This window comes from Lemur catta, chromosome 4, assembly GCF_020740605.2.
Source record: "Lemur catta isolate mLemCat1 chromosome 4, mLemCat1.pri, whole genome shotgun sequence".
NCBI lineage: Eukaryota > Metazoa > Chordata > Mammalia > Primates > Lemuridae > Lemur > Lemur catta.
In genome coordinates this window covers 108,308,538-108,452,716 of record NC_059131.1, presented here as the reverse complement: position 1 = coordinate 108,452,716, position 144,179 = coordinate 108,308,538, and the positions used below count along the sequence as shown (strand labels likewise).

Genomic DNA, 144,179 nt, shown 5'->3' with positions numbered 1-144,179 from the left:
GCTGAGGCAGTAGGATCGCTTAAGCCCAGGAGTTTGAGGTTGCTGTGAGCTAGGCTGACGCCACGGCACTCACTCTAGCCCGGGCAACAAAGTGACACTCTGTCTCAAAAAAAAAAAAAAAAAAAAAAAACTCCTGGTGATGCTTGAGTTCTCAAAATTCTTCATTTTACATTTGGAAAACAAGTCCCGGTAATAAATACAGGAGTTTTCTTGTTTGGTTTTTTTTTTTTTTTTTTTGACTTTTGTTTTTCTTTTTCTATAATTTTCTTTCTTAAGGAGTGTTCTTACAGTCAGAGGAATATGCGGCAGTGCGGGCGGGACTACAGAGAGCACGTTGCGGTGGAGGAAAAGAAGGGGCTGTTTATAAAATAAACGTAGTGCCCAGTTTCAAGCGTTGCAATTTCGCAAATTTTCCATTGAAAATTCTCATCATGCATAAGTTTCTTTTATTAAAATCACTCAAATTTTACCCTATGACACCTGTCTCACCTATATTTCTAATTTTAAGAAGTCCAGGACACCTGATTTGGGATCTCTCTGTGTTCTACCCTTTCCTTCCCTTTTTTCCCAAAATGTCATTGATTATTTCTAAAATGAAAAAAAAAAAAAATCCTGTAAGACATCCTCTATCCTTGTTTGATTTTTTTAAATTTTCTAACCCTATGGTTATATCCTTTTTTTTTTTCCTTTTTGATTAGTTTTTATTGTTTTTGAAGTATGGTTTTAGGTCAGATTTTTTTCCTTAATTAGGAAAACTAATCCTTTGAAAGTTGAATATGTGGTTTTAAAAGCAGTATTTTTACTTTCTTGTACTATTGCTTTTATTAGTCATATTTATATGAATACTACATATGCATTTAAACTACATATAAAATCTGATATAGAAAATTGTTATCTTTTAGTTTCCTACACTCTCCTTTATAAGTTTTTAATGAATTAGGATGCTAAGTTTAAGCATTTTTTACAATTGTTCTGCCACAGCTGCTTCTTTATTTACCATCTTAATTAATAATATGTAAAGCTAAATTACACAATAATTAAATTCATGGGTAATGCTAAATTGGAAGTAGTCATTAAATGAAAAAAGAGCAGTAACACAAGAGTGTTATAATGACACAGAAATGTGGGAAAGAAAAAAAGTGTTCAACTTGGGAAAATGTGATTTCTTAGGTAGAGAATGTGACCGGACATTTACCTGCTTTTGCTTTTATTAAAAATGTTTGTGCTTGTATAAATTCTGATTAGAATCCTAGAGAGTAATGAACAGGTAATGATTCTTTACTTGAGCTTTGGAAAATAGGAGACCTTTGATTGTCAGTACATAATACCTTATCTGCATAAGACCATGTGGAGTAAATTACGGCTATCCTTCGCTACACTGATTGCTTGTTTTCTTTTAGCTTGCATTTAAAGTGTAATTTATTTGAAGATATAGCTCTGTCTTTCTGTTTGGAACAATGTCTAAGATTTTTAAGATAGGATCTGCAGCTCAAAGCTTTTGAAATGAACTTCATTCATATTAAAACTAATAACATTTATTTTTACTTCAACCTCCCTATGGATGTTGATTTAAAGAAATACTAGAATAACTCATATTTTATTTATTAATTTCCTAATCATCACTTTCTCAATCAAAAGCATTATCAAACATTCAAATGACCAAGATAATTATCTAAGGTTAATGAGATAATAAAATGACTAATAATATTAGAACATAGTAAATACTGATATGTTAAGCAATTATAATGAGTGAGAAAATGAACGTGCATGGCACACATATAACAAGTATATATAAATTGAGATGATTAAGAAATATTCTTCATTTAAGTATGAATAAAAAGTTTAATTCAGTTGATGAAATGAGAAAAGCGTGACATTTTACAACTTAAGTATTAGATAGATAATTTTAAAAACCAAGAAGCTTGAGAGATAAAAGAGCTGTAGGATAATCCAATCACAGAATAATAAAATACTATATAATTAAATAATCTTTGAGTTTTTGGCTAAGATAATCATGAGAAAGTAGTGAATTATCATAGTTTATGGGTAGAACTAAAGTTTGCAATTAAGTATCTTGACTTGTATTCTAATGCAATTGCCATTATACCCTATGGCTGTCTTACTGCATTATGTAGGGCTCATATTTTCCTTATTTCTAGATGTCAATAACCTTTCACGAAAACAGGAATTGATCTATAACATACTTAGAACTTGGATTAATCTATCAACCATGAATATATCAACATTTTTCTTAACGACTCTCTGCAGATTACAATGAATATTATCCAAGGGACAAAGAAATATATGGTATTTCTGTTTTGAAAAATCTCCAACTAGGCTTTTAGGTTAAGAAAAAAAAAAAAAACTCCAAAAAATACAACAATAAAAAAATAGTTGTAGTTGTAAAACCTACATGAGAATTAAATATAAAATATTCTGTTGCATTTCTGAAGAGTCCATTGAAATAGCATCATAGGCTAAAGCTTTATTAGATAGATGAACTTCAAACACAATAACCTATAACTCAATAGCAAACAGAGAAAGGCATTATACATGGAGGGATTCTGAGTTAGGAAATGCTTGGCTATAGAAAGAATGATTAACTTAGAGTGGATAATTTTGTTGAAATAGACATTGTTTTAGATATAACATGAGGACGGTTCATAAAACACTTTTAATTTTAGAATTACTTAATTTAAATATTCAGATATCTTTAAGTAAGTTTTTGATATTTAAAAGGCAATGTCCTAAGTACTGGAAGGAAAATGAAAATTGTTTTTGTAGAAAAAAATTTGGAAAATAAATTTTATACCTGGTCTAATATAAAACATGGGCATTCAGTAATATGAATAATTTCAGCACCAATGGCTTTGAAATTTGACCTATGAAATAAACTGAATTCTCAATTAAGTGTTGGCATTGCCACAGAAAATCACTTTGTAGAACTCTATGAATTAAACAGATACATATTCTGAATCTTTGGTATTTAATCTGATGGACTACCCATTAAGACCAAACAGAGGTCCATAAACGGAGACTTATAAGGGAGTTCCATGTTGCTTCTGTAAATTGTCACATTTAAGAGAATGTCTGAATCAGTAAAATTCACTTTTGAAACATACAGAAATAATCGCTTCTTGACATAATTTAACTAAGTCCCCATATTCTCTGTTTCTTCAGTATCATCCTTGACTTGATGACCTCACCTCTCTTATCGTATTTAAAAACCTGGTCCCATGGGCCAAAGCTAAAACTTGCATTTGGTCTGATCTGTAGGACCTTGGAAAAAATAACAGTTGGTATTGACGAATTTATTACTTGCTTTCTTCACCTGCCCACATGTTCACATACAGCAAAATCTACTACCATTACTCATTATTCAGCTACTAAACCTGATTTAATAACAACTTGGGTTGTTTCCACATCTTTGCAATTGTGAATTGTGCTGCTATAAACATTCGGGTACAGGTGTCTTTGTTATAGAATGACTTTTGTTTATAACAGACTGATACGGGGGTGGGGGGGAGGGGAGGGGTGTATGCCTACAAGATGAGTGCATTGCGCACCGTCTGGGGAATGGTCCTGCTTGAAGGTGCTGACTCGGGAAGGTGGGGGGTGGGGGGAGGGGATGGAGGTACGACTACATGGTGAGTGCCAGGTGCACTGTCTGGAGAATGGACACGCTTGAGGCTATGACTCAGGGGGATGGGCGGGACATGGACAATGTATATAACCTGAGCTTTTGTACCCCCATGATGAGCTGAAATAAAAAAAAAAAGCATTATGCTATGCAAATGAGCTGGACACAAAAGGCTACTGCATGATTGTGCGTACATGGCATTGAATCTAAGGATAATCTAGGGGACCCATAAACGGTATGGCCATTGTCAAGTGATGGGTTTTGGGGAGGAGAATGGAATGCAAAGAGGCACAAGGGAAGCTTTTGAGCTGACAGGCAGGCATATTCTACATCTCGTGTTTTGGTGGTAGACAAACAACTGTATTCATTTGTCATAACCTGTTAAACTCTGTTCTTAAAAAGTAGTGGATTTTATTAAATGTAAAACTTACTTCAATAAACTTGATTTTCAACAATAAATAAAGGGCATGTGCTATTAAGCATGAAGAAAAATGGTGTATCTGAGTATCATTAATTGTGGATGATACTCAACCAGTGATCCTGCACTGATTAAGTTTCTAATAGTGATGTATATGAAAAACAGATAAATGTATACTGTTATAAGCAAGATTTTGAACAATTATTTTAAGATTGGAGGTTAGATTGCATTTTATTTATACACACATGTTGCTTATACAGTGAAAGACGATAATTCTTAGATTATCAGACCTGTATTCTAAACTATTAGCTAAGTGTCCCAATTTAACATAAATTCCTGAACCTAAATCTTAATATAAAATTTTGTTTCCTTCACAAATTGTTTTTTGTCTTTTCTACATGCTCTGAAAAGTCATTAATTTAATTTTCTGTAATGTCCTGCAGTAGGAAATGCTATTAATTTATTTTTCTTTTAAAGAGGGGGAATCCAATATTAAAAATAGATTTGCCATTTTTCCAGAGATTGTTATATGATTGGATACCATTAATATTATTACAAGAGTTTTATAAAGCATATCAAGACTGGGTTTATTATCATCCACATAATTATATCAAAGACACTTCATTTAGTGCCTTTTGCACCGTCGGGGTTCTTTTATTTTTAAGGTGGTATGGGAAGGGCTTTTCCCTAATTTATTCCACATTTTATTTTCAACATGAAGTGCTAAACCTATTGAACCATAGACCTTTGGTGAATTGATCTCTTCACTTGCGGTATTCACCGCTCCGGTAAATTAGGTGTGCGTAGTAACCAGCTGCTGACCTCTGGCTGCCACCGAGCCAAGCTGCACGAATCCCCATTCTTTCAGACACACACATGTTGATGCCTTCATCTGAGAACTTGGTCGACTGCTGCTGTAAATAATTTCATACTGTGGAAACTAATTTCATGCTATCTTTGCTTTTATTTATTTAAAAATAAGGAAAATTTGATAAAAGTTCAACCATAGTAGCAACTGTCAAAGTTTTTAAAAGAGGACATTTTGTGTGACAGAAGTTCCACATTTAAAATTACGTCCACTCAGATTACATGTCTAATATCTGAGGATCAGCTCTTCTTGATAAAATCATCTATCTGTATTTTCGAGAGAGAACTGTCTGTCCGTTAAGTCCCAGTATTGCTTATACTGTAGTTTCAGGTTTGTCAATGAATAAATAGCCAGAAGAATTCTCGTAAAAAAAAACTGGAACGTTCCGTCCCTGAATAGTGTTGAATAGAAAAAATACTTTAAACGACTATGGCAAATAATGACCTGGGAAATATTTTATAAGATTAAAATTTTCTTAAGTTGCTAGGTTTGCCTGGAAGACAAAACTGTGCAACACACGCACACACCTCTCAAATAATTTGAGTTGTCACAAAGGTAAAAAGAATATCATGAGAGAGCACGTGCAACTGATTGCCTCAAAAACTGTCAGAAGACGCTCAGGCCGCAGGGATTCAGCCCGGGGATGCACACAGGCAAAGCGCCGACGGAGGCAAAGCTCAGCAGAAAGGACTTAAGTAATTATTGAAAGGCCTAAACTTGCCATTTTGGAACTGTCTTAACTTGAAAAATTGATGATATTACAGTTATAAATAGATTGATCAATAAATACCAAAGCTGACTGAGACAGTAAAGGGCCAGTCGGTCTTTTCTCAGTCAGAATGATAAATGGAGCACAAAACTCTATTGAAATTGCCCTAAAGAGGTTCTATGATTGACAAAGAAAACATGACATGAAATACAATATTATGTAGGTCTTTTTGACAATTATAAAATACATAATGAGTGCGATGCGCAGCGTCTGGGGGATGGGCACCCTTGAAGCTCTGACGGGGGCAGGGGTAAGGGCAATATACGTAACCTACACATTTGTACCCCCATAATATACTGAAACAGAAAAAAAAATTTAAAAGTTAGTATTGTGCTAATAAATACTAGTAAAAATGTCTAGTAGAAATTAAAATATTAACAAGGCATTAATTAACTGTGCCTCATTCTAAATAGGGGTTCTAAAATGAGAGTATTTTTAAAACTTCCTATTATCAATCCTAAAAGACTAAAACTGAATAAAAAAGCAACAATAAGGTCGAGTACAGTGAGTCATGCCTATAATCCCAGCACTCTGGGAAGACAGGACTGGAGGCTCACTGGGGCCCAGTGTTCGAGACAGCCTGAGAAACATAATGAAGCCTTGCCTCTAAAAAAAATTTACAAATTAGCTGGGTTTGGTGGCAAGCAACTAGTCTGAGATACTGGACAAGCTGAGGCAGGAGGATAATTTGAGCCAGGCGTTTGAGGCTACAGTGAGCTATAAGATCAGGCACTATAGCCTGGGCAACAGAGTGAGATCCTCTCTCTCTCTAAAAAAAAAAAAGAAAGAAAAGAAAGAAAGAGAGAGAGAGAGGAAAGAAAGAAAAAGAAAGAAAGAAAGAAAGAAAGAAAGAAAGAAAGAAAGAAAGAAAGAAAGAAAGAAAGAAAGAAAGAAAGAAAGAAAGAAAGAAAGAAAGAAAGAAAGAAAGAAAGAAAGAAAGAAAGAAAGAAAAGAAAAGAAAAGAAAAGAAAGAGAAAAGAAAAGAAAACAATGATTTCCCTCTACCTATTTCAGATTGCTGGTGAATGAGTAGAGGCAGGCCAGGGGCACATTAGTATAACACTAAGAGACAGACTTGTGTTTCTACCACATGATCTCTTTCCCACAGGTGCAGCGCAGTATTGCTATCTCTATTCTGAAGTATAAAGGAGAAACTCGAACCAATAGAACATTTGAATGTGGGCTATTTCTGTCAGAGACGATAGCTACCTAGACAGATAATCATTTCCTGACTTGTGCACAGCTAATTTCTATAGTAAAACTAGAATTTTCTCCCCAAGAAACTGATAATTACAAAGTTATAGTGAAAGACAAACTGATTGTTGCAATAAAAACCAGGTTAACTGTGTGTGTGGTTTAACCAGTGAGAGGTCAGTAGCCAATGGTTATGTTTTATGCAAATTAAATCAATTTCAGACGATTGATCCCATAGTCATCCACCACGGCCATATTGCAGATGCCACACTAATCTGCACAAGTGGTGACCACAGAATAATAGAAATGGATACAGAGAAATTTAATATTTCTCCTCTCGTTTATAAAACACCTAATTTAAAAGCACTTCTTTTAGACGACATAGTAGAAAGCAAAAACATTTACACTAATAACATTAGATTGTATAAGAGACATCCCTTTCACCCCACATTTCTCAGTCAATAGGTTCCTGAAGATTCTGAAGGTTCCTGAAGATTCACCATCAGCACCGCGCGACCCTCATTCAAAGATCACAGCTGTCTGGAGCAATTACTGATACCTGCTTATCTTAATCCATTTCAGGCTATTATGACAAAACTGCCATAAACTAAGTGTCTTAAAAACAACAAAAGTTTATTGCTTACCTTCCTAGAGGCCAGGGCGTCCGAGTCCGGTGCTGGCGGCGAGGCCCGGGCGGGGCAGGCCGGCTGCGGCGGAAGCGGCTGTCCACGCACTGCTCTCCCGCGACACGGGAAGACACTCTGGGTCTCCTTACAAGGGCGCTAATCCTGGTTATGGGGGTCCACCCTCATGATATACTCACCTACTGTCACACTGGGGTTTAGGATTTCAACATACGAATTTTGAAAAGATACGCCCAGCCTAGAGTAATGGTCCAAGATGGCTCCAACAATCTCACTCAGCCTTTTGGGACTGGACCACTACACATAATTTAGTTCTTTCAGATTATTACTTTGGACCATATGATGAGTACATTCTATTTTGTACCAGGTTCAACATGGCAAGCGTACAGAGGTACAAGAATAAATTTACTCAATCGTCTCAATATTATTGCTTTTACCCTTTTCCCCACTCATTCTTGAGGCTAGATATGTGTATGACACTGGTAAGTCACATTTAAGCAGAGACCTAAAGAATGGGAGAAGTAGGTCAGTGAGGCACTTGGGTATCTGAGCAAAGAATATTTCATGTATGAAAAACAGCAGGGGTCGGAGGCCTTAAGGTAGCTGCATAGTTGATGTGTTAGAGAAAGAGCAATAAGACAGAGTTGCTGAACAGTAAGCCAGAGAGAAGGTTGATGAGGTATTAGATTGTCCAGACACACAGCAATTTGCAGACCATTATGAGTACATAGGCTTTTACTCTTCCTGAGATGTAAAATCCATGCTTAATTTTGAGCAGAGGAAAAATGTGACACAAAATATGTTTTCAGAGAAGCACTTTTTCTTGGTGAAAATATACTGTAAGAGCTCAAGAACAGAAGTAACCAATTAGGAGACTGCTAGAAAATTCCAGATGATAGAGGATGTTTTAATTGGACCAAAGTGCTATCAGGGAAGTAGGTGAGCTATAGCCAGATTCTGGATATGTGGTGTACAAACCCAACAAGATTTGGTGTTGGATTAGATGGTGTGAAGACAGAAATAATTCAAAATGACTATAAGATTCTTCACCTGACAAAATTGCAGAATAGACTTCTCCAACAAGATATAGAAAACTATAGTGAAAATAGGATTGCAGGATTTTGGAAGAGGTTAGAAGCACAATTTTAAAAATTTTATTTTGGAACTCCTATTAGAAATCCAAGGGGAAATGTTGATTATCCATTCCATATATAAGACAAGATTTTTACAGTAGGATGCAGGCTGGAGTTACTTATTTTGGAAAATATACAGGCCAAAAGACCAGACAAGTTTGCTTATGAAAAGAGAGAGAAAGAAAGAGAGAGAAAAGAAAAAAGTTCACTCCAATATTTAGAAGTGAGAAAATATATAAATGGGACAGAATGAGAAATAGGAATTTTAATAGATTGTTAGGATTTTTTGTTGTTGTTTGCTTCTGGTTTATTTGCTTTAAGATGGTCAATATTACTTGTTGGTATGCTGAGAGGGTAGATTTGCTAGAGAGGTAAAAACATAACACTGCAAGAGAGAAAGTAATTGCTCAAGCAATGTCTTTGTGTAGCTAATAGTGGAGAATCGGTTTCAAAGAGTGGCATAGATAGCTCATTTATCTCAACAAGAGGAAAGGCAGAATATGTGGACAAAAATGCAGGTACCTTGGTAGTTATAGCGTTGGGACCAAAAGGATTTCTTTCCTTATTGCTTTATTTTCTCTGTGTAATAGTAAGCAAGGCCATCGACTGAGACTGAAAATTAGACACATTGCATGTGGGACTCCTATAAGGAAATTTGAATTGCAGCCTATTAGAATGAAATGACCAGGAAAATATAGCAAAATTTTAAGATAGTACTAAGAGCCCAATGGTGGCCATTAATTTTAAACTAAAGCCAGTCAGGATGGCTTTGCAATTTTTCTTCAGCCATATCTAGATGCTTGGGTACAAATGTAAAGTAGTCAGCATTAGATTTACCAGGAGTTTTGTCTTCTTCATGTGCGTATGACTGATGGAGAAAGAGACCAGGGGATTTAGAAGAAAAAAAAATATTTTATATATATATATATATATATATATATATATATATATATATGTACACAAGGATTATGGAATAACATTTGTTAAGAACACAAGTACAGACATAAAGTACGTGAGAGAGAGTGAAAAGCCAGTAGCGAAAGGATTACAGACACTTGTGAGATCAGATAATTCTTGGAACCAGGAAAATAGAGAAAGTAAGCAGGGGAGAAAAAAGGTGGGGTAGGGGTTAAAGAAGGGGAAATTTGACACTGACTTTATATAAAAGCCAGTACTGGGTTTATGAGCATGAGTCCAGTACAGCCACACATAGCCTGGGATTTCCAGTGCTCTATTGTCACCACCTTGAAATTCTTCCCAATGTTAGAGCAAGCAGTACTGAATTTCCATTTTTCACTAGGCCTGACAAATTATGAAGATATTTCTAGTTACAACTATCAAAACGATGATGTCTAGAATATGATCACAGGCATGTGTGGTAGAGTTAGTGTTCAGAGCATAATACCCCTGGAGAGAAGTGTTAAAATAACCGAGAAGCCAGTAGCAAGTAGTCTGAGTTATCCACATGGATACTGAGGTCATCAAGAATTATGATATGATTATTGGAAAGAGAGACAAATAGCTAGGACATTTTCTCTATTAAGGTATGATGTGGATGACATAAAGAACTGTAGATGACTGCCAAAAGGAGTGATCTGAGTAGTTGTTTCAAGAAATGAGCTTCAAAACTTAGGATATTAAGGAGCATAAAGGGATGGTCTCAATAAAGTGGTAAGAAAGTAAAAGGAGGACATATCTCCTCTTTAGACAAAAAATATGTCTTTACTTAATCTCAAGGAATAGTAAGTTTTAATGCCAAGCAAGATGTTGACAAGAAGATTCAGAGAAGAGTTTTAACATATAGAAGATTTGACTGATAGTATTTCATAATCAAACAGGGGTTATGAGAATTCTGGTGCCAATAAAAATTTGTTCAATTAATTATGACAATTTATTTTATGCATTTCCTTTCATGTTGCTGTTTTGTCTACCCACCTCATATTTAGAATCTTTTAAAACTTTCTATTTATTTTGGGGCTGTAAATGTTATAGATGTTTTTTGACACAAGTCATATTTTATATATTCTATTTGTTTCTCAAAATTGTGAAGAGAGTATAATGCAAGTGTTATTGCAAAATGAAGACTGATGTTATACTTCAATACTGGACCATGCTGATGATTTCATGTGTTTTCTGTAGGACTGACTTGTGTTCATATACACTCATGTGTTTGTTTTATATTTTGTTCTCCTATATGTGATCATTTTTTATATTTTTTAATCTTCCAGAATGTCTATTGATTTTTGCAATCTTTTTTTTACTCTATGTTTTATGGTGCTCTAGTAGTTTCTTTACTATCATGTTCTTTTCCTGTTTTATGGTGGTTGTGTATTCCTGAATCTCTCTAATATATCCATTAAAGCATTTGGCTGTTGTTTGTTGTTTGAATATCTCTCATTATTTGAAGTAATTTTGTCAATTCTTATTTTCATCGTGGGCATTTTGTTATAAACTGTTTTTTTCTCCCATGTAGGGATCTGATAATCTTTTATCATAACCCCACTGTGTTAGTTACCCATAAAAAATTTTTACTGTCTTCTGTGGGGTTTTCTACATTATTGAAAATGTTATAGTCACTGTTGGAATCTCCCTCAAAGCAGACTGCCTTTCATTAACGGTAGAGGCAGAAACATATTCTCAAGCTCCAAGGCCTGCAAATATCAATATGTGCCAGGCCTCACTCTGGGCTACCAATCTCCATAATGTGCCATTAATTCTTCCAGGATGATTTTTCACTTTCTCTCATGAAGGCCTCTGTTATTTTGCTTGGAATAGTAGTTTATAAGAATAACAGTACCATAAATTAAAAGATATTGTAGAAATTTGTAGGGCCATATTCATCTTATAATACATTGAATACTTACATATGAAAATATTATTTCATAATAAATTATTTTTATTTCTTATTTATATTATAGTTATGTCTTTGAATCCTAAATATTATGTATGTAAGTGGATTATACTGTCTGTGATTTTCATTATAGATCATGAATCTAGCTGTGGTTTGGTACAGTTGAGAACTGTTTGCAAATTCTTCCCCTTTTTCCCTCCATTTCCTGCCTGTAATCTAGCAGTCAGCAGGGCTATACTCCCTCTGAAACAACCTTTCTAACAGAGTTTTGCTAAAACTTTCCCTCTCTAGCTTTTCTTACTGTTATGGATTTATTCCATTTGGTCCATTTTTGTCTCAGTTGATATTTCAGAAATTATGGCACATGGGTCAAAATAGAGGGGAAACTCTCAGCACAGTCAGAATGGCTAGTTAAAGAGAGTTTAAAAGAAGTATTTCTGCAAAGCGTGTGTAAGTTCAAACAAATCAACAAGAGAGACGCAGTACTCCAGAGCAGCAAGACTAGGGAGCCACAAAACCTTCTCTTTGTAGTCTGGACTCAGTGGCACTGAGTTGATAAATAGGCTAGACCAAAAGGCTCAAGCTGTTTTTTTCCTCCACGTCTGATGTCTTGGTGGTTGTGTTGCTTTCCTAGGGCTACCATTTAAAAAATTCCACAAATTCTATGGCTAAAAACAACAGAAATTTAATGTCTCACATTTCTGGAAGCTAAAAATATGAAATCTCGGTGTCATCAGGGCCATGCTTCCTTTCAAAACCCTGGAACCTTTGAATGCCTCTTCTGAGTTCTGGTGTTTGATGGCCACGTTAGCATTCCTTGGCTTGTAGATATATTACTCCAGTGTCTATTGCCTCCATTGCCACGTGGTCATCTTCTGCTGCATCTTCACATCATATCATCTTCTTAGAAGGAAGTTAGTCATACGGATTAGGGCCTCACCCTAAATAGGATGACCTCAACTAAATAAATTACATCAGCAATGAGCTTATTTTTTTAAAAAAAGATCACAATCTAAGATAGTTGAGATTAGGAATTAAATATATCTTTGGGGAGATGCAATTAAATCCATAACAATGGGGGTGGTTGGCAGGCTGGGCTCAGTTTGGGCTGTCAGCACAATGGCACTCTCAAGGTAGCCAGACTTCTTACACTGCAGGTGGCTTCCTCCAGAGTGAACTTTCTAAGAAACAAGAAGTGGAAACTGCAAGTCTCTTAAAGTTTGGGCTTGGAAATTGATACAGTTTTACTTCTTTCCTATTCTATTGATCCAAGGTGTCATTAGGTCCAGACAATTTAAGGCAAAGACAATTTCTACCTCACTTTTCCAAAGGACAAGTGATAAAAAATCAGAAATTCGCTTGAATATAACGGATCTCAATTAAGCTAACCTAAACCTTACCTCAAGGATAGTAAAGGGTCCTATCTTTAATGGAATATTTAAGATTCCTATTGACCAGTATTGTCGGACAAGGAAATATTAAGAAATGTTCATGTGAACCCCCCAAATTCCAGACACAATCCTTATTACTCCATGAGACAGCAATGCAAATTTTTCTCTATATTTGGAATCAATCAACCAGCCAATTCAATGAACATGTTGCTTGAAGAATTCAAAATGATCTTCTTTAGTCTTAACTTACAAATCAGTTGAGCCATGGCTATGTTCTCTGGCACAAGCATTTCTTCTGCGGATACCAAGTCATTGAAAGCTACTAAGCCCAAGTTCACAGGAATGAGAAACAAAATATCCTTAAAGAAATTCTAAGGCATAATTGCAAAAGGGATTTTGCTATCCCCTCCCTTATTCTCAGAAGAGGTAATGGAGAATACGTCACTCACATATTGGCCAGTTGTTAAGGGGAAAAAATCACACCCTGTAAGAAATCACCCTGACATCATACAGTGTTCATCCCACCTACCAGGTTATTTGATTATTTTTTATCAGTTACTTCTTGATGATGGGACATACATTAATATCTGTGACTTTCTTATGGTTATACATTGTCATAAACAAGTTAATTGTTCAAAGATGTTATTTTGTGAGATATCAACTTAAGAAAGGTAACAGAGTGCTAGAAAATTAAATATCATAAGTTATCCTCACCACATGAATACACAGTCATTCCTTGATATTCATGGGAAATTTGTTCCAGGGCCCCCTTGGATATCAAAGTCCATGCATGCTCAATTCCTTTATACAAAAGTGGCATGATATTTGCATATAACCTATGCACATCTGTTTGCTGTTTAAGATTATGTTTGGAGATAAGAATTAAAAATAACCCATTTGCTGGGCCAACAGGTACATATTAAGTACCGGGTTCTATTGTGGTTTTCTTCAAGAAATGCACCACATATGGATCCATGGATAAAATTGCTGTCAACTCCAAATTAATTTTATAATAATACATAGCCATTCTCCATGACTGCTCTGACTTGCACAGGAAAATGTGAGTTAAAGCGGCATGGGGGATACATTATCATCCATGCATATTTAAAGTTCTTCATTTGGGCAATAATCTCTGTATATCTCTCAGAACAGAATTTCTTCAGAGATGCTGTATTTTTTTTTAGAAACATCTAAGGCATATAGGTGATTGGTGCTGATAAAATACCCTTAAAATGGGTCATGGTCCCCCTGGATCTACTAGAAAACAAACTCAGACCAACTCTCCACAAATCATGAAAACCTACAGGTGGTGTTATTTTAGTTATCAAGTACTTGTATCAATTTTGATGTGTTATTTTATAATTTCACAGAAATTCAAAGTATTTTCCTTTTTTTACTAAGTAGTCACTTTGGTAAATGGCTGCAGTATCTGCTGTGGAAAGCCTGAAGACAGACTCAGTGTGGCTGCATTGTGGAGTCCTTCTTCACAGGGATTCTCCATCTCCTTAACAAGGAGACCCAGGTCTACAAACTGCCTTTGATTTGGGAATGAGATAAGAAAACATGAAACACCCTTGTAGCCAACCAAGTCAGCTTCTACAACAGACCTAGAGCTTTCTCTGCTTATATGTGTTTGTGGCCCCTCAATAAACTGCCAACTATGTATTTTATATGGAACCTGTGATAAATCATCCATTGCCACAGATTTCGAGGCAGGTCAAGAGTCTAGTATCCACCCTGCTCATGCATCCTGTTCCAATAAAACCAATCTTTCTCTTCTTACTCTCTGAGGTGTTCCCATTTACCAAGGCCAACTGGAAGGAAGGAAGTCTGCCTGATGCAGAGTAAAGAAATGTGTTCTTCAGGCCACATAATATTGACAGAACATGGAAGTGTGAACAGTGTTATTCATTTCAAACGTAAGACTACATTTAATTAAAGTTTATAACTATATTTCTTATTTTAATTAAACTTTTTTTTTAAGGTTATCCTCTTACGTTTTCTTCTCTGTTATTCTTTGTTTCCAGTAGAAGAGGTGGAATTATATCATGTATTTCATGTCTTGCCATGAGAAGTTATTTTCAGCTCACAGGAATGAGAAACAAAATATCCTTAAAGGAATTATATGGCATAATTGCAAAAGAGTATTTTGCCATTTCCTCCCTTATTCTCAGAGGAAGTTTGATGGGAATGGACATCACACCAAAATACTAATATCACAACCAGGTATCCCCTCCTGGACATGCATATAGGAACATTGAATTAGAATATCTGCTACATTTTTTAAATTGAATATGAGAGGAAAATGAATTTGTAAGTATATGTTTTTATGCAAGTATGATGACGACAATGATGATGTGTGTGTGTGTTTGAAAAGCCAAAGGGTGGACATTGGTAGACATCTCTTTTACTGTTTTTTAGAAATGTAAACTTATACAACACGGAGAGTTCTTCTCTAGCAGTAAAACAAGGACAGTTTGAAACTGAATGCTATTGGTAGCATGGCTCCTGCCATGTTGAGATGCTCAACTGAAGAAGAAAGAAGTGAACCACAACATAAGTGGAGAAGAAACAATAGATGAAGGGAATATGTTTTCCCCCCACAGGTCCCATTTTTCCTGTAATCACCAAGATTGAACTCTCCCCATTCCTTTCCCTCAGAACAATCAGCATTCTAATTTAATCACCTGTTTATAGAAGCTAATTTAATGTGGATACCTGCCACTTATATATGAAAAGTAACAAAGGTTACTTTTGTTAAAGATAAATCTATAAAAGGTAATTTTATAATTGTTCCTAATAATAACTGTTCAACACCCTTTCTACAATTCCACTAAATTCACAAATTGGAGACCTTCTAGCAGATCTCCAAGTAGCAACTGACAATGAGCCTTATTAGCCTCTGATTGTTAATTGTTTGTCATCTTTGACTTAAGGCATTTTATTAATCACTATTTGTAATTAAAATTGAGGATTATAGCATTTTAAATTAATGTTCAATAATACAAATTCAGTTATAGAAAAATTATTATTCTCCATGGAGCTGTGTTTCACAGAGAAACATACTTTTTCTTATTAAAATATGTGAATAAATATTAGCATCATTTTCAACATTCTTCACAGTAGGAAGGCAGACATAACAGGGTGAGAAGTATAGCTTCTGCTACTTGGTATGTAGTGAAAGATTTGTCTACTTTATTAGTAAAGTCGACTAAATGAAACCAAACTGGATGTGCCCGAAAAATTCTGTTGGTGCATTTTTGGAAGTGGTATATATATATGGTAGTTGAATTATACTGAAACAACTAAATCTTTTGTTTGTATCAGATTTTCTTATAAACATTGACACCTGCATATAGATCAAACCTAAATCATTCATTTGGGCCTCATAGAATCTTTCCAAAACTGTGAAAAAAATACTACAATATATTATAAAACTCTACTGGAAAATATAAGGATTATCTGTGAAAAAAAGTAGCATGTTCATTAATTAATATTTAACAGAAAAATAAATCTTGAATATTTATACGTGGTGCATATTTTGAAATATAATTTTATTTTTTGTGCTTTCCAAATAGTAATGGATTATAGAACGGTTACATATCTTCAATTATTAAATGAGATTTAATGTGCACATGTATGATATTAATATTGATTACACTATTATAAACCAAAATAAATGTACATGTACTTACATGTACATGTACCTACATATGTATTTATTTTATTTATAATTAAACTTCCAAGTACATGTAATTAAACATAGTTTAGTTAAACTATTAAAATAATTAAATCAATAATTAAACTTACATGTACATGTAAGTACATGTGCATTTATTTTGATTTATAATAGTTTAATTAATAATAATAATAATATTTAAATTGAATTTCTAACTTCCACTTGTGGCTAAGTGGGAATATCTTATATCACAAGCCTTCTACTGAAAAAAAAAACTTCTCTGGCTGTTTTCCTTTTATTAGGCCCACTCCCAGAGAGGGCTGTGAGATCGACGTTGCCTAATGTGCACAGCTGCTTTGCAGTGGGATGAGAGATGGCCTGGATGTGGGAGGGGGACCAGAATATGATCATTACTGTATCACCACCACCAAATATCTATAAATTATAAAATAATTAAATTCCAGCAAAGAAAGATCATGCATACTTACTGACACTGTAGTATAGACTCAACCATGACTGTGAGATTTTGAGCATTTGTGATATCACTTAGAGAAATAAGAAAGAAAAAAAGGGTGAAGATATTTGAGGAATTAATAAGAAAGAGAAAAATTAATTATAGGAGTTTAGATGAATTAATGTATGTACTAGAAAATGCATATGTTGAAAGTGCAGAGCAGATGTCTGAGAAAAGGGCAAATTTGGAAATTCATTGTCAGAGACAATGAAAATGTACAGACTATTCATCACATATTAAGAATGTAAGTATAATTATGTAAGGGAGTAAAACCAAAGAAGAAGATTCAAGAAGGATGGGTTTAATGTCCAATATTATCAAAATATCAAATAAAATGAAGAAGAAGAAAAAAAAAGTATAGACTATTTTGGAAGTTGCATATGATTTTGGAGAGGTATTTCTTTTTTCTGTAAAATGGTGTTGGTTGTGATTATAGATCAGTATAAGGTACAGTTTTGGTGGCAAACATGTACAGACAACAAATGTATAATGTATGAGAGAGAGAGAGAAATAAATACATAGTTAGAAAGGATATCATCTGTCTTAAGTTTGGGACAACTAAATTTACATAAAAATGGGAAACATAAATGTAACAAGATCAAATCATTAAAGCACTTAGTGAAGTACAACAAGAATGAGAAGCAAAACAACATCCTTACCTATAATAAAAGCATGTCAGAAAAGCATACTAAAAAAAAAAAAAAAAGAAAATATGTAACACAGAGTATGAAAATGAGTTAAAAGTATTAAGGAAATTATATGACATGAAAAACATAAATTACAACTATTTAATATATAAAAATAGATGGCAAAGATTTAAAAGAATTAGAATGTAAAGAAAAAATAATTATTTTAGAAACAAAAACTAAACTATAAGCATGTAAATACAACAGATAATATATTGTAAAAAGTAAAGTTAAAGAGGAGGAAAAGCATAAGTATTCAAAAATGACAAAAAAAGAAGTAAATAAATTTGATACAAAATGATAATAGTAATAATAAGTAAAAAGATTCAGCGTAAATACAGTTGGAGTACTTCAAAATAAAAATTAAAAGGAATAGAACAAATATTAAAACTAATTCAATAAAACCCTCTAAAATAAAAGATTTAAAACTGAATATTAAAAGAGCAGTATTTACATGATGATACTGACCAAGAATAGCCACCAATAAGAGGCATTCTAGTATAATTACTGGATTTAAGGAAAAAATACATATATGGTGGGAATCTAGGAAAAACGCTCAGTTGTCAAACTGAAGAGGTTCACTTTGTCTAAAATTGGAACACTTTGAGCTTTAATTAAAACGAGAATGGCAATATGTTTTAATTCATAAATTCAAAATAATATTAGAGAAATAATCTAATTTGTAACCTTCTAAATATGACAAAATAATTCATTATCTTGAAAGATGAGTAATTAAAGGAAATAATCCAGCATTTACTGTGCCATTCTTATACAACTTGCATTGTTGTATAGACAAATAACAGGTGAAGTAAAGCAATATCCTTATTAATTTATTATATATAATAAATGAAAGCAAAAATGATAGAATTAAAATATGACAATTTTTACCTCTTCGTAAATTAGTGGATCTGGGCATTGAGCAGCAGTAATCGGGCACAAAGAGTATGATGCAGTCATCATGTGCCTCCTGGGAAAAGAACATTGTGAAACCTCCAGTTTTGTCAAAGTGACGGAGCCTGACAATTTCCAGGTAACACAGCAAACTCAGAGACACGTTGGACTGCAGAATGTTTATAGAATTCACAAAATTACAAGTGTGAGATGCATAGGTATAGTCAAGGAAAGATTCCTTAATGGAAATCATGCCAGAAAGTTAAAAATAAATAAGTAAATATATAAATTAATTCAATTAAGTAATTCCTCTGTGAAGGATTAGTTAATTTTTAGGTATTTAATAATATTCTTTTTAAATATTAGTTCCTCACTTCCCAGTATTTTACTTACAAATAATAGAAAAAAAATAGCACTCCCTTTGAATCATTAAAAATAGATTACAATTTTTAAAAGCTGTATAACAGGAAAATTCATGGGGTATGTATATTAATGTGATTCCTTGAAAAATGTTTCAAGTTCATAATTTAACAGAGATAGTTGCCAGAATTGTACCCTGTTAGTTACTGTATTTTTAGTTTAAATTATACCTATAGGATGAAATGAATAAAATGGAAAACTCAAGGTGATTAAAAGAGAAAATAATTCCAACACTTTTATCTTTCTCATAAACCATGTTAGCTATTAGCAATAAGGAGAAAAAACAACACATATAACCTTATGTTTTTGTGCCTTTTTGGTGCATACAGTAATAACACTTCGAGACACTGAGGAAAATTTGCTGGTACAACATTATAGTAAGAGTGGTACATACTTCTTTTTTTCTGCCTTATATTAAATTACAATTTTGTATTTGACACAGTATATCAGTCAGTGTTCTCCAGAGAAACATGACAAATGGAATATATATTGATATATAGAAAGAGATTTATTAGGAAAGACTGACTCACGTAATCATGAAGCCTAGGGAGTCCCGTGCTCTGCTTTGGGCAAGCCAGGGCCCAACCACCAGCTCCAGCGCAGACGCGGGGGCCAACCTTGTCGGTCCCAAAGTCTGAACGCCAGAGAACCGGAGCACAGACACCCGAGAGTAGAGGACGGATGTCTCAACTGAAGCAGGAAGAGAGAATTCGCCTTTCTTCCACGTGTTTGTTCTGTTTGGGCCCTCGGAGGATCGGACGGTGCCGGTTCCCGTCGGTGAGGGCGGTTTTCCTCACTCATTCCCATGCCAGGGCCTTGCAGAAACGCCCCCAGACACGCTCAGAACATCTCCCAGCTGTCTGGGCACCTCTGAGCAAAGCCGACACGTAAAACCAGCCATCACACGTGAAGACAGGGCATCTTGGCGTTCAAACAACGATGTCTACATTACTTGATGGATTAAAGGATGAGAACTGTGAGGGTAAAGGCTCCATAATTATTCGCCACAAAGACAAAGAAGAGATTGAAAATGTTTCAGTATTTTTTAATTGTAGGAGTAACATTTTTATAAGCCTCACTTAATATTAGCAAATAACAGCTCCCTGTTTAAAGGAGAAGAGCTGCAATAACATAGAAATCTTTCAGTTATTCTGAGTCTTAAAGAATTTGCTGAAATAAGTTGTAAAACAAAATTGTAAGTCTTAGATAGCATCAGATCATCAAGGCTGACTTGATTGTAATTGTCCCCAAATTCTGATTTGGGGAGATGGAATTGATGTGACAATTTATGTCACTTTAAAGACTATAATGTATCATCTGTACTAAAAATTATACCTATTTTTTGTCATTGTATTTTCTCACCAGTACAATGTAGCTCTTCACATTTATGCTGATTTTCATATATACAAATATATACACACACACTCAGACACATATATCACCATGATGAACAAGTGTGTATTATTTTCTCCATTTTTGAAAGTTCTTAATGACCGAAAGTGCACATGGCACATCATATAGATAACTTGTTATTCTTATTTTTATATATGAGATGACTGTAATTAAAAGTTTTATTTTTACTATAATTTTTGGTAATTTAAGAATGACTTCCTAAAGATGATTCACCTAAACACACAGAAATTTACTGAGATATTTGTATCACCAGAATAAATTAGAATTATCCTTCATGTGAATGTAATTTTCCAAAAAAGTGGGAAATGATTTGAATAGCTTTCATGATTTAAGAACTCTCATGCTGAAGAAAGAACATCACTTTAAAAAATAGAAGGGAATATCCTTTGCCTTGTGCAATTGCAAAGAAAAGAAAAATTGCTGCATACAGTGCTGAATTTCTCATACTAGCTCTGGAGCAAACAACCGCAGGAACAGGAAAATTGGATGGCTTTACAATTTAATAGGTCCAATTCACCAATAAGCACCTTGACAAAAGAATAGTCATAGATTTTTTTTTTAACACAAAATCACAGACGATTATTTCCTTCTTCAAAAATTTTAGATATCAAAGAAAGTAATATCTGTCTGCCTTTGGAAAACAATGCTGTGATCATCTTTCTGAATGAAACCACAGAACAAAAATATTCCAAAAGCAGTTTGCAGTATTAATACAGCTATACTTTGTGAAACTTTTTGCAAAACAGGTCAAGTATGTAAATGATATAAGAGATGGTTAAACTTCTACCTTTCTCAAATTATTTACATACACATTTTACTAGTATGCTTAAGATTTTACTGAAGAAAAATTTCTCAGTACAATACTATAGTGAGAATTGTAAATACTTCCTTTTCTGTGTCTTATGTTACATTGCAATCTCTTGTCCTTTCAGTTTATTTTCTTCTTGCAACCTTCCACTATGTAATTGAATAAACTTATTAGATATATACTTTTTATCTGCTCTCTCTTTTCAATTCTCTTTTAGATAATCTTGATCTAATCACTCATCATGCCTAAACTGCTGATAATTTCATTGTGATCTCATCTCTATATCCTTTTATTTCTAATCCACCTAATATTTTCTATCAAAATTATCAGTCATATGTAGTATTAGTGTATATCCCCATTTACCATCAGTCCTGGCTTATAACTCTTGTCCAGGCAAAATTACTAATAGTGTCATGTTTCATTTTCAAAATTTTTCCATTTTTCTGGATAAATTTATGATCACCCAAATTCATAAGCAAGTATATTGCTCCCAAACCAGACTTACGATTGTTTTCAAAATACACTTGAGGAAATGTACCCTTTCGCTCAATTTAGTTTTCTAATTGTATTTTAATAGTGGGCTGGAGCTGGCCAATATTGGCTTGAAAAATCTAATTTTCACATTGGTAGCTTGAAATTAGCTACAGTGGGAATATTTACACTATGTTGATTGGCAAATACTACAAATTAGAACTTTTTTAACCAAAGAGTTGATAAACTAGTATACCACTGATGATATCACCAATCTTTCTCACTTTCCGTCTAACTGTTTTATTTTTTATAATGATAGCAAATTTGAGTTAGCTGTTGTCTTGTCATTGGAACTCTGCTGCCTTTCTTCCCTGCCTTTTCCCCTTCCTTCCTCCCTCCCTTCTTCCATTTCCTTCTTCTTCCTTTCTTCCATTCCTCTCCTTCCCTTTCTAATTTACTATTTTTTGTAGTCATAACTATTTTTATTATAGTGAGTGTGTATCTATAACATGCATAAATATACATACTTATGAAATATTCATTGTATATTCCTGAAATAAGAATGATAGGTAATAAAATTCATCTCTTTGCAGATATTAATAGTCCCAAACAGTGATGGGCACTGGAAGTTGACATTTTGAACACTTTTATCTTTTAAGCAACCAAGACTAACAGCATAGTACAGTAGTTAAAAGCACATATTCTGGAGGTTTCAAATCACAGTCCTTTCATTTATTATTAGAGTGACATAAGGAAAGTTATGTAACCTTTTTGTGTCCCATTTCCTAATGTGCAAAATGGAAATAATAGTACTTAGTTCATGGGGTTGTTATAAGGATTAATGAAGAAACTGAGTATCCATCAAGCATTTAGAATAATGCCTGACACATGGTGAGCTCTATATAAAGATTTGTTAAATAAAACTAATATGGCAATGCACATTAAAATTATGATAATAAACTGTGTAAATTATTTATCTGCTTTATGTGACAATATGTTTATTTTGGATGAGATGTGTATGTACCCCACACAAATACATAAACTTAACAAGTTTGATAAACTATACCTTTCATTCATTTTTTTCTTCTAAACCTATCATTTTTATTTTCTTTATCATGTTCGGGGGGGCAATTGCAACTATTTTAAAGTTGCTTAAATCATATAAGCCAATCTAAGAACAAGTAAAACTGAGGTTTTAGAACATTATCAGAAGTTTGGGGATAGTACTATAATAAAAAAAAATGACCATGGAGATATTAAATTGATATTTAAAAAGAAAATAAGGAAACTAAGAAATAGCAGCATTTGATAGGGAAAATCCACAGTCCCTAAGACCCTAGAACTACTGTGCAAACCTATGGGGGCAGTGACTGGGAGCAAGAATACCTGAACAGAAATTTTCTACCTGTCTATCCAAATTTGGGTTCAGGGGATAGGGGACTTACAGGCAGAAATAAAGTTGAGTTATACAAGATTAAAAAAAAAAACCAATATATTAAACCTAATGAGATCAACTTTTAATTATAATAATAATTTTACAGTTCATCAGGCAAATCACTTCAAATTATCAATTTTCATTGATTATAGTAGATAGAAGATTGGTCTAAATGTTGGTTAATTATAAACCTCAAATTTTTAAAATTTACCTTTACAGATACTCTAGGGTTTAGCCAAATGGGAAAACCCTAGCTAAATGACAGTGATAGCAGTTTGAATTTCAAAGCTCTAATTCACTATTAGAGAAAATACCTCCATGACTGCTTTTCCTAGGCACATATATGGGAGGTGGAATTGCTGAGTTTTACAAGGTGCTACATTAGGCTTTAACATGCCTAGCTCTAGAGTGGCTGGCTCTATAATACATTTCTGGAAAGTTAGTTTATACAGAATTCCCTGGCAAAGTTGTGCTTTCGCCATAAGAAAAGCAATCACTTTACTGGAGAAAGCCTTTTAGCCTTTGGCCCACCCTCCCCTGCTCACAACATTTTTTTTTTTTTTTTTGGTTAGGATAGAAGCTATCAAATTTATAGTTTATTTTGGGGAGAATTGACATCATAACAATATGGAATCTTCTAGTCTGTGAACATGGACTGTATCTCCACTTAAATAAAGCTTTAGTTTCTCTCAGCTATATTTTACATTTTTCAAGATGGAGTCTTCTATGTCTTTTGTGTTATATATTTTTTATTTTTTTTATTGATGCATAATAATTGTACATATTCATGGAGTACATGTTACATCTTGATACAAGCACACAACATACAATGACCAAATCAGGGCAACTGGGACATGATTCACCTGAAATGTTCATCATTGCTTTATGTTGAGAGCATTTGAAAACTTCTAGCTATTCTGAAATACAATAAACTATTGTCAACTATAGTTGCCCCATTGTACCACTGAACATCAGAACTTCTTCCTTCTATTAAACAGAATTACCCCTTCACCAACATCTCTTCATTACCCCTTCCCACCACCCTTACCAATCTCTAGTAGCCACCATTCTATTCACTATTTCCTTGAGATCAATTTTTTTTTTAGGTCCCATATATGAGTATGAAAATGAAATATTTGTCTTTCTGTGTCTGGTTTATTTCACTTAAAATAATGTCCTCCAGATCTATACATGTTTCTGCAAATGATGAAATTTCCTTTTTTCATGGCTAAATAATATTCCACTGTGTACATACACCACATCATTTTTATCCATTCATCCCTTGATAAACCCTTAAGCTGATTCCATATTTTAGCCATTGAGAATAATGCTGCAATAAACACTGAAGTGCAAATATCTTCTGGTTACATTTTATGTCTTTGCCTCACTCAAGCGAGGTTTAGAGGCATGCCCTTCCCCTCTACAATGCTCACCATGTCTGTGACCCTTAGTTGTGAGTTTGTACCCCTGATCCCCCTAATCCCTGGAGAATATTACTACCATGTGAGCACCATAGTGTTGATCAGTTAGTACCAATTTGATGGCGAGTACATGTGGAGGCTATTCCTCCGATCTTGTGATACCTCACTGAGGATAATGGGCTCAAGCTCAACCCAGGAAAATATAAGAGGTGCTAGATCACTGTCATTTGTTATAATTGAGTAACATTCCATTGTATACATATACCAAATTTTAGTAATCCACTCATGAATTGATGGGCACTTGGGTTGTTTCCACATCCTTGCAATAGTGAATTGTGCTGCCATGAACACAACATTTTTAATCTCTGGTCTGTGGACATGGTTATCTTCATTACAGCAGTGAATTTACAACCATGAGAAAACAATAATATGGTAACAGCCAAAATCCTAAAGATATCAGACTTGAAAGATGAAAAACATCTAAAATCTAGGTTGTCATTGAGGCTCTATAACAGCTTTTGATGCATATATTTGGTTTACTTTTTTGCATGAGAAAAACCCATTCTTTTTTTTTTTTTTAAAACTACAATTTGTAGGTTGACTAGTATTAGCAACCAAAATGATTTCTAACTACCAGTTGAATTTGTGTGTGGCTGAAAATGCATATATAAGAACAATAGATTTAAGCTTTCTTGAAGAATTATTAACCACTAAACTAGGAAAACCAATTGCATTTTCTTTCTACAACCGATGGGGGGACAATTACTCTTTGAAAATATTTTCTCATCTGTGTTACTTTCTCCCACAGTATTTTATTTACCAAAGCATGAAATAAAATAACAGTGTTCTCTTTAATGAACTTAATTTAAAGATAAGCTTATTTACTTTTCCTTCATGGTTTTTAATAATTTGTAAACTGTTGATTTTAATACAAAAGAATAAAACTCACAGCAATTTTTTAAGTGGAAAGGCACCTCTGGAACACTACTGATGTTTCCTTCTATATGGCAGGAATGCCTTTAATTGCAATAACAGGTCTGACTTCACACTATCATTCTGATTGTTGACTCTGAAGGTAGAACAGGAAATTCCTAAGGTGAATTCCTTCCTTTCTCCTTTATTTTGTAAGTAAATCTGTCTACAGAAAGTATTTTTCTGATCTATTTTAGGAGTAATCGCCTTGCATGGAAGGCCACCTCTGCACAGCACTGCCTCCACTTTGTGGCATGGTGTAGTCTTCTGGATGCTCACCGATGTCTAGCTTTTCTTCCATTAGAGATGACGATGTGAATGCATTTTTGGTAAGGAAAGGTGAAAGAAATTGATATACAATCTTACAGCCCATCCCCTACCCCTTAAAAAAGTGCAAAACAAAACAAAGAAACTTCCATATGCTCTTTTCTATGCTGGATGACAAGGAGATGATGAGGAGGACAATTTGGAAGCTGAGTGTTGAAGACAATATCATTCTATAAACCTGACTGCCTAAATACATGCCTGGAAGAAGGTGGCCTCACCCATCTGTGCATCTGCTCTCCTGCTGTAGGAACACAAAATGAACTCACTATGTGCCAGAGCCATGGTATATTTCTGTTCTTGGAACAGCAGGTAGGCTGTCTAAATTGATAAAGTGGGTAAGTTTATCTAAATTAGGATTTGATGTTAGAATAGGCAAATGCTAATGACTATAAAATATTTATCTTATGCTTCAATCGTGTCTTACTAAAGGCAGATTGAGATTACGTCTTTGGAATTTACACCCTGACTTTATTCTTCCCTGGGTTTAGTACCAGAATGGAGAAAGTAGGTCCTATTTATTAACCTCACTCCAAGATCCCAAGAGCCGCATGGTATATTATTAGTTTATGTTCAAGGAATAAAGTTACCTTTGTTTACCAGTAGGTGTTAGAGTTCCAGTCATCAGTGTTATTAAAAATAATGTTCTGGCCGGGCGCGGTGGCTCACGCCTGTAATCCTAGCCCTCTGGGAGGCCAAGGCAGGTGGATAGCTCGAGGTCAGGAGTTCGAGACCAGCCTGAGCGAGACCTTGTCTCTACTAGAAATAGAAATATATTATATGCACAACTAAAAAAAAGTGTATATAGAAAAAATGAGCCAGGCATGGTGGTGCATGCCTGTAGTCCCAGCCACTCGGGAGGCTGAGGCAGTAGGATCGCTTAAGCCCAGGAGTTTGAGGTTGCTGTGAGCTAGGCTGACGCCACGGCACTCTAGCCAGTGCAACAGAGTGAGACTCTGTCTTTAAAAAAAAAAAAAAAAAAAAAAAGAATAGAAAAATGAGCCAGGCATTGTGGTGCACACCTGTAGTCCCAGCTACTTGGGAGGCTGAGGCAGGAGGATGGCTAGAGCCCAGGAGTTTGAGGTTGCAGTGAGCTATGATGGTGCCACTGCACTCTAGCCAGGGCAACACAGCAAGAGACTCTGAGAAAGGAAGAAAGGAAGAAAGAAAAGAAAGGAAAGAAAGAAAGAAAGAAAATCTAATCATGGCATGCCCTGTTTTAAAATCAATGCCTGTGCATTTCCCACAAGATGAACTGCAGACTCAGCATAGTTTTAAGGCTCTTCATGACTGAGGTCCTGCCTCCCTCCTCTTTCCCCATCCTACCCCTTACCAAGCACTGAACTCCAGCCCCACTGACCTACTCCAGGTTCTTCCTATAAATCAGCTCTCTCTAGGCACGGGGCCTTTGCACATACTTCTCTTCCCTTTCTCTTCTGCCTGGCTCACTCACACTTGATCTTCGGGACTCAGCTTGGGAGTCACTTCTTCCCAGGAACCACCTCTGAGCCCTTGGGTCCCTGACAAGTAGAAGACAGTGCCTCTCTCTCGCTCCCATTGCACCACACGGCCCCCAGCAGGCCTTCAGTTGCAGCGCTCATCAGCTTGCAGGCGTCCTCCCTGCGAGTAGTGAGAGCTCAGGAGCAAAGCCTTTCAATCCCAGCCCTGTGGCCTGAGTGAGAAGAATAACAGATTAACAGTGACATCATTAAAAAGTGCTATTTTCAAAGTGTTTTAAGTACAGTTGGGATCCCTGATTACAATCCTGTGTTAATATCTTAGCAGTCACATTACATTGCATGTCTGTGGCAGGAGAGAACAGGACAGGCCCTGGGACTGGAAGAAGGGGAGGGAGTGAATACAAGAGGGCCCTGCTAGACTCAAGAGGAGGCTGAGCAAGAACCAAGGCAAATAAACTTCACTTTCTGCATCTTAAGCTTCATCCCACCTTTAAAGTATAACTAGGAAATTATGCAGATCTTACTATATTATTTGTTCAGGTTGTCTAAAATTTGGTTATATGTTGTTTTTAATAGACATACTTCTCTCTCTTTCTCTCTTTTTTTTTTTTAGACATGGTCTCACTCTGTCTCCTGAGCTGGAGTGTAGTGATGTCATCATAGCTCACAGCGACCTCCAACTCCTGGGCTCAAGCAATCCTTCTGCCTCAGCCTCCCGAGTAGCTGGGACTACCGGCGCATGCCACCATGCCCAGCTAATTTTTGTATTTTTTGTAGAGATGGGGTCTTATGATGCGCTCAAGCTGGTCTCAAATTTCCAGGCTTAAATGCTTGTTCCACCTTGGCCTCCCAAAGTGCTAGGATTACACGCGTGAGCCATGACTGCCAGCCAATAGACATAATTCTATTTTTAAATATTGCTATTTAAAAGAACTTGAGCATCTCTCAATAACATTCATTAGGATGGCAGAAAGAAAGAAAGGAGAGGAAAGAAAGAAAAAGAAAGAAAGAAAAGAGAAAAGAAAAGAACAAGTGTTGGTGAGGATATGGAGAAATTGAAACCAAAACAGTTGGTAGTTCCTTAAAAATATTAAATATAGAATTACCATAGGATCCAGCAATCCCACTTCTGGGTATATATACCCAAAGAATTGAAAGCAGGGACTCAAACAGATACTTGTACACCTTGTTCATAGCCACAAGTTGGAAGCAACACAAGCATCCACTGACAAGAGGATTGAATAAACAACATGTGGTCTGTATGTACAATGGAATACAATGTCATTTGGCCTAATGAACAAAGGAAGTTCTGACATCACACAACGTGGATGCACCTTGAGGGCATTATGCTTAGTGAAGTCAGCTAGTTGCAAAAGGACAAATACTACGTGATTCTACCTTATATGAGGTACCTAGAGTAGTCCAGTTCATAGAGACGGAAAGTAGATGGTTGCCAGGGGCTACAGAGAGGGGAAATGGGGAGGTGTTTAATGGGGACAGACTTTCAGTTTTGGGAAGATGAAAAAGTTCTGGAGATGGATGGTGGAGATGGCTGCACAACAATGTGAATGTCTTTAACATTACTGAACTGTACACTTAAAATGGTTACGATGATAAATCTCATGTTATCTATATAGTCCACCAAAGAAAAAAAAAACAAAACAACCAGAGATGTTTCCCTTTGTAAAGCAAAGTCTCTTGTGTTAATACAATGTGCAGAATCACACCTCCTCCCCCCTAACCTATTGTGGAAGCTAGTTCAGGTTTGTATACATTGCATGTCCTTACGCCAGGCACACCTATGATATGTTTCACTCTGGGAGTTGCCCATTTACAACCACTTCCTCAATGAGACTCTGTAAGAGTCACTCACTCATTCACAGACATTTTATTTCGTGCTTGTCTCTAAAAATCACTTTGAGAGTCAAAGCCATTCACTCACCTCCATTGCTATGTGCTGACACAGGTGTGACAGCCAACCCTCTGCTTAATGATGTCATCCTGTAATTACCCCTCCCACTGGGAGGCTGGGGGCCACGCACGCGTGGTCCCTGCTCACCTCATCACAGTGATGTGAGAACCTGGAGCTCTTTTCAGCCACCGGTGGGAACGCCCGGGCTCTGCTGAGCCTTAGACCTGCCAGCCACACGGAGGCTTCCTCTGACTCATCCGTGCACGAAGCCGCTTTATCGCCTTCTCCTCTCCCTCAGTCCCTCCCCATCTCTTCCTCCATGGAAGCCAGGAGTCGAGCTAAAAGTCGCCACACTGCGCCCCAAGTGCGGGGAGGCTGCTCAACGGGCAGCCCGCCTGGTGCTGGCGGGGCGGCCACAGTCACGCATCGCGCCTGCGCAGTGGTTGCGCAGAGGGCAACAGGCCCCCAAAGCCCTTTGCAAGTGCTGGCTCAGGAATCTTCGCGCAGGTGCTAGGAAATGATGCCGGCCGGCTGTTCCAAAGTCGAGGAAACTGAGGCACAGTGGGGGCCACGGTCATGCTGAGTATCATACAAGGGGATGGTCCAACAACAACTCAGGACTTCCCTGTTATTTTTAACCCTGCCATCTCCATCCTTCCTGCTATTTACCAGAATTCAGTTCATGGGTTCCATTCATTTTCAATGGGTGGAGGAAACAGAGTAACAGTTTTGTGCAAAATATATCCAGAAATAGCAACCCAGTACTTCCGGGCAGCCTAGAGAATCTACGTTGGAGCAACTCTTAGCAAAGCTCTTCTTGCTTGACTCCACAGGAGCGTCTGATCTTTCTTTAAGCTTCGTTTCTCACATGCCAGCATCTTTTTGGAAAGCCCTCACCTCAGGTTGAAAGAGTCGGTGTTTCTCAAACTTAAATGTGCATAAAAATCCCGTGGGGATCTTATTAGGCTGCAGTGGGGCCTGAGGTTTTGGATTTCTGATAAACTCTCAGGAACTGCCACTGGTCCCTGGGTGGCAAGGAGCCAGACCTAAGAAGCCGACTATAGACAATATCCCTCTTGAAAATGACACCTAGAGCCTATCCTTCCCTCACTTCCAGCTTTCTGGGAGTTTAATCATTCTGAGCTTTTAATTATTCTGAGTTTAATGGTTCTGACTCTTTAGAGTCTAATTTGCAAACCACGCTAATGTTAGCACATCACAGCACTGTATGGAGGTAAGAAAGTCGTGCTTGTTTAAAAGCTTATACAAACTAGGGAGATGATACTATCTCTGCACTTAACATAGTTAATAGACACGCTCCCTTTAAGTGTAGTGCCAGGTATAAGTTTGCTAAGCAACATTCCAATGCAATGGGCTGAAAAAAGAATAAAATTCATTGGTCACTTGGAATGAAAAGAAAAATTGCCTTTCAAACCAACCAGCCACTGTGTCTCAAGTACATAGTCCAGGCCCCTAAGAGGTTTTACAATACTCAGTTATCAGTGTGTGCCATGACCTTTCACCTCCACCACGTTGTTTATGTGTCCTGGTGTTGTCATGGCAGCACTGATAACCAGCTTCTCAATGCCCAGGGAATGCTGGAGTCATCAAAGAAGTCTCATTTTTTAAGTTTTGCAGCCTGTCACCCTATAAACTAAGAGGAAGCTGAAGCTCTGTGGTACAATTTCTGAATAATAAGGTAAACTGCAAAGTCAGAGCCCTTCCCAGGTTGAAGATCTCAAGCCAAGGTAGGTCCAGGACAGGAGGCCATAACCACAGGGGGATCCTTGTGTGTGTCCTTCTGGCCTGGATGTCAGCTGTGCGGCCCGCAGGGTAGGGATGATGTTTGCACCTGGTAGCATCTTACTGCCCACCAGCACCTGCGCCCTGCGTTTGTGTGGTAAGGACCATGGAGACCACACTGTTAATCGCTGTCAGGCCACCCGCCATGCTCCACCTCAGGGCAGGCGGAGGAGGCTGGGGGTGAGCAGGCAGCTCCTCCTGGCCCGGCTTCTGCCGTGCAGCAGATTTCCATTCTCTGCACAAATTCCTACAGCCTGATGTCATAAAACTTTACTTGGTTTTTTGTTTAGTATTGGAAAATATCTCAACTATCTTGAAAAGTCCAGCTAATATTGCAAATATATCTATATTGGCTTTATCAAACATCAACATTAATTTTGTTTAAAAGAAACAAACCTGTACAGGCATAGATGATATTCTCTGGGTACCCCTCCCGATCTTCCTTCTCTTCCCCTTTCCATAGCTAACTACCATCTTGACTTTGCTATTTGCCACTTCCATGCATATTTTACACTATTGCTTCACAGATGATAATAAAAATGTTATTGTTTTGCATGTCTTTACACAAACAGCATCATACCATACACATCTGCTTGCAAACTTGATTTTTTCCACTCAACATTATGTTTGTGAGATGTAGCTATGTTGATATGTGTAACTCTAGTTTCTTCATTTTTATTTGCTGAACAGTATTCCATTGTATGAAGAAAAACAACTTACTTATCCATTCTCCTGATCATGACATTTAAGTCCCTTACAATTTTCACTATTGCAAATAAGGTGTCCATGAACATACTTATAAATGTCTCCTTGTGCCCATGTCCCCAAGTTTCTTTACCCAGGAGTGGAATTTTGGGGACACAGAGTAGATATATCTTTAACTCTGCAAGATGCTGCCAATTATTTGCTCTTCCAATATGTACCAACTTACACTTCTGCCAGGAGAGGGAGAGTTCCAATCTCTCCACATCTTCACCAACACACAGAATGGTCAGACTGTTTACTTTCTGGTAGTCTAGTGAGAAGGAAATGCTATCCCCACCCCCTTTATTTATTTCTTTATCTTAACATTTTTTCCAGCTCTCTACTTTGTCAAGGTATATTTGACAAATAAAATTTGTCTCTATTTAAGGTGTACAACATAATATCTTGATATATATATACACATGGTAAAATGATTACCACTATCAAGCTAATTAATATATCCATCACCTCACATAGTTACAATTTTTTTTGTATGCGAGAACACCTAAGATCTACTCTCTTAGCAAATTTCAAGTATACAATATAGCATTATTATGTCACCATGCTGTACATACAATCTTCATCCCGTACTTTTTAAAAATAGCTTCATCAAGATATAAGTTATATAGCATAGAATTCACCCAGTTAAAGTGTGCAATTGAATGGCTTTGAGCATATTCCCAGGGCTGTGCATCCATCAGCACAATCAATTGTAGAATATTTTCATTACCCCAAAAAGAAATCCCACCCCTTTTAGATGTCACCCCCAATTCCTCCCTCAACCTTCCACCATCTCCTCCACCACTGATCTTTCTGTCACTATAGGTTTGCCTATTCTGCACTTTCCATATAAGTAGAATCATACTTTCATTCTCTTCACAAATTCCCGTAACACTTCACTTATGTTTTTTCTTTAATGTCGGGAAATATTTCATTACGCAGTTGGTACCCATTTTAATTTCAATTTCCCTAATTGTTAGTAAGTCTGGCAATGTTTTCAAATGCCAATAGGCCATTTAGAGTTCCCCTTCTGTAAATTACCAACATATTTTTTATCCAGTATTTGATAGGATTAGTTATTCTTGTTTATTTGTAGGAGTTAAATAATCATGCATTAATTCTTTTTTGGTTACATATGTCGTAGCTATTGTTGGAAGGCCATCTTCCCTGGAGTAGTCGGTGTTCCTGCACCTTCCTGACCTTTCTGACATGCTACAAAATAAAGAACGCCTCCCTTTTCCCAGAGCCCTTTTCTCTTCCATTTCTAAGGGTCATAAATCCAGAGCAATTAGCTTACATTCCAAAGGGTTGTAAAAACCCAGAGACATCCTCTCCTTTCCCTGGAGTGGAGTTGTGTTTACATTAGAGAACAAAGGTCTCTCTCTCCACCTCCAGAGCAGGAGGGGGGCACAGATGTGCCAGCAGCTTCTCTCTGTGCTCTGAGAGCCGTCCTATTGGAGGTCTTCCCTGTGGCACGAATGCCTGTACATTTGTACAGGTCTCACCGCGCCGGCCTGGTGAACTGGGGCACGGGGGATCGGCACTCAGACTTGTAGGTGAGCAAATCCAGAAACCTCATGTCACCAGGCAGGATAAATAAACAAATATAGATATAAAAATTTAACAGATATCTTCTCCTGTTCAATAGTTTGTCTTTTCCCTTTGTTTATGCTCTTTTTAGATTACGGTAAAATATACAGACATTACTATTTTAACTTTTATGTACAATTCAATGGCATTACATACATTCACAGCATTGTTCCACCATCACCACCATCCATCTCCAGGACTTCTCCATCTTCCCAAACTGAACTCTGCACCCAGTAAACACCAACTCCCGTCCCTCCTTCCCTCGGCCCTGCAACCGCCGTTCATTCTACTTGCTGTCTCCAAGTTTGACTACTCCAGGGACCGAGTCTATGTGGAACAGTGTGTCCTTTTGTGACTGGCTTATTTCGCTTAGCATGATGTCTTCAAGATTCATTCATGCTGTAGCATGTGCCAGAATTTCCTTTCTTTTTTAAAAAATTGTGACAAAGTACACATCACATGAAACTTACCATCTTAACCGTTTTGACTCATACAGTTCAATGGCATTAAGTACATTCACGCTGTTGTGCTGCCACCGCCACCATCTGTTCACAGAACTTTTTAATCTTGCAAAACTGAAACTCTGTAACCATTAAACAATAGCTCCCCATTCTCCCAGTTCGTTCCTTTTTAAGCTGAGTAATATTATATTCATTGTATGTATATGGCACATTTTGTTTATCCGTTCATCCGTCATAGACACTTGAGTTGCTTCCGCCGTTTGGCTTCGGTGAATAACGTTGCTATGAACATTGGTGTACTATTATCTGATTGTTGATGCTATTGCTTTACAAAAACATTTTTTTTCAATTTTAACACATTCACTTTTTTCACCCTTTGTTTCATGGTCTGTGTTTTATGTGCTGTAAAACGTCACTGTTGAAATGTACCATGTTTGTTACCATGGCCTGCTTTCTGGTTCCCATTGCTCCATAGGCACGATGCTAAGCCTATTTACCCCCTGCTAGCAGGTCCCCAATCTTTTTGGCACCATGGAAAGGTTTCATGGACAAATTTTCCACTGACGGTGGGGTGTGGGAGGAACGAGGCAGAATTCAGACGGTGATGGAGTAATGGGGAGGGGCCGTAAATACAGATGAAGCCTTCCCTCACTTGCCTCAACTCCTGCTGTGTAACCCCTGGTGCCTAAGTTTCATGGAAGACAATTTTTCCACTGAACTGGAGCTCTGCGGCTGGTCCCCAACAGACCACAGACCAGTAGTGGTCCTCGGCCTGGGGGTTGGGGACCACAGCTCCAGACCAACGCTGCCTGAATCAGGGCACACACAGAGTTCATTGGCTGGTTGCACTCAGATCTCATAGTCCCAGGTCCACTGACCAGACTCTCCCAGCAGCATTCCTTGGGCCCAACCCAGTCTAGTGACTCCAGTCTCAGGTCTGGTTTCTTTGGGCTGGTTCCTGTCTGCTCTCATCAGTTCTTCTAATGAAGGGAGTCTTGTACCTGAACTCAGCCCCAGCATAGGGCTTTGCTGTGTACCTAGACCCTCCACCCCTGTCTAGGTCATGATTACCTGAGTTCTACTCACCTGCCAGGCCTTTCTCCAACTGCTTGCTCCAGAGATCTTTCCTAAGCTTCCTCCGGTGTCAGTGAGGCTTACATGACCAGGGTCTTGGAGTCACAGACTCCTCCCCAGCACTGCTTAGACTATAACCAGAAAAGCCTATGTTGCTCATGTACACAAAATAATCATAGTCATTCCACAATTTTTAAAATACCATCTACTCTGTGCCAAGCACTGATTGAGTGCAGACAAGACCCACGCCCTCATGGTGCTAACAGAATGCTTAGTGCTAAAATAATTAATTGGAAGGTCACTAGACTGAGGAGGCTCTGGTGCCCTGATTCCTACACAGCAAACTGAAACCCAACTCAGTGTAAATGGTCCTATTCTAGGTCAATCAGAAACTGTCAACTAGCCTCTAACTGGGGGGTTCCCACTAAAATGATTCCTTTGCCTTGCTTCCAATTTCACCTATAAAAGCCTTCCTCTGCCCCTTTGGCAAAGCCCTGAACTACATGTGGTCTGGCACTGCCCAATCCGTGAATCACTATTTGCTCAAATAAATTCTTTAATATTTTAATGTGCCTTAGTTTACCTTTTAACATTGCAGATCAGACAATAAATAAGTAAGCATGTGAACAAATGAAACCATTACAAACTAGGCTAAGGCTCTGAAGGTTCTAAACAGGGGGTTATGGTAGAGAGTCACTTGGTTGCAGGCATGCTGGTTCTAAGGTGGTTGGAGAAAGAGGTAGAAGACCTGGAGGAGGCACTTACTAGACAGAGGCTGAACAGCAACTGCAGAGGCTCCCGAGACCAGCGAGAGAGTCAACATGCTGCTGCCGGGGACTGAACCTCAGCTCCAAAGTCTAGGCTGAGGAGCCCCAGGTCTCCGGCGGCACAACCAGTTCTGTGACCTCCTGGCACTGCCTGTGTGGCCTCATCTGGGAGCCCCTTATCTCCACTTGGGCCTCCTGGGGTCTCTCTCTCCATGTTGAGCCTCAGCTGAGCTGCTGTGGCCTTTTCTGTTTCCAAGAAACTAGTTCAACAAGACTTTAAACAAGCATTTATTGAGGAGCTAACCAGGTGGCCAGCCCTAAAGAAGCAAAAGAATGGAAAGCAGAGTCTCAAAGAGATATTTGTACACCTGCTGCAGAGAGCACCCTTAACATAAGTAACTCCATCTTAGAACAAGACTCCACCTTACATTTCAAAAGGCATCATGCTAAGAGGGACCAGATGTTCACCTAATCAATACTGGCTACACCCAACCAGATAAGGATGTAACCCTCTACTCTCAGCCCTCACCAGAGAACTCCGGAACTTTTAAAAGAGCAGGATTTCACCAGTTTCTTTTCTTTGAGTTTTTTATTTTTATTTTATTTTATTTTTTTAAGAGATACGGTCTCACTCTGTCATCCAGGCGGAGTGCAGTGGAATGATCAAAGCTCACTACAGCCTTGAACTCCTGGGCTCAAGGGATCCTTCTGTCTCAGCCTCCTGAGCAGCTGGGACTACTGGCACATGCCACCACACCCGCCTAAATTTTTAAAAAATTTTTTGTAGGGACGAAGTCTGGCCATGTTGCTCAGGCTGGTCTTGAACTCTTGGCCTCAAGCACTTCTCCCATTGTGGCTTCTCATAGTGGTAGGATTATAGGCATGAACCACCTCACCCAATCTCACCAGTGTGGCATAGCCATCTCAGTAGGCACCATCTTGCTGTCACTCATGATCAGCATCCAGCATCTGCCACTAAAGGCTCTGCCCAAATCAAGGACTCTGCTTTGCAAGCCATTAACAACCCAACCAGATGAGCCCAGCACACTCTTCCTATCCACGTCGCTCTCCTTGAACTGGTTTGTAACTCCTTTTCCTATCCCTTTTCTCTTGATGTTATATGTTACTCTGTTCGATGTGAAATTTTTATTTTCATTTTTTATTTTTATTTATTTATTTTTTTGAGACAGAGTCTTGCTCTGTTGCCTGGGCTAGAGTGCCGTGGCATTAGCCTAGTTCACAGCAACCTCAAACTCCTAGGCTCAAGCAATCCTCCTGCCTCAGCCTTCTCAGGAGCTGGGACTACAGGTGCACACCACCATGCCCGGCTAATTTTTTCTATATATTTTTAGTTGTCCAGCTAATTTCTTTCTATTTTTAGTAGAGACGGGGTCTTGCTCTTGCTCAGGCTGGTCTCAAACTCCTGAGCTCAAACGATCCTCCTGCCTTGGTGCTAGGATTACAGGATGAGCCACCACACCCAGCCTGATATGAAATTTTTAATCTATAACATTTATATATTGATAAAGTATACTGCTGTGTTTGGTTTGCAATATTGACTGACTTGTGAATCAGCGTGAGCCGGTGTGCTTGCGGCTCTGGCTACCAAGTGAACAGACAGGACGAAGGAGAACTGCCTCCTTGGGAACTCCATGCAGCTCGTGGCTGTTAGGACTGCATATGCCCCAGTAAAAGTTTGATCTTGTGAAAAGACACACACATATGTGGACCTGGTTATGTCTGACCTTGCACCACTCATGATACCTATGTTCATAGCATCAGCAGCATTAATCACAGTAGCCAAGAGATGAAAACCAGCCAAGTGTCACACATGGACAGATGAAGAAATTAACAAAATGTGACATTGGAATATGATTCAAGCTTAAAAAGGAAGGAAATTCTGACAGTCTACAACATGAATGAATCTTGGAGACATTACGCTCAGTGAAATAAGCCAGTCACACGAGGACAAATAATGTATTATTCCACTTATGTGAGGTTCCTGGAGTGGTCAGATTCATGGAGACAGAAAGTAGAATGGGGGTTGCTATGGGCTGAGGGAAGAGAGAATGAAGATGTATTGTTTAATGGGTACAGAGTTTCAGATTTGCAGGATGAAAACGTTCTGGAGATGGACGGTGGTGATGGTTGCACAACAACGTGTATGTACTTAATGCCACTGTCCTGGGAGAACTGCAAAAACTCCCAGCAGGAAAGACTTAATGTAAACCTGTGCACTAAGAGCCTTGATCAAACTCCCGTGTGGCTTCTGGCAGCCTACAGCCCGATCCTGGGAAAATCCAGCCCCCCTTGAGTTGCTGTCTGGAAAAACTCCAGGCTGACAAATGGAATTTACTGTTAGTTCCAGGCAGCACTTATTGGTAGACCCCCGGCCTCCCTTTCGTAGTGCATTTACTAAAAAAAAAAAAAAACCAAAATGCTTACAATTGTAAATCTTTGCTTTGTCCTTTTTGAGATGGATATCTATCTTTTTTTTTTTTTTTTTTGAGACAGAGTCTCACTTTGTTGCCTGGAATAGAGTGAGTGCCGTGGCGTCAGCCTAACTCACAGCAACCTCAAACTCTCCAACTCCTGGGCTTAAGCGATCCTCCTGCTTCAGCCTCCTGAGTAGCTGGGACTACAGGCACATGCCACCATGCCCGGCTAATATTTTCTATATATATTTAGTTGTCCACCTAATTTCTTTCTATTTTTAGTAGAGACGGGGTCTCGCTCTTGCTCAGGCTGGAATATCTATTTTATCTATCTGCTACATTCAACTTTTTTAAGGACCTGAAAGCAATTCCATTTAAATGTAATCTTCAGGAAGGATGGGAACTCAGTCTCCCTAGTCTCTGTGGGAGGATAGAAGCCTAGCTTTGATGAACGCCACGGTTAGCAGACACTGCAGGCCTAGGCGCATTTACTTGACCAACCCTCTTACCAGCTTTTTGTGATTTTTCACTCTTTTAGCTCTGTTCAAGCCCCGACTCACTCCCCTTCCCGATTCCCTCCATCTCCCTTTAAATGGCCCTGTCACCTCCGCGCATCTGAACAGAGCTCTGCTCTTTCTCTTACTGAAATGGTTACTGAATAAAATTTGTTTTTATGCTCTAAATAATATATAGCGCTGCTCCTCTTTGAGAACTGTACACTTAAAAATGATTAAGCTCCATCCACCTCACACTGCTTCCTGCCAGCTGCAGCCCCAGTGCCGGGTGGGAGAGGGGGTGGGGTAGCTGGCCCCTTCTAGGTGGCAGTCGGAAGGGTTTTTCGTTTTTGTTTATGTTGCCATAGTCTTTTTTAGGAGAAATAATGTAAAGCTGTTTTGTATAGGCCGGGCGCGGTGGCTCACGCCTGTAATCCTAGCACTCTGGGAAGCTGAGGCAGGTGGATCGCTTGAGCTCAGGAGTTCGAGACCAGCCTGAGCAAGAGCGAGACCCCGTCTCTACTAAAACTAGAAAGAAATTATCTGGCCAACTAAAAATATATAGAAAATATTAGCCGGGCATGGTGGCGCATGCCTGTAGTCCCAGCTACTCGGGAGGCTGAGGCAGGAGGATCGCTTGAGCCCAGGAGTCTGAGGTTGCTGTGAGCTAGGCTGATGCCACGGCACTCACTCTAGCCCGGGCAACAGAGCGAGACTCTGTCTCAAAAAAAAAAAGATGTTTTGTACAAACTCTGAATTATTTTCTTGTTGCTTTTCTCTTAGAAAAAAATGAGAACTAAAAACAAAAAGCAACCACGTGGAGAAAAAAATGGTTAAGATGGTAAAGTTTATGTGTATTTTACCACAATTAAAATAAAATTAAAAAGTTATATTGAAATTTTTTTTTTTTTAAAGTAAAAGCAGACACGGAGCTTTTATCCCCGGAGCTTGCCGTGGAGTAGAAGAAATAAGGCATGTGGGGAAGACAGGGCAAAGTGCCACATTTGAGGTACAGAAAAGGGACTGGGGGTGTGTGGGGGAGGGAAAGATTGCCTCTAGTGGCAGGGTGGGGAGAGGGACAGGGGACGCAGAAGAACAGTGTGGGGAGCGCGGACGCCATTACAAGATGGCGCCGATTTCCGGTGGCTTGGCTGAGGTAAACAAGTGTGGCGCATGCGTAGTACATCTGTAGGTCTGTTACATAAGTATGCATATGAGGTTTTCTGACTCGGCCTATTGGTGACCGCTTGTGATTGACTTTGACCTATCTCTGTTACTTCCTGTTTCCCTGAGGGTATATTACTGTGTGAAAGCTTGTGCTCAGGGTCTTCCGCATCTTGAAGCTTAGAGGGATCCCCAATAAAGCACTGTAGAAGAACTCCTGTTGCCGCGTCATCCTTGCTGGCGAGGCGGGCGCGACAGAACAGCCCTCTGGGCCAAAGGATCCAAGGAGTCAAAGCTCCGAGGTGCGAAAGCGACAGGATGTTCCGGCAGCAGCAGGCGCTGCCTTCGGGCTGCCTCTCCGCACCGAAAATCCTCAATGGATGACGGCAAGGATTACTTTTTGTTTCAAACTAGCAAAGGTGATCTTCATAAGGAAGTCATCAAGAGCTCTCTTTGTGCCCTTTAGCCGACCACCCACTTCAATTCTGTATAAAAAACTGAAGTCTCCAAAAGGGAGTCGGAAATTTGAGAGAGAATTTCTTTGAAAAAATTGAAGTGCTTTGGCATTTTCCCACTTCCTCCGCCCAAGGGAACAGCTCCTCCCCTGGCCTCAGTGCCTGCGGGAGGGGCCTCAAGAGGACCAGATCTGTGTGCCCCTCCACCCCCTGCCCCCGCGCCTCCCGAGCTTAGGGGACATACCGGAGTAATGCCAGACCCACATCTCAGGGTGCCTCAAGGCAAGAAACCCTGGGAAATATCTGTGCTTTCAGAATTGGAGAGTTGTTCCCATGGACCAGAGATGGGCCAGCCTAGAGAAAGTTGGCCTGAGGTTGTCAGAGAAACTGCCCAAGGGTGTCACCTGCAGGGACAAGGGGCAGTCAGCAGACAGAAGCTGAGGTGACAAGCTAGGGGAAATGCTTCACCTGTGTTAGAGAAACTTCAGGCCAGGATCTTTAGGGATCCCTCTTCCAGCATTTTATAATATTGGGCATCACTAACAATCTCATGGAAATTGTTCCACTGGACAGAATCAGCCACAACCATCTGCCCGGCCCAGAGAACCTGGATGCTGCTGGAGAAAGAGCTATTCCGGGGGTACTTCTCTGTCCCTCTCCCTCCGTTCCTTTGCAGTCTGTCTCCTCCCCACCCTGCTTCGACCTGCTAAAATGGGACCGGTTTGGAGGACTCAAAGTGATCACTTTTTACTATCTGAGAGGGACTGGACAAGTCCTGGGATGTGCCCAAAATTTCATCTGAGGGGTGGAGAACAAGGAGAGCAAGGAGTAGGTGTGTTCAGGCTGGGAGCGGGTTGGGGACTGGAATGCAGCTGTTGCCGGTGACAATAGCTGGTCAGCGGAGCACAGGCAGCAGCTCCCATTATATGGGTGAACAAAACTAACTCCTGAGACATGCACTAACTCCTAAAAGGAATAACTGGGGAAGAGGGAAAGTTTAGGAAAATACTAGTGTTCCCTGACACTCAATTAGGTGACATTTTGAAGCTTTGAAATTTGGGGTACCACTGTACTCCTGACACATTTGCACCCACCATGGGTGATGCCAGAGGCACAAGGGCTACAGGTGATTGAGATTCATGTCAATCATAATTTCTGTAAGTAGAGACTTTGTTGTTCTGTTGCTGCATAACAAATTACCCCAAAACTCAACAGCTTAAAACGACAATGAACATTTATCATCTTCCATGGTTTCTGTGGGTCAGGAAGTTGGGAATGCCTTGCCTAGGCAGTTCTGGCTCTCATGAGGTTGCAGTAAGACGTCAGCTGGGGCCGTAGTCATCCGAAGGCTTGACCCGGGCTGGAGGACCCACTTCCACGATTGCTTGATCATCTGACTACGGGCAGGAGGCCTCAGTGCCTCACCAGGTTACCTCCTCATGAGGCTGCTTGGGTGTCCTCACAACAAGCAGCTCAACTTACCAGAGCAAGGGGTTTGAGAGAGCAAGGAAGAGGCCAGGATGCCTTTTGTGACCTAGTCTGGCAAGCCACACATCTTTACTGCTGCATACTCTAGTCACTAAGTCCAGCCTAAAGCCAAGGGGAGGGGAATTAAAGCTCCACCTCTTAAAGAGAGGAGTCTCAAGGAATTGGTGACACCACAAGGACCAGTTTCTTTCTCATGCTAAGAGAGAAGAGGGAGGGCAGACAGGCAAGAAGGAGGCGCTGACACTGGAAGGGCAAACAGACCAGTCAGGGAAGCTGGTGCTCTAAATCACTAGTCGTAGCAGGACTATGACATGAGCCAAGTGCGGTGAGATACTTAGAGGCTTGATCTCAAGATCAGGAGGGAGTCAGGAATAAATTACTGGTGATAGTCTCCTTTATAGAAAAAAACTAGGGTCAAGCACAGTGGCTCACACCTGTAATCCCAGCGCTTTGGAAGGCCGAGGCAGGTGAATTGCTTGAACCTGGGAGTTTGAGACCAGCTTGGGCAACATAGCAAGACCCCGTCTCTACAAAAAATTAAAAAAATAGCCAGGCGTGGTGGCGCATGCCTGTAGTCCCAGCTACTCAGGAGGCTGAGGCAGGAGGATTGCTTGAACACGGGAGTTTGAGGTTGCAGTGAGCTGCAACTAGCCCACTGCACTAGCCCAGACAACGGAGTAAGACCCTGTCTCCAAAAAAAAAAGAAAAAGAAAAGAAACTGGGACATAATTGCTTACTTTTGAATAGTGGGAGAATGAAGGGGGGAGGGAAAGAATTTTCACTTTATATCATTTCATATGTTTTGAACTTTGAATCATGTGACTGTAATACTATTTCCAGGAAGAAAAAAATTTAAACAAAACCAAAACAAAACAAAATGAGTAGACCCAAAGTTGAAAAGTATAGTCATAGCAACATAAATTTTTTTAAAAATTGAGATAGTATTCACATGTCATGAAATTCATCCTTTTAAAGTATACAGTGCAGTGGTTTTTAGTGTATGGATACGGTTGTACAATAGTCACCACTATCTAATTCCAGAACATTTTCATCACCCCAAAGGGAAACTCTATACCTATTAGCAGTCACCCCCTGGTCCCTGGCAACCACTAATCTGCTCTATGTATCTACGATTACTGATCTGGATGCTTCATTCATTAAAATAGAATCATACAATATGTGGTCTTTTGTAGCTGGCTTCTTTCACTCAGCATAATGTTTTCAAGATTCATCCATATTGTTGCATGCTGCAAAAGAACTTACTCATTCTTATGGCTGAATAATAATCTGTTGTGTGTGTGGGTATACCACATTTTGTTTATCCATTCATCATTTGATGGACATTTGAGTTGTTTTTGGCTATTGTGAAATAATGCTTCAGAAATGCAAAATTTTGATCCATACTGATTCCAAGATATCCTAATACTCAAAACAAGAATAGGGTGTCATGTACTTTCCCACAACGATGTCTTCTATACACATTGTTTTATTTAGAGACAGGGGTCTCACCATGTTGCCCAGGCTGGTCTCAAACTCCTGGCCTCAAGGGATCCTCCCACCTCGGCCTCCCGAGTAGCTGGGTTTATAGGTGCACGCCACTGCACCTGGCGGTACACATTTTAAAACACATTTAAAATACATTCTGGTCCAGTTATGAAAAAAGTGGAAATTTCCTTTAAGTCAAATCTCTTTCCAGTTCCACGCACTTCTCACCCATCCTCTGAGCTCTTCTGTAGCTGTTCCTTTCTTCTCCTGCTACTGCTACAGTAGAGACACTCATGCCCTTTCTCTCTGCATTCCAAGTCCTCCCCTCCTCTCCCTCCTGCTTAACACCTTTCTTTTTCCCTTTACCCTGCACATTTTCATTCTCTCCTCTGTTTGCCAAATGCCCAATCACCACTGCCAAATTAACTCATCCTGGAAAGAATGAAAAGCCGGCCCACCCAAACTCTATCTAAATAGTCCTTTCTGCCATCAGCTCTTCGCCTGCAGGCCAGGCGGTTGCTGAAACCTGTCCTGCCCCCAGTCTCTGGGAAGTGTGAAGCTGTGGTAGTTTTCAAGCCCGGGTTTACTGAACCCCCAAGAGCTCGTCTTTCTTTTTTTTTTTTTAAGGCTCATCAAGGGAAGCAGTGGGTCTGGCGAACCAACAGACTCTCAACAGAGATTAGGATCAGCAGCAATTGGACCATGTTTAGGTCAAGATAAGATCTGGAGAAACAGGAGACCTGGAGAAGTCACAGGCATGTGCACGCACACACACATGCACACACGTGCACAAATGCGAACACGTGCACACATATGCGCCCTCTGGAGGAGTCTCTGCTGCCAGTCTCTCCTGAGAATCAGGGTAGACTAAACCAAATCATTAACACAAAAGATAAGAGCTGCCACTCTTCCACTGTCGCCTCTGTCTGGTCTCCAGGGAGGATGCCACCCACTCTTGGGCCACCAGGCCGTATTTACCAGAGTGGCACCGTAGGAGTGAAAGGTCAGTTTCAGATCGATTCTTGCTCAGAAGCCAAGGCCATTCTGCTATGGCCTGAATGAAACTTGTCTGGATTTTTAGCTTATGTATGTCATCGCCCTATCAGTGGCTAACATGTGCTTTAACAGAAGGTAGACACAAATCTTTCTTAACTTTATCTTTCCCTTTATATTCCCGCTCTGAGAATGGCAGCACGGTCCCCCCCAGCTGTTAGGACAGTCCTCATTGGCCTCTCCTCCTCTGCTCTGGCCTGGTGCAGTCCACCCTACAAAGCAGCATAGGCTGACACCCCCCTGCATGCCTTGTCAGTCCCTTGCTCCAGAACATTCTGTGTCTCTCTGGTACCAACAGGACAAAGTCCCGATTCTTGGCCTGGTGTGTGGACATACATGACGTGCCACAGTTGGGTCCTGGCTGCCTTTCCACTGTTTGTTCTCCCACACACACTTCAACTCCAACCCAACAGGCCGACTCACTTCCCCCGAACACCCCAAGCGCAGGCCGGCCCCACACTCGCTACTCTCTGTCTAGAATGCTCCTCACTTTCTCATTCAACAAAGTCTTCACTACATGCCAAGAGGTGAGACTTCATGGTGACACCGCTAGTGAGGGCAGCAGACAGCTCTGACCTGGCATGAGAAGTGGTAGGGGTCTGGGGAGCAGAGCTGGGGGACAGTAAACCAGTGTTGGGGGTGGGCAGGGAGGAGTCACAGGAGCTACACCTGCTGAACCTTCTGAACAACTCTTTCAGCCAGGGAGAGTCACCGCGTTCTAGACAGGACACAGAGCTAGAGAGTGCCCAGGGTCCACGTGCAAGGCCCACCTCGCACAGAATCTCCCCAGATCAGGGTAGACCTAAGTGACTGCTCCTGGGAACCCAAGCTCTTATGTTCTGTGTTTCCCACAGCAAGGAATGACACCCAGCCTTGTCCTGTGCCGTGTTTTTAAACCTCCCCATGCATGTTACATCTTGCTCCCCAGCTGGGCGTGTTCCTGTGGGCAGGGCATGGTTTCACATACACTATTTTGTACAGAGTAGGCAGTCAATAAAAATATCTGCTGAATGCGTAAGTCAATGAATGTACTCATAGCACCTATCCAAAACCATCTATCCAAAAAATAGCTCTACATCCTGTTCTAGTAGAGGTAGTAAAAAAAAAAAAAAATTACAAAAAATAGCTCTACAACACAGGGATAATTACTCTTTCCCACTTCCCAGGAGTGCTGGTTAGATCCATTCATTTGTGTACATAATGAGACTTGAGCTCTTCAGATGAAAAACACTAAATCTTGCTCACTGGAAAAAAAAAAGCTTATATTTTACCTAGTATTAGGGGCCTCCAAGAACCTGTTTTAATGGGTGTAAAATGTCTCCTTTAAATGTAAATAAAAATACAAACAGTGGAGAGCATAGAATGATGGAGAAAAACTCACTTTTCCTCTTCAAATGTCTCTTTTTGCGGTATCTAGAATGATCTCTGAGCAATGGGTGTATGCTGCAAAAATCAGAAGAAAACATCAGAAGAAATGTACAAAGCCACGCACAGCTCTGAGTTGGCCTCTTGCTGAAGGGCGGGGTGGGCAGCTCCTCCAACTGGCTCTCCAGGACACCAGCGATAGGAGTGGGAACTTCGAGCTCAGCAATTCGGGCGGCTGGAGCCACGCCCAGGCCCCCAGCACCCTCCCGCTTTTGTCTGGGGAGAAAATGCTGCTGAGCGTTGAGAAAATCTGCAAGGAGATTAAACATAATTGAGGGAGATGCAGGTTTGCTCTCCCTGCCTTTCCCTCGGGGCTGTGCAGTGCAGGGTGGGAGGTGGCCTTGGGGAAGGCAGTGGGCCTGGCTGACCACACCCTTCTTCTTTATGGCTGTCCTTCCCCTGTTTGGGGGACACTACGCTTTTCCTTTTCCTCCTAACTCCCCTTCTTGCCAGTTTTCTGACCCTACCACATTCTCCCGGCCCCCACACTTGCTGTACTACCTGCCTTCTAGACTCCTCACCCCCTCTCCGGGCAACTCCCTCATTCCTAAGATGTCCAGTACCACCCCATCAAGTGGTGACCCCAAATCTTCACACACTTCTACACACCTGCCTGCTGATAGCTCAGACTCATTATGCCCCCAAGGATCTTACTCTGTCTCCAAAACTCATCCTCTGCTGATTTCCTGCCTTGACGCAGCGGTGCGCTATCGACCCTGCTCACTTCCAAGCCAGCAACCTGGGCGTCAGCTGCCAGACTGTGCTCCCTTCTCTCCCCGTCCTTTCCATCCCGACTCCCACTGCCTTGGTTCCTGCCTCCACAGTTTCTCTCGTGAGGCTCCAAGGGGGCTTTTCTGCCTCCAATCTCCCTCTCAGTCCAGTTTCCACCTTTTAGCCAAAGGGGTATTTCTAAAATGCCAATCTGATTACATTCTCTCCCTGCTTAAACTCCTTCCGTCAATTGTACTGCCTAAAGCAGTGGTTTCTAAACCTTGACACACCTGGGAACTTTCAAAAAATGGAGATTATGAGGGTCCATGAAAGGCTGAGTCAGGGTCCCCAGGGAGTCTTAGTGGAGTTGGAAAATCGCTTGCCTGAAACATCATCTTCGAATTCCTTCGAAGAACCCTTGCTCCAACACAAGTCCTGCTCTTCAGCGTCCTTGCCCCACACTCTGCAAGAGCCGTGCTGCCTTCTGGAAGCCTCTCCAACTGCTGGCTTCCCTGGTGCCCCAGGCAAAATTAATCCCACCCTCCTTTGGGCTTCCTTTGAAGCTTGTAGTTAAGAAAACTTCTCTACCACTTATCACACTGTGTCTGTGCTGCATTTTTTAAAAAGTTGTCTCTCTCCAGCTACACGACAGAGTAACTCCTTAAGTAGCTGTATATCCCTCAGCTCCTGCACAGGGTTGGCACGTAATCGGTTCTCAATAAATATGTATTAAATGCACGACTGGATAGAGTTAAATACTAGAAAACATACATTTCCACATATGGAATTTTATAGAGATGGGATAAAAAAAAGCTAGAAACAATTGTTACAGTGTCTGAAGTTTCCAAATTTCCGAAATCCCAGAAACATTCCATTTTCTGCCTGAAATCTAAAACCTCCTCCTCATCACTATGAGCTGCTTCTTCCCAGCTTCCTCAGCTAAAACCACCATGCAGTAAGGTACAGACAAGGCTTTATATGTGAAAATTTTATTTATTTATTTATTTATTTACTTTTTTTTTTTTTTTTTTTTGAGACAGAGTCTCGATATGTTACCTGGGCTAAAGTGCCGTGGTGTCAGCCAAGCTCACAGCAACCTCAAACTCCTGGGCTCAAGCGATCCTCCTGCCTCAGCCTCCTGAGTAGCTGGGACTACAGGCATGTGCCACCATGCCCGGCTAATTTTTTCTATATGTTTTTAGTTGTCCAGCTAATTTCTTTCTATTTTTTGGTAGAGACGGGGTCTTGCTCTTGCTCAGGCTGGTCTCCAACTCCTGACCTTGAGAGATCCTCCTGCCTCAGCCTCCCAGAGTGCTGGGATTACAGGCATGAGCCACCTCACCCGGCCTATATGTGAATATTTTAAAGACGATAATAAACCGATCAAAACTCCCTTTGCTTTTTATGGTCACCATGGGCTGGCAATTCCAAACAATGTCAACAATGTCGGTGTTAAAATTCTTCTAGTCCTTCTGCCCACCAAATAAACCTGTCCTCTTGTGACTTTCCCTTTCCTTGTCATAAGTGAGGATCCATGTGACCTTTACAGCTCTGTCAATGAGAGAGAGATTGACCAGAAAAAGCCACTGAACACTAACTACCTTCTCCTTTACCTTCCTTGGCTTGCTTGACAAGATTCTTAAGAGAATATAGAGATAAAAGAATTGGGCAGGCCAGGCGTGGTGGCTCACGCCTGTAATCCTAGCACTCTGGGAGGCCGAGGTGGGCAGATTGTTTGAACTCAGGAGTTCCAGACCAGCCTGAGCAACAGTGAGACCCCATCTCTACTAAAAACAGAAAGAAATTATATGGACAGCTAAAAATATATATAGAAAAATTAGCCGGGCATGGTGGCGCATGCCTGTAGTCCCAGCTACTTGGGAGGCTGAGGCAGGAGGATCGCTTGAGCCCAGGAGTTTGAGGTTGCCATGAGCTAGGCTTATGCCATGGCACTCTGGCCTGGGCAACAAAGCAAGACTCTGTCCCCCTCCCTCCAAAAAAAAAAAAAAAAAGAACTGGGCATTTATCTGAATGTAATTTTTTAAATTTCCTTTCCTCCTAGGTGCACACACCCATAAGATAACATATTCTTGGCCATTTCCACAGTGTTCATATACCCTCAATTACAATAAACACTTCTGTTATTATGTAGTTTGGGGTAAACAATAGGTAACAAACACACACATCTAATTTTTCCTCTTGAAATGCTAAAAACAAAACAAACAGAACTCCCAGGGGCAGGGAGAATGAGAGAGGAGATAAAATTGCAGAAGCTGGAAACCAGATGGGCCAGTGGTAGGGGACTTCGCTGACCTGAAAACAGCTGAAAGCCAAACACATGGGGAGGGCTTACACCTACTCCCCAGGATCCTTGAAGACTCAGGGAGTCGCAGCCCAGGGAGCGCTGGCACTAGGGGTGGAGGAGCGACTTGGTTTCTGGGGAGGGAGCAGTGCAGAAGCAGTGAAATCTCTGGACCCCCTCTCCCACGCAGCCCGGCCTGGCGATCTATTCGCATGGGAGGCTCATGGAGAGGGTCTCTGGACTGGCACTCGGGGCACAGCTGGGGAGTGAGGAGCCCTAGTGAAGGGGGAAGATGGTGCGGATGTTTACGCTCTAAAGAATGAGGCAACGGAGCCCCCAGCACTCAGCGGTCAGACTCTCGCCTCCAAGCAGGACACTGGCTGAGCTACTGCGCGTGCGCGCGCCCGCTTGCATGCACACCCAGCCTAACTTGCCCAAAAGAAAGGCCTAGAGGTATGGACTCTGAGGTCTCTCAGTCAGAGGGCGCGTCCTTGTCACCCTGCAATAGAGCTCTCAGTCAACACACCCCACTGTGCTCTCAGAGGTCCCAGTCAGGTGCTTACGCTCAATTCTTAGTTATAAGTAGGCCACCAAGGGTTACCAGACATTTGACAAAAGTTTCTAACATCAATGAGAACAAACAAAGAAGGAGGAAAAGCAACTTGGGGGGAATATGACTGCTCGGAAAAAACAACTTCCAGAAGGCCCTACGGCATTAAGAAAGGGAACTGACCATCTCTCGCCAGGGCCTCAGAACTGAGTCTGGGCCGGCATGTTGGCTCACGCCTGTAATCCTAGCACTCTGGGAGGCTGAGGTGGGAGGATTGATTGAGGCCAGGAGTTCCAGACCATCCTGAGCAAGAGCCAGACTCCGTCTCTACTAAAAATAGAAAAATTAGCTGGGCATGGTGGCGCATGCCTGTAGTCCCAGCTACTCGGGAGGCTGAGGCAGGAGGATCACTTGAGCCCAGGAGTTTGAGGTTGCTATGAGCTACGACAATGCCATTGCACTCTGGCCCAGGCGACAGAGTGAGACTCTGTCTCAAAACAAAACAAAACCAAAACCAAAATCCCTATTATAGCAATAGAGAGAGAAGAGAGTGTATGCATGAAAGAAGAATGGATGATATTAAAAACTAGCATTCAGAAAACAAAAAAGAGCTATCAGAAATTAAAAATAGATCAGAAATGAAAAGTTCAAGATAAAACTGGAAATCTCTCAGAGTAAAATGACAGATGAGAAGTAAGTCAGGGAATTGGAGACCCCATGCAGGAGAGATGAAGGCAATCCCCGTGTGGCGGGGAAGGGAGACTCGTGATGACCACCGTATACCAGCGTGGGGGCCGCTGGGCCTGAGGGTCTGCGTGAAGAGGAAACTGGGAGGCTGTGAGATGGAAATGAACCTGTTGGGAGGGGATCCAGACAATGAGCAGAGAGCTGGGAATTGAATTAGTCACAGCCACACAGAAAGTAAGCAAACTTTTAATAAAGACAATTGTTAATTTGGGGAAAAAGTAATAGCTAAGCAGAAAAGAAAAAAATAGTTGCGATACTACAAGATTGGCTCTGAACAGCAGGTAGTCACACCAATGTCAATACTGCAAATCAGAATAAACTACAACTGGGGAGTGTGGGCGAGAGGACAGAAGTGCACATACGTGGAGAATAGGAGCTACATCCTCAGCTGTCATAAACAAAAGCAAATCACTAACGCCTTAAACTGAAAAATAAAGCAATAGGAATACACGTTATTGAGGTAAATACCAAAAGAGTCAGCCAAAAGAACATAAGTGACACTAGGGATGGAAAAACTGAGGAGTGGGTATTGGTGAAGTGGCCTTTTAAAAAAATTTAATAATTTAGTTGACTTTTAAAAATAAGTACATACATACATTTGACAAGTAAAACGAAGAAATATGAAAAAAAGTTAATTCTAAACAACCTATTCATATAAAGCTTAGACCTTTTTTTTAACAATAAAGAAATAGAATCCCTGGGATACCACTATGTTAGGTTGACATTAAAAGGAATAAGATATCTCACCCAAAACAAGTGGAATTATTTCAATTTCCAGAAAAAGTTCATGTCACATTTTTGAAGGAGTGATAATAATTATGTGAAATATTTATGGGAATGTAAATCACATAGAAAGGATACCTGCTTCCTACCAACGTTTTTTACGGAACTGAAAGACATCTCTACAAAGGCCAGTTTCCCATATGTCAGTTTAGATATAAAATTTAAACGACCCTTACAAGTTTGCAACTCAAGTTCACCAGCCGAGCTGCATCACGTGTGGACTCAATCCTTTTTTTTCTCCCTTTAAATGAACAGATTATTCTCCAGACTTATGTGTTAAAGTAGGTTTTGGACTTACTGTCTTCTCTCCTCACTCACTATCATTTCTCTTAGCTCAGAGATCTGGTCAAAATCTACCCTCCCCGAGCCACACTGTGGCTGCCTGTCGTTTCTTTACACCGCATCACCTTTGTCTGAGTGGCCTCCCTTCTGGTCCGTGCAGCCGTGCAGCCGTGCAGCCGCCCAGCCCTGCAGCCCACGGGACGCACCTGCGCCTCCGGCTGTTTCTCAGAGACGCAGCTCAAGGAGCAAGACTGAGAAACTCCGTGGGACCAGCCCCTTCCTTCTCCCCCCGAACCCGCGGCTGCCTCTGGAACCATAAGAACATGGCACCACCGGTTCTGTGCTGCCTCTGCCTCCCCACACCCAGCTCTGATAACTTTCTTTCTTTTTTTTTTTTCTTTAAGACAGAGTCTCACTTTGTTGCCCGGGCTAGAGTGAGTGCCGTGGCGTCATCCTAGCTCACAGCAACCTCAGACTCCTGGGCTCAAGGGATCCTCCAGCCTCAGCCTCCCGAGTAGCTGGGACTACAGGCATGCGCCACCATGCCCGGCTAATTTTTTTCTATATATTTTTAGTTGTCCAAATCATTTCTTTCTATTTCTAGTAGAGACGGGGGTCTCGCTCTTGCTCAAGCTGGTCTCGAACTCCTGAGCTCAAACAATCCACCTGCCTCAGCCTCCCAGAGTGCTAGGATTACAGGCTCGGCCCTCTGATAACTTTCTAAATAGTTTAAGGCTTCAAGCCTCCTGACACATTTACAAGGCAATTGGGGTCTCTGAAACTTAGCATTCAATATGGGAACCCAAGAGCCAAGTACTCTTGTTATTTTCAGGAAATGTCATCATTTGATGACAAGATCTGTTTTCCCTACATGCCTAGGTTAAGTGATAAATCCGTAAAGAGTAAAACAATGCCCTCCCGAACAGGAGAGAGCTAACCACAGCACTCCAGTCGTTTACTGTTGAAAAGGACGAAAGGAATGATGCGTAAGGCATGGGGGTAAAGCTACCAAGAATACTGTTTAATTAGGAAACGGAGGAATTTGCACTTTAGAAAAGTGGAGCTAATGTGGAAGGCAGAGGAAACAGATAAAGGGAGCTCTCCCCAAACACCTTGGAGTCTTAGCAATGTGTTCCTTCTGGCTGTCAGAGGCAGGAAAGGACTTGAGTGTGAGCAGCTGACCTCAGAATCAGGCCACAGCGCCCACTGGCTTCTGCTGTGTTCTCGCTTGGATTAGTCAGGGACTCAGCCAAAGCTGGCGGCTGCAAGAAGTGGAGGGATGGGGTGGGGGGCAGATCCCTGCTTGGCACAACTGCTTGGCACACAGCCTCTATGAGTTTTCTTGAAGACACAATACTTTAGGATTTGCAAAAAGCTTTTAGGAGGTGGGGCATGGTGGCTCACGCCTGTAATCCTAGCACTTTGGGAGCCCGAGGTGGCAGGATTACTTGAGGCCAGGAGTTCAAGACCAGCCTGGACAACATCGCAAGACCCCATCTCTAAAAAAAAAAAAAAGTTAACCAAGCATGGTGGCGCAGCCTGGAGTCCCAGCTACTTGGGAGGCTGAGGCAGGAGGATCACTTTAGCCCAGGAGTCCGAGGTTGCAGTGAGTTATGGTGACAGCACTGAACTCTAGCCCCAACAGCAAAGTGAGACCCTGTCTCAAAACAAACAAAAAACCAAAATAGGATCACAAGTCACTGTAAAGCAAAAGTTATTACTTAAGCCAAAGTGATAATTCAAAGATTTCAAAAACCTTTATTCTCTGGTAGAAAAAAGACTCAGTTTTTCAAACAATCAAAAGGTCTAATAAAGACAGCATGAGACAAACAGAACCTCTCTCCCTCTCTCCCTTCTTTTTTTTTACAGTTTATTTAAAAGGTAAGTAAGAATTTTCTACTATTTCTTTTTAATATTATATAAAAATTTTGTTTAAAAAAGAAAACCATATTTTATCTGTGTATCAATAAATGATGAATGCTAAAGTTAATTTTAGTAAAATCTTATATGTAGATCTATTTAATTTTATTCAGTTTTGACCATATAAAACTTGTATAAATTTTTTATAATGTCTTATAATTTTTTTAGTTTTTTATAACTTTTTATATATGTTGAATCTAATTTTTTCACTCTATTACCCAGGCTAGTGTGCAGTGAGATCATCATAGCTCCCTGTAACCTTGAACTCCTGGGTTCAAGTGATTCTCCTACATCAGCCTCCTGAATAGCTGGGACTATAGGTGTGAGCCACCTTGTCCAGCTATTTTTTAAAATTTTTTGTAGAGATGGGGTCTCGCTATGTTGCCAAGGCTAGTCTCAAACTCCCAGCCTCAAATGATACTCCTATCTCAGCCTCCTAAAGTGCTAGGATTATAGGCATAAGCCTACACACCTGGCTAGTTTATAGTTTTATATATATATGTATACATGTCTGTGTTTATATATTGTCTATATATACTAAATTAAATGAATACTCATAAGCTAAATAAATAAACCCAAATTCTTTTCAAATTAATGTGACTTTATTAATCTTAGATAAATAAAGCTAATTTTAAAATCGTTGATAAAACAAAATAAAAACATCTTCAAAACTTAATTCAGACATTCCTTCTGAGTCCACTGGTCAGACAGGTTTAGGCTGTCTCTAATAGATGTTTTAAGGCCGTAAAATTATTACCTCTGTAATAATTTTAATACCACTACAATCCAACCTGGGCGAGAGAGAGACCTTGTCTCTAAAAGAAAAATATGTAAACATATGTACAAGTATATGTATACAAACATATATAAAGATTTTATAGCTTTGATTTTAAAATATTACCCATAAGACAAGTATTGATAAAACTCACTAGTTCAAAAGGATAGTTGGATTAAATTGTGTCTTTGCAAATGGAGTAAGTTATGGCTGAAGCCCTCATCAAGTTTTAGAGACCGTACAAATCCCTGGACTGCTAAATTAAGCACCCAGAATGGTCCCACCTCTAAACTTCCAGTGCATGAGATGATACATTTGCTTTGTTCGGGGCTCACATTTGGCAGGTGTACACTGGTCCCGCCAAATTGGTCGTTAGCACACTGAAATATCTCTGTGCTGCTCTGTTGCCATCCTGAGCCCCGTGAGTCCCTCTATCGCTCCAGCCCCTCGTCTTGCCCCTGGAATTTGCTCGACCTTCTCTGCCCACCACCAAAGGGTAAATACTGGGCACAGTGGAGGCCAGCAGCACCAGCTCCATCACCGTGCCCGGCGTTCATTCTGTTTGGGCAGGCTCCATGCCGGAACAGTTAACCACATAAAAGGAAATTTCTGTCCTTCCTGCATAAGCTGCACAAGTCAGAGTTCATCACCGTGGCTGGCGTTCATTCTGTTTGGGCAGGCTCCATGCCGGAACAGTTACTGCATAAAAGGAAATTTCTGTCCTTCCTGCATAAGCTGCACAAGTCAGAGTTCGCTGCTACTTGGAACCAAAAGGGCACCACTTGATGCACTTTCCCACCCAAGCAGAGCAGCTTCCCTGTGATCCACCCACGTAGCTCAGCTTTTCACCTTCCTACTCCTCACCCAAACACACCCAGTCCTCACTCAGGCTCCACTCAGCCGCTCCATTCCACGCAGTTTGCTCCCTTCTCTGTACGTCTGTAGCATATATGGCCTGGGCCACACAATTTAGCACATAAGCCTTATATTGTTTCCAAATTGTTTGGTGTATGTGTGTGTGTGTTATTCCATAAGAAAATAGCAACATCAAGGACAGGAGATAACATATAACCCTGTATGTTCCCCAATAATGTACTGTTGATAGGCTTAGAATAATATTCAATTTTTTAAAAAATACAGTGAATGAACTATATGGCCATTGTTGATTTTCATCAACTTTCTGTTTGCTGGAGAGGAGGGGTTGTCTTTAGCGTTTAGTTTAGTTTGGTGAGGGGATGGATGTTGGGAAAAGAATCTAAGCCATCTATGTTTATTGTAAACATTTCTCCTAGCTGTCAAACCTCTGTTTTGACCTCCACCCAGACTCCATGTAGTAAAAGTCTCTTCAACAATGCAGCATGAGGCCAGGCGTGGTGGCTCATGCCTGTAATCCTAGCACTCTGGGAGGATGAGCCGGGAGGATCACTTGAGGTCAGGAGTTCAAGACCAGCCTGAGCAAGAGCGAGACCCCATGTCTACTAAAAATAGAAAGAAATCATATGGACAGCTAAAAATACATACAGAAAAAAAAATTAGCCGGGCATGGTGGCACATGCCTGTAGTCCCAGCTACTCGGGAGGCTGAGGCAGGAGGATCGCTTGAGCCCAGGAGTTTGAGGTTGCTGTGAGCTAGGCTGACGCCATGGCACTCTAGCCTGGGCAGCAGAGTGACACTCTGTCTCAAAAAAAAAAAAAAAAAAAAAAATGCAGCATGAAAGGTAATAAACCAGAACTCAAGGAAGGAAAGATAGTTAACTGGATGGTATTTCATTTTGCTGTTTACATTTTCTTCCAAAAAAACCCAATCAGAATAGTCTCACGGGCGGCCAAGAGGCTTTGGCAGCTCCCTAGCCTGTGGGTGCAGAAGGAGCTCCAGAGCAGTGGTAGCCTCTCCTGGGGAGGGACAGACTGCTGACTTCAGAACTAGGGCATGACGCTGGCAGTCACAGCCACAGCCAGCACCTTCCAATTTCCCTTCATCTTCTTAGAATTGTGTGTGATAGGGAAAGGGCCTAACTGGCCGTCAAAAAGTGGATCCCATTTCCACACTAGAGCATAGATTATCTGACAGTCCTAGGGTGGGGAAGAACCGAATGGGCCGTGGCCAGGAGGGGCCTCGGGGCCTGGTGCAGCCTGCATGGAGGAGGTGATCTGAAGCGGGGGCTACCAAGAAGAGCAGCCCAAGGGGCCGGACCACAAACCCGAGTCACCTGGTCCTCACCCACCCTCCTAGGGCACCCCAACTTGTGAGGAGCTGCCGTCCTCGTCTGGAGTTTCCAGCCCCTGTGAACATCTGCAAGCACTGGCCACCCACAGTTTGAAAAACCAGGAGGTTCAGATGGGTCCAGCACCCACCTCTGCTCCCACACATTGGCAGCCTTCTTTCGTATCCTTTAGTATTTGCAGACACTTCATTTTCCACCGAGCACAGCCAGCAGCCCTGCGCCCCCCAGCAGCCCTGCGCCCCCCAGCAGCCCGGCGGCCCCCCACGCCCAGCCGCCGCCGCCGCAGCCAAGCTGCCTGCTGCCTGACTGATTCTTCTCCGCCACAGAAGACATGGTGCTGGAGACAGACTCCTGTGCTTGCTGGGATGCTGACAGCGCTGGCACGAAGCCCACACCAAAAGGGGTGAGGCCCCCAGGGAGGGGCTGACCCAGAGAGAGCCCCCCAAGGCTGGCGGTGTGGGGGGCTCAGCCGGTCCCTTGGCTTGAAGAGAGAAGCAGCTGGAATTTCAAACCCAAAATACAACCGTTCAGTGATCTTTCCCCGACTTGCCTTATCGAAGGGGCTTGTTCTTTCTTGATTACAAAAATGTTTTCCCATCATTTAGATATTTGGAGGATTTTTTTCCCAGAACTGCCATGTCAGCAGCAAGCCCGTCCAGTTAGAGAGCTGGATTTTGTCTTTGTGACACCTTTTGGGAACTTTGCCTCTGCCTGTGGAAGGCCGTCCCCGAGAGTCCACCCTTTGCTCCCCATCTCCAGCCTCAGAGGCAGGGGCACGAAGCCCACTCTGGGCCATCCCGGGAGCAGAACCAGCCCCAAGGTCAAAGGTATCTCAGAGAGGCGCTGGGAGAGCGGATCCAGCTAATGCCCCGGGACTGCTCGCTGCTTCTTTGGTCAGGACACTTTCTTCCCGAAGGACGCTGACCGAGGGCAGCAAGCACAGGAGTACTCGTTCGGAAATGACAAGCAGCAGTGACGCCACCGCAGGAGGGAAGGGGGACCCTAACCAGAGCTGGGCTTTCCAGCAAAGCAAGAGCTCCCAGCTTCTGCCTGACACCAAACAGAGTAAGACAGACATAAGCGCCCAGAAACACCACCACAAAGACCCTGGCTCTCCTCCAGAATCCTGGTTACCACTTGGCTTAGGTGCCAGAGGAGCTCTGGGGTGCCCAGGTGGGGTGGGGCGAATGCCCAGCAGGTGTCACAGTCCCGCCCTCCAGGTGAGCGGCCTCCTCCTGACCGGGAAGGCCAGCTCGGCCGCTCCAGGCCCGGCTCCGCCTGGGGCCACAAGCAGCCACAGACGTCCGGCGTCCAGAGTAAGGCGCGGCTTCCTAGGAGGGTGGGGGGGCCTTGCAAGCAGACCAGCTCCTCCCGCTGCTTTAGGCCAGGGCAGGGCTGGCCCAGGGCAAACTGTGCAGTCGGGAATCTGGTCTTGGACTTCACCCTCTTTCCTGGGCTTCTCCCTTTACTTCATGCCACACCTTCCACTGCCCCCCACTGTGCTCCACGGAAATAATCCATTAACAATTTAGTGTGAATTTATGTCCAGTTGAAATAAAAGCCCTCATGTGCTCTTGAGAACATATTCCCAGCCGCAGCGTGTTGGAGGTGAAATGAAGGTCACTTCCACGGTGACCCTCCCCTCCTTCTCCAAGGGCTGTGCTAGGGACTTCACAGCCACTCTGCTCTGCAGTGCTGTTTTTAAGTTCCAAATGATCCTGCTTGTCAAAGAACACTTACTCATTTTGGCAGAGGGTAACAAAGCAATGAAACACAACACAGTGAACTGTATTAGGCTCTCAGAGTTCTTAGGGGAGGATTAATGCCATTTGCTGGCATTAATGACATACTTTCTAGCGTCAAGCTTTGAACTTGCACTGGCATCACATTTCACTTTCACACCGTCCTCGTTTCAGATGAAGGACTAAGTTCAGAAAGTTAGATTTGTCCGTGTTCACCCAGCTAGTCTAGCCTGGAGGAGGCCTTAGCAATCGCCCGGCCCAGCCTCCTCACTATGGAGGTGACCTAGCACAAAGCCTAGGTTGGAAAAGTCAAATGATTTCCCCTAACTCTCTGCTCCTTTGCCCAATAACTCCGGAAATTCAGTCAGGCTACAACTATATTAGCCTATTTGGCTTTTGCTATAGCAACTTCTCTGTTCCTCTAATGGCTTTGATGTTTTTTATTGGTAATATTGAGCATGATGCTTAAAGAAAACCATTTAAAAATTCATTTTTTTTAAAGGACTAGGTCTCACTATGTTGTCCAGGCTGATCTCAAACTCCAGGGCTCAGGTAGGGTATACATTATAAAATAAATAAATAAAAAGAATCCCGGAATAGAATTCAGGTTTTCTTAACTCAAATCTGGGACTTTCTCAGTTATAGCACATGGCTACCTACTAACACCTGCATAAATATTAACAAAACTGTAAATGAAATGGGTACCCTATGCAGATTAGAGAAGTCTTGATGCAGTGTTGTAATTTAAAGTATGCTTCCTTAGTCAACATTTTCCAAGTGTGAGAAAAAGTCCTATAGCCCCACCTTCATTTTATATGGAATAGCACCTATTAGGAACGAAATGAGAATGGTAACCAATACTTATTTTTGTTAATAATTATCGTGAGCTAAATGACATACCTGTATTATGTCTCATTTAATCCTAACTGCAATACAATAGATGCTATTATCCTCCAATCAACAAAATTCCTGCCACACTGTCCTCCCCAGCAACAAGCTTTAAAATACAGTTATGAGGGCTGGGTGTGGTGGCTCACGCCTGTAATCTTAGCATTCTGAGAGACCGAGGTCGGAGGATTGCTTGAGTCCAGGATTTTGAGGTTGCAGAGAGCTATGATGATGCCACTGCAGTCAAGCTCTGGTGACAGAAGGAGACCCTGTCTCAAAACAAAACAAAACAAAACAAAACAAAAAAAAACAGACGGGGCGTGGTGGCTCACGGCTGTAATCCTAGCCCTCTGGGAGGCCGAGGGGGGTGGATCACTTGAGGTCAGGAGTTCGAGACCAGCCTGAGCAAGAGTGAGACCCCCGTCTCTACCAAAAATAGAAACAAATTATCTGGCCAACTAAAATATATATAGAAAAAATTAGCTGGGCATGGTGGTGCATGCCTGTAGTCCCAGCTACTCGGGAGGCTGAGGCAGGAGGATCGCTTAAGCCCGGGAGTTTGAGGTTGCTGTGAGCCAGGCTGACGCCACGGCACTCACTCTAGCCCGGGCAACAGAGCGAGACTCTGTCTCAAAAAAAAAAAAAAAAAAAAAAAAATTATGACAGTACTAATATGCCACAAGAAAACCACAGGTTAAATGACTTCCTGGAGCACCAATATTACTCGGTGGTAATTTAAAACTTCAAAAAAATTTAACAGCAATTCATTATAAAGTGGAATGAAAAATTCACATGGGTTTTTTTTTTTAAGCTGAAACAAGAGATTTGAAAAAAAGTCATGCCTGGTGATGGAGTGGAAGGGATCTTGGGGCGACGTTCTTCTGTCTAATGGGTAGAAAGGTGAGGAGCAAAATAATAAAATACTGCTGGGAAAAAACAGGTATTTTGTTTCCTTTTATTTATTTATTTTTAAGAAGCCCAGTTGTCCTTCACACACTGTACATGTTGTCTGCATTTAAATTAATTGGAATGGCAATTTTACATTTTTATTGCTTTTGTTCTTCAGGAATAGTAAATATTCCCGAATATGAAATATAAAAAAACTCTTATAGAAGATTGGGTTAGACACCAGGAATAACTTGCCTGTTCCTTCCTTTATATGTTATTCTATCCTACATATCACACATCCACACATGGAATGTGAAATTTTGTATTATAGAAAAAATAAAAATCGGTGAAATTAATGTTAATATAGTTATTTGATCCAATATATGCAAAATACTATCATTTCAGCATGTACACATTTAAAAATTATATGTTTTTTAATACTGTCTTCAAAATCCATTGTGTATCTTATACTTACAGTCCAGACCAGCCCTTTGCCAGTGCTCAGCAGTCACACATGGCTAGTGGCCCCACACTGAACAGTGCAGCTCTGCAACTATCAGAGACCTTATCGGTTCAACATACTCATTTTCTAAATGAGGAAACTGAAGCCCAGAAAGATGGAATGAATCTCAGCAAGTTAATAGCATGTCAAAATCCCAGTCAAAGGCTCTTCTGAAGTCTATTTTTGTTGTTATTCTTTTACTAAAATATGTGTATTATTTTTTATTTTTTCCATTTTATTATTTATTAACCATTGGGGTCTTGTGGTGGGGGAGAGAGATTGGACTCAACTCCCTATGTATTATTTTAAAGTAAAACAACTCCTGATTAGATGAACTACAACCTCTGGAAAATGTTGAAGAGTTATTAATAGTTCCCCACCACCACCACCACCCCGCCCCGAGTCCTTTAATGAAGATAACTTAAAAATCAACTACCAGACATGAGCCCATCAGGGGCAGTCAACTTAATCTTTCTGTGAGGGGACCGTGTGTCCCGTGCAGTCTACAGTTCTGGCACTCGGCCACTTACCCACCTTACTCAAAGTAAATAGTAATTGGAATTCAAGAGCACACTACCCTCTAGAGGAGCAAAAGTTATTGCAAGGACAATGAACAGAATTCCTACCACAAAATGAAAACAGCACCAAGTAAAAGTTGCCTTATGTATGATTCAAGGACAAAGCAAATCTGACTTGGTGACAACTGGCACTTTAAACCCATTTATTTTTAATCAAAAAACCTTTTTTAAGAAATGTAGTAATTCCAACCTGGCCATGATGTTTGAAGAGTCTTTTTCTAAATCATTGATCTGGTAGATTTTTTTTTTAAATAACAGAATTTTAAAGAAAAAATTTTATGGCCATCTAAACCAAATTGGACTAGAAAGTCCAATTCCCTTTACAGATGAGGAATTTCCCCCAAAAGGAAAGCGCCTTACCCAGCTCACAGCAGGCTACTAGCAAACAGCCAGAGGAATCTTGGGTTAAAGCCAGTGACCCGGTCCCCCTTGAGCCAGCCTTGACAATGTTTACATGTGGAGGCAGCAGGAGGCAGCCTCCCAACATTGCTGTTGAGATTGGTATCATTTAAAAAGCAATAAACTAGGTTGGGCAACTACATGCCCACTAACAATCACACTGATCCCCCGGGGCTGGGGTACTAGTTTATGTTCTGTGGAAGGAAAGGATAGTGATGGTGTATCACTGTGGGAATTTGTCAGCTTCTCAAGCAAGCAGAGGTCTTGTTTAAACTCAGGACCATCTTCTGAAATCAAAATATCTTTAAAGTTTTCAGTCCCTAACATTTGGGAAGAAATGGCAACATGTGTGAATATAAGCTTTTTTTCAAAAGCCTCCCATTTTCTCACATACTGGGGATGAATACTAGGATGGATTCATTAGGCAATCCACTTTTTTGGCTGAGCATCATGGATGATATCCCAATGGTCTCACATGGTCAAGATCAAAATAGCACTATCACTCTACCATCTTAGTCTGGCTTGAAACGCATCAGTTCTGTTGGCTTGAATGCGGTCCATGTCAAGGTCTGATGACAAAACAGGCTCTGTGACAAGGCGTAGCACTGTGGCCCATAGACCTGACTCAGGCTGCCATCTGAAAACACGTGCCATGGGTCACCGGGGGCAGGATGAGAGATGTCAATCAACTCACATCGTCTTCTCGTTTCACTGTTATGAACATGAGGAGTGCGTCCAAGGGATCTAATAGCCTCATCTTAGAAAACCCAACATATTATTCGTTTAAATATTTGTTGAGCATTTACTATGGTTCAGGCAACATTCTAGAAGCTGGGATGCCAAATGGAAGCAAGACAAAAATCCCTGTCCTGTGGAGCTTCCATCCCAGTCAGAGGTGGCAGGTAAGGGAAGACACACAGTATGTATAAGCGAGTTCCATATGTGAGTTACAAAGTTTGCTGGATGAGCCAGAGAAGAATATAGAATAATGGATACAGGCATGTGGGGGAGACCACATTTCAAACAGAGTGGTTAGGACAGGTCTCATGGAGAAGGTGACTTCATATTTTAAAACAAGGATCAGATTTGGCAAAACTAAAAATTCTATCAGCATTTGTTCAATATACAAATTCTCTAACTGCATTCACTAGTAGAATCTGAATTTCAGAACCAAAAGGGCATTAAAAGTAACACCAAGCCAGGCCAGTACCAGCAGGCATTACAGTTCTGCCTCGATCTACCTTTCTAGAACACGTGGTTAATCCTGATGCCTAGCAAAGGAAGTTACTTAAAAGTAGTAAGTAAAATGATAAATATACAGATTCTTATAAAATACAATACCTACTACGTGACAGGACATTTTAAGTGCTCGATATACTTTAACTCATTTTTAAAAAACGTTTTCTTATGGAAATTTTTATATACAAAAATAGTGAGAATAGTACAATAAATCCCCACATACCCAATACCCAGCTTTAGCAATTAGTAACATTCTGCTAATCTTGGTTCATATTATTTCATCCACTAACACTTTTCTTTAGAGACAGCGATGGAGCGTTTTAAAGCAATCTCAGACATACTGTTCACAAAGATCTCAGTAGATACTTTGAGGGGACATAATTTTTAAACATGTAACCACACTATCACTATCAGATCCAATAAAATGAACAATTCTTTACTATCATCTAATACCTATACCACTTTCAATTTTTCTTATTTGTGCAAAGAAAAAAAAAAATCCGCAATTTTTTACAATTGGTCTGATCTAATCAGGACGTGCATGAAGTCCACAGTGTGGAAATGTGTGCCTTAGACCTCTTGTGCTTTTTATAATAGTTCTCCCGCCTTTTTTTCGTATGGACTCTGCCTTATTTCGGATTTGGTTGATTATATCCTTTTACTATCATTTTTCCTGATCCTGTGTCCCTATTTCCTGTAAGCTGCTGGTTCCATCTAGAGGCCATATATAATAGATTCAGGCTCAATGTTTTTCAGGGGAGGTGAGATAGATATTTTTGCTTATTTAATGGCATCCGGATCTGGGAACCTGATGCATCCAACCCCACAGTGGGGCTTATACCAAAGGTCAAATAAAAACTTCCTACTTTCTAACTCCTGAAACACTCCCTGGTGCCCTCTGACACTCATGGTCAGACGCTGGCAAAACCCCCTTTATCCTCGACTTCTCTTCTGAGGGTTCCCTTTCTTTACTCAACCTAAACTCTGGCTCTCCTCTGAGGGCAACTCTGTCCCCTGCCACCCTCTTCGACCTTAAGTCATTGGAGGCCACTCACTTCCCCTCCATTGCAGGCATTGGTGCCACTCTGTCCCCGGCCCACTTCCTCCCACTCCCTGAAGACCTTAAGCTTCTAGCTCACTGACATTCAAACCATGCCTGTCAGAACCCAGATGACCCTTCCTCACCCCAGGCTCAGCCTTGCCCTCTAGCTTTCATGCCTTCATCTGCTGCCCTACTGCAGCCTCACCCACGGCGGCACCCTAGATACCCCCGGCAAAGGCAGCCCTCCATACTGCAACTGACGTTTAAAAACATCCCATTCTCTGACTCCTACCTTGCCAGCTTAGCATTCTAACATCCTGACTCGGTCCCAAAGGACCTACCACCATTTTTCACTGCCAAATCATATGACCCCATGACAACTATATACTGTACAGAACTTGTAAAGGTTAAAAGCTCACCCAAAGATGATGAAAGTTGATCAACCTTTAAACAAAACCAGAAGTAGCACCAACGCAAGAAAATGGAGACTTATCTCAGAGATCTGGAGCTAGCTCTGCTCATACAGCAGAAGAAACCCTTACCATTCTGAAAAAAAAAAATGACAGCAAGAAGATTTTGCGGCAGTGAGGCTGCTCTAGCTGCACAGGGCCACCTCCTCATGATCCCGATCACAGGCGACCAAGGCAGAAGGACGTGCGGTGATGCAGAAAGGAAAGAAAACCAAGAACCAAAGTCAAGAATTCCACAAATGCAGCCTAAATTCTCCAAATTCTCGTCCAAAGGTTTCCACTCCATCAGCTGGGACTAAGCTCTCTGTAGGGCACAGATACAAGACAGTAATCTTTTCCTTTAAAAACCGGCTTCAAATGACTTGATACCCAACACTGTAAAAGTCTTTACCTCCAGGGCAACACAAACCCAAAGGATATGGAAGTTGCAAACTCCAAGACGTACGGAATGTGATAACCTAATCTAATTCAAGGGGCAGAATGTGGAGAGGTCTTGTTTATGATCCCACTTTTTGGAAACCTTATCCATTCAATGTGCTCACAAAAAACGTCATGGGAACTATACTTGAGGAGTAAAATTTGCTCATGCTGCAAGCCCTTTCAACTCTCCCATCGTTAAAAAGTAAACCCCAGGAACCAAAGGAAAGCTCTGAATGTTCAAGGTCTGTATTTATTGTGTATAGACAACTAAACATTTAAAAAACTTGCCAAGCTTTTGAAAATGAAAAGAATTTGTTAAGGATACCATTCAGAGCCCAGCATTTGAGATGTCCTTAAATTTAACTTTTACCAGTGTCTAGAAGAACCTTTTATTTTATCTTTTCATTTTCTAAGCCAAAAGGTTAATGAAATCAGAGCCACAAAACAAGATGGGCCCACAGCCAAGAAACAACCATCAACACGTGCAGAATGAAACAGAATACTCCTGAAAAGAATAGATCTCAAACCCTTTGTACCAAACTATAATGTTTTTCAACATCTTGAGTCCATCTTCGTCAAGTTATAGACAAAGCTGAAGAAAACTTGATGTCAGCCTAGAACCATGGGTTCATCAGACTGGACCACACAGACCTAGGCAGACGATGCCACAGCACCCTATTCCATCCCCCAGAGACCACGCCCAAATGGTGGAGCTTCTGGGCTGAGCAAAGTTCTGTCCCTAAACTGTCCTATCAAAGGAAGAAGAACAATAGCAGCATATGAAAGAGCTGTGATTTTGTATTAATACTTCAAAAAAATTATCAAGATTTCTCACAGTGAATTTAGAAACATCTGCATTATTTTAAGGGATGAGAAAAATCAACAAAATATGATAGAAAATCAGATATATCTACAACTGACAAAATAATATCCTCAGCTTTGGGCCAAGAGACCCAAACTTCATCTTTCTATATGGAAAGTAACTGTACAACTGATAATTCATTAACATTAAAACCTATCAAGCAATCAAAATTCAATTATAATCAAAGTTAGCAAGTAGCCCAGTAAGTAGTTTTCCCAAGTTTAGGCTCCTTCCAAGCCTCCTAATGAGAAGACAAAAACAAGGAAAATGCAGTTTCAGACAAATTTGCCAAAACTACTGCTAGTGGTTATTACTCAGCCACAGCCTTGTGGCCCAGAATCCAAACAGTGAAATAGCCACATCAGCAAAAGAGGTTATCAGAAAAACATTTCTCAGGTTGGAATCCCCTACAGTACCAAATCTTGATGTTTTACAAGTGACTTTCTCCCAGTAATGATGTAAAAGACAATGAATTGCTCCCAAACTTAGAAACAACATTACACCCAGCAAAAGATAGCTGAGGAGCTTGAGCACTTGATGCAAACACACCAAAACAAACACAAGAATTGGAAGATCTTGAAGATAAACTCCTGATATGTGTACAGAATTGTTAAGTCTGCTTTTGCTTTTTCTTTTCTTGTGTGAACTGTAGGTTGTGTTAGAGGAATTGCTTTTGTGTCTCACTAAAATTATATCTCACATTTTTAACTTTAAAGTCAGGGAGGGCAGATATAAACATAATAAAGAGGTCAATTGATTTCCTCAAATAACCCACCATTAAATAAGCAGGTGCAAGCTTCTGTTTTAAGTGGAAAGTAGAGGTTTATTTACAGAAATCATTTCTGAATACAAGGCTACGATAGTCATTTCTAACATACAGTATATGGTAAAAAAATTTTTAAAAACTAAACTGATAATGTCTTCCAATATTTGTACTATGTTGCAATATAAGCTTTTATTTCATCTTACCCTCCTACCTCCAAACGTGCTCCACCCACATTCTTTCCCATCACAGTTAAGTGGCAACTCCAGTTATCTCAGTGGCTTCTTAGGTCACAAACCCTACCGTCACCCTTCACTCTTGCTGTCATACACCTCGTCTCTTCCCTGAGCATGTCCAACCACTTCTCTCCACATCTGCTGCTACAGCCTCAGACCAAGCCATCAGCATCTCTCTCTGGGGTTACTAAAATAAACACACCCGACTGGTCTCCCACCCTTGCTTCCTGGTCAATTCTCCATAGAGGCCAGAGTGATCCTTTTAAAACAGAAGTCAGATAGTATCATTCCTCTGCTCAAAACCCTCGCCCACCTTGTACTATCTGATTTCATCTACAATGTTCTGCCTTGATTATGATCCTCCAGCCCCCTGTTTCTGGAACATGTCAAGCATACTTCTGCCTCGGGGCCTTTGTCCTTGCCTTGCCTATAATGCTCTTCCCTTCTGATACGGACATGACTCATCTTCTTCAAGTATCTGCTCCCATATCGCCCTCTCAGTGTGGCCTTTCCAGGAACCTAATTTTAAATTGCAACCCCCCACCCTCCCCAGGCACTCTCTCTTCTCTGCATCATTTCTCTTCCTAGAACTTATCACCTGACGATACAGTGTTTGTTACTTATTTTGCTTCATGTCTTATCTTCCTATTAAAACGCAAACTACCCAAAGATAGTCACTTTTGTCTGTTTTGTTTCCTGCTGTATCCCAGCACCTAAAAAACTCAAATATTTGATAAATAAATGAACATACCAAATGGTTGAATTTAAAATACATTATGAACTAAGAGGCCCTAGCTCCAAAAAGAATATCTGAAAAGATGAACTGTAAGCACATTGCAAGTGATCACTGCTGCACCCAAGAGCAGAGCTGCAGTGAAGGATTACAGCAATAGCCATGTAAATTCTTTTGTAAGTAAAACTCCTTTTTATACAACATGGCCTTATAATCAAATGATTTCAGATGGGTCTTTGCCACGTACAAAGAAAGCAAAATCAATTTTCCCAAGTTCGTCCAAAGTGCCTTTATACTCACATAAATGTTATAGATGTTCAGTACATTTAAATACTTATGATGCTTCTAAAAACATATTTGCAAGAGAAAAAATACAAAAATAAAAATGTACAAAGTTCTTCATTAAAATAGTAGCTTAAATAAACCCTATCAACACTAGACAGAGTCAGTGACTGGATCTAGACTCTACAGCTTAAGAGTTTTTTACATAGTTATATGAAAGCACTTGAATCGATCTTCATAGTACCATCATAACAATTTGGTTAAAATCAATAAGCCATCTTCCAGATGCAGCTTAGAGTTCAAGTAAGAAAAATAACTGATGGAAAATGACTGTACACAGTATAGTTCTCATTCTATTTGCCTTTTTTGGTCTTGGCTGTCTTCTCCTTTCTTTTTTTTACATGTTTAGGAATTTTGTTTCTTCTTTTCTCTCTCTGGGCTTCCTTGACCATCTTTTTTCTTTCCTGTAAAAAACAAACAACATGTAAAAAACCCACAAATTTAATTCAGAGTAATCTTAGTATTACAGCTAAATAAAAAGATACATATAGAAGGGCAAAAATGAGTATAACATTAAAAATGAAAATGATTATGGGTTGTTGGTAGAACCTGGGATGAAAATTGTCTTTGAGCTTTCTTAATGGAAATTTGAAAACAGTCAAACAGAAATATCCCTGAGGTTGTTATTAAATGTTTGCAACTACTTTTTTTTTTTTTTTAACAAATTCCATATTCTAACAGAAATAAAGGTAGGAAAGAAGCAAAATATTTGTTTCTAGCAGATATAAAGAGAAATTGCACTAGTAATTGAGTATGTCTCTCAAAAGTCTTAGGATCCAGGCTGGGCATGGTGGCTCATGCCTGTAATCCTTGCACATTGGGAGGCTGGGATGGGAGGACTGCTTGAGGCCAGCAGTTCGAGATCAGCCTGGCCAACATAGAAAGACCCCGTCTCTGAACACACATGTGTGCGTGCACTCGCACATGAAATAAATAAATAAATAAATAAAATTTAAAAACAGATTAAAAAAAATTCTCAGGATCCAAATTTTCTAAGTTTTAAAGGATTAAGCTAAGATAGAAAATAATAGTTACATAGCCAGCACATACCATTCAATCAGCAGTGTCTCTTATGTCTAGGGTTAGGTGTTAAAGAGATACAGTAGTCCCCCTTATCTGTGGGGGTTATGTTCCAAGACCCCTAGTCAATGCCAGAAAATACAAATAGTATCGAACCCTATATATGCTATGTTTTTTCATGTACATATATACCTCTGATAAAGTTTAACTTATAAATTAAGCATAGTAATAGATGAATAACTAACAATAAAATAGGACAATTGTAACAATATATACTAACAAAGGTTATGTGAATGCGTGTGGTCTCTCTGAAAATCTTATTGTACTGTACTCAGGTGGCAGCCACTTTTTCATCAGCAGATGCAGCCTCTCCAGTAATTTTTATATTTTTCAGTCCAAACCTACTCCTAAACCTGTGTAACCATCCCTTGCTTGCAGCAAATAGCTTGGTGTCACTCCTTTTAGGGGATCCCTTGCTGAAGTCTTTGTATGGGGCTCAGTGTATCCTGGTGCAACATGATGCCATTAATTGGAACATATTTTCTGTTCATGTTTTCCACCCATAAATTTAATGCTTTTTCCATCTTTTTTTTTTTTTTTTTGAGACAGAGTCCTGGTCTATTGTCCAGGCTAGAGTGCCGTGGCATCAACCTAGCTCACAGCAACCTCCAACTCCTGGGCTCAAGTGATTCTCTTGCTTCAGCCTCCTGAGTAGCTGGCACTACAGGCACGTGCCATCACACCCGGCTAATTTTTCTGTTTGTAGTAGAGACAGGATCTCATTCTTGCTCAGGCTGGTCTGGAACTCCTGAGCTCCAGCGATCCTCCCGCCTCAGCCTCCCAGAGTGCTAGGATTACAGGCGTGAGCTACCGTGCCCAGCCTGCTTTTTCCATCTTAACTAAGCACTTATCACACACTATGGCCATAATTTTTGCAGTTTGAGGTGTGACAGTAAAACTAGCATGAATTTCTTTTTTCTTCTTCACAATCTCAAAGACAGACGATTCATTCTTACTGAATCTCTTAGTGAACTCAGCATAAGATTATTTTGCTTACTTTAAGTTGAAAACTTTCACCTTTTCCCTTGAAGGAAACACTTCATGGCTTTTCCAAATTGCTAACATCACTACTCGTGCTGTAGGGCCACTGGTAAGTAACATAAGGGTTACCGAAACAAAAACACCGCAAACACCACTCAACAGCTGATCTGATAACCGAGATGGCTCCTGAGGGACTGGCAGGCGGGGAGCACGGACAGCGGGGAAATGCTGGACACAGGGACGACTGACGTCCCAGACAGGAGGGAGCAAGACAGTGAGACGTCATCTTGACACTCAGAATGGCAAGCAATTTAAAACTTACAAATTACTTCTGGAATTTTCTATTTAATATTTTCAGACTGTGGTTGACCATAACCAAAATGGTAGAAAGTAAAACCATGGATAAGGAGGGACTACTATACAGTCTTAGATGTCTGCAAACATCAGGCTGGGCTGTAAATCCTCCCTGCAGTATTTTACCATGAGTGAACTCCAACATCATCTGTACTTCAGTGAGTGATGATCATTTTTAATCAACGTACTGAATTTAATGCATCGTCTTTTTATGCAGTGCCTAGAAAGCTTTTTAATAGCAGCCTGATCTCTAGATGATGTTACCACCAAAAGCAAAGTTCATATGTAGGGATTAAAATTATAATTAGAGGTACTTAATAATAATGTTTTCAGCCATCATAATTTAGCTAGATCCTTAAACAAAGAAAAATGAGAGTGGCCACACTATCGCATCGAAGAAAAAGAAATTTAAGTTCTTGGCTAACCTTTTTATCAATGTCAGGGTCAGTGGTGTGTTTTTTACGATGGGCATGGTCTCCTTGTTCTTCAGAGTCTGTCAGAGCACTCAGAGCTTCTAGCATCTTCTGAATCAGAACAAGTCTTTTCCTTAACTTGATTTTCTAGGAGTGCAGGGACCTTGAAATTATTATAGAACCATGTTATTCTAAACTAATTAGTTATTTGTAGTTATCAAATGTGTTAATGCCAGAATTCAGGTTTTAGCATCGCAGGTATACTTTGAAAAATAACGTCCTGTACTGAAACATCAGAACAACAGAATCAACACTGGAGGAGCAGCTTGAAAGTAGCCCCGGCAGTCAGGCTCACGAACATAGCTAAATGAAGGAGCCATGGCTTTACTGGGTGATTCAGATCAACAACAGAACTGCTCTGCTTCTTCTAGCCAATCAGGAGGATTGAGTTGGGATTTGGAAGGATATGAAATACACATAGAGTCAAAAATAAATATTTATTTGGATAACTTCACAGCTATTTTCCTATAAACCACATTTCTAGCAATAAGCTAATCCAATTGAGAGAAAACAATATCTAAGTGAGAAATTTTGATTTTTTTTCCTGAAATTTGAAGTTTTTTAAAGCAGCAGGAAGTTTTTAAAAGAGTGAGGTTTCCTTCTTATAAGATAAAACCAAATCTTTAAAAGGCAATTGTACAAAAAGATTTTTTGGCTAGTGGCTACAAAATCTTCTTGCTCTGGAATTCAAAGCATAACTTCCCTATAATACCTGTTATATAAAACCCAGAAATGCAAAATGCTGGGATTCCCTTAAATCAATTCTTCACACAGAAAAGACACAATTCTCAAAAAGCAAACTGTGATCCTTCACTGAAGCCTTTAATTAGAAAATTAAAAAAAATAAGGCCTGCTTTTATTGCTGCCTAAGTTAGAATTACTTAATTCCTGCCCTTCTAAAATGTGACACAAAACAGGACTGTTTTAAGAAAAAAGAACACTGCAGGAATCTAGCATGGTAAGACTGCTGAACTGGTGACATTGCTCTTCCACAAGCTACACCCTGGTATGACACACATTCCACCCTCTTTCTCTAAGCTGGTTGTAAAAACTATCAAGAAACACACGGCCATCCTTAATAACTTCACAAATTAAGAGTAGGATACAAAATGTCTCACCTACAACAACAGAACAATTCAGAGACAGAATGAGAAATAAACCAATCAATCTCCAAATTTCACTATCACAGTTAGAAAGAACACAAAAGGACATTTCTGAAAATGCCCATAGACTTTGAAAGTAATTTAATTCTAATACTTTATGTTTTATATCCTTTAAAAGAGTTTTCACATAAACAGTAACACATGTTCTTCATACCTTTTGAACTCCTGATAAATCTTTCTTCAATCCTGTGACAGTTTGATATAGAATCTTGTACCAAAAAGAAAAAGACAAGAATCAATATAAAGCTACACAGTGAATACACACATTGCACCTATTAAGAACACTGTGGGCTAACTTGTATCTTCTGTGATTGTAAAAAGGTATCAACAATTTATCTCATAGTAACACAGAGTTAATAATATGGGTGTTATTCATGCCCACCAGGTATACCAGGCCCACAAGCCAAATCCACCCAGCCCCCTGGTAGTTTTTACAGATAAATATTTGCAATCAATTTGATGATGGCAAATGCTAACTGACTCCCAATTGAGTGAAATGGTATCTGCCCCCTCAATAATTCCATTCTTCTCTCTTTAGTAAACCTATATTATAAAAAGTTGTATTCAATTATTATTGAAGTACTTCTAGTTCCATAAATAAAAGCTGGGAGAAAATTTTTCTCTTTTGTTATGTAAGAACCCACATAATTGCTTCAATTTTGTTTCTTGGCTTGCAAAGCCTAAAATATTTACTTTTAACAGAAATAAATTTTTCCTGAAATATGTTAATTTAAGAAAAACATATGTTAATGGATTTAGTATAATAACCATTTATACCATTAACCTAGACTTCTATATGAATCTTCCTTTTTCTGTAATTATAGTCTGTTGGACTCATTTAATTGCATCACCTCCTCTTATAAATACCAATGAATTCCCTTTATACCCAATGTGTACAGAGGACATGTTAATGCAAAGCGAACCAGTTATCTCACTAGCTCAGAAGCCAGCACGCAAGATCAGAGGAACTTCAACGGCCCAAAAAGGTTTGGGACAGTCCCTTTCTTTTGTCAATCTGCTTGCTACATACAAACCAAGCTACTTACATTGTCTTGTTGGGCATTCATGGCCATATCCTCTTCCTTCAATTTCATCATTATATCCATATCCCTCTCATAATTTTTTACTTCATTCAAAGTTCTAGGAATATATGCTCGCTTAAACACCTAGCAGAGAGGAAAAGCAAAATTGAAACTGTTATTCACAGCCTTTTCACGTTCACGCAGCATCCTCACCCCATCAAGTCACAGATGAATCCACAGTCCTCATCATCTCCAACATGATTCTCAGCCAAGCTGTCTGCACGCACTGGTGTTCCACCTGCTATGTGGTGTGTCAGAAGTTACGTTACTAATGACAAAACACTAAGTTTTGCATATAACTTATTTTAAGAAAGAAAAAGAACCATTATAGCAGATTCAAAGTTATCCTTAGAATAACACTTCTTCCCTTTCATTTACATTCCTAAAACCTTTTCTGAGTAGGAGGGAAAGGGACGAAGTTACAGTTGGAAAGCACTGCCTGGCTCTGTTTACACAGAAACGTGTTCTTACGTGGGAAATCACCTACCCAGCTGCTAACTGAACACAGGTCAAGAGCTGCTGATAAACATAGGGTACCCTCATATTCACCCATCACACTAAGAGCTGTGAGAATTTAAAAAAAAAGCCTACTATGGATCCTTCACAAAAACATACCCTGACTCCCTGCCTAGACTAAACTAATGTTATTTTTACCACAGCATAAATATTTAAAATCTATAATACTTCTAGAATTAACACTTAAGTCATTTAAAAATTCACATTTGCAAACTAAAAACAGGCTTTTCCTTCTTCACTCATATACCCTAATAGGAGCTTTAAAAAATTTTCTCCATCCAGGACAATGAGCTAATATAATAGGTTGCTGAGTGGACCCATATAATGGAATATAAATTATGCAACTTGGCTCAGTTAAATTATGTACTATAATACATCTCAAGGAAATACTACTATTTAAAAAACTGCTTCACTATTAAAATCAGGTTCATGCTCTAGCAACATATAAAAAAGATCTCAAAACACAAGGGTTTTCTAAGGCTGTGAATGGATAATAAATCCTACCTCTTCATCCACATGATCTTGGTTAGACCTTTCTTCCTTGGTCCTTTGAGATGCTATTTCCATGGCCTTGGAAAGAAAACAAAAATCACTTTCCTTTACATTCAACCTACAGAAGACACATGCATTTCCCAGTGTAAGTACAACCTTGTTCTAGCCTTTACAAGTATCACATCTTCATCACTTCTGAAAGCACTTAGTGAGCTCTACTGTGCGGGTGAGTTCTCCCGTCAGACCTCCCTACAAAGGCTGCTGTCAACCCAAAGGAACAGAATAAATCAAACTCTTCTTTTCTAGACTAGGGGGATCCCTAGCCCCCCTTCTTCAAAAGTAATACTACTTTCCTAATTTTTAAATGATTAGCAAAAGTATTTACTAAAGGAAAACTGAGAGCCAAAGATTGAAAGAACCATTTCTAATTCCTGAGCAGTCAGTGAAGGGAATCACAAAGAAGGCCCTGCCCGTAAATCTCGAGTATGTGGCTCTAAGGCTCCTGCAGTAAAAGCCACCAAAGGAAGCTCTTTGAGCAAACAATGACTGAAATTAAGAAGGTCAGGAAGATTCTAAAGGGCTCTTTTGGCTTGTAAAAATGAGTATCTGTTCTTTACTTCATATAGAAGAAAGGAAAGAATAATAGGAGTAGGGTTTTTTTTTAAGTGTAGACACTAAAATCAGTGTCAAATTAAAGAGTTTAGTTATAAAAATGATGTGATATTTATTGATTCAATTGACATGTGCAATTACCTACTATGTGCCCAGTATTGAATGGTTACAGGTAATACACACTATACAATAAAACCCCTGTCCCACAAGAGTTCATAATCTAGTAGAGGGTGACAGAATTAAAAAGAACTTGGTATAATAAGAAGTGACACAGTATGACTACTTCGCTTATACTTACATAATATGAAAATATACCTATGAAAACAAGAAAGCTTTCTGAACTGAGATTTAAAGTTCATCAGGCAGGCCGGGCATGGTGGCTCACGCCTATAATCCTAGCACTCAGGAAGGCCGAGGCGGGAGGATCACTTGAGGTCAGGAGTTCGAGACCAGCCTCAGCAAGAGTGAGACCCCTGTCTCTACTAAAAATAGAAAGAAATTAGCTGGGCAACTAAAAAAAAAAAAAATAGAAAAAATTAGCTGGGCATGGTGGCTTGCACCTGTAGCCCTGGCTACTCGGGAGGCTGAGGCAGGAGAATACCTTGAGCCCAGGAGTTTGAGGTTGCTGTGAGCTAGGCTGATGCCACGGCACTCTAGCCTGGGCAACACAGCAAGACTCTGTCGTAACTAACTAACTAACTAAAGTTCACCAGGCAGAGCAAGGCGAGCAAAAGCAGAAATGTGAAGGGATTCTAGGGGAAAGGGCTGAATAAGAAAAAGCAGGATAAAACCTGAAAAACCTGTGTAGGAGCATGTGGGCCAAATGTTCAAAATTCTATGATTCAGCAACAAAAGTAAAAATAGATAAGCTGGACTATAGCAAAATTAAAAACTTCTGTGCAAAGGATGCAATCAAGTGAATGAAAAAGCAACCCATGGAATGGGAAGAAACATTTGCACATCACATATCTGATAAAGGGTTAATATCCAGAAAATATGAAGCACTCCTACAACTCAACAGCAAAAAAAACACCTGATTAAAAAAAGGACTTGAATAGACATTTCTCCAAAAAAGATATACAACTGGCCAAGAAGCACAGGAAAAGATGCTCAATATCACTAATCATCAAGGAAATACAAACCAAAACCACAATGAGACCCTAACAGGTATGAGATGGTATCTCACTGTCAAAAAAAAAAAAATAAGCTGGGCACAATGGTGTGCACTTGTAGTCCCAGCTACTTGGGAATTTGAAGCAGAAGAATCACTTAGGGCCAGGAGTTTGAGGCTGTAGTGAGCTATGATGGCAGCTGTGAATAACCACTGCACTACAGCCTGGGCAATACAGCAAGAACCTGTCTCTTACAAACAAAACAAAACCCAGAAAATAACAGGTGTTAGTGAGGGTATAGAGACAGAAAAAACAGAAAATAAAAAGTGCTGGTGAGGATGTGGAGAAATTAGAACCCTTGTGCATTACTGATGGGAATGTAAAATGTTGGTACAGAAAACAGTGTGGTGGTTCCATGAAAACTTAAAAACAGAAATACCATTTGATTCAGCAATTCCACTTCTGGGTATATATTCAAAAGAACTGAAAGCAGGGACTTGGAGAGATATTTATATGCCCATGTTCATAGGAGCTTATTCCCAATAGCCAAAAGACTTTCACAACACAAGTGTCCACTGACAGACGAATGGACAAACGAAATGTGGTATATACGTACATTGGACTATTCAGCCTTAAAAAGAAGAGAGATCCTGTCATATGCTGCAACATGGATGAACCTTGAGGACATTACGTTAAGTGAAATAAGCCAGTCACAAAAAGACAAACATCGTATGATTCCACTTACAAAAGGTACCTAGAGTAGTCGAATTAATAAGACAGAAAGTAGAATGGTGGTTGCCAAGGGCTGGGGAATTGCTGTTTAAAGGGTACACAGTTTTTGTTTGGGATGATGAGAAAGTTCTGGAGATGGACAATGGTGATGGTTGCACAATATGAATGTACTTAGTACCACTGAACTGCACACGTAAAAATGGTTAAAATAGTAAATTTTGTTATGTGTACTTTATAATTTAAAGTAATTCTATATCAGAAAGGCCCCTGAGGAACAAGGGGAAAGGATTAATGACCAAAAAACTAACAAGTTTCTTACTAAACATTCATGAACTTTGATAGTCTATGTGATCTGCCAGGTGATTGAAGTCAAGGAACTTGGTTGCCAAGGTGACTCATGAGGGGGGAAAAAAGGAAAGAAACCTGGCTCTACCATTGGATGTCTTGCTATATTTTTGATTCCTCATCTGTGAAATCAGAAGGAAAAGGTCTCAGGAAGCGGTCAAAATGAATAAATTACACTACACAAGCTGAGTTCCTCAGAAGTGTCATACAAATACAAATTTGGATTTGGGCTGAGCATCCCAAATCTGAAAATCCACAATCCGAAGTGCTCCAAAATCTGAAACTTTTTGAGCACCAACATGATGCTCAAAGGAAATGATCACTGGAGCATTTTGCATTTTAGATTTTCAGATTTGGGATGCTCAAGTCAGGTAAGAATAATACAAATATTCCAAAATTGGGAAAAATCCACAATCTGAAACACTTCTGGTCCCAAGCATTTTGGATAAGGGACACTGACCCTGTACTGCTATTTTCTGTGCTTTCCTTCTTCTGCCTTATTGCCTTTGAGAGATAAGCATCCATGTTCTCACATGCGATGGACGGATCTGTGACAGATTCAAAGAGCTCCCGCACAGTCATGACAGCAACGCTGTGCTTCAAAAAGAAATCTGTCAAAAGGAAAAACATTAATGACAGCTTTTACAAGGATTATCATTCCAACAGCTTTACAGAGAAACAAAGAGATAAAAATATATACCACCCCCTAGCAAACGGTTTAAGTGTCACTGTACCAAACAATTTAGTGACAAGATCTTACACCGACAGCTTAACTGAGTACAGAACTAACATACAAGAACAAGCTGTTAAAAAATGCCATCTTTCCACTCACCACTGATATTGGCACAGTCTTTTCTCAAGAACTCCAAGGCGTGTGGGTGGTCATGCTCCACGGACTGAGAGACGTCAATGATGTACACATCTCCACCATGGTACCTTTTGGGACACAGATACAGAGGCTTTGGGATACTATGACTTTACTACATTTTTTAATCTTTAAGAGCAAGAGAAGGCCGGTCGCAGTGGCTCACGCCTGTAATCCTAGCACTCTGGGAGGATGAGGCAGGAGGATTGCTCAAGGTCAGGAGTTGGAGACCAGCCTGAGCAAGAGCGAGACTCCGTCTCTACTAAAAATAGAAAGAAATTAGCTGGACAACTAAAAATATATATAGAAAAAATTAGCCGGGCATGGTGGCGCATGCCTGTAGTCCCAGCTACTCGGGAGGCTGAGGCAGAAGGATTGCTTGAGCCCAGGAGTTTGAGGTTGCTGTGAGCTAGGCTGATGCCACAGCACTCTAGCCCAGGCAACAGACTGAGACTCTGTCTCAAAAAAAAAAAAAAAGCAAGAGAAGTAATTCATAAAATGACCAAGGTAGATAAGAGGCTACCTTGACTATCAAGAGATGGAAACTAACAAAATTTCCAAAGTCCATTAGCTCTGTTAATCCAAATGGTCAATTCTAAGGTGACGTCACTGAAGGCAGGGACCATATCTTACAAGGTTACCATGTGAAAGCCAACTTTAAAACTTTAGACTACAGTATGACTTCTTGGATTGGGCTTTTGTTGTTTTAATGGACATGAAATGACTTATAGGTGGTTTCTAAGAGACAAAACACACTCACAACATGTTAAATGCACTGAGATCCGCATGGACAAGTCTGGCATCCTGATACATTCTTCTCATGTACTGAATGACCTGCAGATACAACTCCTGAGCCTAAGATTCTGATAACTGGACGTTTTTCAAGAGTGGTGCAGGCCTTGAATAAAAATAAAATAAACAACTAAGATAAAATGATCAAGAACAAGTTTTCTTACTTTATACTACATTGCTACATGTGTTTTTCTCCTGACTCACCGTGTGAACTGTGTGTGGGACAATTTACCTCACGACAGACAAACCATTCCAAGAAGCTGCCAACAAACAGGGGCTTTCCCAACACACTGTATAAAACATCCCTCAAACACAGGGTTACCTTTCTATTATTCTGAAGCATTTTAGGACTTTAAAAGGTAGAATAAATTGAAAACACTTATACACTAATACGGTAGGAAAGATTCATGAAAAAGCTATTCAAATGGGAAACATTCATATGATATATTGGATAATTCAAAGTATTTAAAAAAAAATACAGTTTTAAGAATGTAATTATTAGGCCTTCCAAATCCTTACATGTCATCCTTACCAATGAAACCCATAACAAGAACATGACTTCTTAGCATTATTGGTTCTGGACATGGTATCTCTGCTGTGTTTAGCCTGTGACATTATAACAGATAAAAGGACAATTAAAAACTTGAAAAGGCATCTAAATAAATTCAACAGCTATAGACCACAGGATTAATATTACTGTTAGGAGATAGCACCAAGACCTCTCAATTTTATTATTGTATTTCATAAACTCTAAGACACCAATGATTTTAAGTGGTACCATTATGTACTATGTAAACTGACAAAACACTGGTAATTAAACTATTCTATCCCATATCTTGTAATACCCAATCCAATTCTAGAAATGTTAAACTGTGAAAAAAATGTGCATCTTAGAATTGATGAAATAGAATAGATATGTCTACAATTAGCCTTTGAGTTGATCAGACTGGAAAAAATGCTTCATAAAAATAGCTGGACCCATACCTAATAGCTAGTTGGGCACAAGAAGATTTTAGGACTTTCAAAATAAGTAGTACTTGCTTAATTAATACTAAATTGTCCAATGTATATCACCTGTGTACAGCATATAAAAAGTTAAAAGACACTGAAAAAAGGAAAAAAAAAACCTCCAAAATTTTAAAGAAATTTGATCTCAACTAGGTAAGAGGCCTTTATGTGATGAATAGCTGTTAGTGCAAACAAAGACTATATAAAATGTGTCCAGAACTATACTGAAATAGGAAAAGGAAACTATGTTAAAGAGTTTATTACCTAACAAGATTTTGTCTAGGACTCCAATACCTATTGCAAAGTGACACATCATTATTACCACCTGATTGTGTCACTATCCTGCCTAACATCTAACATCCTGCAACAAACAGTTCCTTATCATCCTCAGGACAAATCTAAATGTTTTCACATGGCTTACAAGACTCTCCAAGGGATCTAGCGTTGCTGAATAAAAAGGAATCGTGTCAGAATTTTTCTGTAATGGATTCTTAGAACAGAAAATAGAGAACAGGTAGTTCTTATTTGTCCAGAAATTTGCTTCCACTGCTTACCCCAGCAGATCTAGTAGCACCGAATGGCCCTAAGTCTAAGAAGTCCCTACATTTGGGCAGACCCACAGTGGGATCTGCTGGTAGGAAGGGCCCAAGGTGACATGCAGGGCACAACACAGATGTAAATACATCCCAGACGGTCACATGATTAAGTTCCTCATTTCTTTTTCTGCCCAAGTTTTCACCATTTTTCTAGGGTTTCCTTTACAGTAGCCATGATGAAACCTTGAACAAGAAAAGTATTTGTTACTTCAATCATTTTATTATTCCGTTTCAATGTTTTAGGAAACAGAAATTAAACCAACTTGAGGGCAGGGGGAAGAATTTGAGCTCACCTGAATTCCCCACTTACATACTTATCCCGGTCTTTGAATATCAAAATAGAAGTTTTATAAATTTTGATTGCTCTGCTCTCTCCATTTGCTGTGCTAGTGTGGTACACATTAGCCTATTTTAAGTCAAAAACAGGAAAAATGAAGTTTGTGTTAATAACTACAAACAGTTTTTTACTTTTTCAACCTATTTCATTCTAACCTCAAAAGTCAAGTGAGCTGAAATAATATGCATAAAGAACAACACTATCTTTTGAAGATCTGAATTAAAATATGAAGCATCTTATCAAAAGGAACAGTAAGTATGTCTTCAATACACAAATAGTCATGTGCTGCATGACACTTCAGTCAACCACAGATACATATATGATGGTGGTCCCATAAAATTATAATACTGTATTTTTAGTGAAACTTTCCTATGTTTAGATACACAAATACTTATCATTATGTTACAAATGCCTACAGTATTCAGTACAGTAACCTGCTGTATAGGTTTGCAGCCTAAGAGCAGTAGGCTATACTATATAGCCTAGGTGTAGCAGGCTATACCACCTACATTTGTGTAATTACACAACAAAATTGCCCAGTGATACATGTCTCAGAAAGTGTCCCTGTCATTAAGCAACGCAAGACTGTCAGTAAAATACAATTTAACTATACAGGAGAAGTGGTTTCAAACTTTTTTAATATCTCAAGTATACAGAAAATATTTAAATACATTCTTACATCTCGTAATTTATAAATTGAATTTTACTGAGAACTGCTTCCCACAGAATAAGCTAATTAAAAAACACCATGTCTATCCTTCTCTATATCCACATATAAAGAAAAACATGAGAAAGACTCACTGACTCATAGAAATGAGACCACAGTAATGTTCTGATTAGGACTCAGGCCTGTAATAAGCTGACCATCTAAGCTTACTGCTGGGCACAACTAGTTAGTCTCAATGCATTAATGGTAGTGAAAAGGCATGGTTATGTGCATGACCTTCTACCTAGCCATAAATATTAATAAAGCCAGTTTCAGAAACATTGTATTAAACTCTCTTGACCTGTGTTATGGTTTGGTTTTGCTTTTCTTTTTAAAGGCACAATGCATTTACTAAGTGCCTTAGTTTCACTTCGTATCTGAAATAAGAAAACTAACATGAGAACATTCAGTCATTCAAAGAAATGCTCACTTCTTTCCCTGTGCTAATGCAGCCATTTATCTCTGATATGATTCCTCTAGTCAACATCTTGAACAAAATCATTCGTGTTCTGGGATCCAACACCTAAAAAGAAATGCAAAAAATTAAAAATTTAGAAAGATGGTACCAAAACTTTCCCATTAAATCCTGTGACAATTATTAAACTGAAGAGCTTAATTGTAGTACACTATCCTGGCTGACTACGAGAGAGTAGTGAGAGTCACTATTATGGTGCTTTTATTCACTCTAATTTTTAACAAATAAAATGTGAGATAAAGGTCAAAGGAATCAGAGACAACAAACCAACAAATTTATCCAGTCATGGAACTCAAAGTCCACCAAGTCCAAAAGAAACAGAAATTGACTCTTAGCCAAACTTAGCTAATAGAAATGTAATGCAAACTACTAAAGTAATAGTACATTTTGTAGTCACCACATTAAAAGAAACAAGTGAAACTATTTTAGTATTTTATTTAACCCAATATATCAATGCTACCATTTCAACATGTATCAATCTAGAAAGTGATTAGTGAGATATTTAACCTTGTTTTATACACTAAGCCTTCAAACTCCATTATGTCTTTCATATTTACTGCACATCTCAGTTCAGACTAGCCACATCTCAAATGCTCAGTGGTTACTGCATTGGACAAGGCTCTCCAAAGGATCTAGCTTTGCTGAATAAAAATGAATTGTGGCAGAATTCTTGTATTTAAACCAGCGGTCAGCACCCTACGGCCCATGGGCCAAGTCCAGGCCACTGCTTGTTTTTCTTTTCTTTTCTTTTTTTTTTTTTTTTGAGACAGAGTCTCGCTCTGTTGCCCGGGCTAGAGTGAGTGCCGTGGCGTCAGCCTAGCTCACAGCAACCTCAAACTCCTGGGCTTCAGCGATCCTCCTGCCTCAGCCTCCTGAGTAGCTGGGACTACAGGCATGCGCCACCATGCCCGGCTAATTTTTTCTATATCTATTTTTAGTTGGCCATATAATTTCTTTCTATTTTTAGTAGAGACGGGGTCTCGCTCTTGCTCAGGCTGGTCTCGAACTCCTGGCCTCGAGTGATCCACCCGCCTCAGCCTCCCAGAGTGCTAGGATTACAGGCGTGAGCCACCACCCCCTGCCCACTCCTTGTTTTTCTATAGCCTGCAATCTAAGAATTGGTTTTACGTTTTTATAAGGGCTCCTTAGCAAAAAAAAAAAAAAAAAGAATATTCAACAGGAACTGTATGTGAATATGTGAGCCACAATGCCTAAAATACCTATCAGTTGGCCCTTGCAGGAGTCTGCAGACTCCTGTGATTATAGATGAGTAGATCAGGGTAAGTCTCCTTCCAAGTCAGAGTAGTTGATTTTCAGTAAAAAGGATTTCAAAGCCCTTTTTAACAAACAGAAGGCAATGAATTTAAGGTCTGTTCTTATCCATCTCTGAAACTAAGTAGCCAAATATTTCAATGCAATTTCAAGGGACACCTGCCAATAGCTCCTCCTGGCTCATGGGGCCCCTCCAGCTCCCGGGGTGAGACAGTGTAAACTGGCCAAACTCAACTAATACTTTAGGGTCTATCCTTCAATAAGTTGGCTCCAGTTATGCCAGAAACCTAAGGCTATAAACGAAACCACCTTGGAAGATCGCAGGACTAAAAGCCAAACCACAGCCATTGCAACTAGAGAAGAAAGAAGGGAAAGTGAGCGAATAGGCACTGATTTCCATTTCCTTGCTACTGCAAAGGTAAGCAAAGAGGGGGAGTCAGCTGGTTGAGTACAGGAATCTAGGTAGAGACCTGTCTTTCTGCAAAACTGGTAGTTAGACAAGTGAGGGGCATAGGAAAGAACAACATACCAAACGGCTTAAGAACAAAATAGGAAAAAAGAAATGATAAATTTATGGACAAGTATGTATTTTTAAAAGATGACTTAAGATTCAAGCCATATACTCTACCATTCAAAATTAATTTTGAAAGAGACAAAGGATTTTCTGCCTACGTTTTTTTATGGTCTTTGAAACTTAAAGCTGCCTCATCTCTCTGAGGTGACTGTATTTTATTTTCAACCACAGAAATAAATCACATAAAATGAATTGGACAATGAAGACCTAGACCCCAGCCCCTGCTTCTGCCCAACTGTGGAATTCTTCAACTGCACAGATGGTTCTGTATCTCAGCTTAGGTGCTACGACTTAGGTATACGACAGAAAGGGTGCTTATGTCTTAAATCAAGGATCTGCAGGAAGAAAAGGCTACTCTATTTCAAAATGTGTCTTTGTGTGTATGTGTAAGGGAAGGAGAGAGAAGTGGTAGGTGGCAATAGCTATGTTCTGACCCTTTTTATTACTTTCCTCACATCAAAAATGTGAGCCAATGCTAACTCCAATCAGAACAAAAATTAGGGGTACATTTTTCCACTTCTTGAATAGAAAAAATAAAATAAGCATAATTTCTAAACAACAACAAAAAAAGAACTTCTAATTGGAAACTTGAAAGCATCACCTGCCTCTCTTTCTCTCTCATACCTACACCCCCTGCTTTGTGGCAGATAACCCAACCTATCTTCTGGGAAAGCTCATAAAATTCCTGCAGCCCTTGCTTAAGAAAGATTCCTTATCTAATAATCTCTCTGCTTCCCCTAAGAAAGGTGGTTTTTGCATGGCTATGGTAATCTACCAATAGTCCCATTATAAAGCAAAACCTAGATCTCTAAACTCAAAACTACAAAAAGGAGTAATTTTATATAGAAGTAATTTTAAGTAACATTAGCATTAAGCAAGAAAGATGAAAGCAAACTACAAAGAGAAAAGAAATGCTAATTTAAAATAAGAGCTTGCAATAAATTTAAACTGTACCTGTTCTACCGTTGCTCTGTCTGCCTTATCTTTGATGCGATACCTAACCAAAAACAAAAAAGTGTAGTTGACATATTCAAAATTGAGTGAGAAGCCGAAGTCAAAAACTTCTAAATGTACTTTATTTCATGAAAATTCCTAAATAGGTAGTTTCTTTAATAACAGATTTTATGATCTGATTGTAGATTCTTCACTGAATATTCAGTGAAACTTCCTTCATTTCCCCTGAATATGCAATTCAATTCTCTAGGGCAAAAGGAGTATGTATGTAGTAAGAAGAAAAAATCTACCCATATTTCAGAAGCATTAAATAAAAAAGCAGCTGGGGTAAAGTGAAGTACTCTGAAAAAGAGAAAACATCAAGTATATCTGTATTGTCCTTCACATTATTGAATGATTTTAGTAGTACAGAAGTCAAGTCTTTGACTTTTTTTTTCTTTTAAAGAGACAGAGTCTCGCTATGTTGCCCAAGCTGGACAAACTCCTGGGCTTAAGCAATCCTTCCATCTCAACCTCCCAGTGGAATTAAAGTCATTTATAAGGCTTTCTCTTTCGAATTATTTTGTATAAAGATACAAAGTTTTTGGTTTTTTTTTCAATCATTTCAAGACAGTCTTCAAACGTAGACTCTGATTTGCTTCAGCTCACAAAGAGTGACTCAGTCTAGTCACTAATACAGGGTCAAACATGGACAAAGACTCAGATACCAGTGAAACAACAAATGACTACAGTGTATCTCAACAAGTTGATATCTCTTGGACACAGCAGTAAATCAGAAGAAACTTGGTTTTTAATTCTAACAATGTTAGTTGTATGATCTTAGTGTCATCTTCTATAATATAGTGATTATACTTTAGAGTTATTAGCATATAAGAGAAATTAGCCAGATCTTAGACAATGGCTTGGGAACAGAACTGTAAACAGAATCAGTTCTCAGTTATATCATTATTTAGTTTTAGTTTTCAGTCTTCCCTTGAATTTTAAAAAATGCTTCACGGAAAAGAATAATTCTTTTTGGGGTGAGGGGACAGAGTCTCACTCTGTTGCCCAGGCTAGAGTGCCGTGGCATCAGCCTAGCTCACAGCAACCTCAGACTCCTGGGTTCAAGAGATCCTTCTGCCTCAGCCTCCCAAGTAGCTGGGACTACAGGCATGCGCCACCATGCCCAGCTCATTTTTTCCATATATTTTTAGTTGTCCAGCTAATTTCTTTCTATTTTTAGTAGAGATGGAGTCTCGCTCTTCCTCAGGCTGGTCTTGAACTCCAGAGCTCAAACCATCCACCCGCCTTGGCCTCCCAGAGTGCTAGGATTACAGGCGTAAGCCACCGTGCCCAGCCAATAATTCTTTTTTTTTTTTTTTTGAGACAGAGTCTCACTCTGTTGCCCGGGCTACAGTGAGTGCCATGGCGTCAGCCTAGCTCACAGCAACCTCAAACTCCCGGGCTTAAGCAATCCTACTGCCTCAGCCTCCTGAGTAGCTGGGACTACAGGCATGCGCCACCATGCCCGGTTAATTTTTTGCTATATATTTTTAGTTGGCCAGATAATTTCTTTCTATTTTTAGTAGAGACGGGGTCTCACTCAGGCTGGTCTCGAACTCCTGACCTCAAGTGATCCACCCGCCTCGGGCTCCCAGAGGGCTAGGATTACAGGCGTGAGCCACCGCGCCCGGCCAATAATTCTTAATAAAGTTTAAAAAGGTAGCATTTTTACACATTTTAGTTTAAACTGAAATTTATAAACATCATTATTCTAATGAGAGCACATTTGTGAATTTCGCAAGATTACACTTTTATTATATATTTTTCTTTTTCTTTTTTTGACACAGAGTCTTGCTCTGTTGCCCTGGCTAGAGTGCAGTGGTGTTAATCAGAGGTCACTGCAACCTCAAACTCCTGGGCTCAAGTGATCCTTCTGCCTTAGCCACCTGAGTAGACGGGATTACAGGTGCATACCACCACACTAAGTGAATTTTTAAATTTTTTGTAGAGATGGGGTCTTGCTGTGTGGCCCAGGATGGTCTTGAACTCCTGGCCTCAAGCAATCCTCCACCTTAGCCTCCCAAAGTGCTGGGATTACAGGCGTGAGCCACATGGATGGCACGCAGCCACCATATATTTCTTAAGAAGATTCATTTAATATTTTCAATTTACAAAGGCACTGGCTACCCTGATTTAAGCTAAAACAAACAGAAATTGGTTTAAGTATACAAATGAACATTCTTTGTAAAAGAGTTATGACCAAGATGATACTTAGTCCCTATCATCCATGTTTTATCATTAAAACATTACTTACATATCTGCTTCCTTTTGTCTAGACTTTTCGGCGACTTTATTTATGATAGAGTCAGTAACACTTAGCTTATCTAAAAATACAAGAAACCCACAATGTAAATAATATGTAAAACAAAAAGACATTATTAACAGTTTTGCTGAATAGGATACTTCTCTCCTCTTCCTTCTCTTCTATACTTTCTAAATGTTTTATTATAGACAAGATATATTTTAGTAATGAAAAAAAATTTTAATGTTTTTAAAGGCAAGAACTAAGTCGCGGTTTCCTTTATAACAAGTGTTACTTTCATTACTACAGTTATAATTTTTGAACCACAGAATTACAGATGCAGAAATTCCTCAAAAAGACTGTATCTGTATGTTAAATTTCAGATACTTGTTAATATTCTGTATGACTAATAGTGATAATATAACTGCCTGAATTCCAAGTTTAATTCTAAAAACTTTAGTTTCATTTCAAGCTATAGGTACATGATAGACAATGAAGACCCTAAAATACATTAATTCAGCATGCACTGACAGCTTGTACAACAGACACTGTGCTAAGTTGATAATAACAAGTGAGGTCTGCAACAATAGAAATATGACCTTGTACTTTTTAAGAGGTGATGATTCAAATCAACATTCTCATTCCCTGCATTAAACAACTCACTAAACAATTAACACTTACATTAAAAGTCTCCAGTAAAACAAAATGTAACTATATTTAAAACTCTAGCATTTAACATCCTACTACAAGATGACCCTACTACTACAAAATCTAATACAGAACAGACAATAACTTGAATAGGTATCTGTTAACTGCATATTCCTACAACAGGGTGAGAAAACAGAACTAAAAAAGGATAAGCTAAAGTCTTTCCTTGAAGCCATGTTTCTAAATCACTATAAGTTTTATTTTCTCTAAGCATTATTGAGTCAGTGACACTTGAATGTATTAATTTCTTGATCTCATATAATTGCGTAACACTGTGGTTTTCGAAGAATTTCCTCATAGCCCGGTGAGGTAATATATTTTGTAAACTCACCTAGATTAATTTTATTCTCAAATTTCCGTAAGACCTTGTCTGCCGGAGTAGACATCTTGGCTGAACTGCAGTTGGAAGTCTGTCGATTTGCCTAGAAGAAATGAGTTCCAGAGTCTAAGGCACTAGTTGGAAACACAAACCTAAAGTTCATGATCACATGGTTTTTTTTAGAACACAGTTAGGTATTAAACCATTCATACTTAGAGGAGTATCCTAAGGTAAAAATCAATCAAATTTGGTCATGAAATTTTTTTAAAAGGCATTTGAAATAGAAGGTTAAAGATGCTAGCTAGAAGGGCCTGCATAATCTGTTGTTTGTTTTTTCTTTACTTCTCTATGATGTATTCCTATTAAAAATAATAAATTAAAATTATATGCATTTTTGTAATTTGACTGGTTTATAGATTTAAAATTTGAGAATGCTCATTTACCTCCAGCAGGTATAATAAAGAGCTAAGATCAACATTAAACTGGTTCATAAGTTAATTTTGGGCCCAATATCTCAAGAAAGAGAAAGATTTAAGTATGAGGCTTAGCCCTTGGACTGGTGCTATGCACAAACTTAAATAATGGCAAAAAGAGAAAAAAGGAGAGACGACATCCAAAACACTTAGATAAGAGAATAATAGATCAAAAAGAGTTTATAACAATTACTGAATCAATCCTCTTATCTTAGCATGGAACACTGAGGTTGAGTTGTTTCCTATTTGCTAGAACTTAAAAAAATTCTATTAACCTCCTAAAATAATTTTTAAATTAAAATAACACATGTTCACAGTAGAAAATGTAGAATAACATTTAAATACATATACTTCTAGTTTTTTTCCTCAAACTTTGTTAAAAGGCATCATGCTCTATGTTGAAATTGCTCAAAGCTTCACCATGAATCAATAGAGGAGTTACTAAAACAAGGCAATAAGTAACTGTGAAATTGCTTTCTAAAAAAAAAATAATAATAAATAAACAAACACATGCATCTGGTCCATGATTTAGCTGTTTTAATAGTCAAAGGAATATCACTGTTTTTTTCCCCCAGCCATATCTTTCGGTAATCTTTTTTTGAGACAGAGTCTTGCTCTGTTGCCCGGGTTAGAGTGCTGTGGCATGAGCCTAGCTCACAGCAACCTCAAACTCCTGGGCTCAAGCAATCCTACTGCCTCAGCCTCCCAAGTAGCTGGGACTACAGGCATGCACCACCGTGCCCAGCTAATTTTGTCTATATATTTTTAGTTGTCCAGCTAATTTCTTTCTATTTTTAGTAGAGATGGGGTCTCACTCTTGCTCAGGCTGGTCTTGAACTCCTGACCTCAAGAGATTCTCCCACCTCAGCCTCCCAGAGTGCTAGGATTACAGGCATGAGCCACCGCACCTCGCCTCTTTCAGTAATCTTTATGCTCCAGGAAGATATACCATGTTAATCCTATGGCTCTGCAAACTCCTAACATAGTTGGTACTTCCAGTTTAAGAAGCAGGCATAGTTTGGTCACTTGTTTGCTACATATGGTAGATGATGGCAGATGGTGAACATATTCTCATGTCATTAATACAGTCTTCCATTGCAATGCATTCGGTGACTGCACAATGTCCCATTGTGTGGATTAGTTCCACAGTAAATTTAATCAAGGTTCAAGGTTGTTTCCAATGTTCTTCTACCATGAACAATCCTAGACGATCATTCTTGTAGCTAAATCTTGGTATACTCCTAGAATTGCTGAATAAAAAGCATTTGTAAACTTTTAAAGTTTTTATCACATACCAATTTATCCTGCAAATAATTACACCTATTTACTTGACACTCAATGACATATTTTATGTCTTTGTCAGTTGCACAGATGAAAAAATGGCATGTGTACATAATTAATCTGCATTTCCTTAATTACTAATGAGGCTGAACTTCTTCACTTATGATTAATGATTTGTAGTAAACTGCCTATTCATGTCCTTTCCTATGCAGATTTTTAAGCTCATAATCTTATGATGCCTTAAATAACTCTTTTTAATTTACTGATTCTGGCAAGAATCCACACCTAGGAAATTATCAGAAATACAGAATGGATAAAGAGTGAAAATCAATAAAGGCTGGGGCTATAGGACAATATAACCTGAAGAAAATCTTTCACCTGTTCAACCCGAGAATCACAAAATGTTTGTTAAAAAAAGAAGATATAAGATGTATAGAATCATTTATAAAATACCTGTGGGTTACTTCCTCCATTGTAGGCATAACCTTTGGTGAGTTTTCCAACTCCTTCATCCCAGTCCCAATCATCGTCATCATCATAATCCTCCTCTTCATCATCTTCTATCTCACCTTCATCCTTCTTCTCACTCACATTATCTTGAAGGTCTTTAAATAGAATGTCATCCTCCTCTTTGATTATCTTCAAGTGTGTGTTTTCACTAGAAATAACAACGTTTTGGCATATTTAGACATAATCTAACTGAGCTCACATATTTATTTAAGATATAAACTAAACATATATCAGTAAATCTAAAAGATTCCTTTACAATATATCTCACAATAAGCTCAATCTTCTTAATACCAAGTTCTCCTATTTTTCAGTTCTGTTGCAGTTGTTTGCTCATTCTCCATGCCCAAAGCCTACTAGGGAAGAAGTACATCAAGAGTTAAATCCACTTCTGCTTTGGTGAAGTTAGAATTTACATTGTTCTCTTCTCTGTTGAATAACTTTCATCAGTACACCAGACTTGACTCTAGGAAAATCATTCACAGAGCTACTTTATGGGGAAAAAAACCTTTCTGACAAAATTGGGAATAAGTCTAAGGCAGCCAGCCTTACCTTGAGCGCAATACCATTTGCAACAAAAGGAGCTTGTATCAAGACATGTGTTACACAAAACTCCAAATCATCCTTTTTCATGAAGGGAAGGAATGGTCAATACAGGGTCCAAGCACTACAAGTGAGTACAGTAAGACAGCAGAAGTGGGGACTGTTCAACTGGGAGAAGAGGTCCAGGATAAAGGAAACACAAAGTCTTTCCCTGCCCCTCTCCCCCATGTGAGCATCAGGCCCAGATGTTAGTTTTTTAAGAGAAGCCAGAAATCTGGATTTTTGTGTAAAATCTTCCACTTAATTGACATATTTATTTTTTACAAAACACTGTGCATATCAAACAAAATATATCTGCAGGCCAAATTTAAAAGGGGTCCTTGCCAGTTCTGACCTCTCATGTAGAGAATAAAGACAGAAACTATATAAAACAACTGATAATATGGACTACCAGCTTAACAGTCAGACATGGGTTTAAGTAAATTCAGATTTATTAATTAGTCACGGCTAGGAGGGCTCCAAATCCCCATGGACATGGGTAGAAAGAAAACAAAATTATCACTAAATACCTGCTATTTACTGGGACTTCATGAATGTAATCCATAAATTGATCCTTTAATTGCCAATAACCTAGGGTGGCATGTTAAAGTTATAACTGCATTGGCACAGGGGCTTCTCAACCTCAGCCAGATAATTCTTTGTTGTGGGAGACTGTCTCATACAACGTAGGATGTTTAGCAGCATCTCTGAACCGGCTACCACCAGTGCACCACCACCTCCAGTTGTGACCAAAAAAAAAGTCAGAAATTGCCAAAAGTCTCCTGGGTGGGAGTGAGGATGGCAAATTCACCCAAAATCACTCCCAGTGGAGAACCACTGAGTTATCCTCACAATATCTTGCAGTGGATGGTAAATTAGTGCACTCTCACTACCATTAACTACTACCAGCCACACTGGCTGTTTCTTCTTCCTGCTTAACTTCTTCCCTAAGGCCTTTTGTAAACTCATCGGCAACCACAAAATTGGAATGTCCTTCACATTTCTCTGGCTAACCCCTACTCATCCTTCCAATATCATCTTACTGTCAGTTGCTCAGGGAAGTTTTCCCTATTCTTCACTCATTTCTTCTTTGTACTACTTAATTCTAATACAAATAGTTTGTCCAATTATTAATATTTATTATCAGTTTTCCCAGTTGAGTGCAAGCTCTGTGTCGATCAGGGTGGTGTTTACCAATGTACACTTACCACCTAAGACTAGATCTGACACACAGAAAGCAGTCAACAAATATTTATTGAAAATATCCCCAATTGGTTAAGAAAATCTGCATGTAATGAATCCTTACTATAAACAGAAAGTACAAACCATTCTTTCAGAATTTCAAAATAATTCTATGTTGCATTTTACTTTCAGGTAGGAGTAATCCTTCATTCCTCTTTCCTCAGATCCCACACCCAGTCTACCGCCAAACCCTACCACTTCTACCTCCAAACATATCTCTAGGACCTGAGCTCGAGTTCCTACCATCTTTGAATCTGATCACTTTATTACTTTTGAACTGGTCTCTCTGTTCCACGCTTGCCCCCCATGACCATCTTCTCATAGCAGAATGATTCCCATAAATCATAAATCAGATGATGTCATTCCTCTGCTAAATTCTCCTATGGCTTTCTATTAATATAAGACCTAGAATAATTTCAACTTCTTAGTATCACTTGTAAAGCTGTACATAATCTGGCCCCTTCTCATTTCTCTATCATCACCTACCAATCTTCTCAACTATCCTCCACTGTGCTCTAGGCCTCCTGGTGGTTGGTCTTCCTTACACAGCTAAGAAGGATCCCACCGTCAGACATCTGTACTTGGTGTCCACTCTGCCTGAAATGCAGTTCCCTCCGTTCTTCCCGAGATTAGCTCCTTCTTGTCATTCAAATCTGGACCTTAACCCTTTCCTGACCACTCAGTCATTACTTAGTACACCAACCTATTTTAATTATATGTGTCGTATACATTATTTGATTTTTTTTTAATGGTATGCCCTCCCTAGTAGAAGGTAAAGTTCCATGACAGCAGAGATTTGCTTCATCTTGTTCATCATTATCTCCAACACCAAAGAAAGAACCTGAGACATACTAAGTGCTCAATAAACATCTGTTGAACACTGAATGTAGTTAAATTGCAAAAACCTATGTTTCCAATCACTATCCAACTCTGCCTCTGAGTGACGCTAAATGACCTGGGAACCCCTGACTTCCTTGACAGGTGGCTTTCAACTCTGCCGCGATTTGGGACGAAAGACCCGACTGGAATGCACAAAGAAGAAAAAGGCTATCAAGAGACCGAGTGATGAACCACCAGCCTCCCTGTAAACCACAAATAAGTGTCAACTCCTCGAGGCGGCGGAGAGGGAGAGAGCAGAATCCGAACAGAGTCGGTGTGCTCTTCGTCTGTCTACCTGTCGGAGGAATCCGCATCGTCGAACTGCCCGGGGACCACCCCGCTCATCAGCAGCCGCCGGTAGTCCATGACCGAGGCGCGCCGACTTCTCGGCGCCACCGGAAGCCGCCCTTCTGGGGTGGGACAGGAACGGCACAGACAGGGCTTTACCCGCGGTCTATCCAACTGCCCCTGCGCGGATCCCAGCCTGGCAAACAGCTCAGAAGCACGCCAGCTACGCCCGCCACGTGCTACCGGGGTCTGGACCTCCACCACCACCACCAGCGCCGCCCCGGCTCCCCAGCCCGGAAGCCCCGCCCCGTTCGGAAGGCGGGTCGCACCGGAAGTCCCGCCCCCGCGCCAGGAGGCGCATCGGGAGCTCGCACCGGGCGGTGCGGGGGAAGGACGTACCCACGGCAGTGTCAGGCCGGGGTGTTGAGTCGCTTCCTGGTCTGGGCCTGTGCCGGCCGCTCCTCGCACAGCTCTTGTTGTCTGCACTGTTCTTTGTGTTCCCTCCCGCAGAGGGACGCGCCGGCTAGCCTGCGGGCTGTTCGGTCTGGGGGGAGGGTCATATCCTCATAACGTCACTACTCTGGGAACACAGACGCCGAAGCCCCCCACGCCGCACCCGCCGTGGGGTCGGGCGGCCCCGAGGGCGGCTCCTTTCTCAGCCGGGATAGGCTGGCGCGGGGGGGACGTCACACAGGGGACGTTACACAGGGACCGTCCAGCGCGCTGGAGCCCAACTGCCTGGGATGAACGGCGTTGTAAAAGTGAAATTGCTGGATTCACAAACAAAAAACCTTAAGAAATAAGGTCTTTGCGCTGTCTTTGTATTTGAAAAACAAAGCAAGGATTTAAAAAAATCCCCTTTACCACAACTTAGGCAGCATTTATGTGTTTGGAAGACAGGAAAAAGGAGAGCATGAAGTTGGGCCTTTCTCCAGTTTCGATTAGGCTGCTTGACTTACTATTTTATAGTTTACCGAGTGATGGCAAAGGTTTGAAAACAGTATTTGCTGTGTAGACAACATTGCAGTGAGGGGATTGAAAAGCCATAGGTGGACCACTCTGAAGGCATTTATAATCCATAAATACAAACACTTAGAACCCTGGATACTGTGGTGAAGCTTTAAAACATTAAATGAATAGGTGCTGAGTTGTAAGAGATTTAAAGACTAAAGACATTGCAGGAATAATAAAAGTAGACGAATGGGTAGACGGGAAGGCTTTAGGGGAGAAGAACATGACCAGGACAGATTACTGAAGTGGCAAGGAACATTATCTATTTGCAGGGAAATGCTCCTGATCTGAATAAAGCAGGGGTGTACTGAGTAGATAATCTGGTTGTAGACTATGGAAGGCCTAGAAGGTCAAGTAGAGGAATTTGGACTTGGTGTGATTGGGCATCCTTTTTACTCTCAGCTCCTACCAGGCCTGAGGAGGTCACAAGGATATGAACCAGGGAGAGATGACAGAGGAGATGGAGAGAAAGCATGGATTATTGAAAGCTTTTTTTTGAAGACAGGATCTTGCTCTGTTGCAGAGATTAGAGTGTAGTGGTGTTGTCATAGCTCACGGCAACCTCAAACTCATGGGCTCGAGGGAGTTCTCCTGCCTCAGTAGATAGGACTACAAGTGTGCCACCACACCTGGTTAATTTTTCCTGTTTTTTGTAGAGGCAGGGTCTCGCTGTGTTGCCTAGGCTGGTCTCCAACTCCAAGCCTCCCAAAATGGTGGGATTATAGGCACGAGCCACTACGCCCAGCCTGAAAGACATTTTTAATGGGAAAATGGACAGGACTTGGTAACTGAATAGCAGCCATGGATGAGGTAGAGGGATGCCAAGACACCTGCAAATTTTCAAACCCAGGTACCTGAGAGAGTAGGTGTGCCAGAGGGAAGTGAGGAGAGAAAACTGATTTACAATGTTGGATTTGACTTGATAATGAGGTGTTCAAGTAAAAGGTATCAAGTTAATACAAATAACAGCATTTTGTGGAACCTAATAGGTTTCTGATAGTGTTTTGTAAATATCCTTTGATTAAGTAGCTGAGATAATCCCTTCACCTTCTAGGTCCCAAGCCTTTTAGGGAATTATTGGATAGTAGTCACGTATATTGACTTGTTTTTGTCCAAACCAGTATTTATAACCACAACAAATTATCATGATAGACTAACATTTTTGATTTTTCCAATAACTTGACAAAAGACATTTTATTAATAAAATTTAGGGCAGTGAACTTTGTTGATTTCTTAATGAGAAGAGGGATGGGAAAAAACCGTTTTTGTTTGCACATACTGATAGACATTAAAATTATGTTTTCTTAAGAGGCCTTTAATCATTGAACAGTTAGGAATAAGGACTATCAAAAATTTTGGCCGTCACTTTCAGATCCCATACATTTTGAAGTGGATACTTTTCGTGAAAAATTAGAAAGCATGTCAGAATCGGATGCCTTGAATGTCAGCAGTCTTTTTCCAGGTTTAACTCTCTCGAAATCTCCCATCGGTATAGAAACCAGCACTATCACTTCTGACTCGCTTCAGGTATGCATTGCTTACAAGTTCTGGGAGGTTCAGATGTATTTAGCATTCACATTGTCTTCCATTGGAAAGTTTCTTCAAAAAATATAAGGAAAAATAAAAGACTCTCCAGTGGTCACACAAACAACGACAATACAGGGCCTGGTCTTCTCAGTTCTGTTACTGAACAAAGAAGGGCACAATGTTACAGAGTGTTAAAAGTGATCCTCTCTAGCTTCCTTATGAAGTCCCAAGAGTGCTGCCAGGGACATGGCCACAACAACTCAGTCACAGAGGCAGGATTAAAGCCTAAGGGGTTACCTCTGGTCTAGTGTATCTTCCATTATGTCAGTATGCAAATAATTCAGTTGTCATTCATAATGACGTTGACAGCTCCCTGCATGTAAATGACTCCCTTCCTATCTTCGTGAAAATTCCTAGAGCCCTTTCTCACAAAATAAAAGATCGTAATGTCCCAAAATGATCATGAATGTTCTAAATGTTTGATAGTTATTAGCAAGACTGTAGGTAAATAACAGGAATGTATTAAGTTGTGCCATATGAAATTGCCTTTTTGCACTTCAAAATGGACAAATATTCACAATTTCATGTGATTCAGCTTATAAATCGTCAAAGACTTTCTAAAGGGCTGTTTAGTGATAGGAAGTCAAGAGTTAAACTGCATTTTTAAAATTCTTTCTGTAGGAAGAATTCAAATAAGATATTTAATAAGTAAACATTGGAAATAACCTAAATATTCACCAGTAGGGGGAAAATTAAGTTACTGTACGGATATATAGTGGACATGTAACCTTAAATATGATAATAGAAATTTGTTAACATAGATAACTGGTCACATTGTTTCTTACTGAGTAGTGAGCTTTTGAGTATTTTTTACTTTATCTCTCTTTTAAAACAATGTTCAGGATTCTTTTTTATAGTTACAATAAAAAATTTTTCATTTTGAAAAAAATTGGGTCACAGTAGTACAGTGTTAATCAGGGTCCAAGATACTCTATACTAAAATTTGAAAAAATGGATATCTTATGTAAAGAAGTCCTCTCTCTTGGATTTCATTGAGCATTAAAAGCATATAAGGAATACTTTATAATAAACTTATAGACCAAAAGAACAAAAAGCATATTTTAATTAAAACAGTAATATCTGGGAAGACTAGAATTAGAAATTATCTCTGAAATTCTGTAAGTAGTAGAGTCCCAAGAAGCTGTGTAAAATATTACAGCAATGCATGTGAGCAGTGCTATTTTATTTTTCAAATACATTATTCTTGATATTTTAAAATCTAATTATGAGGAATGGTCTGAATTAGTGACAAGTCTGAAAAACATTGTTATAAGATATAACTCTGGTTTTATTGCACTTCAAATACATTCAATATGTGGAACATATTAGAAAAGCTTTTTTTAAATTTCGGCTTATTATGGGGGTACAAAAGTTCAGTTTATGTATATTGCCCATGCCCCCCCCCACCGAGTAAGAGCTTCAAGCGTGTCCATTCCCCAGACAGTGCGCATCACACTCATCTTGTAGGTATACACCCATCCCCTCCCCCACCCCCCACATCTGTACGACATCCAGTTGGTGTTATTCCCAAATGTGCACTTAGGTGATGATCAGGGAAACCAATTTGCTGGTGAGTACATGTGGTGCTTATTTTTCCATTCTTGGGATACTTCACTTAGTACAATGGGTTCCAACTCTCTCAAGGAGAACAAAAGAGATTCTATATCACCGTTACTTCTTACAGCTGAGTAATACTCCATGGTATACATATACCACATTTTACTAATCCTTTCATGTGTTGATGGGCATTTGGGTTGTTTCCACATCTTTGTAATTGTGAATTGTGCTGCTGTAAACATTCGGATGCAGGTGTCTTTTTTATAGAATGACTTTTGTTCTTTTGGGTAGATGCCCAATAATGGGATGGCTGGATCGAATGGTAGGTCTACTTGAATCTGTTTAAGGTATCTCCATATTGCTTTCCACAAGGGTTGCACTAGTTTGCAGTCCTACCAGCGGTGTATGAGTGTTCCTATCTCTCCGCATCCACACCAACATGTATTGTTTTGGGACATTTTGATAAAGACTATTCTCACTGGAGTTAAGTGATATCTCATTGTGGTTTTGATTTGCATTTCCCTGATGATTAGAGATGTTGAGCATTTTTTCATATGTTTGTTAGCCATTCTTATATCTTTTTTTGAAAAATTTGTATTCATGTCCTTTGCCCACTTTTTGATAGGGTTGTTTGATTTTTTCTTACTGATTTTCCGGAGTTCTAAATGGATTCTTGTTATCAGTCCTTTATTGGATGTGTAGCATGTGAAAATTTTTTCCCATTCTGTAGGTTGTCTGTTTACTCTTGTGACTGTTTCTTTGGCTGTGCAGAAGCTTTTTAATTTAATCAGGTCCCATTTATTTATTTTTGTTGTTGCTGTGATTGCCCTTGGGGTCTTCTTCATAAACTCTTTGCCTAGGCCAATGTCTGTAAGAGTCTTAGAAAAGCATTATTGAACAGAGGCTTGTAGCCAGCTGATTTTAATAAGAGAAGAATTCTTTTAGAGTATCATTTAGGTCTACATACTTGATATACTATTAAAAATTAAACCAATGTTTAACATTTAAAATATTTTCCTTACTATCTAATTTATACTAGTAACTAACTTAACACACCCTTTCATCTTAGATAACATTAAAGTAACTTTGAGAATAAGCCTCACGTGAATTTTTGTAAATTTCTGCTTAGTGGAATGAGATATCACCTTGTTACTAGAATCCTGTTTTATGTATCTTCAATGTTAAAAGACTAGAATAACCACTACCTTAATCCTTTCTAGACCAGATTTAATAAACATTAAAGAATTATCAGTAAGCTATGTATGCTATCATATAACCCTATGTATAGTCACATGATTTGACTTACCAAAATATTAAAATAGCAATCCATTTATTTTATCGTCATTTAAAATTGTGACTCTAATAGCATAGTTTTACTAAAAGGGAGCCAAATATAGAGGAGGAAAGATACTAGAAAGCACATTCTACTCGTACAACAAAATATTCTAGCAGCAAAATTACATAACAGTATACATGTACCTTTAGAAGAAGCTTGTGATGTTTGCTTGAAGTATTAATGTTAATGCTTTTTTATTAATACAGAGCGAAATAAAGAATTTAAAAAGGGAAGATGACCGTAATTCCATACTTGCTGAAGATGTTTATAATTTGTTAGGTGGTATCTCTTTGTTGGCAATATGCAAAACAGAGAAACAGATTTTTTTGTGTGTCTTGTGATAACAACAATAATGATAGCCAGGTACTGTGCTAAGTACTTCATATACATTATCACATTTAATCCACAAACAATCCTATTGAAATAGGGATTTTTTAAAAAATTGAAATAAGGGCTGTTTTTATCTCCATTTTACAGATGAGGAAAATGAGACTCAGACAGTAACTTGCCCAGGATCATGTAGCATTAAGTGAATGAGCTGTGATTCAAGTCCCAGTCTCAGACGCCAGAATTTTATACTATACAAATATCTTAAAAGATGAGTGTTGATATAACCAAAAACTCTTATTCTAGTCTTAAATTGATAGTTGAATGCTATTTAGGAGTTAATCATATAATGAGGCACATTGGTCATATTCATTAAAGCAAACACAAATACTGTATAGAAATGTCTCTATTTTTAATAATTGTAAATAATACTAAAATTAAAAGATTCAGTAAGCCTTATTGAAATTATGGAATTCAGTACATGTAGGTACTAAAGAAAAGTAAGTGGTATCAAGTATTAGGAAGAGAAGAAATGATCATTATTTGCAAATATTTGATTTCATACGTAGAAAATTCATAAGTATCTAGAGATGAGCTATTAAACATAATAAGAAAGTTTAGAAAAATGCTGGATGTAAGATCAATATGAAAAACCAATAGCAGTCAGGGCATGGTGAATCATACCTGTAATCTCAGCACTTTGGGAGGCCAAGCCAGGAGAATCGGTTGAGGCCAAGAGTTTGAAACCAGGCTGAGCAACATAATGAGACCTATCTCTACAAAAAACAGAAAAATTAGCCAGACGTGGTGGCGCACACCTATAGTCCCTTCTACTTGGGAGGGCTGAAGCAGGAGGTTCACTTGAGTCCAGGAATTTGAGGTTACAGTGAGCTATGATGACGCCACTGCACTCTAGCCCAGGCAACAGAGCGAGACCCTATCTTAAAAAAAAACAACAAAAAACAGAAAGCCAAAAACTTACTGTTACCAGTAGCAGCACAAACTAAGCTACCTAAAAATAAATCTAACAAAAGGTATGTAAGGTTTCTATGGGAAATAAAATTATAAAACTTTCCCAGAGGACATAAAAAAATAAATGTTTCATGTTGAATATTATAAAGAGGTCAATTTTCCTGAAATCATGAATTAATGCAATTTCGAGTATCCTAAGTGGTCCTAACATTTACATTTAGAAGTGAAAAAGGTTAAATACCCAATACAATTTTGAATAAGATGTGGAGACTTGTCCTGCTAGATAATAAAATTTATTATAGAGTTATAGTAATTATAACAATGTGTTAATAAGCAGAAAAGTACCAAACCAGCGGAGTAAATAGACTACAGAGACCAAAAATAGACCCACTTATATATGTGGATACTTGATATTTGACAGCAATGTCATTATAAACCAGTGGGGGAATTCATTCAGTTGTGCTGGAACTGTTGGCCCTCTAAATGTAGGAAATGATTAGAACCTTACTTCGCACAAAATATAGAAGTAAATTCCTTGTGGGTAAAAGCCTACATGTGAACTACAAAAAGACTTTCTAAAAGAAAGTTTAGAAAATGCATTTATGATGACAGGAAAGAGAAAGATTTCTTAAAACATGAGAAATACAAATCATAATTGATACATTTGACTACACTAAAATAAAAAAACTTCTATATGACCAAAGTATAATCAACAAAGTAAAAAAGAAGCTGCAGACTGAGAGAAGATACATGCAGAAACACAGTTGACAAAGAATTGGTATCTATAATAAAGAACTCCAAGTCAATAAGAAAAAGGTATATAACAGAAAAACAGGCAAAGTATGTATTAATTTGCTAGGGTTGCCATAACAAAACACCACAGGCTGGGTGGCTTAAATAACAGAAATTAATTTTCCCACAGTTCCAGAGTTTGCAAGTGTGAGGTCAAGATTTCTTTCACCTGAAGCCTCTCTCCTTGGCTTGCAGATGGCCATTTTTTTACTGTGTTCCCACCTGACCTTTTCTCTGTGTGCACATCTCTCTGGTGTCTTTCTCTTCTTACAAGGACACCAGTCATCCTGGATTAGAGCCTGCCTTATGAGCTCATCTGCGGGGAGTTAGCTATGCTCCCAGCAAAAATCGAGTCCCTTTTGCAGGGGTCATCACAAGGGATAAGGAAATATAGAAAATAGAAAATAGAGAATATAGAAATAAAAGAAGACACAGAGACAAAAGTACAGTTTTTATAAAGATGGGGAGCTGGGGGACCTCCAGCATTCCCATGAGCTGTGAGGCCATGAGTGAAGTCCTCCATCAGTATTTATTGGTACAGCGATTGGTTGCCAGGGGTAATAGATTTGCATAACAGGTGGTTCATTTAGGTTAAAAGTCTCCCAAAAAGCTTCTAGAGATTGCTTAATTAACTCTATGTGAGCAAACGGTTACAAAATCTTTCTATGACAAACTTCTAAGTCCTAAGATAAAATTATCACTTAGCAGAAAGGCTAAACAGAAATATGGTGGCTCTATATTTCTTAATCTAGTTTTTTGTTGATTGAGACAGGTAGTCAGGAGTGAAGCAGGAACTGTCCCTTAGGCTAATTACTTTTAGCCGCAGGTGTCTGTTAGGCGGGCACTCTTTGATCAGTTCTCAACCTGTGGCCCCATACTGAGCTTTGTTGTACAGAAGCATCAGGCACAATCCGACAGATCTGAAACAGCATCACCATGGAAAGTGCCACTGATTGGTGAGACGCCTTCCTGAGGCGAGGCAGCTTTTGATATGTGAACTAACACGTTCACATATTCCTTCAGGTCAAAGCCCTGCAAAACTCCTGAAATCTTACATGTCTCTATAGGGCAACACTCATCTAATCTTAATTATCTCTTTAAAATCCCTAACTCCAAATAGTCATATTCTAACATACGAGAGATTAAAGCTTCAAAATATGATTTTGGAGGCACACAATTCAGGCCATAACAGTATGTAACAAGCAGATCACAGAAAAGGAAACCTGCAAGACCATTAAATATGTGAAAGTTTGTTTATTTAAAAGATCACAATAAAATGCCATTTTATGCATACCAGTTTTACATGTTTTGGAGGGATGTAGGGCAAAGGAGCCCTTAGGGTACTGGCAGAACATAAATTGGTACAACCAGTTTGGGGAGTAATTTTGCACTATCTAGTAGAGTTGAAGATACATATTTTCTATAGCCCAGAAATTCTACTTCTAGGTATATACGCAGAGCCTAGACAAAAATTCTTACATTGGTGTACAAAGAAACATGTTACAAGGATGTTCATTACAGTGGTTTTTTTTTTTTTTTTTTAAGATTCAGGGTCTTGTTGTGTTGCCCAAGCTAGAGTGCAGTGGCATCACATCATAGCTCACTGCAACCTCAAATTCCTGGGCTCAAGTGACCCTTTGCCTCAGCTTCCTGAGGAGCTGGGAATATAGGCGTACCACCATGCCCAGCTAATTTTTTGTTTTTTCTAGGCAGAATTTTGCTATTGCCCAGGCTGGTCTTGAACTGAACTCTTGGCCTCAAGCAATCCTCCCACCTCAGCCCCACAAAATGCTAGGATTACAGGCTTGAACCACCTTGCCCAGCCTGCAGTGCTGTCTTTAAGAGCAAAATTAGAAACAAATAGCTAACAAAAAGGCAATACAGAATAATCTTTCAGTAGAATGAACTAGATCTCAAAAGCAAAATTTTGAGTGAAATAAAGACTTTTATATGGATATATATAATGTGATGCTATTTATATAAAATAGAAAAACACATAAAATAATATACATTTACCATTTGTCTGGAGTGTTGCAGGGTATTTTGGAATTTGAGGGAAACAGACATCTGTCGGACCCTTTAAACTATTAGCTCAAGGTAGTTCACTACTTCAATGCAAACCTATACTATGGTCTTTCCTGTGATGTCTTATTTAACAAGCTAAAGTTTTTGAAGGTTGCTATGATAAAAAGCAAGTCCTGTGTGAAAATCAATGTGAAATAGGAAGTGAGGGTGGTGGTGTCCAATTCCAAGGTTTGAGATGCTGTGTGGTGCCCAACAGTGTACATCCAAGTAGTAAGTGTGGTTGCTTAAGAACAAAATAAAATATTATATTTTTCTTTTAGTTTGTGTGTATTTTAAAACAGCTGATAATTTAGGATGAATACTTATTTGAGCTCAACTACTTGTTAAATGGAACTGTTAGGTATTTCTTTAGGTTTAGAAGTGCTATGAAAAACTTACTGAGACATTAAGGGTGTCACAAAATGAGGAAGTCTGGGAACTTGATTATTTAGGAACCTGATTATATTATTTAGGGTACATAAATGAGTAGTAAAAGTAGAAAAATATGGATGGGGAGAATGAATACATATAGGCTTCAGTATAGTGGTTATCTCTGTGGAGGAGGAAAGGACAAAAATTAGAAGGGGAGGTTACTAATTAACTTTATAACATTTTATTTTTATTTTGTTTTATTTGCTTCTGATTTTTTAAAACATGCATTAAATCTGCATAACTTGTCGTATTGAGAAACAGTATAGCGTAGCATTTATAAGTAGTATTCTAGAATCTCAGCTGTACTGCTTAGCCCTTTGTGATATTACGTAAGTGACTTAATATCTCTTATGTTTCAGTTTCCTATAAAATAGGGATAATAACAGTACCAATCCCATTGGATTGTTGTGAGATTAAATAGGTTTCTATGTGTTTGCAATTATACTATCCTCTGTGCCTTTTTATCCTTTTGAAATATTGTATAATTTAAAATAGTTTATAATTACAGTACAACAAATGAATTTTGAAGCTATCTTGGCATTTGTTGTAATGGTTCTTCTTTTTTTTTTTTTCGGCTTTTTTTCCTTTTGAGACAGAGTCTCACTCTGTCATCCAGCTAGAGTGCAGTGGAATCATCACAGCTCACTATAACCTCACACTCCTGGGCTCAAACGATTCTCCTGCCTCAGCCTCCCGAGTAGCTGGAACTCCAGGCACACGCCACCATGACTAGCTAATTTTTTCTATTTTTAGTAGAGACGGAGTCTCACTCTTGCTCAGGCTGGTCTCTAACTCCTGAGCTCAGGCAATCCTCCTCCTACCTCAGCCTCCCACAGTGCTAGGATTACAGATGTGAACCACCATGCCTGGCTCCTGTAATATATATATGTATATTATATATATATATATATTTTTTTTTTTTTTTGTTCAGATAGGGTCTTGCTCTGTTGCCTGGACTAGAGCATAGTGGCATCATCATAGTTCACTGCAGCCTCAAGCACTTGGGCTTAAGCAATCCTCCTGCCTCAGCCCTTCTGAGTAGCTGGGACTACAGGCATATACCACCGTGCTCAGCTAATTTTTCTATTTTTTGTAGAGACGGAGTCTCGCTCTTGCTCAGGCTGGTATTGAATTGAACCTCTGGCCTAAAGAGATCCTCTTGCTTTGGCCTCCCAAAGTGCTAGGATTACAGGTGTGAGCCACCTCACCTTTCCTGTAATGGTATTTAACCAGAATGTTACATAACAAGCTTTTTTTGTAGCAGTCATTTGGGTATGACTTTCCTTCATGTAAAATATTTTATTTTGTTTGCCAGAACAAAGCCATGCCAAAATCCACACAAGTAAGGTTGAAATAATATATAATTCTTAAATGGCTACACCAGTTTATTTCATAAATATAACTGTTACCACATAAATTTGTGACCAACTCATTTTTATTTCCTTCTCTTTATAAGATAACGACATTGAAAATTACTCACAGAAGGTACTAATTCAGCCAGTTGACACTACTAGCATTTCTTCCTTGATACAATTTGAACGTAGCTGCCAGTTTCACTGGACAGAAGCATTTAATGATGAAATGACAGAGAAGACAGAATTGCAAAGCCATGTGTATTATTATGCAAAAGACACCATTATGAAGCAAGATTCCTTTAATGAAGAAAATCCAATGGAAGCTAGCATTTCTACAAATAAAGACAGACTTGCTAAGGAGTGTGTTAGACAGCCTCCTGAAAGCCCACCTCTACTCCACTGTGGTGAAGAGACACTGGAATTCACAGAAAACTCACTGGCTAACAGTGCTTTCAAGGAATCTGCCCTCACCCCTAGTCAACCTCAACGCTTCTTCTATAAGGAAAGTGTACACAATAACATTGAAAAACCATTTTATAAAGAGAATACCTTTAACCTGCTTGATGTGAGAGTTAATTATGAAATAGAGGAGGTAAGATTGTTGATGGTCAATAAAGCCTGTGGAGTATTAAAGGACTTAAAAAATACAAGTATATAATCTGAGTCTTTTCCCTAAATAGTGTTGAATCATCTAATCAGCATGAGGGACTTTTCTGGGGAAAATGCATTCTGAAATCGTAACCAATTCAGGAACAAAGTTTTCTAATAAATTCAAGTCCCTATTTGGGATTAGCTGTACCAAATGAGGATTAGGACTCTGTCTTAACTCATCCTTTTATGCACCATAGCATCTATATGGCTTCTTGAATATATAATAAGTTTTTATTATATTTTTTGAATCAAACTGGCTGGAATTAGTGAAGTTCACAGTAATGGAAAGATTTTGCAGCAATGTTAATTAAATTATTTGGTAAGAAAAGCTCAAGATTTTTCTATCATGTTGGACTTCTATTAACAAGCAAAAAGTATTAATTTTTCTACCAAAGTGAAAACATTAATTTGTCTTTTGGTTTATTGATTCTGAGCACACATGTAGTCAGTATCCTAAGGGCACTGAAGGTATCAACAGTATAAATTCCATGTACTCACTGAACAAAAAATAAAGATTCTAGGAATTGGTATGGGCAAATAGATATAATTCAAGAATAGTATAAATAATGTTTTTTCGATGTGAATTTAATGAGCAAAGCTATGACTGTTATGTTTCATTAAGAAGTGTGAGTAGTGTTTTTTCATTTATTTGAAAGTAGATGGCAGCATTTAAAAGAGAACTTTATTTCCCCGTGTTGATTTCTGGAAAACGGCATTTTAAAAATTTGCTTGATTAGGGTTTCTCAAGATTGTTCTTTCTCTTTCCATTGCATTTAGTTATATTTTAGTCAGTCAGTAGGTACTTTCATGCATCTATTATGTGCCAGGTCTGTACTATGTGTTGGTTATATAAAGGTTAAAAAACAAAAAAAGATGTGGTTCTTGTCCTCATGAAAATAACATTGTGGCCAGCACAGTGGCTCACACCTGTAATTCTAGCACTTTGGGAGGCCAAGGTGGGAGGATCACTTGAGGCCAGGAGTTCAAGACCAGCCTGAGCAAGAATGAGACCCCATCTCTACAAAAAGTAGAAAAATTAGCCAGGCACAGTGGCATGCACCTATAATCCCGGCTACTTGGGAGGTTGAGGCAGGAAGATTGCTTGAGCCCAGGAGTTTGAGGTTCCTGTGAGCTATGATGATAACACTACACTCTAACCTGGGCAAGAAAGCAAGACCTTGTCAAAAAAAAAAAGAAAAACAAAGCAAAATAACATCCTGCTATAGGAGATAGATATTAATGAAATAACTACACAAATAGATGTAAACTTGAAACTAAGTTTCATGAATAAAATTTACATATAAAATGTATGTAGAGTGTATATAATTCTATGTAAAGTTACATTTAAACTTACAACTATGATAGGTGCTGTAAATATAAGTAGGATAGGTGTCTGTGATAAGCACACCGTTCTAGTCAGGGAGTTTAGGAAGGGCTTCCCTGAAGAAGTGGTCATTGAGCTGAGTTCTAAAGGAGGTGTAGGAGTTAATTAGGCAACTGTGGGTGGGAGAGCATTCCATTCAGAAGGAACATCTGTAACCCTTGTGGCTGCAGGAAGCATGGTACCTACTAGGTCCTGAAGGAAGCCCAGCGTCCAGAAAGATCAGGGTTAGAGGAAGCAGGAGAGGTGTGGTAGATGAGAATGGAGAGGTGGAGTGAGCCAGATATTGTCTTAGTCCATCTTATGTTACTATAACAGAGTACCACAGACTGAGTGATTTATCATGAACAAAAATCTATTTGGTTCACAGTTCTGGAGGCAAGAAAGTCCAAGAGCATGGTGCTCATATCTGGTAAGGACCTTCATGTTGTGTCATCCCATGGTGGAATGTGGAAGGGCAACAGAGGGTGACAGTGAGGGAGTAAGAGGGGGTCAGAAATCACATTTATAACAAATCTACTCTTCCTATAACTAATCTACTTCTACAATAACAACGTTTAGCCATCTTTATTCACCTCTTATTAGGCCCCACCTTCCAACACTTTTGCATTGAGGATTAAGTTTCCAGCACATGAACTTTTGGGGGCACATTCAAACCACAGCAGATATCAGGGCCTTGTAGGCCATTATCCCAGAATAATGAAAAACCACTAAAATACAGGATTCTACAGATGGATGGGCTCAAAAAAACAAAAACAAAAAGTGCACAGGGGGCCATTAGCTCTAAATTCTAGGGAATTATACAGTCTACTCCTACAGATACCTTTTACTGGGTTTTTGATGTTATATTCATTTTAGCGTTTCTTACCACAATTTACTGTCCTTTATTAAATCCCCTAAAACCTGTCTTAGGGGCATAAAGTCAGTTAGGAGGCATGATCTTCTGCTATTCTAATGTTCATAGGAGTCACAGCACAATGAGATAATGATCTACATAAGGAATAAAAAAAGTATTCAAAAAAGACCTTGTAGTCTGTAAGGTAGTTGATACATTTATTATTTGTTTTAATTCATTTGAAGTCAAAGAAAGCATTTTGTATGTGTTCAAAAAAGCTTGTATCATAGAAAATGGTGAAAGTATAAAAGTTTAATTTTTCTTTTGTCAAAGTAAATGGAATATATATCTATCTCGTTATATACCTACTGCTTGTGCTCCACTGTGCTGTTAGGTGCTGTACATACATTTTAGCGATTGATACTTCGATATTAATTTTTATTAAGTAGGTATTTTTATTGGAAGTAGGCATTATTGTTATTTTATAGCTGAGGAAACCATAAAAGGGATCTAGAATTCAAGGTCAATTCTGTCTGACTTCAAAGCTCATGATCTTCCTACTCTTTAACACTTACTTTCTCTACTATAATTTACAGAGTGCATTTTCTTCAAAAGAAATACAGAATTCTGGGGAGATTCCTGAGATGTCGGTCAGTTACCAAAATGAAGTTACAGCGGAGGGTGTGGAGAGGCCGGGCATTGTCTCAAGTTGGTCTCCAGCAGGCATCTCCTGGAGTAGTGGAACATCTCAGGAGAACTGCAGGACACCTGACATGGAGGAAAGCTTTGAAAGCTTACAACCTCGCGAAGAGGACGTGGCTTTAAATGAAGTCTTATGGAAATTAAAACATACTAACAGGCAGCAGCAAGAACAAATCCAAGACCTCCAGTGTAGTAACCTGTATTTAGAGAAGAAGGTTAAAGAACTACAGTTGAAGATGACCAAACAGCAAGTATTCGTTGACATGATAAGTAAGCTAAAGGAGAATGTTGAAGAATTAATTGAAGACAAATACAAAGTAATCCTTGAGAAGCATGATATTAAAAAGACATTGCAGAATTTGCAAGAGATTTTAGCTAACACCCAAAAACATCTTCAGGAATCTAGAAATGAGAAGCAAGCCTTACACCTTGAATGTAAGAAGACAAAGGCCAATTATATGCATTTACAGGAAAGGTACATGACTGAAATGCAACAAAAAAATAAATCTGTGAGTGAGTGCTTAGAGATGGACAAAACCTTAAGTGAGAAAGAAAAAGAGATAGAGATGCTGCACCGACTCAAAAGAAAATTGGAAAGGGCCACAGCTTCTGCTTTGGACTTGTTGAAAAGGGAAAAAGAGACCTGAGAACAAGAGTTTTTTTCTTTACAGGAGGAATTCCAGAAACGTGAAAAGGAAAACCTGGAAGAAAGAAAGAAACTGAAATCTGGACATGAGAAATTGCTCGCTGAAGTTAAAAATTTGCATTTTGTATCTGAAAATGAAAGGGCTAAGAATGCAAAACTTCAGCAGCACATCAACGAAGTAGAAAATGAAAACGCAAAACTTAAGCAGCAGGTTGCAAGAAGTGAGGAGCAAAGTTGTGTCCCAAAATTTGAGAGAGCTCAGTTAAAGGAGCAATTAGAGGAAGTGATGGAGTCAGATATTGCCAAGGTTTTGATGCAGACTACAAATCTACTATGCAGAATTTCAAGAGTTTCTGGTAGTCTAGTGATGCATATTTAGCCATGCCACTTACACATGTTTGTTTGCAGAAAGAATTATTAACAAAAAAACATACAGATGTACAAAGGAAGATACATCACAGGTTTGGAGAAGTTTGGTTCATGAGTACTCAACTTAAAGCCATTCATGGCGTCTTGTGATTATTTTGGTAGAAGTGACAATTAACCTGGGAATTATGTGGGTACCCATTACCAATCATCTGAAGCGTCTCCCAGAAGTGACTTTTGAGAAAAGATTTTCGAAGTGTGGTGGTCAGTCCTATTCAGTAATAACACTAAATCAGGGCTGGGGAACCCTTTCATGTTGGAAGGCCGCATTAATTTTAGCTGTAATCAAATAAGGCTGCATTCAAGAAACTTCAATTAGATATACTTAAAAATGTGCATTATTTTGTAAAAATCTAACTATTATGTACTTAATAATTTCAAAAATGAAAACTATGTGTTAATTTTAAAGTTAACTAACCTTTTAATGATTTTGTATTGCCTGCTTTTTATTGGAAACCATTTGAATATTTGGTTGCAGCATGGAGGTCCACAGTTTCATTTGATCCTCTAGATGGGTGTCAGTCATTTGTGACCTTCAGGGTATCTTGATTTGGGTTAGGTAGGAGAATATAGATTTGTATCAGTAAGTGGTTGAAAAGCAAGAAAGCATTTTTTGGGCATGTTGCTGAAAGTGTGAGTATTCTGCATTTTTCCATATTTCAACTGGATCTTTCTTAGTATCAAACAAAGACTTTAAAATGTCATCTACTGACAGCTCAATCAATTCCATCTGTAGTTCTTTAGGTGCCTTGGTGGTATCAACTAGGCGAGGCCGAAATGCTAATTTGAGTCATGATTCTCAAAGTCAGTGAAACTTTCCTTGTGTTCTCCAATTAATAGGTCTATAACAGCTGCATATTCTTCAAATGATTCACATATATCATTCTGCTCATCAGTGACCTTTGCTAACTGGGGAAAATGTTCATCCAAAATTTCCTTTTGAAGAAGTGTTTTGAAAAAAGATAACCTTTATGAAAATGCTTCAATTTTTTGCCACATATCATATATAGACTTAGTTTTACCTTGAAAAGAAATATTCAAGTCATTTTAATTTAACTTGATATCACACAGAAATGCTGCATTCCTATAGAAATCTTCTCTCAATAATTCACATTGCTGATTCCGGTCTTCATAAAATTTAACTATCTGTTCTTGTAGACAAAAAATTTTGGCTACCACCTGCCCTGCAATAGCCAATGCACTTGAGAGTGATATGGCAAATCCACACTGAATACCTCATCATTCAGCTTTAGCATGTTACAAAACTGATGTTGCATTTGCACAAATATAGTTAACAATACTTATAACTTGTTATAAAGTGTCACTTAAAATAGCAGCTGTAGCACAGAGATTTTGCTGATGCAAGATAGAATGAAAAGAAATGAGAGCATCTGGATCTGTTAACACTTTTTTTTATCTGTGCAATAAACCCTTCATGTTTTCCTGTCATGGAAGGTGCACTGTCTAGAATACACTCACTAAATTTACCAAATTCAGCCCAACTTTATGACATTTATCTTGAAGGTTGTTGAACATATCTATTCCCCATGTTCTGTTTGCAAGAGTGTCCAAAGTGAGTAACTCTTCGTAGCAAAGAAAATCTTCTGTTATGACCTGAATGAAGTATAAAACCTGTGCTGAGTCAGTAGTATCAGTTGATTTATCCAAAGTGATTGAATAATACATATTTCCTTTTGAAGTATTGCATGAAGTTGTTCTGTTAAGTTGAAGGCTAATTCATGCTGCCAATCAGTTATGGTTCTCCTTGAAAGAGGCAGTTGTTTGTAGTTTGAAACATTGTCAGAGTCTAAGCATGCTACAACTTTGACAATGCATTCTTTCACAGTTTCTTCATCACTGAATGGCTTCTCTTTTTCCCCTCGAGTATATAAAATACTCTATAAGTTGCTTCAATGGCATTATTTCCAGGTCTTATTGCTGCTTGAAAGAATCATCTTTGCTTGTGCTTTTGATCTTTAATTTCTGCAATACAACCTTTCGTGCCTCTCCCTCTAATTTAAAATATTTGTGGTCCTTATGAATGTTATAATGCCAATGAGCATTGAATTTATTTAATGTTGATATTGCAGTACCACAAAGCAAGCAAATCTGTCTTTAGCAGAAACAAGATAACATTGTAATTTCCAATTCTCATTAAAACATCTGTTTTTTTCATTCGGCATTCTCTTGGTCTTCTTTGACACGATGAGCTGTTAAGCAGATAGAATTTAAAAATAGTGTAGAGCTATGCAACTATTCACAAATTACACTTCAAACAGAAACACAGTGTACCATTGTCAAAAGCTGATAACAGACTGGTGCATTCGACCCCCATAAATTCTTGCCAACCAGCCTCATATGGTAGTGGCTCTAGTCAGGTGGGGGAAGTTAGAACTAAATCATGAGTGTAGCAGCCGTCAATTTAGTGGCTTACTAATGTTCTGATTGTGCCGGTCAAGCTAGGAGGATTATTTTGTTGAAACTTATTTTATTCTTTGGTATTTTAAATACATTCATTTTAAAAATAAAATAAAAATATAAAAAACAAAAATATATTAATAAAAATAAAAGAATTTGTTTTATAAAATTTGGATTTGGTCAAAAGGCTGCACTTAAGGACCTAGAAGGCCACAGGTTCCCCACCCCTGAACTAAATAATACGATTGCATATTTAGTTTACAAGGCAAACAAACCTATATTATATCATATATTATTTAAATTATAAAGCATTTAAAAACAGCATCAGAACCTCATATTGATATGTTTGGAGAGGGTGCAATCTTTTATTATCTGCAGTTGAAAAAGCTTTTTTAGTAGCCAGGAACCTGGAAAAACACATTCTGGAAGTGATAATTTTCAGAACCTGGAGCACACCTATTCTATTTCAGTTTTGTAGGCCTGTGTTAAAGTATGCATAGTAAAATCCTATTAACTTTGACTGCTTAGAAAGAAGGCTAATCTGAACTAGAAAAATGTATAAATTTATTTTTTGTATTTGTTATAATAACTTGAACTGATGTTACCTTGAAGATGTCCTTAGTGGACCCTCTTATGAATTTGTAATCATTATAAGTATTGTTTGCAGTAAAAGAATTCTATTATTTTTAAAGGTTCTTAGGAAAATATTGTTCTCCTAAATTTAAACAATTCTAAGATCTTTCTAAACTCTAAGAAATAAGAATGATCTAAGCCAGTGATTCTCAATCATGAACATGCATCAAAATCCCCTGAAGGGCTTATTAAAACACAGATTGCTGGGTCCTATCCCAGAGTTTCTGATTCAGTAGGTCTGGGGTGGGGCCTGAGAATGCACATTTCTAGCAAGATCCCAGGTGGTGTTGTTGCTGCTGATCCAAGGACCACACTTTGAGAACCACTGACCTAAGCAAAGATGACCTTAAGTTTAGCTCCTAACCAAATTGTGACAAATTTTAAATTGGTAATCTCTGAATTGAAGTAGCTTAACTGTACAGAAGTTTAGTATGGTATACAATTTTCTTCTTGAGCTTTCTTTTTAAAAAGTACAGTTTTTTGTTTTATTTTGACTAATCAATTTCTCTAACACCCCCAAATTCATACTTACTGTGATTACAGATTTGTGTTTCACTAACTGTTGGTCAGTTTTCTCAAAGTACGGCCTAAGAGCATCTGTGAGGTCAAAAGTATTTTCATAGTATTATTAAGACATTATTGACTTTTACACTGTCATTATTTTCTTTTTTTCTTTTTCGCCCTCCTTCTTTCACAAGAGTACAGTGGAGTTTTCCAGAAGCTATGTGACATGATTATGTAAATTGCTCTCATGGCTGATGGAATGTGTGAAGCAAATATGAAAATCCAGCTATCTTCAATTAAGCCAGCATTAAAAACACTTGCAAAAATATTTTCATTAATTTTTTGTTTTAGAAATTGTGGCATTGTTTAAAAAATTGTTCTTTAAATTTATACATAATGGATGTATTATTATTTAAATGACTTAGAAAAAAGATATTTTAAAATATTCTCCATTTTAATTTCTAATATAATAAATATTGATATCTATAACCCACATAAACAAAAGGTTTGGGGTATCTTTAATAATTTTTTAAGAGTATAAAGGGGTCCTGAGATGAAAAAGTTTGAGAATTACCACTTAAAGTTTTTAAGAGTGGTATTTTATTCAGCATTTTACTTGAAGGGTATTCTGGGTTCCTCATCTTTATTATGACAAATCTAAATTGTGTACATGTAGGATACAAAGATGATAAATTCTAACCTGTTCCTGAATTGCCCACCTTGTGAAGAAGAGGGCCTGAATTCCCCAGATATGAAGAGAACTTCTCAGCTGGCCTCCAAAATGCACAGTCTTCTGCCTCTGATGGTAGGACTTTTCACATGCCAAGTAATAAAAAAAAATCAGATTTTTCAGTAGGGGAGGAAAAAATATTGGGACTGGACTAAGAAAAAGCTTTTTTAGTAGCCAGGAACCTGGAAAAACACATTCTGGAAGTGATAATTTGTTGAACACTAGCATTTATTGAATGCTAGAAACTGGGTTAAGCGTTTTATGCAGAGATCACAAAATGGTAGCCCACAGACTATGTCCACCTACTATTTTGTTTTTTAATACTTGAATCTGAATGTGGCACAGATTCTTCTTTGCTACAAACTTTCCACCCCACCTTGCCCCATCAAGCATTTCCTTGTTCACCATATTTGCTTGGATTTCTTCTGACTCCCTGGTGGCTACTGTTCTTTCACAGTCTTACTTGCTGCCTACTGCTTTTCTACCAGATCTTTCAATGATAGATTTTGTCATCAGCCTTCTTAGTAGATCTCATCCCACCCCAAACAAATATTACCTGTTTGCCTATTCTGTGTAAGTAACCCTCCCACTAGAACATAAGGCTTTAAGTTCCGAGACTTGGTATGTAAGTAGGCATGTTAGGGTTTGCCTGGGTTAAACTTGTAACAGACACTCAGCAAGTATTTACTGACTTCCTCACTTTATCCTTGGAGGCATTTAAGTTTACTATGCTGATTTTCATCAAACTGAGAATTAGAATAGTTGAGTTTCTTGTCCAAGTTCTCACATATGGTTAAGTCACACAACTTAGATACAAACCCATGCACTTTTGACCCCTAAGTTATATTGGGAGAAGTACTTTTATTCAGGGTAACTTTGAAATATCTAGAGTTTCAGTATTGTTGAGGATGTCTGATTGTTCTGGTGTTAGGTATAGCAATTTGTTTAAAATTAGGATTTGTAAACTGACTAAGCTGAAGGGGGGATGTATATATGAATATGTAAGCATGCATAGTTATTATAGATGAGTATTAACTTCCCAGCAACTATATTAGTCTGTCTCAATAACAACTTTTGTACAGATGTGATTTAATGGTCTTTGATACTAATCCTTTATTAGATGTCTTCTGATGAGTAATTGAAGAATGAACTTCAATATGAAATTACCTCCTTTGGTTTGGTCACTTATTTTGGAAGGGAGATTTGTTTCATTTATGTTTTTGCTTCTTCCTTTTAGCTTTACTAAAAACCTTTTAATATAGTTTCTCAAACCATTACCCTTAGGACATCACCAATCCTGATGCTGAACATTTAAGAGAGGGTGAGAATGTTAGTGATATAATGCTGCAAAAATTGAAGAGCTTTCATCTTAAAAAGAAAATTTTAGATAAAGAGGTACTATATTTATGTTTCGTCTAAAAATTGTATTATTTTTGGTGAGAAAAATGAAAGATAGTGAAGTGTTAACTCCTCAAGTTTAGGTTCTTTTAAGAATTATTTTTGGGGACCACATTAGTTTTACTATGCCCCTCATCAAGGAACTATAATGTTCAACATTTGACTTGTTTTACAACTTAAGTCTGTATTAGAAAATCTCATTCATCTACAAAAAAATTGGTATGATTATTTTTTTAATTTTGCATGACACTACTGATTCCTGAAGAATAGTTTACTTTGCCATTCTTACAAACTTCATCACTTGGGACAATGAAAACACTGAAAACAGTTTTATTTCTCAGATGGGAGAAGGCAAAGATTCCTGGAGTTTCTTCAATTACTCTTTTCTTGGGTTGGTGGTATAGAGATTGAAGGGTAAAATTACAACCTGGGGTCTTGGATTATAACAAATTCAGTTCTGTACCACTTCTCTGAATGGACATGTTGGAGGTGTTCTGGGGAATCTTTCTGCCTCTTAGCTAACCTGAAGAAGAAAGGACCAAGGCATAAACACAGCCACGCAGAGAAACTACTGGCCTCCACTTCTGTAAACAGCCATCAAAAATAAGCCCAATTGAGGATCTTATTATACAAAAATACAATTTCAGATATTTATGTTCTTTTGGTTAATTTTGGTTTAGTTACTGAAATATTGACAGATGATATGATGTCAGCAATTTGATTCAGTGAAGGGGGATGGAGGAGGGAGGGCAGTGGTTGGGGATATAAATGCTATTGGCTATTAGGTGTTAGTTATCAAAGCTGAATGATAGTTCCATGGGGTTTCATTAATGTTTTTTCTCTGTTTTAAATATTGGAAAATTTGCATAATAAAGAATAGAACATTTTGTGCAGCACACTTTACCTCACTAATAACTTAAAGAAGTTTGAATATTGAATATTAAGATTATTATTGTATGAAGGAACAAATGAACAAACAAGAAATGATTATAAATTGCATCCAGACAAAATTGGCTATTTTTTTCTTTTAAAGAAGAACTTTAATAGCCTGACTGTAATAACAATTTTATGTTAGGATAAGTTTCTTGGAGACACCTAGACCACTCCCAGGTTTGATGATTAGCTGAAGGACTGAGTAGTCCTCACAGCTATGATTTGTGACAGCAAAAGGATGCAAAGCAAAGTCAGCCAGGGGAAAGGCACCTGGGGCATATTCCAGAGGAAATGAGACTCAAGCTTCCAAGAATCTTTGAGGAGTCACTCAGGATGCATTCATCCCTCCAGCAGTGAATGTGAAGTGTTATCTACCAGTGAGGCTTGCTAGAGACCCAATGCCCAGGGTTTTTATTAGGAGCTGTTCACATAGTCATCCTCTGCCTAGCACATACTGAAGTTCCAGACCCCCTATAAGGAAAGCAGATGCCTAGCTTTAACCAGGTGCTTCAGACAAGCAGGTTAGGCACAACGAGCCATTCATATCACAGAATGATGGAAACCCTCCTGCAATCCAAGTCTCCAGATGCCAGTCAAGGAGCAGCTTTGCTAGTACGCCTTTCTTAGCCCAGCTAGACTTAGGCCTGCTGTGTGAACTCTTTTCCTCACAAGAGCTGTAAAAACAGTTTATCTTTTGGATACCAGAGATTGAACTGCGTGTGGTTTGATGATTTTATTATAAATGTTATAGAATGTAGTTTTATTTCCTCTCCTTCTCTGAAATATAAAATGCTTTTTTCCCTAGATACTGAAACATAAGGACAGAATCATAACCTTTAGAGAGTTAATTGCTAATGAAAAAGCATTTCAGGATCATGTCTTGAGGTAAGTTGAACATTTACTACATACTTTAGCATAGAAAAATACAGTTCCAGATATTTACGTTCTTTGGGTAAATTTGTTGAAGTCCTTATGGCTCTAAGTTTTATACTTCTATAATTGCAGGCACCAATAATCTCTTTGATTTTTAAACTATTAAAGTATTTATTGTCAAGTGTTCCAAAAAGTGTAAAAGTATTGAAAGTGAGCACAAATATATTTAATCTCAGGTCACAGACTTTGATTAAGATGAAGCCAAGAATGTCAGAGATGTACCTATCTTATTGGGAGTCAAACTGGACAAGTACCACAACCTTAATGAGGAGCTTGCTTTCTTGGTAGGAAAGGCCTTTTATTGCCTTGCTGTCATCTTCATACACAACATCATTTTATTAACAAGTTTAAGAAGTTATCGACCTTCAAAAAATTTGCTTATTAAAATAGACACACATTGGCATGATGGGAGTATTATCCACCCACAGAAGTCAAAATGGAAGTTTACATTTTTGGGTTTTGAAATTTTAAATATTGTTCCACCTTGTTTCTATTTAGACTAATCAGATTTATTTCTTTCAAAATGCAGCAATAAAAAATATGTGCTATTTTTCATAGTGCCTGAAACACATTTATATTGTTGCATATGCTACCATAATAGCTTTGTACAACAAACATGATTAAGGGGTGTTTTGGGATACAGCATTCATAGTTTATTTTATTTTATTTTATTTTATTTTATTTTATTTTATTTTATTTTTTGAGACAGAGTCTCGCTCTGTTGCCTTGGCTAGAGTGCTGTGGCATCAGCCTAGCTCACAGCAACCTCAAACTCCTGGGCTGAAGCAATCCTACTGCCTCAGCCTCATGAGTAGCTGGGACTACAGGCATGCGCCATCATGCCTGGCTAATTTTTTCTATATTTTTAGTTGTCCAGCTAATTTCTTTGTATTTTTAGTAGAGACGGGGTCTCGCTCTTGCTTAGGCTGGTCTCAAACTGCTGAGCTCAAACAATCCACCCACCTCGGCCTCCCAGAGTGCTAGGATTACAGGTGTGAAATGAAAAATGATAAACAGCAACACCATAATAGCTGGAGACTTCAACACCCCTCTGCCAGGACAGGACAGATCCTCCAAACAGAAAATTAACAAAGAAACAATGGACTTAATCAGAACTCCAGAGCAAACGGGCCTGACGGACATTTACTGAACATTCTACCTCAAAATCACTGAATATACATTCTTCTCATCAGCTCATGGGACATTCTCTAAGATTGACCATAGCCTAGGCCACAAAGCCTGTCTCAAAAAATTTAAAAAAATAGAAATTATACCATGCATCTTCTGCTATCACAGTGGAATAAAAGTAGAAATCAATCCTAACAGAAACCTCTCATTTCTACTCAAACTCATGGAAGCTAAATAACCTTCTCCTGAATGATTATTTCATAAATGAGGAAATCAAGATGGAAATCAAAAGATTCTTTGAACTAAATGACAAGAGAGACACAAGTTATCAAAATCTGTGGGACACAGCTAAAGCAGTCCTGAGAGGAAAGTTTATTTCCATAAATGTCTATATCCAAAAGACAGAAGAATCACAAATAGACAACCTAATGAATTGACTCGAAGAGCTGGAGAAAGAAGAAAAGACTGACCCCAAACCTAGCAGAATAAGTGAAATTAATAAGATCAAATCAGAACTAAATGAAATTGACAACAGGAAAATTATATGGAAGATTAATGAAACAAAAAGTTGGTTCTTTGAAAAGATAAACAAAATTGACATGCCTTTGGCTAGACTAAGAGCAGAAAAGAAAAATCTCTAATAAGCTCCATCAGGAATATGAAAGGAGAAATTACAACTGATGCCACGGAGATATAAGATATCACCTATGAATTCTACAAAAAGCTTTATGCACACAAACTGGAAAACATGGAGGAAATGGACAAATTTTTAGAAACACACAGCCTCCCTGGGCTCAAGCAGGAAGAAATAGAATTCCTGAATGAACCAATATCAAGAACTGAAATTGAAACAGCAATAAAAAAACCATCCTAAAAAGAAAAGTCCTGGACCAGATGGTTTCACACCCGAATTTTACCACACCTACAAAGAAGAATTGGTGCCTATCCTGCAAAAGTTATTGCACAACATTGAGAAGGTTGGAATCTTCCCCAACACATTTTATGAAGCCAACATAACCCTGATACCAAAACCAGGAAAGGACACAACAAAAAAAGAAAGCTACAGACCCATATCCCTTATGAAAATAGATGCAAAAATTCTGAGCAAAATCCTAATCCAGGTGCTTATCAAGAATATAATCCATCACAACCAAGTGGGCTTCATCCCAGAGATGCAGGGATGGTTCAATATACACAAATCTACAAATGTAATTCACCACATAAATAGAAGTAAAAACAAAGACTGTATGATCCTCTCAATAGATGTAGAAAAAGCATTTTAGAAAATTCAACACCCTTTTATGATAAGAACGCTTAACAAAATAGGCATAGATGGGGCCTACCTAAAAATGATACAACCCATATATGACAAACCCACAGCCAACATCATACTGAATGGGGAAAAATTGAAAGCATTCCCACTTAGAACTGGAATCAGACAAGGTTGCTCACTTTCTCCACTTCTATTCAACATAGTGCTGGAAGTCCTTGCGAGAGCAATCAGGCAAGAGAGAAAAATTAAGGGCGTCCAAATGGTGGCAGAAGAGATCAAAATTCTCACTCTTTGCTGATGATATGATATTATATCTAGAAAACCCCAAGGATTCAACCAAGAGACTCCTGGAATTGATAAATGAATTCAGTAAAGTCTCAGGATAAAAAATCAATACGCACAAATCAGAGGCATTTGTATAGGCCATTAACAGTCAAACTGAGAACCAAATCAAAGACTCGATACCCTGCACAATAGCAACAAAGAAAATAAAGTACCTAGGAAAATATTTAACTAAGGAGTTAAAAGACCTCTACAGGGAGAACTATGAAACAGAGGAAGGAAATATCAGAGGACGTAAACAGGTGGAAAACTATACCATGCTCGTGGGTCGGCAGAATCAACATTGTTAAAATGTCTATACTACCCAAAGTGATCTACAGATTCAAGGCAATCCCTATTAAATTACCAACATTATTTTTCACAGATATAGAAAAAATAATTTTATGCTTCGTATAGAACCAGAAAAGACCCCATTTAGCAAAAGCAATTTTAGGCAGTAAGAACAAAATGGGTGGTATTAATTTAACAGACTTCAAACTATACTACAAGGCTGTGGTTATTAAATAAGCTTGGTATTGGTACAAGAACAGGGACACAGTCCAGTGGAACAGAACTGAGAATCCAGACATTAAACCATCCTCATATAGCCATCTAATCTGTGACAAAGCAGACAGAAACATACACTGGGGGAAAGAATCCTTATTCAATAAATGGTGCTGGGAAAATGGGATAGCCACATGTAGAAGACTGAAACAGGACCCACACCTTTCACCTCTCACAAAAATCAAATCACAGTGGATAATAGACTTAAACCTAAGGTGTGAAACTATTAGAATTCTACAAGAAAATGTGGGAAAAACTCTTATAGACATTGGCCTAGACAAAGGATTTATGAAGAAGACCCCAAAGGCAATCACAGCAACAACAAAAATAAATAAATGGGACCTAATCAAATTAAAAAGCTTCTGCACAGCCAAAGAAACTATCATGACAGCAAACAGATAACCTACAGAATGGGAAAAAAGTTTTGCATGCTACACATCCGATAAAGGGCTGATAACTAGAATCTATTTAGAACTCAGGAAAATCAGCAAGAAAAAATCAAACAACCCTATCAAAAAGTGGGCAAAGGACATGAATGGAAACTTTTCAAAACAAGACAGAAGTATGGCCAAAAAACATATGAAAAAATGCTCAACATCTCTAATCCTCAGGGAAATGTAAATCCAAAGCACAATGAGATATCACTTATCTCCAGTGAGAATGGCCTTTATCAAAAAGTCCCAAAACAATAAATCTTGGCATGGATGTGGAGAGATAGGAACACTCATACAGTGCTGGTAGGACTGCAAACTAGTACAACCTCTGTGGAAAGCAATATGGAGATACCTCAAAGAAATACAAGTAGATCTACGATTTGCTCCAGCAATCCCATTATTGGGCATCTACCCAAAAGAACAGAAGACGTTCTATAAAAAAGACATCTGCATCTGAATGTTTATAGAAGCACAATTCACAACTGCAAAGATGTGGAAACAACCCAAGTGCCCATCAATACATGAGTGGGTTAATAAAATGTGGTATATGTATAGCATGGCTATAAGAAAGCTATATTTTCTCAGCTATAAGAAACAATGGTGACATAACACCTCTTGTATTTTCCTGGATAGAGCTGGAACCCATTCTACTAAGTGAAGCATCCCAAGAATGGAAAAACAAGCACCACATGTACTCACCATCAAATTGGTTTCACTGATCATCACCTAAGAGCACATATAGGAATAACATTAATCAAGTGTCAGGCAGATGGGGGGGAAGGGATGGGTGTATACATACATAATGAGAGCAAGGCGCACCGTCTAGGGGATGAACACGCCTGAAGCTCTGACTTGGGGTGGGGAGGGGGGACAAGGACAATATACATAACCTAAACTTTTGTACTCCCATAATATGCTGAAATAAAAAAAATTAAAAAAAGAAAAATACTTCTATTTAGTAAACCAATTTAGAGATTTAAGAAAAACATCCCTCAAAGCCATTTTCACCATTTGCTTTCACCACCCTTGTGCATTTCACTCATCATGTGGGGAAAATCAAGCATTTGGCACTGAGGAATAATTCAGAGCACCAAGTCCAAGGGGAGCATGAGATAGTGGAGCTGGTGATCAAAAAGAACTAAGGCAGCTCCAAAGGCAGTGAGCTCCTCACACCATTACCAAGGCCTCAGAGGGGGGGCTGCCCTTTGTCATCCATACACCGGACCCTCAGACTGACCAAAGGATTATTTTTAACCACCCTGTGAATTATACTTCCCTTCTTCCTATGTTAACCATTCCCCATTTCACACACATGACTTTATCTAGAGTGGAAAAACTATAAAATATTGCTGGTCTCAAGGCACCCTCTGCTGATAATTCCAAAGATCACCATCAAGGAAGGTTAATGTACCGAGTGCCTGAAGCTGCCAAGAGCAGCAGCAGGAGGAGGAGGACTTAACTCTTTCAGTTTACATGGTCATCTCCAAAAAAGTTAAACTCATTAATGTTTCTAGTCAAAAGAAAGGTGAAAAGCAATTTTAGAACAGTTATCACTGCCCAAGTATAAAGCTTCAAAAATACTTAGCTGAAAGGCCAATAGACTATGCTAACTACATAAGAATAATAAGGGGTTTTAATTGGAAATGCCCACCACCCTTTGGGAAGATTTACTGGCCGATTATAGAAGAAGGCCTGTGTATATAATATGAAAAAGCTGCTCTCAACTTTCCCCCCAACCTTTTAAAAGAAAACATTTACTACATCTAATCCTTCTAGATGTAAAGAGGTTGCCGACGTATGATAAAGTAGAGTTAGAAGATAACACATCTTGTAAATGCCCATTTGTTAAAAAAATCATAGAAAAAAATGTCTTCTGGAAATGACTTTTTGAAATGGAATTGTTAGACCACCTCTGAAAGCGACACTTGTCCACGTTTGGGTTAGAGGACATGGAGCGGAAGACCTTGAGAAGGAAGAGAAGATTCTGTGCCAGACTGGTCATATTTAGAAGACATTTTCATATTATAAGCATTGTTTTGTGTGTGCATTTTATTCCTCATTACTGTATATATAGTTGACAAAATTAAGTACTTTTTTGAAATATCTAGTCTTTCTAGATGTTCTGAAGTGCCTGATATATGTTAAAAGTAGAAGTAGTAATACAGTTTGTGAATACCTTTTTGTTAAAGTTCATATGAAATTTTTTGGGGAAATGGCCAAACCACCTCCTGAGTAGTACACATTGTGTTTGTGCAGGGTTCAGGGGAGGAGGAAGGAGAAGGAAGAGCTCTAGGCCAGTGCGCTTATAGTGAGGCAAGATTAACCATAGTTCCTATGTCTGTTTATTTTGTCTTACCTCTGTATATAGTGTATATAAAGGACAAAGAAGTCCTAATTTGCATCTAGTCTTTCTAGATGTTAAAAGAGGTTGCCAGTGTATGACAAAAGTAGAATTAGTAAACTAATATATTTTGTACATTTTTGTTTTTAAATTTGTAGGAAAGATTGTCTTCTGAAAATTTGAGCATTATAGCCCACTGGGTTGGTGGAGGAGGGAAGGGTTCTAGGCCAGAATGTGCATATTTCTAAGACACTTTCAAATTATAACTGTTACATGTGTGCAGTTTATTCAAAACTGCTGTGTATATAGTGGACAAATTAAATCCTTACCTGAAACATCTAGTCTACCTAGATGTTTAGAAGTGCCCGACGTATGTTAAATGTAGAGGTAGTAAAATATCACTTTGTAAATATCTTTTTGCTAAAATTCACAGGAAACGCTGTCTTGCAAATAGAATTGTTAAACCATTTCTGTGAGCAGTATAGTACCATCTATACTCTTTCAATGGTTTGGAGGAGGTGGGAGGGAAGGAATTGGCAAAAGGTGGATATGCTAGTGTGTTCATACTTGGGACATTATCAGATATCAGTTTTCTTATGTTTTGTGCATTTTGTTTTGCTGTGTGTATATAATGTATATAATGGACAAATGAGTCCTAATTTTGCCATATCTAGATGTTAAGAGGTTGCCAGTGTATGACAAAGTACTTAGTAAAATTAGCACATTTTGTACACTTTGTGTTGAAATTCATAGGAAAGCTTGTCCTCTGTAAATTACTTTTGGATATGAATTTGTTCAACCATTTCTAAGCATCATACATGCCTGTACTTGTCCACTGGATATAAGGCAGAGAGAAGAAAATGAGGAGGGAATAGTTCAAGGCCAAAATGGTCATATTTAGACGATACTTCAGATTATAACCATTGCTGTGTGTGTGCAGTTTTATTTACCAGTGCTGTGTACATAGTGGACAAGTTCTTATATGAAATATCTAGTCTTTCTAGATATTTAGAAGTGCTTGATGTATTTAAAAGTAGAAGTAGTAGAATAACACTTTGTACATAGCTTTTAAAAACTGATGGGAAACACTGTGTTTGGAAGTGGAATTGTTAAACCACCTCTGTGAACAGTACACTCTCTGCACTTGTTCACTAGGTTGAGGGAGGTTGGGGGGGGGGAGAAATTGCAAAAAGTGTTTTGCTTGTGCATACTAGAGAATTTTAGCTTATCCATTGCCCTGTATGTTATGTGCATTTCATTTAACTTTGCTGTATTGTATATATTGTATATATGTTGGACAAATGAGTCCCAATTTTATAATATCTAGTCACTAGATATTAAAGAGGTTGCCAATGTATGACAAAAGTAGAGTTAGTAATTTGTACACTTTGTGTTAAAATTCATAGAAAGGCTGTTTTCTGAAAAGGACTTCTGAAAGTGAAATAACATCACATCTGAGTGACACATGTGCCTATATCTACTGGGTTGTTGGTGAAGAGGAGTTGGAAGAAATGAAGGATTCTAGACCAGAATGTTCTTTTTTAGAAGACACTTTCAGCTATAACCATTGTTACGTGTGTGTATTCAACACTACTGTGTATACAGAGGACAAACTTAAGTCCTTATTTGAAACATCTAGTCTTTCTAGATGTTTAGAAGTGCACAAAGTATGTTAAAAGTAGAGGTAGTAAATAACACATTTTGTAGATATCCTTTTGTTAAAATTCATGAAATACTGTCTTTTGGAAGTTGATCAAACCACTTGTCTGAGCAGTAGGTATTTGTGCTGTTCAGGGAGGAAGGAGAAGAAAGTGCAAAAGGGCTTTATAACAGTGTGGTTATGGTGAGGCGAGACTATTGTCCCTTATGTCTGCATTTTATTTTACTTTGCTGTGTATATAGTGTATATAAAGGACGAACGAGTCCTAATTTACAACATCTAGTCTTTCTAGATAAAGAGGTTGCCAGTGTATGACAAAAGTAGAGTTTAGTAAACTAATACCTTGAGTAGACTTTGAGTTAAAATTCATAGAAAAGACTGTTCTTAAAAATACTGAAGTGAAGTTGTTAAAATCCCCTCTAAGCATTGCAGATGCTTAGACCTGTCCACTGTGTTGGTAGAAGGTAGGAAGGGGAAGAGTTCTAGGCTAGATGTTGCTACTTAGAGGACATTTTGAAATGATAGCTTTTGTTATGAGTGTGCGTTCAGTGCTACTGTGTATAGTGGAAAAAAACTTAAGTCCTATTTGAAACATCTAGTCTTTCTAGATGTTTAAAAGTGCAAAACATATGTTAAAAGTAGAGGGCTAAGGTAACACCCTTTGAGTGTTTTTTGTTATTTCATAGGAGTGGTTGCATTTGGGGAATGGAATTGTTAAACTTGATGTCTTAGAGAGTATGCTGTCCCTGGGTGGTGGGGGGAGGGGAGGAGGAAGTATGCAGAGAAGGGTTCTGCGCCAGTGAGTTAGATTAACCATTGTTCTATATGTGCATTTTAGTTAATATTGCTGTGTATTAAAGGATAAACAAAGCCTAATGCTCAAAGTATGTTAAAAATAGAGGTAGTTAAATAATCCCTTTATATCTATCCTTTTGTTAGTTTTTAGGAAGGACTGTCTTCTGGTAGTGACCTTTGTTAATCCACCTCTTAGAGCTAGACTTAGTCCCATACTTAGTCACTGGAGTGGGGGAACAGGAAGAAGAGGAAGGGTGAAGGGAAGGGCTCTTTGCTAGTATCTCCGTATCTAGAAGATGGCTTTAGATTATAACCGTCGGTCTATATGTGCATTTTTAGTAAAGTATCTGTTTATTGTGGACAAACTTCATTATTTTGCAACATCTAAGCTTTGGATATGTCTTGAGATGACAATGTATGATAAAAAGTAGAACTAGTGAATAGCCATTTTGTGAGTATCTTTGTTATAATTGATAGAAAAGATGCATCTTGGACATGGAATTGTTAAACCACCTCTGAGCAGTGTATATCAGGACTTGTTCATTAGGTTGGCAGCAGAGGGGCAGAAGGAACTATGAAAGGAGAGAAGTATGCAGATGTGTTCATATTTACATTTTGATGATAGCCATTGAAAGTATGTGCATTGCTTTTGGCTATACTATAAGAATATATTAAGTAATTAAATAGAAACATATCTTCTTGCTAATACTTTAATGGTATAGATCTGATAATGAATTTGCTTAGAAACATTACACTTAGTGTGCTCTGTTGCTTTGTGTTTGACTTTAAATTGAGCATTAAGGGAATGCAGTATTTTAATCGGAACTCTGCCTATCTAGAGGCCTGTTGCCATTTTTGTCTTCTGTGAAATTTTCGTCCCAAGAAAGGCAGGATTACATTTTTTCCTAACAGATTGAGTTGGTGTAGTGTATTCTTGGTTATCAAAATACTCACATAACTTTGGGATTTTCGATTGGTAAATATTCATGATGTGTGAAAAAGCATGATGCATACTGTACTATCTCAATCCCATAAAATTGGATGTTGTGTATGTGTCGGGATCTAGAAGGACACGTCCAACTGTAAACTGCTTGTGATTGTGGATGACTTTGTTCTTTGCTTCTTGTGTTTTTCAGTTTCCTATATTGCATATATTAACTTTAAAAAAAATAAAGGTTATTTTAAAAACTTGAAAAAAAAAAAAAAAAAATAAGGGGTTTTAAAATCAAAAGAAGGCGAGAGATATAAACAGTCCTGGATGAATATTTTAAAGGTAAACTGATTTACCTACATCATTTTCCTAAATTATAGTATCTAGTTAGCTGTCACATCACACAAACCTCATGAACTTGTCCCGCTAAAACTTATGCCTTCAAGCCTAATTAATGAGCTTAATTTATTTTCTATGATTCCATATTTTGACTTACATGTTTACATGACAAGGATCTTCTAGCGTCTACTTCTACTTGATAGAGTAGATTATATTTTTCCAATTCAACATTATCAAGTCTTCCTGAGACATTTTCATTTTGTAGAGTTCAGATTCCAGATCTTTAGTTCTGAGTTCCACCTGAGTTTTTACTGCAGCCATATGGCTGTCTCTTAATTGCTCTATGTTTTCTTGAGATGCTGCTTGTGCCTGAAACAAATTAAAATGATGCATTTTTAGTCATTAAAACCTGGACAATTATTATATATATCTTTCCTTTCCTTTTGAATCAGTGCTTCAGAGAGTAATTTTACCTTCTTTTATTTTATTCTTTCTCCTTTTCAGAAACATGGTCTCCCAGTGCCACCTAGGCTGGAGTGCAGGGGCCAGATCATAGCTCATGGTGGCCTCCAACTCCTGGCCTCCGGCAATCATCCTGCCTCCACATCCTGAGTACCTGGCACTACAGGCACACACACCACCAGACCCAGCTAATTTTATTATTTTTTGTAGAGTCTGGGGTCTCCTATGTTGCCCAGGCTGGTATCAAACTCATGGCCCCAAGTAACCCTCCTACCTCAGCCTCCCAAGTTGCTGGAGTCACAGGCATGAGCCACTACATGTGGCCTCAGAGAGCAATTTTACATATGTGAAAAAAGAAGCTGAAGTTTAAGCCATTTATCACCAATATCAATTAACTGATCGTTGTATCTGAATTATTAAAAAATTGAGGGGGAGAGTGAAGATGGCTGACTGGAGACATCAGCTGGCAGATCATCCAAGAGGGAAGGAAAGGTTTCAGACAAAGGAGGTAAAGGAGAGGAAGGAAAAAATCCTAGCTCACGTGTGGTCTGCGGGTGTGGGTGCCAGAGCCTGCCGGATATGCCATGGGAAGAAGTTGTGAACCAGAACAGGAAGAAAAGAGATATCCACACAGATCAACCCCAGAGAAGCTCAGAACCTGGTGGAGAGGGCAGGTGGGGGGTTCATTTCTCCTTCCCTCCCACCTCTGGTAGCCAGTGGGCCCCCAAGCCGCTGGACAGCTTTTCTACCCTCACAAGCCCAAAGGCTGTTGCCACTACTGGACTGGCAGCTTCCAGAAAGTAAAGTATCGGGCTTCTGGCCCCTTCGAAATTGCCCCCCAGAGCCACCGTCTGGAGCTGCGATGGCAGGTGCCACCCTGCTTCTCCGCACATGGTGTTCCCTTGTCCACCCCAGGGAGCTCCAGCCCTTCAGTTTTCTTGTCACCTGTTCCTGCACAGACAGTTCCCAACTTGTGCCCACATTGCGGTGGACCCTGGAGAATTTGGGTGACCCCAGACTTTGGACATGCTGTGTGGGCTTCCTTCCAGGAGATGGATGAGGAGGGCTGGAATGCTGGCTCTCAGCCTTTAGACTCTTTTTCTTCCCCATTGCTCCCCCACCCGTTGCAGCCAAAATGGACGATTGAGCTGAGCCTCTCAAAAGTGACTGTCTCCCCTCTGTTGGTGCACCCAGGACACCTTTCCCATTGGGGACCTTCAGTGGACCTGTGGGTGCCCACTCTGGCAGTTCCCTGCCCACCTGCACCCCCTGGGGCTGCTCGGCCACATTAACAGCCTTATGGCATTTTTTACTGGAGAAACATTTCTACATCTCCCTAGAGATTTTCCTATCTCTTAAGTCATCTATCTCCATTTTTCCATGATACACTGCCTTTTTCAAGATAATTTATCCCCACACTTGTCATATGTGTGGCCAAAAACTTTGCAATAGGTCCAGGTTTCTCATATTTCTTTAAATCATATTCTGAAGATAGATTCCCACCGCCAACACTCTAAAGGGGGGTTGGGCATAGTTTTTCTGCAAAGGGCCACATAGGAAATATTTTCAGCTTTGTGGGCTGCCACAGCTATCAGACCAGGACTCTGTGGCACAAAAGCAGTCATAGGCACTGCACAAACAAATGGACAAGGCTATGGTCTAATAAAACTTCATTTATAAAAACAAGTAAAAGGCCAAATTCAGCTCCAGGCCCACAGTGTGCCAACTCCTGCTTTAAAATTCAGAAGTTTGAACTGTAAACCAATGTGGAAATTTTTGCCTTAGGTATCTGGGACAATAGAAAATAATTTTGTAAGAATAAAGCTTACATCTAATCATTAGGGAAATGTCAATCAAAACCACAATGAGATACCACTTGTACCCTTTAGGATTATCCAAAAACCGGAAAATATTAATAACAAGTGATGGTGAGGATGTGGAGAGATTGGAATGCTGGCTCGTGGCTGGTGTGAATATAAAGTGTGCTGTTACTGTGGAAAACGGTAAAGTGGTCTATCAAAAAGTTAAAGATAGAATTATGATATAACCCAGAAAATTCAATTCAAAAGAATTGAATCCAGAGGCCCAAAGGGATATTTGTTTATTACAGTCTTATTCAAAATAGCCAAAATGTGGAAGCAACTCAATTGTCCATCAACATGTAAGTGGATAAACAAAATATCATATAGCTATACAATGGAATATTATTCAGCCAAAAAGAGGAATAGAATTCCACAACATGCTACAACATGGGTGAACCTTGAGGACGTTATGCTATACAAAATAAACCAGTCACAGATATTACATGATTTCACTTATACCAAGTACCTAGAACAGCCCAATTCATAGAGTCAGAAATGGCATGATGTCACTAGGGGACTGACTCCAGGCTGGGGGAGTGGGTACATAATCTTTCATGAGTACAAAGTTTCAGTTTTGCAAGATGAAAAACGTTCTGCAGGAGCATGGTGGGTGATAGTGGCACAATGATGTGAATGTTATGTACTTAACACCACCAAAGTGCATGCTTAAAAATGGTTAAAATGCTAAGTTTTATGTTAGGTATGTAATATTTTACCACAACTAAAAAGCATGAGGCAATTTAAAAAATTATGGCAAATCTGAAAAAAGCTTTAATGTTGTCTGAGGGTGGATTGGTAGCACTATGCCTCTCACAGTGTGTGCAAATGTGTTCTTTGGAGCAGGGAGCTGCTCTGCATGTTCTGCTGTGAATGAGTCTTATGATATGAAATCTTTTGTGCCCGGTGTTGACCTCGTCTATAAGAAGGCATTTTATGGAGCCACAATCTGCATACAACTTACAGATTTCAATTACTGTTAAGTTCAGGGAGAAACTTCAAAAGAATAACAGGCATAAAAAATAGAAAAATTCAGACCTGTCATCACCAAGAATTGTTTACATTTCTACATCAGTTTGTTGATGCAAAATAAATATTTGAAATAGAGACTTGCTCAAGAATTTTCTCTCATTCTCATTGCACAGATTGCCCCCACAGGGGAATGAGAAACAGAAAAAAATAAAAAATCATCAGGGAAATAGTTGGCTTCTAGTATTTCAAAGACTTATCTGAGAGGAGGGAGTTTGATGACTTTTTAGCGTAGGTTGATTTGTAGAACTGTGAGGAATTGAGTTGCATAGCAAAGTATGAAATGTCAGTCCTGTTTTGAAGCCTCCTGTGTAACTGAGAGGTAGAGAAATCCATAGCTCAGTGAACTTTTAATCAGTTGTTCCTTTAGCAGGAGAAGCCAAGTAAAACCAGCTGTGTGTGTGTGTGACCACTCCAGTTACTCAAATTGTGAAATATGCCCTCCCAAGGAAGAAACCGGAGTTTTCTGTTTACTTTTTTTATGTTTAGCTCATGTTTTCTTAAAAGCGCAATGCATCTCTATTAGATAATTAAAGAATATTTCTTCAAAGATCACCCTGGTTTGCTCAAGTCAACAGATCCTAAGCGTGTGCATCTAGTCTTTTCTCAAAAATTGCTGTTACAGGTTGAATTATGTACCTTTCCCTCCTAATTTATATGTGACAGTCCTAGGATCCAGTACCTGGAAATGTGACCCTTATTTGAATACAGGGTCTTTACATGGGATTCAAGTTAAAATGAGGTCATTAGGGTGGACTCTAAGGTGACTTGTGTTCTTATAAACAGGGGAAATTTGGGCCCCAAAATAAGCATAGAGGGAAGAGGGTGTGAAAACACCTTGAGCGGAGATGGCCAAGGAGGGAAACCTCAGCAGAAACCAACCCTGTTGACACCTTAATCTTGGACTTTCAGGCTCCAGAACTGTGAGAAAATACACGTGTGTTGTGAAACCCCCCACTCCGTGGTCCTTTGTCACGGAGGTCCAAGAGAATTGATACACCTTCCGATTTGTTCTTTAGGGCGATGCGACATGTAAAAACATATATTTCTAGGGGAAAGAACACACTCATTCGCGTGCCCTCACACACGAGCACATGCACACAAACGTGCCCACTCACAGATACTCACGCTGACATGCACACACACGCTTGCACACACACACCCCACACACGGAGTGCTAGAACTTCTCTTGCTCTTACACTAATTAGCTTCTTCCCGCTTTAGGGGTGAGACTGCAGTCAAAGCTGGTCATGAAAAATGAGGGTGATGTGCTTCTTTCTGAATTTTCTCTCTTTCTCTCCCTTAAATTAACTACATACAAGCTTACATTTTACAATGCTAAAAAGAGACACAGTTTTAAGAAGCTTGTATCAAGAAAACACAGTAAATAGGAAAAGAAAATTCCAGTATACATTTTAGCGTGTGCTTTCAGATCCTTTGACAAAATTGCAGAATCCTTTTCAGGGGCTGAGAATGTTCTGGTAATTCACAAACCGCCACAGTAGCCATCTCTAACTGTCTCTGCACAATTACTGTTAACCACAGGGTGAATACAAAGGAACAGATGAGAAAGATAGCGCCAGAACATTGCATGAAGCTTGGCCCCAGCTCGTCCTGTAGGGGATGCTCCTGTCCTGCACTCCCCAGAATTATAACAGAGCTTCAAAAAAAAACAAAACAGTGAAAAGTTGGGGAAATAGGACTGCATTTCTGCCCTTGGTGATTCAAGGTAAAAATAATTTTCAGCATAATTAAGAATGTTATCTGGATTTTAATGGTGTTTCTCTATTCAAGGCTTTGAAGCTAAATGTGTTTTAAAGAACATTCTTTGGCTTTTCTGTTTTTATGTATGAACCCTTTTTTTCCCCTGAGAAACCAACCATAAGTTAAATTATATCAAATTGATGATTTTAATGTCAGTTCAATTTTAAAACGCCCCCACAGCTCCCCTCTGGCATGCATAGTTATGTGTGATAACAAACAGCGTAGGCCAATAATAATGAGCTAGCTAGGTGAAAATGGGATTATTTATCTACAATTGGAAATAAAAGAGGGCAACGTAAAAATGCAGCATAAATAGGAATCCTCTAAAGGGCAATATATGATAAATTTAGGGTAAGAGCCCAGCTTGGTGCCTCACAGCTGTAATCCCAGTGCTTTGGGAGGCCAAGGTGGGAGGATCACTTGAGGTCAGGAGTTGAAGACCAGCCTGGGCAACATAGTGAGACCCCCCTATCTCTACAAAAAATTTAAAAAAGAAAATTTGCTGGATGTGGTGGCACATTCCTATAGTTTCAACTACATGGGAGGCTGAGGCGGGTGGATCCCTTGAGTCCAGGAGTTGGAGGCTGCAGTGAGCTATGATCATGCCACTGCACTACAGCCTGCATGACAGAGCAAGATCCTGTCTTTAAAAAAAACTGAACAAACAAAAAATTTAAAAAATGAGAAAGTAAACAGCAACACTTAGTGCACTGTTGCATGCTTCTATGAATGAGAAAATTCTTCCTCTTTAATGAGGTAAATGTTCTGTCAACTTGCTTGAAAATAATTATATATAACTGAAATTATCGCCCTTGTACTATTCAGTTCTTGTTCTTACTTTAACTATTTGGAACGTTTTTCAAAATATAAATTTTATCGACGAAGGTATGCTGCCATTGCAATTCCATCAGATTTTTGGCTTGTTGCATTTCATATTTATTTGTATGTGTATATATCTCTCACACACACATACATATGCCATAAATACATGCATATAGAGGTATATACATATTTATCAGATATATTTACATATTTATTCATATAAACTCATGAGTGTATGTGCAAGTAAAGATAAGAATGCAGTTCTCTGTAGTCCTTAGCTATGATAAAAATGACTAAGCTACAGCTTCCTTTTTGTTCACACTCCAAAATACTCCTTCACTACTAACAGACTAGAACCAATGGATTACTGGCATTTATATAAATCTTTATAGTGAGCACTGAGTACTCTAGGAAAAGATGGTGGGGTTTTGTTTTGTTTTGGGGGGCTATGTGTCAGGCACTATTCTATCTAAGCACTTTAAGTTAGTTTAATCCTCACAATACTGTAAAGGTAGTGCTATTATTGTTCCCATTTTATGGATGAAAAATTTGAGGCACAGAGATTTAAAAATTTGCCTATATCTAGTAAGTACAAGAGCTGGAATATAAAATCAGCAAGTCTCTTAAGCTTAAACTCTTAAGCTTTATACTGTACTCCTCTTATTTCTGGATGTGTTGGTGTGTATATGTGTATACATATGGATATATATGACACGTATTATTTTAGTGGCTGTATAATATTTCATTGTATGGATACACTTTAATTTACTTAATCTATTCCTTTCTGAGGGACCTTTAGGATGTTTCCAACTTGTTTATATGTGTGCTGTGATAATTAGTATGCACTGAAATATCTTACATGCATCTTTACACATTTAAGTATACCTATAGTTAAAATTTTGGTTGGGTGCAGTGCCTCATGCCTACAATCCTAGCACTCTGGGAGGCTGAGGGGGGAGGATCGCTTGAGCTGAGAAGTTTGGGACCAGTCTGAGCAAGAGTGAGACCCTGTCTCTAACAAAAAAAAAAAAAAAAAACATTAGTCGGGCATGGTGGCACATGTGCCTACAGTCTCAGCCATGCAGGAGGATAAGGCAGGAGGATCACTTGAGCCCAGGAGTCCAAAGCTGCTGTGATCTAGGCTGATGGCACAGCACTCCAGCCTGGGCAACAGAGTGAGACTGTGTCTCAAAAACAAATAAATAAATGAAATGAAAAACTTTCTAGAAGTGTAATTACTGAACCAAAGAGCATGCAGTTTTAAAGTTTTGTTAGGTGTTGTTAAGTTATCCTCCAAATACTTGTAACAATTTACATTCACACCAACAAGCTATAAGAGTTTGTCAAACAACTGAATTTAAATCTAAACTTGGGAGAAGCCATGTGGCCAGTGATGAGAACTGTCTGTCTTCGAGAGCCTTTGGGGGCACTTATGTGCCTTTTTAGCATTCCCTTTCTCAAAAGCAAATAACTTTGGATTTTGATTGTTGGTTACGTAACTATTGGAAGAAGGAACAGGGTTTCTGTAGTGGTTTTTTTTTTTAAATAAAATGTGGTATATGTATACCATGGAGTTCTACTCAGCCATGAAAGAAATGGCAAACTAATATGTCTTGTGTTTACCTGGATGGAGCTGGAGTCCATTCTTGTAAGTGAAGTATCACAAGAATGGAAAAACAAACAGCACATGTACTCATCATCTAATTGGAACTAATTGATTTACACTTATGTGCGCATATGGAAGGAACATTCATCGGGTGTCAGGCAGGTAGGAGGGGGAGGAGGGGATGGGTAAATTCACACCTAGTGGGTACAATGCACACTATCTGGGGGATGGGCACACTTATAACTTTGACTCAAACGGTACAAAAGCAATTTATGTAACCAACACAGTTGTACTTCTATAATATTCTGAAATAATAATAAAAATAGTGAAAGTAATCACCATTTTAGCATATTCTTTATTCACATCTTTCTATTTATTGCCTGGGCTACCCTATTCTCTTTTCGTTCTCTAATATTATTTCCTATGTCCTGCTTATGTGGGGCTTGAGTCATTCTTCTCCAATTTCTTAAAGTGGAAGCTGGAACTCACTAATTTAAGATTTTCATTCTTCTTTAAAATAGTAATTCAGAGACATACTAATTTCTAAGTATTGCTCTAGCGTCATCCTACTAATTTGATACGTTGTGCTTTCATAATCATTTTGTTCAATGACTGTGTGACTTCCCTTCTTTGACTATCCGCATAGATATTTTACAAGTGTTATTTATTTAATAGTTTCCATTATCTGTGGATTTTCCAGACATGTTTCAATTATTGGTTATATTTTAATGCCACTGTGGTTGAACACACGCATTCTAGTCACTGGATTTTCTTTCAATTAATTGAGATTGCTTTTAGGCTAGAATATAGTCTCACCTGGTACATGTGCCTGTGTCCATTTGAAAACTTACATGTGTCTTAGAAGTGAGCTCAAGTATACTTGTAGGATACAAAAATATTGAAGCACAAACAGGGTAAATTTAACAAAGTCCCGCACCCAAACATTGCCAGTCATGGGAAGCAGTAGAAAAATATAGCCAATACGGTAAAGAGAATCAGTCAATCTAGACCCGGAAATGACACAGATGTTACATTATGGGTCATTGACATTAAGCAGTTACTATAATGGTATTTCATGTGTTCATAAAGTTAGATAGAGACACAAAAGATATATTTAACATCTAGATATGAAAACTAGTGTGAGATGGAAATTGCATGGAGCAGAATTAACAGTAGATTAGTTTGTAGGAAAAAAAGTGACTTGTGAATTTAAAGACTTCACAGTAAAAACCCTATTCAAAAAATTTTAAAAAGATACAGAGAAAAGAGATTTAAAACAATGAATGCGGGATTTATGGGCTGTGGGGAATTTTTAAGTTATACCATACTAATGTTAATCAAATAAAATTTGGTATGGCTGTGATAATGGTTTTTGTTTTACACAATAAAAGGATCAGTTTATTGAAAGGATGTAAAGTCCTGAACATTTATGTACCTAATATCAGAGCCTCAAAATGCACAAATCAAAAGTTTATAGATGTGCTAGGACAATCAGAGAAATTCATAAGTTTATGTAGGAAATTTAAATATCTGTCCCTCAATAATTGACAGAAAAAGTAGACAGAGAAATCAGTAAGTATAAGAGAGATCTGATTAACAATATCAATCAAAATGACCTAATTGATATTTGTAGGAAAGTCCACCCAATCATAGTTCTTTTCAGGACAACATAAAAAATAATGTGGGTGAGGCCGGGCACGGTGGCTCACGCCTGTAATCCCAGCACTCTGGGAGGCTGAGGCGGGTGGATCGCTCGAGGTCGGGAGTTCGAGACCAGCCTGACCAAGACTGAGACCCCGTCTCTACTAAAAAAGTAGAAAGAAATTATCTGGCCAACTAAAAATATATATAGAAAAAAATTAGCTGGGCATGGTGGCACATGTCTGTAGTCCCAGCTACTTGGGAGGCTGAGGCAGTAGGATTGGAGCGAGGCTGACGCCACGGCACTCACTCTAGCCTGGGCAACAGAGTGAGACTCTGTCTCAAACAAAAAAAAGAAAAAAAAAGAAATTATAGAATAAATGTAGTACCCCTGATTTCCTACAGAAATGAGGTTTCATACTAACAAGCTTCAGAATTCAGCAAATAAACCCCTGCCTTATGCAACATAAGCACCTAGAAAGTTATCATAAGGCCGACACAGCTTGAGTGTGAAATAAAATTTTACTCTATAATAACATTAATTTTTAATAACACTTTTTCATTATTTAGGTGGAAACGATGCATTTTTCAAGAGGAGATGCTATAAGTAAATATCAATAATAGTTTCCAATACAATACAATGTTTGCTAGTGATATCCAGAAATGGGTATGAAATGAACACATTTAATGCAATTTGCTGCACGCATGGGTTGTGTAAAACATGCTGTTTTACCTCCAAGCTTATTGTGTTGGAGAAAGCACAATGTTTTAATCCAGTTGGATCCCTAACCATGGCCAGTCATGTAGGTATGTTCCTCAATCTCCTTGAGCTAGCTTCCCCATAGGTGAAAGAGAAATAAGATACATTGGATAAATATACCTTGTAGAGCTCAGTTACAAGCCTCACACTTGCTCAAAGAAGAAGCATAACACGGAAAAGATATGTTCTGCATGGAAAATGGGTTGTCATGGATAATGCAACTGGAGCCTCAGTCCACCATCTGAAGACAGGTTGCAGACAAGCTATGTGGTTACTTAAACTTACCCTATTTGATTCTAGATCACAGAGTGTATGTCAAAAGGATGCAAACTCTGTAATGATCACCTTCAAAGATTTTTTTTCTCTGTTCTATTCCTTTGAGGTATAGAATAAATAATTTTAGAGGATGGGTGACTAATTACTCATGTAGCAATTTTTTTTTCTCCAATTTTTCTACACAATGCTATAATTGTTTTCATTGAACACAATACTAAATAAGACTGTGATCAATTGTTGTAAAGCAATGAACAGGTACACAGTTTGTTTATAAGATACATTTTTTAAAGGTGTCTGTTCCCCTCGTAAGACAGTTTGATGAAGAACAACTTTTTTTTTTTTTTTTAAGTCTGGCTTTAAAATGGCAGAGGTCACTGTTCCTCGAAATGACTCATTGATTTAGGTACATTATTTGCTTTCTGGCCTTACATCTTCATGGAATGCTAATTTTATTGTGGGTGTGTTTATTGATAGATGATTGTCTAATTAGATAAACTGAAAAAAATGTTGAGTCCAACTTCTCTGCGTTGCAAATATTTGTTTATTCTAAACGGACTGGCTATGTTGCTCCTTGCTTTCAGAAGTGACCAAAACTATCCAGATGAATAATTATATTTTTAAGTAAAACGATTATGGTATACTTGCAAGTTCATATTTGCCCTGGGATGTAATTCAATATAATGTTTCATAACACTTCCAAAAGTAACCCTGATGATGTTTTTCCTTTTGTAAGACAAATTATAATCTGTTTATCATCCCTGATTGAACAAATTAAATCTGAGTCTTCTCTTTAGTCAAGGAAAGATTACGTTGTACTTTCTGTAGGAGAATGATTTTCCTGGAAAAGGTAGGTCAACATAAACAATTACAAGAATTAGTGGTTGTGCTGTTTGAATATGTAATTTCAGGCACTGTTTATAGAATTCCCAATTTAAGGGGTCCCCAGTGGCTAATTCATGAGAACATCAAGCTTCAATGAGAGAACTCACTCCTTTATTAAAACAGGGCAGGACAGAAATAAAGATTCAGAAAATAATTACCCCTTTAAATATCTTTACTTGGATAACTCATATTTTTGAATTTGTAAAAATCTCCTGAGGATATGAATGTGTGTGTTCTTTCAATTTTAAATTAGTTTTTGTTGTTTACCTTTGGAGGGATATTTAGTTTACTAGGAGGTTACAAGATGTGGCTTTTAAGTCATAAGTGGGTATATCATCAGAAAATAATAGGCCACCAAAGAAAATATAAACTTTTAAAATAAATTCACTGACATATATTGTGGATTCTAAAAGCTGACATATTGCATTCTGCTTTGTCTTAAATCTAGTACTCAGGATTTAGGAAAGAATTCACAGTTGTGTTTTACTGAACCTTCTTTTCTACCACTGAAATTCATAAGTAACTTATTTAGGGTGGCTAATCTATCATGGTATGGCACATTTTGCAAACATATTTGACATTTCAAGAGTAATATTAATATATGAATGCTTATAGGCCATCCGGCTACTGGGAAAACTCAATGATTGAATAATTCAGAAAAACAATGTTGTTTTCTTTTTGAATACATTTATAACATGGAGTGTAGCTATACTTTTTTTTTTCTATAATTTTTTCTGTATATTTTAGTTGTTCAGCTAATTTCTTTCTATTTTTAGTAGAGACGGGGGGGGGGGGGGCGGTCTCGCTCTTGCTCAGGCTGGTCTCGAACTCCTGAGCTCAAACAATCCACCCACCTCGGCCTCCTGGAGTGCTAGCATTACAGGCATCAGCCATCACACCTGGCCAGCTATACCTTAATTTCTGGGAAATTACTTAAAATTAATCAAATCAGTATAAAGAGACCCAGGACATTCATGCATTTTTCAAATATATAGAAGAAAACTCTATTTTTTTTTTGTATTCAATATTCTTTTTAATTAATTTGTAGAAATTTTTAAAATATTCTCTAGCAAGTTCTTTTGTGGTTATATGTTGTAAATATGTTCTCCCACTGTGTAGCTTGCAGAAGAGAACTGTATTAATGGGACTAGCATCAGGCCCCTTCACTCTCTCTCTCTCTCTCTCTCTCTCTCTCATACACACACACACACACACACACACACACACACACACACACGTGTGTATAAGTGTATGTGTATGTGTATATGTGTATATGTGTGGGGGGATATGTGTATATCTTATGTACATAGGATATCTCTTTTTGTTAAAGTAGCATGTAATATAAGATCTCAAATATATAAATTATTTCTATTATTTATTCCTCTGTTGTTGAATCATGAGATTACTTCTTGCTTATCTCTCAGAATAGTCAAAGTCTTAAATCAAATCTCCAAATGTTTCCCAATGCAGAGACAGATGTTGAGTGCTTTGGTTTGTCAGCTCCTAATTCTTTGGGGAATGCAAAATGTCAAGAACAAAGAGGGTGCAAATTGTTTTTTCTTTATAGTAATTTCTAGAATTCAAACCTACGGCCCATACATAACCAATGCCCAATACCTGGTATTCAGGTGCACACATATTCTTTGTGTGACACATCCTGAAATATGAAAGCCAACAAATGTCAGTGGCAGCCCTGTCTTTTGGAAAACCATTGTTCTCCTGACCCTGCAGGCTTTATCTAGAGGAACAAGGACCATATTTCTGCAAATGACTCCTGCAACTCAGTGGGAGCTTCAAGGTAACTTAGAAAGACATGTATTATTTTTCTCCATCATTAAAAGAGAGCCTCAAAATTGGGAGTGGAGAGTACATTATTTGACTTAAATGAAAAAGTGGCCTGGTGATTCTCTCTGTTGCTTTTTTGAATATTATACGGTCCTTACATAATCCAAATGACTTTAGTGATCAGTCTTTGCAACACCCAAATCTGCAAATAATAAGAACCAACTTCATCTATGTAGAGCTTCACTGACATTCACTAGGTTTCAAACAAAATACTAAGCATTAAGGAGTGGCATGCGTTTCCGAGGGTGTTTGAAAACGTATAAGACTTGTGTCTTGGTTTGGATGTTAAGATACACAGAAGCTCTGAAGACACCACTTGCAAATACCAGTGTGTTATTCTATGCCATTGCTAATAGCATGATAGAAACGGCTTCATACTCAGCAGACTATTGCCAATTCCACGGCGTTCTGAGAGATTTATAATGTGTGGCGTGAGGGAAAGTAGGAAACACAAAAAGTGATGCTTTACCCGAAGAGTCAGTCTTAAACGGCACCAACAGCAATTCAGATTAGTCATATTTGCTGGAATATAAATGATGCATTAACCTTTCTTGGGAAAGGTATTCTCCTAAGCCACCCCTTCCAGAAATTTGGCTCAGTTTTGGAGCCTGAAGTCTCCTCTTGATGAATAGAAATACCAAAAGTTAGACCCGTGGGCCACAGGATATCCATAATCCAAGACTGGACACCTTGAGAAAGTTGTCAGAGCTGTAAGACATTAAAGACGGGAAATGTGAGACATTTACTACAGGAATAAATACCCTCCCCCCTTGGAAAGTGGACAAAATAAACAAGTTCGTACTACAGTTGGTGCATCCCTAAGTTGACTATCTAAAATCTGAAATTCTCCAAAATCCTTAAGTCTTTGAGCATGGACACAACACCATAAGTAGAAAATTTCACACTTGACCTCATGTGATGGGTTGCAGTCAAAGCACAGTTGCACAAGGCACAGTTTGTTCAGCATCCCCAAGGGATAAAAGACCCCTTCAGCTGCAATTTATCTTTTCCAAGCATGCTAAATTCCCCACTTAAGCATGCCCACAAAGGGGTAATGAAATGGTACGTGTTCAGACCAAACTCACCAACATGGCTTCCCCATGGATACCCAACTCAGAGCCAAGACCTATGCATTACTCACTCTGGTTTTGTTTTACCTATTCTCTGCTTTGTGGTGTAAAGATATTCTTGAAAATGTGAAAAAGAAAGGAAAAGAAAAAAAAAAAGAACAAAAAGTAAATAGCAAGAAATAAAACAAGGAGGAGATATAAATAATCAGAATAAAAGAGACTCAAGATATATAAACGAACCAAGCACAAGGTACAGTTTTTATTTAGATCCTGATCCAAACAAACCAATCATGAAAAATATTTGACACAAATATAGGAATCTAAACATGGACTGGATATTTGTTAATATTAAGGGAACACTGTTAATTTTCTGGAATATGACAATGAAATTGCAGTCACTGTTGCTGTTGTCTGACGGTGGATACAGGTGTTCTGGTGATGCCACTGTGCTGTTCTGATAACCTGAACACCTTGTTTCTTCACTGTATTCATGGTATGCCTTTTTTTTTTTGCCGTTAAGTACTTATTTGTGAATAAGTGTAAGAAAATGATCGCTTACTGGCCACAGATAAATTCAGAGTCAGGAATGACGATGATTCCAAACCACCACAGATTTTCCACAGAGGTGGCTGAGAGAGTGATATCTTTGCTTTCCAACAGTTTGATGTACACAGACTTAGTTTCATGTGCACAATTATTAAAAATGTTGTATAAAATCACCCTCAGGCCATGTGTATAAAGTGTATAGGAAACGCAAATAAATTTCACGTTTAAAGCTGAGTCCATTCCCAAGATATCTCATTATGTGTATGCAAATATTACAAAATCTTAAAAAGTCCAAAATCCAAAACATTTCTGTTTCCCAGCCTTTCACATCCATCATCTACATGTTTATCAATCTCATATGTCCATTGTATCTACAGACACACACACGCACATCTGAGTAGTACTGGGTGTTCAGAGATTGAGAATTTCCAGAGGAGAAGAAAGGAAGAAGCGTGCAAGCCTAGGTCCTTTTGTCTAGCAGTCTGTTTCGCCGTATGTCCATGCACATCTCATAACAGAATGGCTTGGCAAAGCTCTACGAGACAGAGACGTTTGAGTGTTCGCGGCACAGTTAGTTCCTTTTGTCGGCAGAGAGGTAAAGGAAGAAGAGGATATGATGTTTACTTTGAACAGACATGCCACAGGGGCTGCCAAAGGTACTAATTTAGGTTACATCATTTTATCTGCACAGCCCCATTCAATGGAGCTATTCCCCAGCATTTATATTATTTTTTGTTGTCTTGTTCACTGTGCCATTTTCAAATGGGAATGATGCTTATAGAAGCAAATCCCTGTGATTTTCCTGAAAGTTTATGATATTCCTTTACCACTGAATTTATGTCTTTTTCAGCATAAGTCTCAGTTATATATTACAGGATAATTTTCAGTAATTTTACTCGTTTTCTGAAAGAAGCACGAGGAAATCTACCACATCCTTTGGTTACCCATCAATTATTTCAGGGTATAAAGATGTGTTTTTCTCTAAAGATAAAGTCAGTAATTCTGACACATGATGGATAAAAACTCAGATGAAACCTATTTTCATCAGCACAAAAGAACCAAAGCACGTAGCCTAAATAATTCATTTTCCTAAAGTAGTTTGATATTTCTGATCCATAAAAAAATTATGACCACCTCTTGATACTAGAATTGATGAAACCTGAATATACTCACTGTCAATTGTATAATGTATTGTTTAAAAAATCCCATACTTACAGAATTGTGCCTCAGTCATATTTCTTTCTAGTTTTTTAATCAATACTGAACACCTGTTTCACATACTTCCTGGCCGCTTCAGCGCCTGCCTGTGTAAGAATCACTTTGCTCTCTGGCTTAATGGAGTTGACCATTTTCAACATCTGTCTGCTTCAAATCTCAAATCCAACATTTGTTTTATTTAATGTGTATTAAGAATCACAGAAACAAATACTTTTTAAAAGATTAAAAGATTTTCCTCTGCTTCTATTTTATTTTTGGAATTATTTATGCAATAGAAGAATTATGAACGAAATATCCTAAAAAATAAAAATAAGTAAACAAAATACGGTGGACTCGTGGACACATTGGATTAGGTGATTGCTGATTGATTTATCTTTAGGAACAGCTCTGGTAAACTTGGAATCTACTGGGAATATCAATCACTTTTTAAATGTTCACTTGTTGTTTTTGAAAGAGCGTACCGGAAGTGGATGACACTTCAGAGATTTGGGTCCTGGTGTCCTGAACACCTCTGGTTTCCTGACTCAAGCATGGGAAGTTAGGAATTGTAAACAGGCTTATGTAATAATCAGTCGTAGTTGAGCCCTGACCATCTGCAGTCTTGATAGTGATGGTTACTCAGGATTTGTGATTCCAACAGTGTTGATGGAAGAGGAGAATTGAAGATCAGCAAGTGGTTTTCAGTAAAAGTTTTGTTGGTGTCGGCTGTTGTTATTATAATGGAGTTAAAAAAAATATTACAATGTACTGATGTTAGTTAGGTAGGGATTAAATCTACAGGTGGGAGGTGTAGGTCAGGAGGGTGGTTCCTCGGGGCAGAGAAGCTGGGAACCAATCAGGGGAAGGCACAGCAGAGACACGTATTCATCATTTGGTAACATCCCAGCCCTGCTTCACCCAGAACACAGCTGGAAAGTCCAGTGGACCACGGAGGTGGATGGTGGGGCCCTGCCAAAGGGAGCCTTTACCTATGTGCTAAACTCACGAGCATGATAAATCTACTGAGAACCAGAACTCCGTGTCCACTGGTCATGGGCCTGCCTCTTCTGGGTTTCCTGAGTACAAATAATACCCATCTTTTTATTTAATTAACATCAGTAAACTTGTTTTGTTTTTTGTTTGCCATCTTGTTTTTGACTGGTGAAGACACTACTTTACTTTTTTTTTTTTTTTTGAGACAGAGTCTGAGAATTAGTCAATTAGATCCTCCCAGAAGGAGCTCCTGGCTTTACATCTGGTGAAAGAGGGGCAGGCATTTTGCAAGTGTGCATGGGACACACGGGAGAGCCTCTGCTTCCCTCTCATGGCACACATGCCAGCTGCTTGTTCCCCATCCCTTCCTGCCTGAGGAGGTCCAACCGGGCAGCTGAGCTAGAGCAGGGGGAGGGGGAGGGAGGAATGGAGAGGTCCAGACTCCGTGTCATGCCTCCCACGGAGGCCTGGCCCCGAGTGGCTTGGGCTCTAGGGCATCTCCCCATTATCTTCTTAGGGAAGATTAGAGCAAGACAGAGGGAACTTGCCCTCTATGCAAGGTGACAAGAAGTAAGAACCCAGGAGGATCAGCCACTCACAGGAAGGAGGAGGAGGGTTGGAAGGGGCAGGACAATTGTTTGGTCTTGCTGGACTTTGGGGGGCCTTTGCTGTCCTCTGCTACCCCTCGCCCTGGACCTGCACTGTGCACCTCAGCCATACTAATCCTCCCCAGTCTGAACCTCACAGGCCACCTTGGGGATGGGGACGGGGATGTGAGAAGTGGCAGCACTACTGGAGAGCCTGTATCAGAGCCGAGAGGCTCAGGCCAGCTGTACTGCTCAGAGCTGGGAGGCCGTAAGCCAGGCACTGTCCTCTACAGCCCAGTTCTCATCAGAACCACGAAGGGACTGGGCAGTGGTCGTTAAGGTCCTCTACTACTAACCCACTGAGGTTCCAAGAAAGTCACTTCCCAGTGTAAAAGTCCTTCAACTGGAGCAGTTTAGTGAGTACATTCTCCATGAAACTGGGGGCCACAGACTGGCATCAGAGGAAACAGGATCCTAAGACCTTCCCACCTCTGAGATCCTGAATCCGTGAACCTCATCTGTGCTGGGTTTTCCAGGTGTGTGTCTTTTTGTGTATTAATTCTGACCTAATTAAAAATTAATAGACTTTACTTTAGAGCAGTGTAAGGTTCACAGCAAACTTGAGTGGATGATACAGAGATTGCCCATACGCCCCCTGCCCCCACATGTGCACAACCTCCCCCTTGTCAACATCCCGCATCAGAGTGGCCGGCACATGTGTTAGAGTGGATGAAGCAACATGGATGCATCGTTATCTCCCAAAGTCCATAGTGTACACTGGGGTTCACTCTTGGTGTTGTGTGGTCGATGGGTTTGGACAAATGTACGATGACGTATCCACCATCCCAGTATCACACAGAGTAGTTTCATTGCCCTAAACAACTATCCATCCCTGCCTCCCCCAACCCCTGCCAACCGCTGATCTTTTTTCTGTCTCCCTAGAATATCATATCCTTGGGATCATACCTATGTAGCCTTTTCAGACTAGCCTCCCTCACTTAGCAACATGTATTTAAGGTCCCTTCATGTTATTTTGTGGCTAAATAGCTCATATCTTTTTGATTCCTGAGTAATATTTCATTGTCTGGACGTGCTACAGTTTGTTTATTCATTCGCCTGTTGAAGGACACCTTGATTGTTTCCAATTTTAGGCAATTATAAATAAAGCTGCCATAAACATTCATGTGCGAGTTTTTA

At 38.9% G+C, this 144,179-nt stretch overlaps 1 protein-coding gene and 1 pseudogene across 2 annotated transcripts; one reads left to right on the top strand and one right to left on the bottom strand.

Moving 5' to 3' along the window:
• Positions 1-67,082: 67,082 nt before the first annotated feature.
• Positions 67,083-92,312, bottom strand: LOC123637394 (annotated as a pseudogene). The gene is made up of 17 exons (XR_006734836.1): positions 92,242-92,312; positions 89,190-89,394; positions 86,995-87,085; positions 85,968-86,037; positions 83,672-83,714; positions 80,827-80,919; positions 79,647-79,759; positions 79,456-79,536; positions 78,269-78,355; positions 77,718-77,855; positions 76,925-77,028; positions 76,597-76,703; positions 73,304-73,369; positions 72,248-72,367; positions 71,356-71,409; positions 69,991-70,141; positions 67,083-67,554 (listed from the first exon to the last, which is right to left on the bottom strand). The product of XR_006734836.1 is annotated as a serine/threonine-protein kinase RIO1-like (transcript).
• Positions 92,313-94,653: 2,341 nt separating this feature from the next.
• Positions 94,654-124,381, top strand: LOC123637490 (cancer-associated gene 1 protein-like). The gene is given in 8 exon segments (XM_045550649.1): positions 94,654-94,772; positions 97,932-98,007; positions 103,769-104,179; positions 107,141-108,189; positions 112,540-112,689; positions 113,878-113,988; positions 116,034-116,141; positions 124,265-124,381. Coding segments are annotated over 8 exon segments (2,130 nt in total). The 5' UTR covers positions 94,654-94,664.
• Positions 124,382-144,179: the final 19,798 nt, after the last annotated feature.